The following is a 122,659-nucleotide window of genomic DNA, read 5'->3' as shown; positions in this document are numbered from 1 at the left end:
GTCATTTATAAGGCATTGTGAGGTGTGCAGGTATCTACAGTGCAGGATTAAAAAAATATAACTAGAGCTGTCCGAGAGCTCAACTTTTCTCAGTGCTTGAATCTGAATTAGAGCTTTGCCAGAAAAAGGGGACAAAAACTTCTGTCAAAATTGAAATCAGAGCTCGCGGAGTGGGGGGGGGGGGGGGTTTCCCCCGGGTGCAGATTTTGGTAGTTTATAATTTTTAAAGTTTCAAGTCAAAAACTTTGACAGTAACAGAGATATTTGACTTCATCTAAACCTTTAACCAAAATATTCTAAGTTAAAAAGGGGCATAACTCTGTATAATTCAAATCAAACTTATAGAGATAGTTTCTCCTTGTGTAGACTTTGATAGTTAATAAACTATTTTAAGTGAATAGTTTTAAATTCCTTTACATCTAGTTAGTCAATCAATTAAAGGTGACCGGTTAAACGTATTTTTGGGAAAAGAACTGACATTCGATGAACATAAGGATGTCACAAATATGATTGTAACAATCAAATGTAGTTTCAATCGTTTGTGTTGACTCTGATGTAAAGATATTTATTTTACAATTTATATTTTGTATTTTTCAGTATTCTTTTGGTTGTTCAGTTTAAAATTTTAAATGATAAGTTCAATATTTGTTGATTAAATGTTTATGTCTGATCGTTAATTCAATTTTTATGCATCTGGAACATTCATTAAATTTAACATTATAAGCATGAACGAAATTGGGATATATATTAAGATTTGGATGTAAGTTCATCCTGAGGCATTCTAGTGAGAACCCCGGGCATACTCGGAGATGAAAGAATAACTGAGACGATATTTTAAAATTTGACAATGGTGATATCTCAAGAAAAAAATTGGCCAGTAATAATCCGATAAACAGTTCTCATGACAAAAGAAAATTTTATTTGTTTTCTTTACTAGATCTAGATCTTTCTTAATTTAATTATATTTGATGAAAAATACTGTTTTTTTAACATTTCCCCCAATTTGGATGTTTATGACACATTTTTTTCCGCCCTCAGCCCCAGCCCTCTCAAATCAGTAGAAGAAAAGCAGCAAGTTTTGTTACTTTCAAATCATTTTAGAGAGAGCTCAGTGTTTATAAAATGTGTTATTATAAATATACAAAGAAGTATAAAATACACAGAATGGCAACTGGCTGTAATCTGGCGTGAGCTCGTGTCAGAGCGTGATTTGGCGTTATCTTACTAAAAAACAAACATCGGCGAGCATGAGTTCAATTTGTACCTTTAAAACTACATTTAAAATACATGTTAGCTTCTAAAACAAAATTGGTTTAATTTGAAATGGTCTTAAGACCGAAGTAAAACGGTTTTTTTGCCACGAAAGAAGCTTTGGGTCATACGGTGATAATTATTTTATCGATGAATAATTGCTTTCGCATACACAATGGCGCGTGGAGAAAGCGCCACTTCCCGGAAAAAACGAGATCTCGTTTTTTTGTCACGAGGGGTTTTGGCGAGATTTGCTTATATGCCTTTCAGTTGCCAATCTATTTATTTTTAAGCTCTTTGAATATACAAGAGAAACAGACTGACACATTTATAATATATGTTAAAAGGAATTTTATGTATTAACAGAAAATAGTTTGTTATTAAAAAATATTTTCCCATACCTGCCAAATTTCAACCTGTAATATACTGTATTATGGATCACAGGGGGGGGAACATAGATATTTTCAAGGTGACACTAGGTTATCACATCTGACTCTGTCTCTCCCACTTGTCTGCACCTCTGATTGCTGTTACTTAGTAAGGCTTAAGTACCACCAAGTCTTAAATGGTGCATATTGGTGATGTCTTGCTTGACCGTTATAAATGTGAGGGTACTGTTTAGTGTTTAGAATAAACTTGATAATAACCATTTTTCAAAAATAATTTTAGCCTACAATTTTGTCTGTTAGATTGAAATGAGTTACATTTTGGATTGTTTAAGATAATCTCTGAATGTGCCGGCCCGGGTCCCTTGCTATTCGTGTTTGTAACTTAAACTAATAGGTAGAACAGAATTCTATGGTTACGTTAAACACACGCTGCTTTGGTAGTATGTTTAGAATGAGTGGATACTGTGTTTACTATACAATCTTAAGAGTAAGATAAGATAGTGGAACTAACACCAACACGATTAAAATTTACAGATTTTTTGGGAAATGACCAACGTTTCGACTCTTCACGAATCTTCATCGGGGTGAACAAATAACAGAAAACAAATTACTAAGGTACAAAAATTCGGGAGAAAAAGTTACGTGACGTATGTCTAAAAATAGAATTGTAATATTGTCCTAGGGAGCATGTTGTTATTTAGTGTTAGTGAAAATTGTTATAGAAATCGTAGATGATAATTAAAGTTCTTTTCAAAATGCCATAGATTGATTAAATATTTTTTGAATGTCTAGTAATGTTTTTCTTTCATCTTGGCACACAGTGTCTATACTTGTATTGCTGGTGGATGGTGAGGGGTCTGTTGATCGGATGGGTGATTCTGGTACTGGAGACAGTAATAATTGGTCTTCTCATTTTGTGTAGGATTTTTTTAACTGATGTTTTTTTTGGGTGTAGATTCTTCCTTCAGCCAAGGTTTGCTTCCTGGAACTGTTCTAAATTTTGGTGTAAGCTTCAAATGGTGGTGTCCATGGTTTAACTTTTTTCAGTTACATCCAAGAAGTTGGCGGTCTTTTTCGCTGATGTCTGTGGTTGAATTTTTTCGAGTTATAAATGTCTATTTAAGGCTGTAATGAAGGAACTTAATTCCTCTCTGGAGTGTGGCCATATCATAGTACAATCTTATTAACATGCAAAACTGGCAACCTGTTTGTTTTTTTTTTTTAAATATATAAAATTATCCCCATTTGAAGGTGTGGGTCACAAATTTTTAGAACAGAATTCTAAGGTTAGTCTAACAATGGTAATGTACACTGTCTTGGTAGTACTGTTAGTTTGAGTGGATACTATATTTATTGTAATTAGTTTAAATCTTATTGACATGCAAAACTGGAGAAAGATCTCAACTTCAGCATCTTAAATAATCAACTTGACTGACCATTTTAAAACAGACAGTGGCTACTTTTTGTAAAGTGTAAACAGGTGTAATCAGTTTTTGGGGCTCTGGTTACATGCATAAAAATTTGGACTTTTTGGTCTCAGAAGGGGGTAGAGAAAAGCTTCTATGCAAGTGAGATTTGATTTAAAAGAAAAAAAATTTGTTTTTGTCTTAAATATGCTTTTATTAAACAAATTTGTATTTTAACCTACTTTAACTGCGTTTTTAGGTCTATATAGCAGATGAGTTCATACAGTGAGAAAATGGCAAGTTGTGAGTTTGACAAGAGGACTGATGCTGTGGAGGGAGAGGAGGAAGTGGAAAAAAACCAAGTGATTGAGTTCTGCAGGTTTCTGTATGAACATTTTGAGTTAGCTCGGAAATGGGAGGCAATTCAGCAGTTTGTAGAAGATCATCCAATAGCCAGTGTATTTCTGATTGTTACCGTTGGAATGTGCACAGTCCCCATTGTTGTGTTCATCCTGTTTGTCATGACCAGTGTGGCACTGTCAATTACGGCTGTGTTTTTCTTTAAAGGGTATTTTTAATTACCTTTTCTTTCTTACAAACCAGGCATGTAAAATATGCTAAGTCAAAAATATTCAACAAGGTTAGGTAAAATTACAGGTGTTAATAAAGTAAGAACTTTTTTAACACCATAATCTGCAAGTTAGTTGCAGAAAGAAAAAAGAACTGAGCCGTGCCATGGGGAAAACCACAATAGTGGGTGTGCGACCAGCATGGAACCAGACCAGCCTGCGCATAACCGCGCAGTCTGGTCAGGATCCATGCTGTTCGCTTTTAAAGCCTACTGCAATTAGAAAAAAAACCATTAGCGAACAGAAATGGATCCGACCAGATCTGCGCGGTTTGCGCAGGCTGGTCTGGATCCATGCTGGTCGCAAACCCATTTATTTTAAATTTTCTCATGGCACGGCTCAATTGCTGTTTTTGGTTAATATGGTATTTGCAATTTTCGTTCCTAGAGTTCTCTGAATTTAAAAAGAAATAGTGTTTTGTTTGTATTAAAGATATTAGAGTAGAAAATTTTTGAAATTTCTTCAGATGAATTTTACTAGTTTCTAATTCCTCTAAATTAAAAGGGAAATTTAAAGAAAATAAGAGTTTAATAAATGAAAGTTTCATTCTGTGATTGTATTTTCAACATCAAAATAATGCCCCGATACTTTAGAAAGCTTTGAGAACTCTACTTTAAATGTCGCATTGATGCATCTGAAAATATTCACTTGTCATTTGTGGTAGGTGTAACTGAAAACTTCTACCTGTATTTCAGAATACAGGTCTTTCTTCGCTACTACATTTTGAAAAATTTTAGCTCACCTGAGCACAAAGTGCTCAAGGTGAGGTATTGTGACCGGTCATTGTCCGGCGTCTGTCGGCTCCGTGTGCGTCATCCGCAACATTTGCCTTGTGAACACTAAGGCCACAATTGTGCCCAAATCTTATGAAACTTGGTCAGAATTTTGTCTTAATGATCTCTAAGTCAGTTTCGAAACTGGGTCATGTGGGGTAAAAAAAATAGGTCAGGAGGCCAGATCATAGGAAAAGCTTGTGAACACTCTAGAGGCCACAGTTGTGACTCAATCTTTATGAAACTTGATCAGAATGTTTGTCTTGATGATCTTTTGGGATAGGATTGAATCTGGGTCATGTGGGTTCTAAAACTGGATCACACGGTCAATTTCAAAGGAAAAGCTTGTTAGAGGCCACGATGTGACTCAATCTTTATGAACTTGGTCAGAATGTTTGTCTTGATGATCTCTAGGTCAAGTTCGAATCTGGGTCATGTGGGTTCAAAAAACTAGGCCCATCCAGTCAAATCAAAGGAAAAGCTTGATAACACTCCAGAGGCCACGTTTATGCCCCTATCTTCATGAAAATTTGGTCAAATTGATATCTTGGTGATCTTTAGCCCAAGTTCAAATTCTGGATCATCTGGGGTCAAAAACTAGGTCACCTTTTTAAAATCAAAGAAAAACCTTGTGCAGGCAATAGGGGCTGCATTTTTCATTTGATGTGCATGAAACTTTGCAGAATGTTTGTCTGCATGAACTCGGTTTGAATTTTTATCGGGTCATGTTGGTTTTGAAAAACTAGGTCACCAGGTCAAATCAAAGAATAAGCTTGTTTACACCCTAGGGGGCACATTTTTGATTATATCTTCATAAAACTTGGTCAGAATGTTTGTTCTCATGAACTTGGAGTTTTCAAATCTGGGCCCACAGGGGGTCAGATCAAAGGAAAAATTATATACACTAGAGGCCACCTTTAAATTGCCAATTATTTTCATAATGTGGCTGGAAAACACTACGTAGGCATTTCGTAAGATGAAAGTTTTATGTGTTATATGTGAAGTATATGATATAAGTAGTTCTTTGATGCCGGTGTCACAATTCTAAGGTCAAATTAAGGTCAAGAAATTAGGTCAAAGGTCATAAGTGCATTTTTTACTCATTTCACTTATATGGCATCATTTTCACCATTTTTGATGAAAAAAGTGAGCACAAATGGTATTTAAATTGAAGCCAGTGTATTTAACTATGAAAATAAATCACTATATGCAAATTAGCTCATTTGCTTATTAACTAATGTTAATGAAAATGACAAAATCGTACAAAATGACGATAAAAATTGGCATATATGTACAGCTATACCCAAAATTTATTATTTTATATATAATTTTTTATGATTTGAAAAACAGAAAGTAACAAATAATATGTGGGATACTCATTTTTTGATAAACGCCCAAATGTTTATATCGCCATCAAAAGTGTTTTATGTGTAGATGCTGCTAGAAAGTGGGTGGGCTGAGTTGACTTCTGACCAACGAATCTTTAGCAAAATTGTGTGTTGTTTTCACAAAAGCAAGGCAATTATTTTTATTAGGGACATATCTGCCGGTTATTTAAAATTGTGAAACCCATGTACACAGCCAAAATTTAAAATTTTAATGTAAATTTATTGCAATATAAGATGATAAATCCCAAATGATAATGTACGCCATTTAGGCAACCTCAGATGACCAAAATGCGCTCAATTTTCAAAATGGCTGCCAAATGTCAAATGTTAAGGTTTCTTTGCATACATTATAGAGATTCATAGTTGTTTTATGTAGTTTAGCCAGTATGTGATTGAAAAAAAATTTCTGTTTTAAATCAAGTTGACACCATCTCAGACAACCAATAAAACAGCCACTTTTCACAATGGCCGCCAAGAAGTCAGTAGGCTCAGTTTTTCTAATTTACTGGAGAATGTACAAAAGGTTTTATGTAAGGTTTTGAAGTATTTTGACGGATAATTAAACGATATTACTATCTAAAACATATATTGGGTTTACAGACAGGGTAGCCTAAATTGGTATCAGTAGTATGCTTGGTATAACGACTGGGCACTAAACGTATCTGGTGTATAGAGAAGGCAAATATGTATCTTTGGCATATCGGCAGGCAAACTTGGCTTTTCATGCATGCCACTATGGATATTCTTAGAACACAGACAGGCAAACTGTGTATTTTTGGTATGATTTGTTTACAGACACGCCATCCGAGGTAAATATTGATGCCACTATCGGTATCGAGGTATACAGACATGCCACTTTTGGTATCCTGTGTAATGCAGACCCGGCCCTACTTGCTAAACATACAGACATCTAGGGAAAACCCCCGGCAAACATATAACAACAATAGGTAGCCTTGATACAGAGACAGATAAAATGGGGATCCTAGATATACAGGAAATTATCCTGGGGATACTACATGTAAAATTCCACTATAGGTATCTTTGTTATACAATCGTTCACTCTGTGTGTTTTGTGCATACATGTATAGCCAACCCTGGCCATACATACAGTCCACTTGGGTACCTTGGCAGTGAATACAAGTCATGTGTATACAGAAAGGCCTATCTGGGTATCCTGTGCATACAGACAGGTCATATTGGCTACACATGTATACATACATACTGACAAATACTGGTATACTGAATACACAGACAGGAAATTCTGGGTGTTCTGGACATACAGAATGGCAAACCGAGTTTCCTTGCAACTCTGGATATTCTGGGAATACAGACATGTCATCCTGGCTTTACAGTTGTATATAAAGGCTACTAAGGGTATCTTCGATTTACATACGCACCATTCTGGGTATCTTGGGTATATAGACACGCCATCACAGCTATACATTCAGGTCACCTTGGATAGCATTGGTATACAGACAGGTTACCTATGTATCCGCGGTATAAAGCCATGCCACTCTATGTAGCCTGGATATACAAACATGTCATCGTGGCCATATATACTGGCCATTATGGATATCCCGGTTTTAATAATAAGGCTTTCTGGTAAAAAAAAACTGGGTAATACAGGCAGACCATCGTTGCTATACACTAGGCCAGTGTATGTGTTGAGTATGCCTGGTATATAGACAGGTCAACTGAGTGCTAAAAGTCCTGACCATTTACTTAATGTCACCACTATGAATATCCTGTGTATAAATACAGCCACCGGTGTACCCTAGTATAAAGGCAATCTATCTGGGTATCCTTGGTAATACTGTCAGGTCTTCTTGGCTAAAATACAGACACTATTGGATCCTGGGTACTGTATTTGTTTAAAATTGCTATAATAAAGACCACTCTGGGTTTACTGGGTATATAGGTCTTTCCCGGTGATATATACAGAAAACTATGGGTATCCTAGGTGTACAAACAGGCCTCTCGTGGTATCCATTGTATACATACAGGCTATCTGGGCTATATATGTATGCCAATACAGATATCCTTGATATACATAAAGACCGACAATGTATCCAAGGTAGACAGGTCACTCTTGGGAAGTAATATGGATAAACACACAGGTCAGGTTAGTGATACATACAGATATACTTTGAGTGGCCGTGGCATAAAAAGTGGCAACTGGGTTATACAGACTGACAACATGTGTATCCTGTTTATACAGACAGACCATCATAGCTATACATATATGCCAGTTATATACATATTAATTACGCTTCACAACTTTGCATTGATAGCGTAAAATAATGGATCTAAGTTTGCATGCATACAAAGGATACCACGGGTGACATGTATGATTGTACTCCTATAATACCCAACGTAACATATCATATACTAATGTGGATTGCAAGACGAAATGTGGCAGTTAAATGTGCAAATGCTACCAATCCAACCAGGTTTGCATGTTTGAATGTGCATGCGAGGCTATTTATATACCAACTTTAGAAATGAACATGGCAACAAGGACAATAAAGTTGTGACATTTTTAAGACAAAGTTCTATGGTATTGTGTATAGAGAAAAGACTATGATTGCACTCTGTAAACTATGTTGTGCAGTATTTGTATAAGTGTTAAATACTAATAATATATATTCTTAAAGGTCCATTACTAAGGGAAAGTGAGTTGGCAATTTTTTTCATAGCCAGTGCATAGACTTCTGCAAGACACTAAATAATGAAGATTGGCAGGTCAAAATTTACAGAAGGTCTTTGGAACTCAAAGAAATGTATTGTGTATTGTTGAAATTTCAAGAATCGACAGAATGACCCCCCGGTCTTTTTAACTTTCTTCATACTTCATAGAAAAATAATTGTACTATACTGCGATTATTTCGAATTTCTACATTCCAACTTTCATTTTCCAATAAAATCAAATATTCTGTGCTTTTTAAAAGAAATTAAAATGTTCACTTTCCTTATTATTGGACCTTTAATGCATGGAATATTTACAAGCTTTACTTGGACATTTATAAAACTGCTAAGATTCTTATAAATGGTTAAGAACAGATATATGTGTACTAAAAGAACGTTTTTAAATGCATATTTTTATACATTTCAAATAATATTCATGAGTATGCAGATGGCTGAAAAGCTGTTAAAATTTAATATTTATGAAGAACATTATTCCCAAAAACGAAATATCTTACTATCTCAAAATATGATTTATATTTGAGAAATGTAAATATTGTCAGTTTTTTTTAATATTTGTTTTTTTTCATGATTGATATACCCACCCACTTTGACAGTATTTTACTCTTGCAAACAATAAATAATGATACAAACAGATATATATTTATATAAAGTATTGTTTCAATGTAATATTGCTTATTTTTGTTCATTTATAAACACAAATAGTGAAGATTTTATCTTTGTATTATTTAATAATAACATTTTAACGAATTATCTGCCCATTTTTTTAAGTTTTCATGAATATTCATAAGTATGTAAATGAGAGATTTTTTGATTAAGTGTTTGTAAATAAATGTACATGCCCTGGCTTCATTTTGATACCATTGTTGTTATTCTACACCAATCAATGACCAAGATACTAGGTGTTTTATGTGACACACATGAAAATATGCACCGAATGCCTTTTACCCATTTATTTCACTATAAAAAGGGGATCTCAAGCGTGACTACCGGGCAGACTTTCTTGTGGCACCTAGTAGATAACGTTTAACATGATAGTGGTCCATCTTCACAGAGTGCCTACGCAAGTCACAATTTTGAAAATTCTGTGTATACTAGCTCTGCCTTTTTGCTCCAATCTTCCCGAAACTTTGTCAGAATGTTTGTTTCATGAAATTTTGGACAAGTTCAAATCTGGGCCATGTGGGTTAAAAAACTAGGTCACTAGGTCAAATCAAAGGAGATGCTTGTTTACACTCAAGAGGCCAGGTTTTTTGGTCCAGTCTAAATGAAAATTGGTCAGAATATTTGTCTCCATGAAATTACTAGGTAAAACATGTTTACACTATGGTGTGTTACTCAGGTGAGCGACCTAGAGTCATCTTGGCCCTCTTGTTTCATTTGTGTTTTGCTTCTTTTCAGGGACAATAATTGCTATAGGGACATTTGTTCTTGGGGGAGTTCTGTTCTTTGTCGCCTTGTTTGCCATTGGGTTTAGCATGTTCCTGATCTCAAGCTACTACGCAGTACAGATGTCGAGAAACATCTTCACAAGACTTCTAGATAAACTTCCATACATTCCATTTATAAGTGGTGACAGAACAGGAGAAAAAGAAGAGTGAACTTTGGGGATATAAATATTCGTTAACGAAATAAAAATTTCTTAAACAGTTTCAACATGTTAGAAGTTGCTTTTGAATACAACACACATACCCGGTACATGTATTTATTTGTTATATTATAATGATAAAATCAGAATGAAATTTGTGACAAAATCTATGTTAGAATGTGTGAATGATTTGTTATAATTTATGCATAGTGTTCTTGAAATGTGTACAATATAAATGTATAGAAATTCATACATGTACCTATTCATGTTATATTCTAGTTGTTAAAACAACCACTTGCTGTCTTTCTTTAACCCAACCATTTTTATTTTCAATAGAAAAATACATTTAAATCTACAAAAAAAATATCAGTTAGGTTTTATAAATAAAGTTTGGACCATCGTGCATCAAAGACATACATGTAGCCTGTTTGCACATATTAAAGCTGGAAAGTCGCCATATGACCTATCGGTGCAACGTTAAATCCAAGGAAAAAAAAAAGATTTTGGTGCAATGTCATAATACAGATTATTCTATTTGTTATAATTTCTTAAAGGTGCTCAGTCTAATTTTAGTCAATGACAGACATGTCATAGATTTCCTTGAAACTTTTGAGACCAATTGTTTATTTACATTTACAGTGTAAAAAATTTCATTGAACGCTTGATGCAAAAAAGATGTTCACTTATGAAGTTGTTTTTTTTTTCCCGGTTGCCTGACTATGACTTGAGTTCTTTTGAATTTGATAAAATTAATATACTTTGCATAAAAAATGAGATGAATTTAACAATGATTTTATCACATTTGCCCAAGATTTGAAAAGAGAATTGTATGTTTTTTACTGACATTTCATTAAAATGAAATTTTATGAAGTCATTATTGTTGTGAAAAAACGTAAATGAATTGATTATAGTAAATGTTTAGGCTTCAGCCATTTTTAGCACAACTATTCAAAGAATAGGGAGGGTGTTTGTACTTGTCCATGTATTGCTGCAGGCTTTACTTTCAGGTTAAAGTTTTATTGCAAGCTTTCTCAGTTTTACTGTATCTTCTTAACTACTTCCCCTATTATCATCAAATTTCAATTCAATTCTTTATTACTCTCATTTCATGATACACATGATAATTTGAGGCAAAATACAATATTGACATATAATATAATATCAGTGAGGCTAAATATTATACATTTAACATGATTATACAAAGGGAGATGTTCCTTTCAACAGAATATATATAATCAAAAACATTTCATTTGAATAATGCCTGACAAAAAAATATTCATATATCACCACTTTCATAAATCACTGTATTCAAAACATCACTCAAATATTTTAATAATTTCCTTAATAAACACATTGCTTTCTATATTCAACATGATTGTTAAAATTGGTTGTCATTAATTTTTCAAATGATATGGTATTAGGGTTCCTTATGTATTGTGGTTTAATAAATTTTTTTCTTGCAATATTTAATGCTGAACATTCTAAGAGATAATGAAACTCATCGCCAATATTTTGATTACATAATGTACATTTTCTTAAGTCCAGATATGGCTTTGTCTTGGTTAGGGGCAGACATTTGGTAGGTTAAGGTCAGATATACTAAAGGTCAAGGTCACTGGGGTTAAATATGAGCCATGCCATGGGAAAACCAACACAGTGGCTTTGTGACCAGCATGGATCCAGACCAGCCTGCGCATCTGTGCAGTCTGGTCAGGATCCATGCTGTTCGCTTTCAAAGCCTATTGCAATTAGAGAAACCATTAGCGAACTGCATGGATCCTGACCAGACTGCGCGGATGCGCAGGCTGGTCTGAATCCATGCTGGTCGCAAAGCCACTATGTTGGTTTTCCCATGGCACGGCTCAATTATTGTAAAAGTGCTGGTTAAAATTTTATGGCAAGCTTCTCAGTTCCACTGTATCTTCTTTACCATTTCCCCTGTAGTGTCAGAGCTCACGCAAGGATTGATCTTAGTAAGGGGCAGACATCTTTTGGTTATTGGTCAGGTACATTAAAGGTAAGATTTTGTTAGTGTTGATTAAGTTGATGGCACACCTCACAATTTCTTAAATTTGCATCTAATGATATTTCTTAATACCATTATTCCTCATACCTTCATTTCTTAACCATAACCCTACTTCTACTCCCATTCCTACCCATTACAACTTTAAGGTAAAAAAAATCTATATTTCTATTGCATTCATTGTTACCTGTCATTTTCACTTTGTTATTAATAACTATTTAAAAGAGTCAAGCATATGGTCCTTCCGACAGCTCTAGTTTAAACTTGCATTTTGGTTCATATTTGGGAAATGTCCCAATTTCTATCAAATGTAAATTCTGTTTTAATCAAAAGAAATGTAGTGTACAGCTTTTAATTATTTTCACCGGAAAGGGGTGTAATAAAAAAGTACAATAATACAGATATTTCTGATGGATCTAGCTGTATGTGATGAGTCTTTTTGTCTCTAACAGAAAATATGAAAAAAGGTTAAATATAATATTATGTGTTGCTAAAATGAGATTGACCACCTTTAAGTAATGACATGTTATGTTTTATAAGTTTGTTATTTTTTCATGGAAATTGATTGTGAATCAAAAATGAAAAATTGTTTTTGTTATTTATGCATAATATTTTGATACTAAATAAATTGTTTATATATTTTGGGTTGTGATGTAATTTCAGGTGATGTATTTAACAACTTTTCTTACTCCGCACTTACTGTGGGCTTTTAGGATCGTTGGATGTCTGTCGTCAGTCTGTCCCTCCTCCTTTCATCCATCCACAGTTTCTTGAAAGAACATCTCCTCCTAAAAACTATACTAATTTCAACCAACTTCACAGGAATGTGCCTTATAGAATTGTCTCCTTTTAGATTCCTTTAAATCTATGTCATCCATGCAGAATGCTGGTTGCCATGGCACCAAAAGGAATTAAAAAAAAAATCTTTGAAACCATGGGCCCAATTTTGTAATAATTTCATAGAAATGTTCCTTGGGTGACCCTCTACGAAATTTCTTTTAATCACTGTTTTGTTAAAAAATGGCTACCAGGGAGTGAGACTAGTTTTCTCTATAATTATGACTATATGGGAAACTTAAAATCTCCACTGAAACTGCTTTGAAAATTCAAAAATAATTTCACAGCAATATTCCTTAAGTGACCTACTAAATTTCTTCCAATCATTTGTTAGCAAATGGGGCCACCAGAGAGACAGGGCTGGTTTTTCCTTAATGTCATGGAAAACTTCAAAAGTCTTCTCTCAAACAGCTGTCCCGATTTCAGAAGAAATTAATAGCAGTTTTTCTTGGTTGACCCTTTACAAAAGTCCTTCAAGCTGTGTTGATTTGTTAAAAAACATGGCTGCCCGGGAGCAGAGCTAGATTTATCGATATGACTATATGGAAAACTTTGAAAATCTTGTCTGAAACTACTAGCTTGATTTGAAAATAATCACAGTGATGTTCCTTGACTGGTCTTCTACTGAAATCCTTCTTATAATTCCGTTTTGATAAACAAGAGGACCATGATGGTCCTGAATCGCTCACCTCTTCCCACATGACCCAGTTATGAGTATGACATCGTTTTTTCTATTATTTGACATAGTGACTTAGTTTTTGAGCTCATGTGACCCAGTTTGAACTTGACCTAGATATTATCAAGATAAAAATTCTGACCAATTTTCATGAAGATCCGTTGAAAAATATGGTCTCTAGAGAGGTCAAAAGATTTTAATAATTTTAGACCTACTGACCTAGTTTTTGACCGCAGTTGACCCAAATTCAAATTTGACCTAGATATCATCAAGATGAAGATTCAGACCAATTTTCATACAGATCCCATGAAAAGTATGGCCTCTAGAGAGGCCACAAGGTTTTTTTATTATTTGACCTACTGACCTAGTTTTTTATGGCACGTGACCCAGTTTCAAACTTGACCTAGATATCATCAAGGTGAACATTCTGACCAATTTTTATGGAGATCCATTCACAAGTATGGTCTCTAGAGAGGTCACAAGGTTTTTCTATTTTTAGACCTAATGACCTAGTTTTTGACCGCACATGACCCTGTTTCGAACTTGACCTAGATATCATCAAGATGAACATTCAGACCAATTTTCATACAGATCCCATGAAAAATATGGCCTTTAGAGAGGTCACAAGGTTTTTCTATTATTTGACCTACTGACCTAGTTTTTGACGGCACGTGACCCACTTTCAAACTTGACCTAGATATCATCAAGATGAACATTCAGACCAATTTTCATACAGATCCCATGAAAAATATGGCCTTTAGAGAGGTCACAAGGTTTTTCTATTTTTAGACCTAATGACCTAGTTTTTGACCGCACATGACCCACTTTCAAACTTGACCTAGATATCATCAAGGTGAACATTCTGACCAATTTTCATGAAGATCTCATGAAATATATGGCCTCTAGAGAGGTCACAAGGTTTTTAGCTCACCTGTCACAAAGTGACAAGGTGAGCTTTTGTGATCACGCAGCGTCCGTCGTCCGTCGTCCGTGCGTGCGTCCGTCCGTGCGTGCGTGCGTAAACTTTTGCTTGTGACCACTCTAGAGGTCACGTTTTTCATGGGATCTTTATGAACATTGGTCAGAATGTTCCCCTTGATGATATCTAGGTCAAGTTCGAAACTGGGTCACGTGCAGTCAAAAACTAGGTCATTAGGTCTAAAAATAGAAAAACCTTGTGACCTCTCTAGAGGCTATATATTTCACAAGATCTTCATGAAAATTGGTCAAAATGTTCACCTTGATGATATCTAGGTCAAGTTCGAAACTGGGTCACGTGGGGTCAAAAACTAGGTCATTAGGTTTAAAAATAGAAAAACCTTGTGACCTCTCTAGAGGCCATATTTCTCAATGGATCTTCATGAAAATTGGTCAGAATGTTCACCTTGATGATATCTAGGTCAAGTTCGAAACTGGGTCACGTGGGGTTAAAAACTAGGTCAGTAGATCTAAAAATAGAAAAACCTTGTGACCTCTCTAGAGGCCATATTTTTCATGAGATTTTCATGAATATTGGTCAGAATGTTCACCTTGATGATATCTAGGTCAAGTTTGAAACTGGGTCATGTGGGGTCAAAAACTAGGTCAGTAGGTCTGAAAATAGAAAAACCTTGTGACCTCTCTAGAGGCCATATTTCTCAATGGATCTTCATAAAAATTGGTCAGAATGTTCATCTTGATGATATCTAGGTCAGGTTCGAAACTGAGTCACATGCGGTCAAAAACTAGGTCAGTAGGTCTAAAAATAGAAAAACCTTGTGGACCTCTCTAGAGGCCATATTTTTCAATGGATCTTCATGAAAATTGGTCAGAATGTTAACCTTGATGATATCTAGGTCATGATCGAAACTGGGTCACGTGGGGTTAAAAAACTAGGTCAGTAGATCTAAAAAGGGAAAAAAAAACCTTTTGACCTCTCTAGAGGCCATATTTTACATGAGATTTTCATGAATATTGGTCAGAATGTTCACCTTGATGATATCTAGGTCAAGTTCGAAACTGGGTCACGTGGGGTCAAAAACTAGGTCAGTAGGTCTAAAAATAGAAAAACCTTGTGACCTCTCTAGAGGCCATATTTCTCAATGGATCTTCATGAAAATTGGTGAGAATGTTCAGTTTGATGATATCTAGATCAGGTTCGAAATTGGGTCATGTGCGGTCAAAAACTAGGTCAGTAGGTCAAAAAATAGAAAAACCTTGTGACCTCTCTAGAGGCCATATTTTTCAAGGGATCTTCATGAAAATTGGTGAGAATGTTCACCATGATGATATCTAGGTCAAGTTTATAAGTGGGTCACGTGCCTTCAAAAACTAGGTCATTAGGTCAAATAATAGAAAAACCTTGTGACCTCTCTAGAGGCCATATTTTTCAATGAATCTTCATGAAAATTGGTCAGAATTTTTTATCTTGATGATATCTAGGTCAGGTGCTCAAAAACTAGGTCACTTTGTCAAATAATAGAAATAACGACGTCATACTCAGTTCAACACTGGGTCATATGGGGATAGGTGAGCGATTCAGGACCATCATGGTCCTCTTGTTCTATTTTTAGACCTACTGACCTAGTTTTTGACCGCACATGACCCAGTTTCGAACTTGACCTAGATATCATCAAGATGAACATTCAGACCAACTTTCATACAGATCCCATGAAAAATATGGCCTCTAGAGAGGTCACAAGGTTTTTCTATTATTTGACCTACTGACCTAGTTTTTGATGGCACGTGACCCAGTTTTGAACTTGACCTAGATATTATCAAGGTGAACGTTCTGACCAATTTTCATGAAGATCTTGTGAAATATATGGCCTCTAGAGAGGTCACAAGGTTTTTCTATTTTTAGACCTACTGACATAGTTTTTGACGGCACGTGACCCAGTTTTGAACTTGACCTAGATATCATCAAGGTGAACGTTCTGACCAAGTTTCATGAAGATCTTGTGAAATATTTGGCCTCTAGAGAGGTCACAAGGTTTTTCTATTTTTAGACCTACTGACCTAGTTTTTGATGGCACATGACCCAGTTTCGAACTTGACCTAGATATCATCAAGATGAACATTCTGACCAACTTTCATAAAGATCCCATGAAAAATGTGACCTCTAGAGTGGTCACAAGCAAAAGTTTACGGACGGACGCACGCACGGACGGACGACGGACACTGCGCGATCACAAAAGCTCACCTTGTCACTTTGTGACAGGTGAGCTAAAAAGTATGGCTGCCAGGGGGTGGGGTTCATTTTCCCTGTTTGACTATTTGGAAAACTTTGAAAATCTTCTCTTCTGAAACCGCTGTCCTGATTAATCCACCACCATGAGTGGTGGGGGGTTATAGGAATGGTCTCCGTCCGTCCATCTGTCCGTAACATTTTGTGTCCACTCTGTATCTCCTAAATCCCAGATTTTCATCAAATTTGGGTCAAATGATCACCTCATCAAGATGATGTGCAATACCTATGAGTCAGCCATGTCGGTTCAAGTTCAAGGTCACAACTCGAGGTCAAAGGTTTGAGCCTCCATTTCGTGTCCGCTCTGTATCCTAAACCCCTTGAAGAATAATCGTGAAACTTTGGTCAAATGATCACCTCATCAAGACAATGTGCAGAACTCATGAGTCGGCCATGTCGGCTCAAGGTCAAGGTTACAACTCAGGGGTCCAATGTTTGAGCCTTCCATTTTATGTCTGCTCTGTATCTCCTAAACTCCTTGCAGGAATTTCAAGAAACTTTGGTCAAATGATCACCTCATCAGAACGATGTACAGAACTTACGAGTCAGCCATGTTGGCTAAGGGTCAAAGTCACAGCTTGGGTCAAATGTTTGAGTCTTAAATTTTGTGTCCGCATTGGATCTCCTAAACCTCTTGAACAATTTTCATGAAACCTGGGTCAAATGATCACCTTATCAAGACAATGTGCAGAACTTTTGAGTCAGCCATGTTGGTCCAAGGTCAAGGTCACAACTTAAGGTCAAAGGTTTGAGCCTTCCATTTTGTGTCTGGTCTGTATCTCCTAAACCCCTTAAAGGATTTTAATATGACTTGGCTGTAATATTCCCCTTTTCAAGACAATGTGCAGATTTCAAAATTCATCCCTGCCAATTAAAGGTCAAGGTCACAACTTGATTGTTTGATGGTTCCACCCAATACCATCAACCCCACACAATTGCTCTTCTGGGCAAAACAATGGAACTTCATACCTTATAAATTAATTGATTTCACAGTATACTGAAAAGTAAAGAAATATTAAGTAAAAAAAAAATCCAAATTGAAAAGAAGTCACTTGAGAGGTGATTCATCTCCACCTTGCATATAGAACCCTAATATAGTACTACCTTTAGTCTTTCACCTATAAAAATGACTTTTGCTTTGAAGCCAAGCCTCTTGGCTGACAGAGCGGACAGTGTTTACATCTGGCACGCTAAAGAAGCAGGGAAGCCTCTGGAATTGGAGCATCTTCTGTATCTTGCACTATTCACCCACTAACATTACTAACAGTCTTCTGAAGGAGTCGCCCATATCGGTTACCAGTTGCTACTATAAATACGCTAACATACACACAAACTTGGCTGTCAATAAACCTTGAACATTCATGCATAGACACATATAATATATATAACATATTATGTCTAATGTAGTTGAACATGTCTAGGCTCTAGATAAAAGAAACAACAAATATCAAATTCGATTGCTTATAGATATCTTTAATAAATTGTTTTCAGCATTAACAGTAATTATTTACATGTCATAGATACATATAATACACAATACTTTTCAAATATTGCACCTTTAAACAATGATGCAATTATGAAAAAATGCTTGATTCACATTAAACAGTAGAAAATATATTTGTAGCATGATGTATTTTACATAATGAACATCTAAAATAATGTTGTTCTAACTACAGTATGGTATCTTGTTTTTCAACTCCTATTGTCAACAAATGTTTATTGGCCATTTTCCTGCACAATTCGAGTCTACCTGATTGAAAGAAATGCCAATAATACTATCCAAGTACATAACAAATGCTATCAAATGTCTCAGCTCAGAATCATTGGTTCAAAGTGCATATGTACTGTGACTAAACATCCATATATATAGACACATATATGTCTAAGTGTAACACTTGTACAGGAAGAACTGGCTTTCTTTAGATAGTCCTTTGAGAATGTTAAAATAACCTTCAATTTATTGTAACAATCAAGTGTATGAAATAAATCTGCACTTCTATTGGAAAGAAAATTTCATTAGCACCGAAGAACCTAAGACCACCTCACAGACCTGGGGCCGTATTCATAAAGCATCTTAAGTATAAGTTTTGACTTAAGTTGAAGATTTTACTTAAGTTTGTGGTGATTTCAGCTGAAGTCTAAGTAAAAAACTTAAGTCCTATTCATAAAACAGCTTTAAGTTAAGATACGTGAGAAATGACTTGTCAGAAAACAAAATGGCGTCGTGAGTGCAATTAAAGTGTTGTTTTTTTTTTTTAGATAAAATCACTTTAAACATAATTGTGCATGTTGTATCTGTCTGAAATTAATGTTGTATTTTTTTAATGTTTTCGTCCGCAATAAAAGCCAAGAATTACTTATTAAGTTGTTTTATGAATAACAAATATACTTAAGTAAGATAAATTTCTTACCAAAGTAATACTTAAGTAAACTAGAAAATGCTTTTGTAAAAAAGCGCATGTCTCCCCCAATGCAAAGTCCTATAGGCAAGAAGTCAATAGGGGTCAGGAGCGAAAGTCAAAGAGACACTGATGGTTGGCTGCAATAGGGATCATCTGCTTGGCATGTCCAGTCATCCTGCTAAATTTCAACACTCTTAAGTCACTGTTCAGGTCCCTGTGACCTTGACCTTTGATCATTAAGTGACCTCAAAATAAATAGGGGTCATCTACTCTGCATGTCCAATCATCCTATTAAGTTTCAACATTGTAGGTCAAGTGGTTCTCAAGTTATTTCCAAAAAATGATTTTACATGAACAGGCCACTGTGACCTTGACCTTTAATAGACTGACCCCAAAATCAATAGGGACCATCTTCTCTGCATGTTCAATCATCCTATGAAGCTTCAGCATTCTGGGTCAAGTGGTTCTCAAGTTATTGATCGGAACTGGTTATCAATGTTCAGGCCCCTGTGACCTTGACCTTTAACAGAGTGACCCCAAAAACAATAGGGGTCATTTAGTCTGCATGAACAATCATCCTATGAAGTTTCAACATTCTGGGTCAAGAGGTTCTCAAGTTATTGATTGGAAATGGTTTTCCATGTTCAGGCCTCTGTGGCCTTGACCTTTAACAGAGTGACCCTAAAATCGTCAGGGGTCATCTACTCTGCATGACCAATCATCCTATTAAGTTTCATCATTCTGGGTCTAGTGGTTCTCAAGTTACTGACCGGAAATGGTTTTCAATGTTCAGGCCCCTGTGACCTTGACCTTTCAAGGAGTGACCCCAAAATCGTTAGGGGTCATCTACTCTGCATGACCAATCATCCTATTAAGTTTCAACATTCTGGGTCAAGTGGTTCTCAAGTTACTGACTGGAAATGGTTTTCAATGTTCAGGCCCCTGTGACCTTGACCTTTAATGGAGTGACCCCAAAATCAATAGGGGTCATCTACTCTTTATGACCAATCATCCTATGAAGTTTCAACATTCTGGGTCAAGTGGTTCTCTAGTTATTGATCGGAAATGGTTTTCCATGTTCAGGCCCCTGTGACCTTGACCTTTGACCCCAAAATCAATAGGGGTCACCTACTGTCCATGACCAATCATCCTATGAAGTTTCAACATTCTGGGTCAAGTGGTTCTCTAGTTATTGATTGGAAATTGTTTTCAATGTTCAGGCCCTTGTGACCTTGACCTTTGACGGAGTGACCCCAAAAACAATAGGGGTCGTCTACTCCAGCAGCCCTACAACCCTATGAAGTTTGAAGGTTCTAGGTCAAATGGTTCTCCAGTTATTGCTCGGAAATGAAATGTGACGTACGGACGGACGGACAGGGCAAAAACAATATGTCTCCTGGAGGAGACATAATAATCAATTTCTTATACTTATACTTAAGATGCTTTATGAATACGGCCCCAGGTGAGCATTAAATAATTAGCACTTAGTTTGGTATTTCATTTTTTTATCCCCCACCGATGAAATCCGGAGGTGGGTATTGAAATGGCGTTGTCCATCCGCAGCCATTTCTCAGTAACTAGCAGGTAGAATTTCATAAAACTTGGAAGTAAACATGAACCAACATACTGCCATGATGCCCGTCAAGTTTTTTTTTTTGATCGGTCAATTTTCCTTAGAGTTATTGCCCTTGATTTAATGAAAAATCCACGTCTGCAGCCATTTCTCAGTAACAAGCTGGTAGAATTTCATGAAACTTGAAATAAATATGAACCAACATACTTTGATGATGCCCGTCATTTTTTTAGCTCACCTGTCACGTAGTGACAGGGTGAGCTTTTGTGATTGCCCTTCGTCCGTCCACAATTTCTTGTCTGCATGGTAGTGGTTTCATTCATGATTTTATTTTAACCAAACTTGCACACAACTTGTATCACCATAAGATCTTGGTTCCTTTCTTGAACAGGCCAGATCCCATTATGGGTTCCAGTGTTATGGCACCTGAAAGGGCCAAAATTAGCTATTCTGACCTTGTCTGCATAATAGCAGCTTCATTTATGATTTGATTTTAACCAAACTTGCACACAACTTGTATCACCACAAGATCATGATTCCTTTTTTAAACTGGCCAGTTTCCATTATGGTTTCCAGAGTTATGGCCCCTGAATGGGCCAGAATTAGCTATTTTGACCTTGTCTGCACAATAACAGCTTCATTTATGATTTGAATTTAATCAAACTTGCACAAAAACTTGTGTCACCATAAGATCTTGGTTCCTTTCTTGAACTGACCAGATCTCTTAATGTGTTCCAGAGTTATGGCCCCTGAAAGGGCCAAAATTAGCTATTTTGACTTTGTCTGCACAATAGTAGCTTCATTTATGATTTGATTTTAACCAAACTTGCACACAGCTTGTATCACCATAAAATCTCGATTCCTTTTTATACAGCCTAAGAGACGTATTATGTTATCGCCTTGGTGTCCGTCTGTCTGTCTACTGGTTAGCAATTTCCCTACCGCACTGTAACTCTTGAACCCCTTGAAGGATTTCAAAGAAACCTGATACAAATGTTCACCTCATGGAAACGATGTGCAGAGCGCACGTTTCGGATGGCTCACTTCAAGGTCAAAGTCACACTTAGGGGTCTAAGGTCATATGACTTTGTTTTGTGTGTACATTGCTCTGCATTTGCGTTGCATTGCAGTGCTCTTGTTTTTATTTGGCAGATCATTCTTTTGTTCACTTACAATAATTTCTGTTTTAATTACTTCCCTTTTATGTTACTATAAATAGCTTATTTAGTAACTTTTTTATTATTGGCCGTAGGGAAAAACCGAAACCACTTTCCTGTTGTACAACATGGATGGTACTTCCAATTTATAGGTGTATTTTGACATTTCTTTATTTTCTCATGATTCTTTTGATTGATCTTACGATTTTTTGACCTTCTTGTCTTCAAGTGCAATGATGACAGGTGAGCGATATAGGGCCATTATGGCCCTCTTGTTTTTTAATTGGTCAATTTTCCGTAGAGTTATTTCCCTTGATTTCATGATACCAGTCTCTATTTATTTATTTGGGTTTTACGGCGCACCAACACAGTATAGGTTATATGGCACCAAACAGGACTACAAATTTTGGTTTCACATCTCATTTACATCGAAATAAAAACATGAGGTATGGAAACCAGTCTCTAATCTCCAGCATCTGACTGGATGATTCTGACCTCATTCTTGAGACTGACCAATGACAGACCTGTATTCTTAGACTTCTCACCTCACTCACTTACTTGGATACCTCATAGCCAGTGCTGTTGAAGAACATTCACTCCTAATTTTCTCAAGATAAATAACTGAAAACAAAGTGAATATAACAGACAGGAAATACAAAAAAATTACATGTTTGTTGTGAGAGTATATGGCTTACATATCTGAGTCAAAGAGAAAACAAATTTATAGCCATTGCCTCAATATATTCCTAAAATAAAACATGGAAAAGACTTTTATGGAACAATATGAACTTATTTTCAAACAAGACCACTTTAAGTAGCTTCCTATGCATTAGTACTGAGGCTGAGATTTCATACATGTATGGCTACCTACGGTATTTCATTGCTTACTTCAGTAAGCATCTACATGTATGTGCACTTTTCATACAATTTAAGAATCAACTGAACAAAGTCGTTCTATTTACCCCAATACACTATCTTGTACTATAGGAACATGAGGCGAGGGGGAGGTTTGGCACACAAAGTCCAGATGGTTTTACCTCTGACCAGTCCTAGGCAGTGCCCTGCCATATTCAATCTTCATATCTATTTATTTCTGTTTGTTACGTCTGTGTTCTTTTATTATTCCATTATCTTTTATTTGTGTACTCATGAATACAGTTTGTGTGCACCTGCCTATATTTCCATGCAGAGTGCTGTATGGATGGCCAGGATTCTTTTTCTTGTTGCACTTCTGTCCTTGTTTTTTAGTTGCACACTTTCATAATGCACTTATAAAACATAACTCTGAAGTTTTAAATAACTATGAAGAATTACATGTAAACTTGCAACATGATTGATTTTTTTCAGATGTAGCTTCTGTTGTTTTTTTACAAGTGGCTGCACACATACATTTCCTAAAATCTCAGCCTTATTGCCTTTATATCATACAATCATATTTATCAGTTACTATTGCAAATTATTTATACAGTTTTTCCCTTTAAATAAGGGTTATATGAAATAACTATATGATGCACAATTCTTAAAAATTCTACAAGTGTGATAATTCAATATAAAACAAGAAAAATTAAACAAATGCTGTAATGCCAATGGGTAAGCAAACATAAACAACCTTTCAAATCTATGGCAAAAACAAGAAGCATTTTTTAGTTTAAAATCTAATACAGTTTGTAAGTGTCATACAATGTTTTGTTCAAAACAAAATCTATAAAAGATAAACTTATACTGTAACATCGACAATTAAAAGTAATTTTATTACTGGGTTGATGCATACAAGTGCTTTGCACTAAAATTCAAGGGCATTTTAAGGAATTTACTTTCATTTCACGGTGTCTTTCCTTTACAAAAAAAAAATCTAAGTCACCTCGAGTTTCAAACATCAGCTGTTCTGCAGTTTTAAAGACATTTCCTAGAGCTTTTTTCATGGACAGAGTTTTCAAACATTACAAAAACCTACTTCAGTATTTACTCTATTAAATATAATGCAATGTTCTTGGAAAATCTGAATCAAACCATCAGCCTAAAATAGGAGTTATTTATAGCTATGTACATGTTAAGTTTTTAAAACAATTCAGTGTATGAGGTTGCAATGGTAGTCTGACAAAATCGAATAGCTTAATAAATAAAATATTATGTCAACTGTGAGTATTTTGGGACCCAATTAAATAATAAAATAAAAAAGTCTTCAATTTCATTGTCTCTTCTTGATTTGTTTGCATATGACCAACTTAAAGTGCAGGGTCTGAAGCAGCAAACAAAGATATTTTAATTGGTGGCCTAAGGAAGATAACTTTTAGAGGACTGAAACCCTTCTTCAAAACAGCATTTGTCTTTTTATCCTATAGACTAATAAATTAATAAGTTAATCCCTAAAACGTAAAAAAATGCCACATAAATGAGACCTATTTTTAGGGAATGACGGAATTCTTGAAAATACTGGTTCCCATGTTCTAACAATTGTTCTGCTTTAAAAATTGGCACAATAACTTCAACAACACTCAAAATTGGTGTTTATAAGCATACAGTTATTTTTTTTACATTTTCTGAAAGTGCTGTATACTTGTAGGTACTTGTTATTGTGTGTTGAAACATGGCGATGTGATGACGAGTGATGTAGCTGTAGGTAACTATGAGCGATCATCCGTCATCTCTAGGAACTGTGAGTATACGTCCCTGGAACACTCTCCCTTCTGGTTGAACACAAACTTGTAATAACTTCCATCAGCACAAACAACTGAAAAAGACACAGCATGAAATATGTTTCTGTAAATTATCTATTGAGACATTCCATTTTGTAGTTCTCTGTCATTGCGACCAGTATAGATCATGATCAGCCTGCACATCTGTGCAGTCTGATCATGATCTGCACTGTTTGCCATTCAGTCAGTATACACCCCTTTTAACAGTTAATGGTACTGTCCAAATTGAAATATGGGCAAGTTCATTATACAAATTTAGCAGGGTAAAGGTAAAAATATATGACAATTCAATATTTTCATGCAAACACAGTCACTTGTTACTTGTGACTTGTCACAGTCACTTAAGCTGAGTTTCTTCTATTCAGTAAGTATTTTGTTACATGTTAAATTATCTCCAAACTTATTATAAATGGTAAGTTACAAAGAATTTACTCGAGTAAAAAAAAATGCTTTGCTAATTACATGTAGGTATTTAAAACTAATTATACATAAACTGCACTGAAATCTGTTACTAATGATAACTGATGGTATCAGAAAGGAAGACAAGTATGGAATGAGTGTGACTGTACAAGATGAAATCTACTACTAGAAGATGGAAAATGGTGTAAAGAATTGCAGATAATCTTCGGCTAGCAACAACAGAAACTGTATTTCTTATCCCTTATCATGCTAGACATGATTGTTTCCATTTTGCGACCAGTGTAGATCATGATCAGCCTGCACATCCGTGCACTGTTTGCCATTCAGTCAGTATCTTTTTTGGTAAGCACCCCTTTAAACAGTTAATGGTACTGTCCAAATTGAAAGATTGACAAGTTCATTATAGAAATTCAGCAGGGTAAGGGTTATGTAACTTCTTAAACCTTGAGAAAATACCTAGTTCAATGTTCATCTGGTATGTCAAAAACCAGAGCTGTCAGTTGGTAGCAGTGACTGACTACTAAAGGAAGTTAATTAAATGGATAAAAAGAGTATGGGGTAAAATTTACAGAATTATGGAACCTGTGAAATGCATGTCAGCTCAACACTGTGGACAGGTGTGTGAAGTTTCACTCAATTCCCATTATTATGCAGCTTACATACAAAGAGTTAACCAAAAATTGCTGACTCAAAAAAGGGGCATAATTTTGTAAAAATGCAAAGTAGAAATATGGAAACTGTGCAGTGCATGTCACATCATCACAGTGGATAAATTTCTGAAGTTTCTATTCATTCCTACAAGTGGTTACTAGGATACCAGCTTACCGGTACATACAAAAACTTAACCAGATCGAGATGCTGGTGTGGACACTGACCAGCTTTATTCTTTGAACAGTCAAGCTGAAAACTAGATGTGTGTCCAAATCATTTATTTGAAACTTACAATCATGTTACATTTCTTTATTCTGATATCACAGAATTTTTTTCTGTAACCTTTCCTCAATGAACAAACTCATTATTAGATCTTATACTATGAAATCATTTAATTTCGTGGGCACGAAATTTCGTGGTTTTGGTCAAAACGGCAATTTCGTGGGGATATGAATTCGTGGATTTCAACTTTTGAACATGCAATGAATGGGAATTTTACTTGTTCGTTGGGATTAAATTTCGAGGATTTACTCAACCACGAAATCCACGAAAATTAGTCCCCCACGAATATTAATGATTTCACAGTATATATTTTTTTTGGTTGGGTTTTAACGTTGCACCGAAACAATTATATGTCATTTGGCGACTAATCAGCTTTGATGGTGGAGGAAGACCCCAGGTGCACCTCCATAAATTTTATCACGGGAGGGTACCTGGGTAGAACAACCGACTTCTGTAAGCCAGCTGGATGGCTTCCTCACATGAAGAATTCAATGCCATGAGCGAAGCTCGAACCAACATCAGTGAGGGGCAAGTGATTTGAAGACAGCAACCTTAACCACTCAGCCATGGAGGCCCCTATTAGCTCTTATTTAAGGGCAAGTAAATATTTTAGAGAACTGGAGGGAATATTGAGCAATTCCCACAGCATGTGAAAATTTTAGTAATACATTGCGAGGGCTGAGCGCGAAACTATTGTATCTTGTTCTTTATTTATATACAGTTACAATAGTTTCGCGCTCAGCCCACGAAATTTATTTGATCATTTGAGGTGACAACATTTTTCATACAGAAATTGATTTTGTCACCAATAACAAAGAATAAATAACTACACAGGGGACAGAGCCAGAGTAATAACACATACAAAATATAAAGAAAATAGCTGCAACCACAAGAAGTGCTTGTGCGAGCCTGAGTGCTTCAATCATCGCTCATTCTCTATCAGATAAAATATGGAAAATAGTGGAAAACAGGAAGGACTGACAAATGAAATAGAATTAGCATAATGTGGAAAATAGTTTTATGAAATATAGTCTCTTTGACCAGAAGAAAACAGATTTATCCAGATTTGTTAAATAATCACAAGAGGTATTAAGAGCATTTCAAGCTCCAAGGAGACCTAGCCAATATACTAGAGATTGTTTGAGAACATGACTTCATTTATAGAAACGTAGTGAGAAAACAAATTGTAATATACTAGCTTATAAATACAGCAACATTTCATTCTTACCAATAACTGATTTAGTATCTGAAATCAAAAGATATATCCTAATAACCTACGCAGTTTCAATTTTAAATATCAACCAGTTTCCAGATGTAAACGTTTCGATTATTCATAGGTTACATGAAAGGCCATTTCACGTTCAAACTGAAACAATCAAAAACCATTTTTGTTGTTTTGGAATCACCTAGTGCTTTTATAAGCTGAATTTTAGTCTGAATATTTAGATGGAAATGTGCAGCATCTGGAAGAGGAAATAAAATCTGTAAGAAGATACTTTGGAAGCATAGAATGCAACCAAGCAAAACTAGAGTTGTCACAGGAGTGCCGAATTATACCCCCACAATATGGCTTTGTCACAGAACTAAGCCAAAGTCAAAGCTGAACTTGCTTGACCTTTGACTTACTGAAATTTATGATCCTAGGCCCAAGCATTCTCAAGTTATCATCTGGAAACCGTTTAACTGTTCATGGTCACTGTGACCTTGCCCTTTGACCTACTGACCCCAAATTCGAACCTGACCTGTATTTTCTGATGTTACACCCGTGTACCAAAAATTATTTAAATCGGTCAAGCCTTTCATGAATTATCATCCGGATACCATGAAAACCGACGGACCGACTGACAGACCGCCAAGCTCACTCCTATATACCCCTTCCCCAAAAACTTTGTTTTATGGGGGTATAATAACAGGAGACTTGGTTTGATTCTGTTCATGAGAGGTAATGGAAAGTGCAACACCCATCATGCCCCCTAGTACCGGCTTAAGCTGAATACTATTACATACATATTGAATGGACACCATAATCCCAAAGGACCAGAAAATAAAACAAGAGCTGTCAGTGGACAGCATGTTCGACTATTCTCAGTGCTTGGTAGTATAATAAAAGCTAGGAGTAAAACTTTAACATTACAATAAGCATATTCTAAGTCGAAAAGGGGCCATAATTCAGTCAAAATGCTCGATAGAGTTGCCTCCTCCTTTTTACAGACTGGGGTCATGATGGTAAATAAGTATGCAAAATATGAAAGCAATATCTCAATGGACTTTCAAAATATTTGGGGTGGTACGCAAACTTTAACATTTATTCTAAGTCGAAAAGGGGCCATAATTCAGTCAAAATGCTTGATAGAGTTGCCTCCTCCTTTTTACAGACTGGGGTCATGATGGTAAACAAGTATGCAAAATATGAAAGCAATATCTCAATGGACTTTCAAAATATTTGGGGTGGTACGCAAACTTTATTATTTGTGTGACACTCACGCTAACTCTTATGCCTACGCGGGTAGGATAGCTCCCCTATTCTTCGAATAGTCGAGCTAACAATTTGATTCTACAGGAATACATGTAAAATGGGCTACAAACATAGAAAGGTGTGGATGTCCTCATCACAAAATTAAATGTGTACATGTAATCAATAAAAAGAAACACAAAATTAGAGAAAATCACAAAGGTGTTGTGGAGCTGCATGGGCATCCTGACTGATTTTAGAAATATTTCCTCATGAACAGACAGTAAAAATTTGACAAACTTGTGGAAAAAAGCAAACTTTTCAGACAAAATATGGTCCCAAAACTAGAAATCCAATTTGTGCATGTCTGTTTCAGGTGTATGTGAAAAGCCTAGTAGCTTATAATAAGTACATCTTCATACAGGCATTAATATCATTTCTGCATTTTTAATGAAATTGGTTATGAAGATTTAACTTACTATGGGACTTGAATAGTTGATGTAAAAGAAGTCAAGTAATAGGAATCTATACGCCACAGCTGATTACATTTGACTGAATCAACCTATAACTAATGCATACATTCAATGAAAATAAAATGTGATTTCCCAAACAGTGGTCATAACAAATAATACACATACCTATCACAGAACTACTATCGGAACCAAAGGCACACATACAGTGAGCACCGCCTGGCACCTGGAACTTGCAGAAACTCCATTTTGAACTGAAGTACTTTGGCAGGAAACCGGCACCGGCTAAACTGTAAAATACAAGAGCAAATCATGAACCCACGGAACAGATGGTCATCAACAGCTGAAGTTAACCTTTAGCCTGCTGGCGGCAAGTGATTTTGCCTTTACGACATCCGTGCAGGCTGATCATGGTTTGCACTGTTCGCTATTCAATCAGCAAATTTTCATTGAACACCCCTTTGAATAATAAATGATACTGTCCAAATTGAATGATGGACCATTCCATTTTAGAAACTTAGCACTGGGTAAGGGTTAAAATAGTCATTATCTGTTGGTGATATAACCATATCCATTTGTACCACAATTGTACTTTATGTTTCAGACCTTTTTCCACAGTAGTTTAGTCATTATTCAGTGTTGACATAACTGTTATATATCTTGCTTTTTCCGGACAAGAGCTATTAAAAGCATATTTACTGGCAATTTACAGCACATAGCACACCTAGAAGATATCTGTTTAAAGTTTTAACATCAAACCAACAAGAGTGCAAGAATGTCACAATATACGCCCGTCACAGTAAATTTCTTTACTCTAGCACCTGTATTTGCAAATGGAATTTTAATTATGTGGTTGTTTAGTAATCATTGTAAGTCATTTGTCCACAAAAAAACTCCTTACCAGGTAGAGATACATTAAAATACACCTAAAATTTGAAAGTAACATCTATGTTGTACCACAGAAAAGTGGTCTTGTTTTTTCCCTATGGTCAATTATAAAAAAGTTACAATATAAGTTATTTATAGTAACAACTAAGGGAAGATAATCTTAAAAAAAAAAAAAAAAAAAAAAAAAAAAAAAAAAAAAAAAAAACAAATCCAAAAAAAATTTGCAAGTCCACACAAAAATCTTTACCAGGTAGAGATTGGTCAAAATACACCTCATAATTGGATGTAGCAAGCATGTTGTACTACAGAAAAGTGGTCTCGATTTTTCCCTACGACTAGTAATGAAAAAGTTACAATATAAGCTATTTATAGTAACAACAAAGGGAAGTAATTCTAAAGAAGGGAACTGCGCATGACACTTCCTCTCCTGATGGTGTATAATTGTGCCAAGTTACATCAAAATCCCTCCATGCATGAAGAAGAAATGCTTCGGACAGTCATTCTTGTATCTGGCCTTTGGCCTCTAAGTGTGACCTTGACCTTTGACCTAGGGACCTGGTTCTTGCGCATGACACTCCGCCTTGTGGTGGTGAACATTTGTGCAAAGTTATATCAAAATCCCTCTAAGCATGAAGAAGAAATGCTCTGGACAAGGTTTTCATTCTTGTATCTGTTGACCTCTAAGTGTGACCTTGACCTTAGACCTAGGGACCTAGTTCTTGCGCATGACACTCCGCCTCGTGGTGGTGAACATTTATGCCAAGTTATATCAAAATCCCTCCATGCATGAAGAAGATATGCTCCGACAAAGTTTTCTTTCTTGTATCCTTTGACCTCTAAGTGTGACTTGACCTTAGACCTAGGGACCTGTGTTTTGCGCAAGACACTCCGTCTCATGATGATGAACAATTGTGCCAACTTTCATCAAAATCCCTCCATGCATGAAGAAGATATGCTCCGGACAAAGTCATTCTTGAATTTGACCTTTGACCTCTAAGTGTGACCTTGACCTCAGACCTAGGGACCTGGTTTTTGCGCATGACACTCCGTCTCATGATGGTGAACAACTGTGCCAAGTTTCATCAAAATCCCTTCATGCATGTAGAAGATATGCTCCGGACAAAGTCTGTGGACGCCGCCCGCCCGCCCGCCATCCCGCCCGCCCGCCCGTCAGGGGCGTTCCCATAATACGTCCCGTTTTTTCAAACGGGCGTATAAAAAGCAATATGGCATCTCTCCAGCTTTAGACAGAAGAGGAATACCCAAGATGCCCCTCCAAGCGTTATTTACGGCTTGAGCTGTCATTTTGGTAGAACCAACAATCTTCAATAAGCCATCTGGATAGCTTTCTAACATGAAAGAATGTGAAACCCATGTAAGGTTTCAAACCCAAAACGAAGAGGGGCAAGTAATTCAAAGTAAGTGACCTTGACCCTTATCATGTTGGACATGATTGATTCTGCCTTTGCGACCAGTGTAGAACATGATCAGCCTGCACATCCATGCAGTCTGATCAAGATCTGCACTGTTTGCCTAAATATTCAGTTAGTATCTTTTTGGTAAGCACCCCTTTTAACAGTGAATGGTATTGTCCAAATTGAAAGATGGACAACTTCATTACAGAAAATAAGCAGGATAAGGGTTAACAGCTCATCCATGAAAGCCCACCTCTAACTCATGCCAAAGCTTACAAAACTGTACAAAATGTTATTGTTTCATGTACCTTGACTGTTTGTTCTTTTTTGCATCTTCTGTTGAAAATATATGCACTGTACCATGGTCACTCGACACACATAGTAATGTAGAGTCTTGATTAAAATTTATGCTGAAAAAAAACAAAACAAAACACAACATCTTGCCATCAATGTCTGGACAACACAAACATCACCTAATTTCAAAATTCTCATTTAGGAGAACAAATGCATTAACCTTTAGCCTGCTGGCAACAAGTGATTCTGCCTTTGCATCCATTCAAATAATAAATGGTACTGCCCAAATTAAATGACAAACTAGTCAATTCTAATGACGTAATATGTGCATATCTGAATAAAACATATCCCATTACAAGCTTCGCAAGCTAAGTTCATCCTCCATGTAGCACAGAAAAATCACCCCATGATACTTTTTTTAAGGAATAGCACATTAGAAAAGTCCCAAAAACAAATCATTTAGAATCTATTAAGGCCGCACACAAGTATATTTCAGGTGTTTGTGACAAATATCTACAGAAAAAGCATCAACACAACCAGACAGTTGCTTGAAAAGTTGTGTCAGCCAAATGTCGCAGCCTGTATTTAGTCCAATCTCATTTAAAATCAGATCAACATTTTGGTTTGCATTTAGAGAACAATAGGAAAGTATATCATTTCTATCCTTTGTACAATGCCTGGACTTTATATAAAAGAAAGAACATTTTCTTTAAGTGACACGTATTACTTGTATTAAAAGAGTACTTAATTAAACTGGAGTTACTTTTCTTATAACCAATACATTGCTGACGTTCCTGTATTTTTGATATTTCTGTATTTGGTTGTGTCAATAATCCTTTGTGCTCATGTTCTGTCTCTCAATATTTTGCTGTGTTCCCTATTTCTGGGAATTATAATAAAGTTTCCAACTTACCAATAAATATTTGCATGGTTAGCTCCCCTTCTTAACTCATGGAGTTGCTGTCCATTGCTAGTGTCAAATACTCTTATTAATGTACCCTGAAAATAAACAATCTAATTGTGAAAACTGGGTTAATATAGACAAATGAGCCATGCCATGAGAAAACCAACATAGTGGGTTTGCGACCAGCATGGATCCAGACCAGCCTGCGCATCCGTGCAGTCTGGTCAGGCTCCATGCTGTTCGCTTTTAAAGCCTATTGGAATTGGAGAAACTGTTAGGACAGCATGGATCCTGACAATGCGCGGATGCCATAGTTTTCCATGCGTGTGCCCACTCCACTGGATGTTGTTCTTGCTATGCAATACTCTTATTAAATGTCTGAATTAAACAATCAATTGTGAAAATGGTTAATATTAGACAAATGAGCCATGCATGACAAACAAATGTGTTTGGACTAGCATGGATCCAACCAACCTGCGCAACGTTATCAGTCTGCAGCTCAAGGCCCTGCTTTGCTTGAAAGCTATTGTGAGTTTTTTTGTTCCGAACAACTGTTCAATATAGGAACACATGGATCTGACAAATAGACCGGAATTATGCTAGGCTGTCTGGATCCATTGCTGGTGTCACCCACTAGTTTTTCTCATTATTCGGCTCAAATATTATTCTCAATTAAGGATAAATTTTCACCATACATTGCTTACTAATCATTATTTTTTTTTGAATATTTCAAACTTTTAATTTGTTTTATCTCAAAGCTAAAGTGGCCTTTTGTAGAAATTTATTGTTTTTTTTTTCCAACAATGTTGCACATATATATGAAAAATGTTTAGACAAATAACCAATTATTTTATTCATTAATTTTTTGTTCATTTTTCTCTAATTATTCTGTAAATAATTATTCATCAATAAATAAAGTCTTTCATTCAATCATTTTTCTTCATTATAATTTATTTTTTTTAATAAATTATTTAATTGTTAAATAAACATGTATAATTATTTATTATGCATTTAATGTTATATATTTAATCTATTAATTTATTATTTAAATTCATTTGATTATCTATTTTCTATTCCTAGTGTAGATTTTTCATCAAACATAGGATTGTAATTACAAGTCACTATAAAACTACAAACATTCAATATCACTTGAAACATAGGTACATTGTCTATCATTGGATCAATACAAGGGTAAAATCTATTCACTCAATCTAAAAATCAACACAGTTATTCATCTGTCAAATCATATTATGGTTAGTGAACCATATGTTGAGTTTGGATGTCAGCTTGGAGCTGTTCACATGGTCAGTATCACTAAACTATGGCGATCCTGATATTGGTAAAAACTACTGTTGAAATTATTCAATTCATACAATAAATCAAAGAGTATATCTAATCATACTCTGTTAAACTTTGACGATTATTTGTACATGTTAGTGCTTGTTTAAATATCATTAGCACTGAATGAGCTTGGAACAGGGACAAGCAACAATGGATTAACACTGGAAAGTAACAAGTTCTAATTCTTACATCAAGCTGTTTAATATACCTAGCACTAGTCTGTGCTTGGGACCAGGAACAGACAGCAACTGGAATGATACATGAAAGCTGCGAACAAATATCACAAAACGTTTCCTAATTCTTGGTACATGCTAAGTGCTTGTTTTAATACTACTAGCACTAGTCTGTGCTTGGGACCAGGAACAGACAGCAACTGGAATGATACATTCGTAAGCAAGCGAACAAATATCACAAAACTGTTTCCTAATTCTTGGTACATTCTAAGTGCTTGTTTTAATACTACTAGCACTAGTCTGTGCTTGGGACCAGGAGCAGACAGCAACTGAAATGACACACTGGAAAGCTGGCAAACAAATATCACAAAACTGTTTCCTAATTCTTGGTACATTCTAAGTGCTTGTTTCAATACTACTAGCACTAGTCTGTGCTTGGGACCAGGAACAGACAGCAACTGGAATGATACACTGGTAAGCAAGCGAACAAATATCACAAAACAGTTTCCTAATTCTTGGTACATTCTAAGTGCTTGTTTTAATACTACTAGCACTAGTCTGTGCTTGGGACCAGGAACAGACAGCAACTGAAATGATACACTGGAAAGCAGGCGAACAAATACCACAAAACTGTTTCCTAATTCTTGGTACATGTTAAGTGCTTGTTTTAATACTACTAGCACTAGTCTGTGCTTGGGACCAGGAACAGACAGCAACTGGAATGATACACTGGTAAGCAAGCGAACAAATATCACAAAACAGTTTCCTAATTCTTGGTACATTCTAAGTGCTTGTTTTAATACTACTAGCACTAGTCTGTGCTTGGGACCAGGAACAGACAGCAACTGGAATGATACACTGGTAAGCAAGCGAACAAATATCACAAAACAGTTTCCTAATTCTTGGTACATTCTAAGTGCTTGTTTTAATACTACTAGCACTAGTCTGTGCTTGGGACCAGGAGCAGACAGCAACTGAAATGATACACTGGAAAGCAGGCGAACAAATACCACAAAACTGTTTCCTAATTCTTGGTACATGTTAAGTGCTTGTTTTAATACTACTAGCACTAGTCTGTGCTTAGGACCAGGAGCAGACAGCAACTGGAATGATACACTGGAAAGCTGGTGAACAAATATCACAACTGTTTCCTCATTCTTGGTACATGCTAAGTGCTTGTTTTGTTATTACTAGCACTAGTTTGTGCTTGGGACCAGGAGCAGACAGCAACTGGAAGAATACACTGGAAAGCTGGCGAACAAATATCACAACACTGTTTCCTCATTCTTGGTACATGCTAAGTGTTTGTTTTAATACTACTAGCACTAGTCTGTGCTTGGGATCAGGAGCAGACAGCAACTGGAATGACACACGGGAAAGCTGGCAAACAAATATCACAAAGCTGTTTCCTAATTCTTGGTACATGCTAAGTGCTTGTTTTAATACTACTAGCACTAGTCTGTGCTTGGAACCAGGAACAGAAAGCAACTGGAATGATACACTGGAAAGCTGGCAAACAAATATCACAACTGTTTCCTAATTCTTGGTACATGTTAAGTGCTTGTTTTAATACTACTAGCACTAGTCTGTGCTTAGGACCAGGAGCAGACAGCAACTGGAATGATACACTGGAAAGCTGGCAAACAAATATCACAACTGTTTCCTCATTCTTGGTACATGCTAAGTGCTTGTTTTGTTATTACTAGCACTAGTTTGTGCTTGGGACCAGGAGAAGACAGCAACTGGAAGAATACACTGGAAAGCTGGCGAACAAATATCACAACACTGTTTCCTCATTCTTGGTACATGCTTAGTGTTTGTTTTAATACTACTAGCACTAGTCTGTGCTTGGGACCAGGAGCAGACAGCAACTGGAATGACACACGGAAAACTGGCAAACAAATATCACAAAACTGTTTCCTAATTCTTGGTACATGCTAAGTGCTTGTTTTAATACTATTAGCACTAGTCTGTGCTTGGGACCAGGAACAGAAAGCAACTGGAATGATACACTGGAAAGCTGGCGAACAAATATCACAAAACAGTTTCCTAATTCTTGGTACATGCTAAGTGCTTGTTTTAATACTACTAGCACTAGTCTGTGCTTGGGACCAGGAACAGACAGCAACTGGAATGATACACTGGTAAGCAAGCGAACAAATAATACAAAACTGTTTCCTAATTCTTGGTACATGTTAAGTGCTTGTTTTAATACTACTAGCACTAGTCTGTGCTTGGGACCAGGAACAGACAGCAACTGGAATGATACGCTGGAAAGTTGGCAAACAAATATCACAAAACAGTTTCCTAATTCTTGGTACATTCTAAGTGCTTGTTTTAATACTACTAGCACTAGTCTGTGCTTGGGACCAGGAACAGACAGCAACTGAAATGATACACTGGAAAGCAGGCGAACAAATACCACAAAACTGTTTCCTAATTCTTGGTACATGTTAAGTGCTTGTTTTAATACTACTAGCACTAGTCTGTGCTTAGGACCAGGAGCAGACAGCAACTGGAATGATACACTGGAAAGCTGGTGAACAAATATCACAAACTGTTTCCTCATTCTTGGTACATGCTAATGTGTTGTTTGTAATTACTAGCACTAGTCTGTGCTTGGGATCCAGGAGCAGACAGCAACTGGAATGAATACACGGGGAAAGCTGGCGAACAAATATCACAACACTGTTTCCTCATTCTTGGTACATGCTAAGTGTTTGTTTTAATACTACTAGCACTAGTCTGTGCTTGGGATCAGGAGCAGACAGCAACTGGAATGACACACGGGAAAGCTGGCAAACAAATATCACAAAGCTGTTTCCTAATTCTTGGTACATGCTAAGTGCTTGTTTTAATACTACTAGCACTAGTCTGTGCTTGGAACCAGGAACAGAAAGCAACTGGAATGATACACTGGAAAAGCTGGCGAACAAATATCACAAAACTGTTTCCTAATTCTTGGTACATGTTAAGTGCTTGTTTTAATACTACTAGCACTAGTCTGTGCTTAGGACCAGGAGCAGACAGCAACTGGAATGATACACTGGAAAGCTGGCAAACAAATATCACAACTGTTTCCTCATTCTTGGTACATGCTAAGTGCTTGTTTTGTTATTACTAGCACTAGTTTGTGCTTGGGACCAGGAGAAGACAGCAACTGGAAGAATACACTGGAAAGCTGGCGAACAAATATCACAACACTGTTTCCTCATTCTTGGTACATGCTTAGTGTTTGTTTTAATACTACTAGCACTAGTCTGTGCTTGGGACCAGGAGCAGACAGCAACTGGAATGACACACGGAAAACTGGCAAACAAATATCACAAAACTGTTTCCTAATTCTTGGTACATGCTAAGTGCTTGTTTTAATACTATTAGCACTAGTCTGTGCTTGGGACCAGGAACAGAAAGCAACTGGAATGATACACTGGAAAGCTGGAGAACAAATATCACAAAATTGTTTCCTAATTCTTGGTACATGCTAAGTGCTTGTTTTAATACTATTAGCACTAGTCTGTGCTTGGGACCAGGAGCAGATAGCACTGAATGATACACTGGAAATGGTGCAAAGAAATGTCACAAACTGTTTCTTAATTCTTGGTACATGGACAAGTGCTTGTTTTAATACTATTAGCAACCAGTCTGTGCTTGGGACCAGGAGAAGACAGCAACTGGAATGATACACTGGAAGGATGGTGAAGAAATATCACAAATGTTTCTTCATTCTTGGTACATGCTAAGTGCTTGTTTTAATACTATTAGAACTAGTCTGTGCTTGGGACCAGGGAGACAGGAACTGGATGATAAACTGGAAAGCTGGCGAACAAATATCACAAAACTGTTTCCTAATTCTTGGTACATGCTAGTGCTTGTTTTAATACTACTAGCACTAGTCTGTGCTTGGGACAAGGAGCAGACAGGAACTGGACTGATACACTGGAAAGCTGGCGAACAAATATCACAAAACTGTTTCCTAATTCTTTGTACATGCTAAGTGCTGTTTAATACTACTACCTATCTGTGTGGACCAGGAGCAGACAGCAACTGGACTGATACATTGGAAAGGTGGCGAAAAACATCACAAAACTGTTTTCTCATTCTTGGTACATGCTAAGTGCTTGTTTCAATACTACTAGCACTAGTCTGTGCTTGGGACCAGGAGCAGACAGCAACTGGAATAATACACTGGAAAGCTGGCGAACAAATATCACAAAACTGTTTCCTAATTCTTGGAACATGCTAAGTGCTTTTTTTAATACTAGTAGCACAAGTCTGTGCTTGGGCCCAGGAGCAGACAGCAACTGGAATAATAAACTAGAAAGCTGGAGAACAAATATCACAAAACTGTTTCTTAATTCTTGGTACATGCTAAGTGCTTGTTTTAATACTACTAGCACTAGTCTGTGCTTGGGACCAGGAGCAGACAGCAACTGAAACAACAAACTGGAGAGCTGGCAAACAAATATCACAAAACTGTTTCCTAATTCTTGGTACATGCTAAGTGCTTGTTTTAATACTACTAGCACTAGTCTGTGCTTGGGACCAGGAGCAGACAGCAACTGGAACAACAAACTGGAATGTTGGCGAATAAATATCACAAAACTGTTTCCTAATTCTTGGTATAGGCTAAGTGCTTGTTTTAATACTACTAGCACTAGTCTGTGCTTGGGACCAGGAGCAGACAGCAACTGAAATGATAAACTGGAAAGCTGGCGAACAAATATCACAAAACTGTTTCCTCATTCTTGGTACATGCTAAGTGCTTGTTTCAATACTACTAGCACTAGTCTGTGCTTGGGACCAGGAGCAGACAGCAACTGGAATAATACACTGGAAAGCTGGCGAACAAATATCACAAAACTGTTTCCTAATTCTTGGAACATGCTAAGTGCTTTTTTTAATACTATTAGCACTAGTCTGTGCTTGGGACCAGGAGCAGACAGCAACTGGAACAACAAACTGGAGTGTTGGCGAACAAATATCACAAAACTGTTTCCTAATTCTTGGTATAGGCTAAGTGCTTGTTTTAATACTACTAGCACTAGTCTGTGCTTGGGACCAGGAGCAGACAGCAACTGAAATGATAAACTGGAAAGCTGGTGAACAAATATCACAAAACTGTTTGCTCATTCTTGGTACATGCTAAGTCCTTGTTCTAAAACTACTAGCAGTAGTCTGTACTTGGGACCAGGAGCAGACAGCAACTGGAATGATAAACTGGAAAGCTGGTGAACAAATATTACAGAACTGTTTTCTAATTCTTGGTACATGCTAAGTGCTTGTTTTAATACTACTAGCACTAGTCTGTGCTTGGGACCAGGAGCAGACAGCAACTGGAATAATAAACTAGAAAGCTGGAGAACAAATATCACAAAACTGTTTCCTAATTCTTGGTACATGCTAAGTGCTTGTTTTCATATTACTAGCACTAGTCTGTGCTTGGGACCAGGAGCAGACAGCAACTGAAACAACAAACTGGAGAGCTGGCAAACAAATATCACAAAACTGTTTCCTAATTCTTGGTACATGCTAAGTGCTTGTTTTAATACTACTAGCACTAGTCTGTGCTTGGGATCAGGAGCAGACAGCAACTGGAATGATAAACTGGAAATCTGGTGAACAAATATTACAGAACTGTTTCCTTATTCTTGGTACATGTTAAGTGCTTGTTTTAATACTACTAGCACTAGTCTGTGCTTGGGACCAGGAGCAGACAGCAAATGAAATGATACACTGGAAAGCTGGTAAACAAATATCACAAAACTGTTTCCTCATTCTTGGTACATGCTGAGTGCTTGTTTAAATACTACTAGCACTAGTCTGTGCTTGGGACCAGGAGCAGACAGCAACTGGAATGATAAACTGGAAAGCTGGCGAACAAATATCACAAAACTGTTTCCTAATTCTTGGTACATGCCAAGTGCTTGTTTTAATACTACTAGCACTAGTCTGTGATTGGGACCAGGAGCAGACAGCAACTGGAATAATACCCTGGAAAGCTGGCGAACAAAGGTCACAAAGCTGTTTCCTAGTTCTTGGTACATGCTAAGTGCTTGTTTAAATACTACTAGCACTAGTCTGTGCTTGGGACCAGGAGCAGACAGCAACTGGAATGATACACTGGAAAGCTGCGAACAAATATCACAAAACTGTTTCCTAATTCTTGGTTCATGCTAAGTGCTTGTTTTAATACTACTAGCACTAGTCTGTGCTTGGGACCAGGAGCAGATAGAAACTGGAATGATAAAGTGGAAAGCTGGCGAACAAATATCACAAAACTGTTTCCTAATTCTTGGTACATGCTAAGTGCTTGTTTTAATACTACTAGCACTAGTCTGTGCTTGGGACCAGGAGAAGACAGCAACTGGAATGACACACGAGAAAGCTGGCAAACAAATATTACAAAACTGTTTCCTAATTCTTGGTACATGCTAAGTGCTTGTTTTAATACTACTAGCACTAGTCTGTGCTTGGGACCAGGAGAAGACAGCAACTGGAATGACACACGAGAAAGCTGGCAAACAAATATTACAAAACTGTTTCCTAATTCTTGGTACATGCTAAGTGCTTGTTTTAATACTACTAGCACTAGTCTGTGCTTGGGACCAGGAGCAGACAGCAACTGGAATGATACACTGGAAAGCTGGTGAACAAATATCACAAAACTGTTTCCTCATTCTTGGTACATGCTAAGTGCTTGTTTTAATACTACTAGCACTAGTCTGTGCTTGGGACCAGGAGCAGACAGCAACTGGAACAACAAACTGGAGAGCTGGCGAACAAATATCACAAAACTGTTTGCTCATTCTTGGTACAATCTACGTGCTTGTTTTAATACTACTAGCACTAGTCTGTGCTTGGGACCAGGAGCAGACAGCAACTGGAATGATAAAATGGAAAGCTGGCAAACAAATATCACAAAACTGTTTCCTTATTTTTGGTACATGCTAAGTGCTTGTTTTAATACTACTACCACTAGTCTGTGCTTGGAACAAGGAGCAGACAGCAACTAGAACAACAAACTGGAGAGCTGACGAACAAATATCACAAAACTGTTTCCTAATTCTTGGTACATGCTAAGTGCTTATTTTAATACTACTAGCACTAGTCTGTGCTTGGGACCAAGAGCAGACAGCAACTGGAATGATACACTGGAAAACTGGCGAACAAATATCACAGAATTGTTTCCTCGTTCTTGGTACATGCTAAGTGCTTGTTTTAATACTACTAGCACTAGTCTGTGCTTGGGACCAAGAGCAGAAAGCAACTGGAATAATACCCTGGAAAGCTGGCGAACAAAGGTCACAAAGCTGTTTCCTAGTTCTTGGTACATGCTAAGTGCTTGTTTAAATACTACTAGCACTAGTCTGTGCTTGGGACCAGGAGCAGACAGCAACTGGAATGATACACTGGAAAGCTGGCGAACAAATATCACAAAACTGTTTCCTCATTCTTGGTACATGCTAAGTGCTTGTTTTAATACTACTAGCACTAGTCTGTGCTTGGGACCAGGAGCAGATAGAAACTGGAATGATAAAGTGGAAAGCTGGCGAACAAATATCACAAAACTGTTTCCTAATTCTTGGTACATGCTAAGTGCTTGTTTTAATACTACTAGCACTAGTCTGTGCTTGGGACCAGGAGCAGACAGCAACTGGAATGATACACTGGAAAGCTGGTGAACAAATATCATGAAACTGTTTCCTAATTCTTGGTACATGCTAAGTGCTTGTTTTAATACTACTAGCACTAGTCTGTGCTTGGGACCAGGAGCAGAAAGCAACTGGAATGATACACAGGAAAGCTGATGAACAAATATCACAAAACTGTTTCCTAATTCTTGGTACATGCTAAGTGCTTGTTTTAATACTACTAGCACTAGTCTGTGCTTGGGACCAGGAGCAGACAGCAAATGAAATGATACATTGGAAAGCTGGCAAACAAATATCACAAAACTGTTTCCTCATTCTTGGTACATGCTGAGTGCTTGTTTAAATACTACTAGCACTAGTCTGTGCTTTGGACCAGGAGCAGACAGCAACTGGAATGATAAACTGGAAAACTGGCGAACAAATATCACAAAACTGTTTCCTAATTCTTGGTACATGCTAATTAGTCGTGTTAATAATACTAGCACTAGTCTGTGCTTGGGACCAGGGACATACAGCAACTGGAAAAACAAACTGGAAAGGTGGCGAACAAATATCACAACTGTTTCCTATTGCTTGGTACATGCTAAGAACTTGTACTTAGTACTAAGTACTAGCACTAGTCTGTGCTTAGAACCAGGGACAAAAAATACCTGGAAATGCCTGGTTAACACCACTAGAAGTAAGCGAGGACATCAGCACACGCTAAAGAAAAATGGTTGCCTATTTCTTGGTACATTTGTAGTGCCTGTTTTAATATTACTAGCACTAGTCTGTGCTTAGGACCAGGGACAAACATCGAGTAGAATACACAACACTGGAAAACAAGTGATGATATATCCACATCACTCTTGAAGAAAAGCTGTTATCAAGTTAATGGTTCATGCTTAGTGCTTGGTTTAATACTACTTGCACTAGTCTGTGCTGGGGACCAGAGACAAAAACAAAAACTTAAAAGAGGACAATGTTGGCCCTATATCACCCACCTGAGCTTAGTTGCTTGCTTGAACAGTATCTAGTCAAAGCGACGTAAGCGTAAAACATTTCCGTAAGATCGTAAAGTTATAATCTCGTATACAGAATTAACTTTTAATAAACTTCTCTCAAATATTCATTCATATTTAATCTCATTGATCCTGGTTCTACAACTTACAAAAAATGATAAAAAGTAAGAATACTATTTATTTTTAAAAAAGGACGAGTGCATTTATGTTATGGAAACTTCCCGTGCGCTCGCCAAATTCAAAATCATTTGCGTTAAAGTATTTTATTTTCCTTTTGTAAACTTATCATTTATATTATACACGAATGATTTCTGCAATAAACCCTACAAAAATACCATTTATTAATAAAATACGGGTGTATTTCGGTTATGGTAATTTCCCGCGCGGTCGCCGAATTTCTATCTCTTATAAAATCGTTTTGCGTGAACGTATTATATTTTCCTTTGGTATGTTGATTATTTATGATATATATGATTGAATTATATCAAAAAAACCTTCAAAAATACCTTTAATTAAAAAAATACAGGTGTATTCCGGTTATAAAAAGTGTATTCTGGTGTATTCCGGTTTTTAGGTGGATTCCGGTTTAATGTGTGACCGGTTTTTGACCTCAGATGACCCATATTCAAATTCGACCTAGATTTCATTAAGGCAATCATCCTGACCAAATTTCATAAAAATCAATTGAAAAAAAAACAGTCTCTATCGCATACACAAGATTTTTCTTTAATTTGACCTAGTGACCTAGTTTTTGACCTCAGATAACCCATATTCAAACTCGACCTAGATTTCATCAAGGCAATCACTCTGACCAAATTTCATGAAGATCAATTGAAAAATACATCCTCTATTGCATACACAATGTTTTTCTTCGATTTGACCTAGTGACCTAGTTTTTGACCCCAGATGACCCATTTTGGCACTCAGCCTAGATTTTATCAAGGTAATCATTCTGGCTAAATTTCATGAAAATCAGTTGAAAAATACAGCCTCTATTGCATACACAAGGTTTTTCTTTGATTTGACCAAGTGACCTAGTTTTTGACCACAGATGACCCATATTCAAATTCGACCTAGATTTCATCAAGGTAATCATTCTGACCAATATTCATGAAGATCAATTGAAAAATACAGCCTCTATTGCATACACAAGGTTTTTCCTTGATTTGACCTAGTGACCTAGTTTTTGACCTCAGATAACCCATATTCAAACTCGACCTAGATTTCATCAAGGTTATCATTCTGACAAAAATTCATGAAGATTAATTGAAAAATACAGCCTCTATCGCATACACAAGGTTTTTCTTTGATTTGACCTAGTGACCTAGTTTTTGACCCGAGATGACCCATTTTCGAACTCGGCCTAGATTTCATCAAGGTAATCATTCTGACCAAACTTCATGAATATCAGTTGAAAAATACAGCCTCTATCGCATACACAAGCAAAATGTTGATGGACAGACAGACAGATGACAGACAGACGCCGGACATCGAGTGATCAGAAAAACTCACCTGAGCATTGCTCAGGTGAGCTAAAAATACGTGGCCCTTGTCATTTGATTGGGTGCTGGATAAAAAGAATATTAATTGTCTCTGAATAATTATCTGACTCAGCTATCCCTCGCCCAATAAATTTCTCCAACTTAACATATAAATTCAAATGCATAAAGAAACTAGCCTAATATTCTCTGTACATATTTCTTGTTACATGCCAAGTGCTTGTTCAAAACACTATTTTAGCAGAGGAAAATGGCCAACTGTTAGCTCTGATTTACAAGTCTATGCTTTGCGATTAAGTTTAGCTATTGCTAATCTTTGAGACAAGACAACTTTTTACAAAACACTTAACAATGCCACTCTTTCATAAAGCACTTATTTATCTGTCTGTTACAGACCGAACATTTTTGTGCAATAGGCGTGGAATAATATTTCATGTTTAAAATGGTACCTTTTCTGATGATGTGGCAAGTCTTGTTCCCTGAAGATTGAGCGCCATACAGCTTAGTGAGGCCTCATGTGCATCTATATCTAGAGGTGATTTCTCTGTGTTAGCTAAATCTACTACTTGTACATGGCCTGTTTTACGACCTGGGAATGTGAGCAGGGAGTTGTTGCTGTTTGGACACATCACACATAAACCTGAAAATCAGTTTAATTAGTACAGTTTAGGGACGGATTACACCAAACCGGAAGTGACTACTCAGTGTTACATGTGAAGTAGTCCAAAATGTAGTTCCATGCTATGGATGAAATCTGGTATAATGAGTGACATGAGGAGGTGACAGTTAAATTTTTGGCTTATGTTTATTGCTTATTGTACTGAGAAAAGATCTAGACCATTTTCATTGTAAATTTCCTGGAATAAATTTTATTCTTTGCGAAAAATGTCTACCTACGCATAATTGCTAAACGACTTTTCATGGAGGCATTTTTAGAGGGTGATGTTTCTCAGAACAGATTATTTTTCTTATATACAACATAACATGTCAATATTTTTCTATTTTTGATAAGAAGACATGTTATACTAAATGACCATATATGGTTTTCATATCATTGAAATGCTCTAAAGTGCTGAAAATGAGGTCTGAATGTTTTGTTGTTAATATGAAATAAATAAGGAATTGAATTGGTAGAATGTAATCTATAAATGTTTTATCTATATATTTCATGACACCATTTTTTTTCACACTACTTTTATTATACTGCGGAAGCATTTAATTTTATGGTTTTTGCCAAAACTGCTCTTTTGCTGGGGGATATCAACTTACTGATTTCCACTTTTGAAGATAAAACAAATGGATTTTTTTGGCAAAATTTAGTGAAATACTTTTGGTTCTGATCTCTTAGGAAACCAAATTCAATATTGTGCTATTTCTGTTCATGTAATAAAAATGAAATTAAACTGAACAAAAACTTAATTTAATCTTTTTTATATTTAAGGAACTAAACTTAAGTTAAATTTTGATGGGTATTTTGATGGGTATTCACAATATAATGTCACCTTATTACAATTTGATAAATCAGTGAATAAAAATGTCTGACAAGATTTACCTCTGTTATTCTGACAGGTCTCAAAAACATGCAACTGTTGTGGGTTCTGTGTGAATGTATAAACTTTGATCATTGTGTCTAGCACCACTACAATTCTGAAATCATAAAATACGTTTGTTACCAAGCAACATGATAACCTCTGAATATGCATTCAAGGATATAAAATTAAACAAAAGCCCTGAATGGGTTTTAGTCGCTCACCTGAGCGGGACCATGACTTTTTGACTTTACATCTGACCAAATTGGTGAACATCCATGAAGTAGTTCATTAAAAATTTTTGTCACCTTTTTTTCTATTCTGCTGCAACTGTCCAAAAATGTGTAACAAATTTACCAAACCTGACAGCAGTCCAACCAAGGGTGATATAGATCTACCGGTAATCTGGTTAAGACCCATCAAGCAGTTCATGAGAAAAAGTTGCTTATAGATTTTCTATTTTTTAGCTCTGGCTCAGTCAAACAGAAATATTTGAATAATATTGAGAATGCCCTTGAAATATAACATAATGATGTTACAGAACAAGCTCCATCTGGCAGTTCATGAATTTTTTTTTTTTTAAATTCTGGTGGTCCCTAGATGGAGCCAAACAGTACCATCTGAGCAGAACTGAGAAAGGACCAAACAAGGATGCTATAGACCAAGTTTGGTGAAGATCCATCAAACAGTTCATGAGAAGATGCTTTAGGTTTTTCTGTTTTTAGCCCTGGTGGTACCTATAAGGAGCCATGCCTGGTGGAACCTATAAGGAGCCATGGGTGGAACCTATAAGGAGCAATGCCTGGTGGTACCTATAAGGAGCCATGCCTGGTGGTCCCTAAAAGGAGACATGCCTGGTGGTCCCTATAAGGAGCCATGCCTGGTGGTCCCTATAAGGAACCATGCCTGGTGGTCCCTATAAGGAGCCATGCCTGGTGGTCCCTATAAGGAGCCATGCCTGGCGGTCCCTATAAGGAGCCATGCCTGGCAGTACCTATAAGGAGCCATGCCTGGTGGTCCCTATAAGGCGCCATGCCTGGCGGTACCTATGAGGAGCCATGCCTGGTGGTCCCTATAAGGAGTCATGCCTGAAGGTACCTATGAGGAGCCATGCCTGGTGGTACCTATATGGAACCATGCCTGAAGGTAACTATGAGGAGCCATGCCTGAAGGTACCTATACGGAACCATGCCTGAAGGTACCTATGAGGATCCATGCCTGAAGGTACCTATAAGGAGCCATTCCTGGTGGTCCCTATACGGAACCATGCCTGAAAGTACCTATGAGGAACCATGCCTGGCGGCCCCTATAAGGAGGCATGCCTGGTAGTCCCTATAAGGAGACATGCCTGGTGGCCCCTATAAGGAGCTATGCCTGGTGGTACCTATACGGAACCATGCCTGAAGGTACCTATGAGGAACCATGCCTGGTGGCCCCTATAATGAGGCATGCCTGGTAGTCCCTATAAGGAGACATGTTGGTGGCCCCTATAAGGAACCATGCCTGGTGGTACCTATAAGAAGCCATGCCTGGTGGTACCTATACAGAACCATGCCTGAAAGTACCTATGAGGAACCATGCCTGGTGGCCCCTATTAGGAGGCATGCCTGGCAGTACCTATATGGAACCATGCCTGAAGGTACCTATGAGGAACCATGCCTGGGGCCCCTATAATGAGGCATGCCTGGTAGTCCTTATAAGGAGACATGCCTGGTGGTCCCTAAAAGGAGCCATGCCTGATGGTACCTATATGGAGCCATGCCTGGTAGTACCTATAAGGAACCATGCCTGAAGGTACCTAGGAGCCATGCCTGGTGGTACCTATACGGAACCATGACTGAAGGTACCTATGAAGAGCCATGCCTTAAGGTACCTATAAGGAGCCATGCCTGGTGGTACCTATACGGAACCATGCCTGAAGGTACCTATAAGGAGCCATGCTTGGTAGTACCTATACGGAACCATGCCTGAAGGTACCTATGAGGAGCCATGCCTGGTGGTACCTATACGGAACCATGCCTGAAGGTAACTATGAGGAGCCATGCTTGAAGGTACCTATACGGAACCATGCCTGAAGGTACCTATGAGGATCCATGCCTGAAGGTTCCTATAAGGAGCCATTCCTGGTGGTCCCTATACGGAACCATGCCTGAAAGTACCTATGAGGAACCATGCCTAGCGGCCCCTATAAGGAGCCATGCCTGGCAGTACCTATGAGGAGCCATGCCTGGTGGTCCCTATAAGGCGCCATGCCTGGCGGTACCTATGAGGAGCCATGCCTGGTGGTCCCTATAAGGAGTCATGCCTGAAGGTACCTATGAGGAGCCATGCCTGGTGGTACCTATATGGAACCATGCCTGAAGGTACCTATGAGGAGCCATGCCTGAAGGTACCTATACGGAACCATGCCTGAAGGTACCTATGAGGATCCATGCCTGAAGGTACCTATAAGGAGCCATTCCTGGTGGTCCCTATACGGAACCATGCCTGAAAGTACCTATGAGGAACCATGCCTGGCGGCCCCTATAAGGAGGCATGCCTGGTAGTCCCTATAAGGAGACATGCCTGGTGGCCCCTATAAGGAGCTATGCCTGGTGGTACCTATACGGAACCATGCCTGAAGGTACCTATGAGGAACCATGCCTGGTGGCCCCTATAATGAGGCATGCCTGGTAGTCCCTATAAGGAGACATGTCTGGTGGCCCCTATAAGGAACCATGCCTGGTGGTACCTATAAGAAGCCATGCCTGGTGGTACCTATACAGAACCATGCCTGAAAGTACCTATGAGGAACCATGCCTGGTGGCCCCTATTAGGAGGCATGCCTGGCAGTACCTATATGGAACCATGCCTGAAGGTACCTATGAGGAACCATGCCTGGGGCCCCTATAATGAGGCATGCCTGGTAGTCCTTATAAGGAGACATGCCTGGTGGCCCCTAAAAGGAGTCATGCCTGATGGTACCTATATGGAGTCATGCCTGGTGGTACCTATAAGGAACCATGCCTGAAGGTACCTAGGAGCCATGCCTGGTGGTACCTATACGGAACCATGACTGAAGGTACCTATGAAGAGCCATGCCTTAAGGTACCTATAAGGAGCCATGCCTGGTGGTACCTATACGGAACCATGCCTGAAGGTACCTATAAGGAGCCATGCTTGGTAGTACCTATACGGAACCATGCCTGAAGGTACCTATGAGGAGCCATGCCTGGTGGTACCTATACGGAACCATGCCTGAAGGTAACTATGAGGAGCCATGCTTGAAGGTACCTATACGGAACCATGCCTGAAGGTACCTATGAGGATCCATGCCTGAAGGTTCCTATAAGGAGCCATTCCTGGTGGTCCCTATACGGAACCATGCCTGAAAGTACCTATGAGGAACCATGCCTAGCGGCCCCTATAAGGAGCCATGCCTGGCAGTACCTATGAGGAGCCATGCCTGGTGGTACCTATACGGAACCATGACTGAAGGTACCTATGAAGAGCCATGCCTTAAGGTACCTATAAGGAGCCATGCCTGGTGGTACCTATACGGAACCATGCCTGAAGGTACCTATAAGGAGCCATGCTTGGTAGTACCTATACGGAACCATGCCTGAAGGTACCTATGAGGAGCCATGCCTGGTGGTACCTATACGGAACCATGCCTGAAGGTAACTATGAAGAGCCATGCTTGAAGGTACCTATACGGAACCATGCCTGAAGGTACCTATGAGGATCCATGCCTGAAGGTTCCTATAAGGAGCCATTCCTGGTGGTCCCTATACGGAACCATGCCTGAAAGTACCTATGAGGAACCATGCCTGGCGGCCCCTATAAGGAGGCATGCCTGGCAGTCCCTATAAGGAGACATGCCTGGTGGCCCCTATAAGGAGCCATGCCTGGTGGTACCTATACGGAACCATGCCTGAAGGTACCTATGAGGAACCATGCCTGGTGGCCCCTATAATGAGGCATGCCTGGTAGTCCCTATAAGGAGACATGTCTGGTGGCCCCTATAAGGAACCATGCCTGGTGGTACCTATAAGAAGCCATGCCTGGTGATACCTATACAGAACCATGCCTGAAAGTACCTATGAGGAACCATGCCTGGTGGCCCCTATTAGGAAGCATGCCTGGCAGTACCTATATGGAACCATGCCTGAAGGTACCTATGAGGAACCATGCCTGGTGGCCCCTATAATGAGGCATGCCTGGTAGTCCTTATAAGGAGACATGCCTGGTGGCCCCTAAAAGGAGTCATGCCTGGTGGCCCCTATAAGGAGCCATGCGGAAACATTTGAATAACCTTGAGTGATACATACAAGGATGCTATTGAACAAAGTTCTGGTGAGCCTGAAATATTTTGACATGAATGTACACATACAAATCGATTGTAGCCCAGTATCATACAGAAACCTGTACCGGTATTCTTGTCTTGGGTTGTACAATGAAACCTGAAAATAATATCATAACATAAATCTGCTGTCCTAATCAAAAGGTGACAAAAAGTTCCATCTGTCTGTGAACATGTGGATGGCTTGAACACATACCTGTCTCTCCTTAATCTAACACTTCTGACTTCACTCGAGAACTCAAGCTCTATAACATGCTTCTTCTTTAAATCATCCCAAACCATCACTGCAATCAACAATAAAACAAATGCAGTCAAACCTTGTTTGCTCAAACGCATAGTGACAGGCAAAACTTGTTCATGTTATCGGTAGTTAAGCCGTCAAACAATATAAATTAGACAGAAACTTTACCTTGGTAAGACAAAGAGTAGGAGTAATGGGTGGTGTTCAAATTACCCGAATTCGAGCAAACGAAGTTCAAATGTATACTAAAATCATTTATTTCAATGGAAATGATTTTTTGTGGATTACATGGTTGAGCCAATCCACTAAATTTAATCCCAAAATTCCCATTCATGTATGTTTAAAGGTTTAAATTCTCAAATGAATTTTCTAATGAAATAGCTCTTTAAAGGTTTAAATCCTCAAATAAATTTTCCAATGAAACAGCCACTTAAATCACGAAATGTCATTACCATAAAATAAAAACATTTCGCAGAACCTGGAAGAAAACAACAATTTTTATTGATACAGACATTAAATCACCTAGACTTGTTTTAAAGAAAATCTGAATACATAATTCCATCAATCATCATATGGATAAACGACATTCTAAACAATTGTAAGAGATGGGAATGAATCAACTGTGGTAATCACTAGAAGTTAATCATGAAAACTTTTCAAGTTTGGTATTATTTGACTGTGGTTGGATTGCTGAATCGAAAGGGTATTCTCTACAAAAATCTACATTCACTATAAAAAGCTAGTAATACCTTTGTTTGGAGGATATCTTGGGTTCTTTCCGCCACCAACCAATGCAAGATAGTTACATCTGAACAACATTTCAATGTGACCAATACCGCCATCTGTAAAATCCTGTCGTTCTTTCTCTTTTAGTGGGTCTGAGTTATACACCCTAAATCCAGTCTCCATACCACAGGCAAAACACCCTAAAACAAATGACACATACATATTTATTATTTAATATTACAGACTGAACTAAATCAATTAATTACATCCAGAAAATTTCATTTCTTCAAGTTTCTGTATGAGATTATATAGTTAAAGTACTAATTTAACCTTGACATAGATAATAGTCAGTTAACCTTAATCTCTTTGTTATAATATGCTAAACACAATTTGTCTGAACCACAATGTCTTGCACATCAGTACAAATATGGGCAGTGTTGTTTTTATTCTGAAATCTACCTTTAAATCGATAGGGAATCCATCCTGTGCAAAGCGAAGAAAATCGGGATCAACCCCTCTACGGTAAGTTCTGATAACATGCAATATATTGAATGAGATATTTACTATCAATTTGAAAAATGCATATGAATGTCCTTCAGTCCGTGCCATTATTTAATTTATTAGACATTCTTTTCGAATGTTTAGTTTAATCAGTTTAATTATATGTTATTGTATATATATATACATATTCTATACACACACATACATCAAGCATACATAAATACATCAATGTAAATATACAAAAGGGTTGGGCAACATTATCTTGTTTTCAAATGTTATAAAATGAATTGAAGTCCGATCAACTGATTGAGGCAGTGCCTTATTTCATACCATTTCATACTTATTTCGTGTCTTTAAACTGTCTAAACATAGTCAGCACAGAATGGCTGAATCAAAAGAATAATGGATTAAAGATATATATCAAATTAAACAGCAAGTCCAGAAGTCTAGCTAGGTCCAATTTTTTGGGAGAAGTCACTTCTCCCTCAAGCTGATTTAGGGAGAAGTGGGGAGACTTTAGGGAGAAGTGGGAAGACTTTTCCTACCGCAAGGCTGTTAAGTGATTCTAAGCGGCTGTAATTTTCTTGTTTCTAGATAAAGAACATTGATGTGACCATTCATTTTCTTAGTTAGATCATTTCCCATACAATGGTTATTGTTTATTACAAAATTCTGAAAAAGTCTTTTTAAAAATTCAAGCCGATGCTGTAAATGTAACCTGCCGAATTTGGTTATTATTATAATCTTGTATGAAGTGTTTATTAACACCGAGTCACGACCTCGGTGTCAGTATCTCACTCGAATAAAACTGAAAGTAAACTGTGTTTAGAATTACATAATTCAAGTCAATTCATCGATGGAAGTCAATTTAACGTAGATAATACATTACATGTCATTTTTTATCATAGATAACAATTAATTGTGTACAATATTCCAATTAACTGCATGGTTAATCAACAGTTTCTTTAGAAAACATTGTTTTCTGCACTCGAACATGTTGACAATTAAATGTGAAGTGTCAAAGACGTAACCGCGGCGCTAATTGGCATAACACAATCGACTCTGGTGTATCAGATAATTTGATTCGCTTTCACACTTCTCGGGGAAAATCTCGCAAGTGCCTGAAGTAGGCGGAGCTTAAATCATGCTATCGGCGTGTGTTTGTGTATTTCAACACTTGTTATGCCACTGTGCAAATTGTCAACAGTCCGGGTAGCAGTAATTAGCGAGTGCGGAAGTCAAAGAAAATCGGGCGACTTGCATTTCGCTTTGAAGTTAGATTTGAGCAAAGTTTGAAGTTCCAAAGCGCCTATTTCGCTCAAGTCGCCCACTCGCGAGAGCCCTGGAGTCTGTGGCATTTGATTTGCTGAAATTATAGCATGACAGACTTCTGGTACGATTTCTGGTTAGGTTCCGACACGGGGTTCGTTTAAGCTCGGAGATACACGACAGCATATAACATTCCTGAAGCTGACTTATTTTAGCTATAATCATTCAATTTAATGTTATCAAATTTTTGAATGTGGGTGTAACTGTATTTTCTACCACTCTTCTTTAGACAAATGTTTAAGATTTATTTGCACCTTGATCCTGATTCCAGCCTGCATATAGGAGGCCATTTCCATAGGAATTGGAGACACTTAAATTCATTACGCATATGTAAAAAATTCACGCCTCCTTCTTGATAAACACTCAAAAGTTTACTTCGGAAGTCCAACAAGCACTTCCGGGTTACAATTTCGGATAGTCTCTAAATAGACATATATTAAATTTTGAAACAAATTGTTTTATTGAAATACAATATGTTTTCTTTTTAAGACAATATTCTTTAAATTCAAAGTATGAAAATATCTTTAAACAAATGATAATACACCGTTTTCTTTCGCTTTTAATTTTGGTTCTCGACTATAATCATGGCTTCCAGGAACTTAGGTCGGCATATTTTTGGTCAAATTTTGCTAAATAATGGCCGAAAGAACGTATTCAAGTTCTCAGGAGCTCATGCAAGATGTATGTCAACACGTAAGTCTTGCACATTATATGTTTTATAAGATGTCATTCAGTGGTGTTGATGCTGTCAGTAAATATCCGACAAGGTCGTTGAAATGTCACCAGTTTACACGACCAAGATTTGGAGGTTGTTGGTCAGACACTGCTATTACTTTTTCCATAGACTTCCATTATAAGAAATGACCCTGTCACATGCCCCAAAATTGAGAAATGGCGATTGAAATGTGATTCTTTTAGTAAGACAGCATTTCAGACACATAAAAATAGCAATTTTATATAGGCTTTTAACTGTAGAATACCGTCTTTTTTAGCTTTTATTATTTTAACATTATAACATATCATTTCTTTAACAACTGTTTCTCTGACAGCGCCGCCCAGTGATAGTTGGAAATCAACGGTTGGGTGAAAGATGTAGATGTAGATGTTATTCGATCAAATTTCTTACAATTTTTCTTCAGACAAACCTACCCTCTTTCTTGAATGGCATTTAGAGGCAAAATGCACACTGACACCTGAGGGTGACTATTGAGGCCAATTTTGACTATTGCAATACTAGGGCTGTTTTAAAAAAAATGGCAGGAAACATGTAAAAATGATCAAAAATTAAAACAGGTCTAAGTAGCATTCTTATTACCTCATTTTAATAAGCCGTCATTTCAGTCTATAAAAATGGTTGCGTGCAAACAATACAACACATATTAAGTTTTTTATTGATCTTTAATTCAACTGACCCAACAAAAAAAGAGAAAACAACATACCATCTTCAAAGTCACTGCAGAAACAAAAAGTATAATTCTTTGTGTCTTTTTATGCTAACTTTTCTTAGTTAAGGTGTTAAAGAAAATGAAAAAAAGTGTCCGAGCTAGCTATATGCCTCCAAAAAAATTAAATTAATTGATTTTTTCGTTATTTAGCCCAATTTTATGGCTATTATAATGAAGAAAGTTTGTTTTTTAAATAAACTGTGTACCCTTAATACAAAAAGGCAACTTTGCCATATATTTTAAAGAATATCAAATAAATACCACAAGGCATTACATAAACATGACTTAGTATTTCATATTACAGAACTGATTAACAGTTTGACCAATAAATGTTTCACTCCTGACATAATACACATTATTACCATAACTTAGATTTTAACTTAATCTTGTGATCTAAACAGAATGCAAGTATAATAACACCTTAATTTATTATTGCAATGCAGAAAAGAAGCGACTTTTTAACAGTTTTGATTCTGAAACTGATATTTTTACATTTTTAGAACAACGATGAATTTGATTCAAGAAACAACAACAGATTTTCAACTTTGAGTTAACTTACGAACAGTTTTATAAGAACAGCTCCTCACAGTGCTGATTTGTTACATATCAAAGTAACAATGTGCTATTAATAGAATATAAGCATGATAACTTCTGAAAACATAAAAATGTCAAAATGTTTCACTCCTGACACATTTGTCAACTTACACACTAAGAATGAATAGCTCATCCTGCACATTCAAGCTCTGGTATATTGAACTCCATTTTGATTCCACTGCAAGGCAACAGTTTAGGCTGAGTTAGAGTTTGTTAAGTATCATTTAGTGACTGCCAGGACACACCATTGTTTGACTATGTTTGAACTCCCGGAAAGCCTCTGTGTCTTTTGGAGGAACCTCAACTGTATTTCCGGTTCATCAACCTTTTCAACCTGCAAAATTATGTGAACTGCAAGGTTATATTTAGAAATTAGAGCTAAATATTACATAAGTCATATTTTATTACCTTAACATATAAACTTGATTATTTTATATTATTTGAAGTGTCAGTTTCTACTATCGTAATTAAACCCCCTGAACATCAAAGTTGTAAGGTGGGTTAACTGGTTTCAGTTTGTCTGACTATCAGTCTGTTCATCTGCCTGTCTGTCCATCTGTCTGTAGACACAACCTTGTGCTCACCAATTGTTACCCCCAAAAAACTCGAGTTGTAAGGGGGTATACTAGTTTCATTTTGTCTCTCTATAGACACAATCTTGTGCAAATCAACTCTCCTCATCCCCTTGACACAATTTGATGAAACAAACTTCACAAAAGTGAAATTTAACAACTGTAGTTGTACATGGTGCAGGTTATGTTCTCTTTCAGAAAAAAAAATATGCAGAGTTATGGGACTTTGTTTTTTTGTTACTATACTATATACATAGTCTGCATATGCATTCTTGTGTGTGCCTAATCTCCCATGCACACAATTTGATGAAACTTAAGACAAGTGATCAGTAGTAACCCTAGTTGTGCATGGTGCCTGTTAGGTTCTTTCAGAAAAAAATACTGCACAGTTATGGGGCTTTGTATTTTGTTAATAAACTATACATAAAATCTGCAGATGTCTTGTGCACTCCTAATATCCCGAACCCCTGCATACAAATTTAATGGAACTTCACTCAAGTGATCAGTAAAAACTCTAGTACAGTGAACGGTGCATGTTAGGTTCTGTTTGATAAATATTCTGCAGAGTTATGGCACTTTGTTTTTTGTTACTAAACATACACTCCACATAATTATGCAATCTTGTGTGCATCAAATTGCAATGTACTGTGTCATTGTGTGCAGGGGAGTAGGGTACATTCATCATGCTTCAGTGATAGTCCTCAGTGTTTTTAGTTTACTTCAACAATGTACGTTGTTTTCTACTTTTTTTTTACATTCTCTTGTTTAGATTATTCTTCATCACAACTTTGTTGATTTTCAATCCTTCTGACCAGCTCTTTGACTGTTTCTGTTTTTTTTTCAGTTTCGCCTTTTCAAGTAGTTTTGTGTGGACTTACAATTTTTTTTTTGATTTATTTATTTTTTTTTTAAAGATTAACTTCCCTTAGTGTTACTATAAATAACTTATATTGTAACTTTTTAAATTGACGTAGGAAAAACCAAGACCATTTTCTGTGGTACAACATAATGTTACTTTCAAATTTTAGGTGTATTTTAATGTCTCTCTACTGGTAATGGAGTTTATTGGGACTTAGGAACAAAAACTTATATGATAGCTAAACAACACAAAATTAAAATTCATTTGCAATACAGCAGCTACAGTAAAGAAATTTGCTGTGACGGGCGTATATTGTGACATTCTGGCACTCTTGTTCGGAGATGTAATCATAACAAATACATCGTACATTTACCAGAAACGTTCCAAACGGATTTCAATGGGGATTTCCAGAAATAATTATGCAGAATAAATTTGGACGTGACGGAACAATAGTGACAGTCAAAAGTTATCATGCTGTCCCAGGTTTTTTACCAAGAGGGGAAGGGGCTCAGGCCTGTATTTGGAGAAAAATAGATCGTATTGGCAAAGTGGTATAAAAAAACCTGATGTAAGTCAATTTTTGGGAAACTGTATGATTTAAAAGATTTTGTGGGAAAGGGGCTGTTAACGGCCCTATTATAGAAGGGAAAAAAAAACCTGTGTCCAGAAACATTCTATTATTTGGACTAGTATTGTTAAAGCTTGAATTTTAAAGAACATTTATTCATGGGTAGTGGATTTTGCAAAGTGTACTAAATTCTTTGTGCATTATTTAAAATTTCCAGTATAATACAGTAAAATACAGTACTGGGATTTGTCAGGCGAAAAATATATTATTTATCGTATAGCACAGACACTGGTCACTGTACAAGCTAATAAGCATACTTGAATGAAATGTTTAAGTAATATGAAATTAGGTGATACCTTAAAGGCAAGAGTTCCCTTGAAAAATCACCAGTGTGCCATAAGATTTAAAGACGTGATATTGCAATGCCAATATCTGGAATAACGGATCCATTTAGGAAGTTTAAGTTTATAGCATGACGAGAGTCATACCTCATTTAAATTCATGTAATTACAGTTTTTTCTAAACAACATATATATTGGCCGTGAGTTTTTTTACAAACACTGATTTAATATTGTTATTCAATATTCAAAAACATAAATGGACCACTTAAGTCATCATAAACTGCAATATTTATTGGACACTGTTAAGTACTATGTTTCTGGTTCTCTGTCATAATTTACAATTTTTAGGGGATTTTTTTACAATAATAGTTTAAGGAAATAATACTAAGTGCAACACGTAGTTGTGTCAATGGTAAAACTAGTGTCAGATTCAACCATAGAATGGTCATTGTTTTTGATCCAATGCTCTGTTTAGATTCATTCTTTCACACAAACTTGGTTTTGATTTATTCCTTTCTGAACCAGCTCTTTTGACTGTTTCTGTTTTTTTTTCAGTTTCGCTTTTTCAAGTAGTTTGTGTGACTTAATTTTTTTTTTGATTTATTTATTTTTTTTTTAAAGATTAATTCTTAGTTGTTACTTATAATAATATATTGTACTTTTTTATTGACCTAGGAAAACCAAAACCATTTTCTGGGACAACATAGGATGTTTACTTTAAATTTTAGTGTATTTTATTCTCTACTGGTAAGATTTTTTTGTGGACTTAGAATAAAAAAGACTTATAATGATTATAAACCACATCAAATTAATCATTTGCAATACAGCAGCTACAGAAGAAATTGTGTACGCGTATATTGTGACTCTGGCCTATGTTCGGGATGTAATTATAACAATACTCGTACATTACCAGAAACGTTCCCAAACGATTTCAATGGGGTTTCCAGAAATATTATGCAGATAATTTTGATCGTGACGGAACAATAGCGACAGTTTAAACGTATATGTGTCCAGGTTTTTTACCAAGAGGGGAAGGGTCAGGCTGTAATTTGGAGAAAAATATAGATCGTATTTGGTCAAAGGAATAATAAAACTTATGTAAAGTCATTTTGGAGAAAACTGTAAAGATTAAAGAATTTTTTTTTTGAGGTGTTTGGGCTGTTACGCCATTTTCAGAAGGGAAAAAAAACCTTGTCAAAAATTCTATTATTTGGATAGTATGTTAAAGCTTGAATTTTAAAAACATTTATTCATGGTAGTGGATTTTGCAAAGGTGTACTAATTCTTTGTGCAAATAAAATTCAGTAAATACAGTATAATACAGTTTCTGGGATTTGTCAGGCGAAGAATTATTATTATCGTATAGCACAGACAATGGCACTTGTTACAGCTAAAAGCAACTTGACATGAATGTTTAGTTTATATGAAATTAGGGATGATACTTAAAGGCAAGAGTTCGCTTGAAAAGTTCACCAGGTGCAAAAAGATTTAAGAGTGATTATTGCAATGCATATTCTGGACATATTTGGAGTTTAGTTTATCAACGGATACTCATTTAATTCAGTACAGTTTAACAAGTATTCCATAGCATTGTTTGCATGATCCAGCAGGAATGTCATATCCTACAGTTTACAAATTAGCCATGGTTGACAGATCATCCACTGTTATATTTCCCAACCACTATTTTACATGGATATATATATTTGGCCGTGATTTTTTTATCAAACACTGATTTAAATTGTTATTCAATATTCAAAACAATAAATGGACCACTTAAATCATCCATAAACTGCAATCATTTATTGACACTGTTAAGTACTATGTTTTCTGGTTCTCTGTCCCATAATTTACAATTTTTAGGGGATTTTTTTTTTACAATAAATAAGTTTAAGAAATTTACATTAAGGCACAGGTAGAAGTTTGTCCCCCAAAACCTTAAAACAGTCTCAGATATACCGATAGAAGGATTGTTTTTGACAAATGCCATATATACATTGGTTAAAAAAAATCTTAGGGGTCTGTTGGCATATATTCCCGTATAAACAGTCAGGGGTGTAACTGTTTCAAGTTATGTAACTTATTTCAGTTATTTTTTCAAGCATTCTATAACCTGTATTTGTTATAAAAATATAGTTAACTCAGGTAAGTTATTCAAAAAAAGTCTTTTTGCTGTTCTCACAAAGTGACCTTTAAAGTGTAGTTAGTAGCTGTGGTTAATCAAATTCTCTTTTAGTCTGATCATGACCTGATAAACATTATGGGATGTTAGGAGTTTTATAGCTTTAAAACTTTTGCATAAAACTTTATCATCCTTGCATAAAAATTTTTATTGCATAGCTGGCAATATAAAAGTTCAAGGATTCAGGAAATAATTGCATAATACCACAGTCACACATACGGCGTAAATAGCTACGTCGAGCTATGGATAGAAACGTAGTAACCCGTATCGATCCGTACCTGAGCCGTACGAATCGGTACGAATTGATACAGCTTACTACATTAAGGTACGTCTCAGGTACGTTTCAATACGGGTCGATACAGATTACTACGTTTTTATCTGTGGCTAGACGTAGCTTTCCGCGCCGTATGTGTGACTGGGGTATTAGTCTCATTCACAATGAGAAATTGGCACAGGAGGGCTTTGTAATATTTTATGATAACTGAAACAAGTTATGATAGTATAAGCAGTAACTCAAACTGGTTATAAACTGCGATAACTTGAAACAGTTACCGGTACACCCTTGACTGATAAAAGAATGAATAAGATTGCTTCTATACATTAATCTGACAGTTTTTTGGCATTTGTATGATTTTTGCAGAAGGATTTAATGAAATAAATTGAAGGCTTTAAAAATCAACACCTGTGTTAAGTGGTCACCTGTCTTAAGCAGCCATTTTCACTGTTTCCACTGACTGACTGCTTGATACAGGTTTGACTGTACTTAATGTCAAATAAATGCGAACAGGAAAATAATATTAATTACTGTTCTGTGTTTTAGAAGGAGAGTTCATCATCACTGAAAAGAAAGGTGAGAAGCAGAATGTTGGTTTTATCCAGCTGAACAGAAGGAAAGCCCTGAATGCACTATGTGATGGTTTAATGAAAGAAGTCGAGGCAGCCATTGATACATTTGAGGCAGATGATAGCATTGGCTGCATTGTTCTCACAGGAGGAGAAAAGGCATTTGCTGGTAGGATTTGAGTTACTGTGAAATCATTGATATTCGTGGGGGACTAATTTTTGTGGATTTCGTGGTTGAGTCAATTCACTATTTAATCCCAACGAACAAGTAAGATTCCCATTCATTTTATGTTCAAAAATTGAAATCCACAAATTCATATCCTGACGAAATTGCCATTTTGACCAGAACCACGAAATTTCATGCCCACGAAATTAAATGATTTTACAGTATAGCATATACATTGTAATACAAATAAGTATTGAAAGTAGTAGATCTTTACCAGAAATAGATGCAACACTTCGATCAAGATTCATGTTGAATTTACTTAAATACCATCTGACTTGTTATCTAGAGTGATATTGGCGCAGTAATATGCCAATAACTTACACCCACACTTCTGGTCCCTTAGGGAATGTCACTGTGTTCTGACTTTGACATCATTATAGCAATATACATAATATAAGAATGAGTTGTGCCTTATGGTCATAGTGATGGCTCCACTCTTCCTTCTATGATAAAAAGGCCATGTTAGAATCTGTCGTTATAGTACAGTGTATGATAATTCTTAAAAAAAGTAAATTAATAAATAATGATGATCTTCCTCCAGTGCCTGACATGTTGTTCCTCATACAGTGGCATACTTCTTCCCATGTTGTGTGTTGTAATGTTTATAAATTGTGACTGATTTAAATTGTATCACACAATTTGTGGAGTATATTATGTAATGTTTAATTGAAAGCTGGTGCAGATATCAAAGAGATGAAGGACAAAGAGTTTGCACAAGTGTTTAAGGGAAATTTTCTGACCTACTGGAACAGGCTGGCAGGCTGTAAGAAACCTGTCATTGCAGCTGTAAATGGTTTTGCTGTAAGTGTCTGGTTAAGTCATTGCTTTCTTCATCTTCATTTAACATACACAGTGCCCACCTTCCACTGAAATATTTTATCCTCAGATATTTACTTCAGATTTAGAAAATCCTCATCAAATGAGCCGTGCCATGAGAAAACCAACATAGTGGGTTTGCGACCAGCATGGATCCAGACCAGCCTGCGCATCCGCGCAGTCTGGTCAGGCTCCATGCTGTTCACTTTTAAAGCCTATTGGAATTGGAGAAACTAAGCGAACAGCATGGATCCTGACCAGACTGCGCGGATGCGCAGGCTGGTCTGGATCCATGCTGGTCGCAAAGCCACTATGTTGGTTTCCTCATGGCACGGCTCAAATATATTCAGTTTGAGTATGTTGTGTAAGTACATATGTATAGATATAAATTAATCATTTATACAGAGCTACTTTCATAATTAAATGACATGCAGCATCAGTTGATTATTTAAAACAAATATTTCAGTCACTGTGGTAGTATCAGTACACATTTATGTTGTGTTTAGCCCTACATGTATTATGTTTGTACTAATCTAAATCTAAAGCATACTACTGTTAAAATACATAAACATGTTACTTTTATGTGTGCATAAACTGTATGTAGTAGTATATTTTCAAAAATGAAACTTGAGTCTTCCTAAGCAATGTAATAAATAATGTAATTTTGCTAGACTGTTTAAAAATTGACTATTCACAAGAAGTCTTAACTTTGCTCATCAAAGAACATAATTTTACAACCTTTGTTTAATGCCAAAGGTTCCATCGTTTAAATATGTGTTTGGAAAGTAATTGGTTTGTTTGATTTTTACAGCTTGGAGGAGGCTGTGAAATAGCAATGATGTGTGATATAATATATGCTGGAGAGAACGCCCAGTTTGGACAGCCAGAAATAACAATAGGAACAATACCCGGTAGGACTCGTATAGAGGTTTAAGATTACTGTATACATTTAGTATTGATTTGACTGGGGTTGTCTTCACTACCTGCATTACAAGATAAATATATTATGCAGTTTTACTCATTTCTTGTATTCTTCAGGTTACAATTTACATGTATGTTTGGCCGGGAATTATGCCAGTTTTCAGACATGGCTGTGTAAGGTGCAATATCACACTGAAATAAAACAAAAGTGATAATTAGGTAAAGAGTTGAATTAGGTATAAACCAGATAATAAATCTGCAGTTTTGAATGTTTCTAGTGAGGTTATTTCCATAGGACTGTAAATATTAAGGAAAATTTCCAAATTGTATTTGAGCTGCGCCATGAGAAAACCAACATAGTGCGTTTGTGACCAGCATGGATCCAGACCAGCCTCCGCATCCATGCTGGTCGCAAGTGCACTATGTTGGTTTTCTCATGGTGCGGCACATATGTCGGAGGTGGTTTCTCATTTTCAATGGTTACCTCACAGTGTTGAAATTTGAGAATTATGTATATCAGGTGCTGGAGGTACCCAGAGACTGTGTAAAGCTATTGGGAAGTCAAAGGCAATGGAGATGGTGCTGACCGGTAACAGGATTAATGCACAGGAAGCTGAGAAGGCAGGTAGGGGAATGACCTTCACCTTACAGTGTCAACCTTCAAATTGCCATGTGTGTGTTTAAGTATTATTGCATTTAAAGGAGAGTGTTGTGTACTGCTTTGTGAACAAAAAGAGAAAAACAATATTATCTCATCTTAAGCAGCATTTAAAAACAGATCTTCATTAGCAAAAGTGTATACATAGCCTGGGAATTGTAGCGTCTTTCTAGGCCTGTAGACTCCTCTAAGACCATTGTCTCTGGTTTTATAGCTGATTATTATTCAGCAACATGTTGCATTTTATTTTGTTTTATCACTGGACTAGGTATACTTTAAAAAGACACCGAGGTGTAATGTAGCCACACAATCAAAGCAGGTTAAGTTTAACAATTTATTAATTAGACCAACGTTTCGGCTTTTACAGAGCCTTCATCATAGGTATACTTTAGCTAAAATCGTCTTGTACTTTACCTTTTATATTGGAATTGTCAGTTGTATTTGAAAGGATTCTACCTTTAATATGGTTATTGCCCAAAGGGGTATGTGTGCCTTTTGCCAAAAAGAAAAATGACAATCCAAGAAAACGCATAAACAATTTTATAGGATATTAAACTGAATAAACAGCTACTGATAAATGGAAAATTTAGCCATCCAGAGCTCTGGAACCTCCTCCTAATTGGCTATTTTAACCACATTTAGCAGAAAATCAAGTCAGATTAATGATGAAAACAAAGATTTTCCATTTAGCAGAAAATCAAGTGGGATTAATGATGAAAACAAAGGTTTTCAATTTAATTTTTCATTTTTTTTAAAGCACAAAAAATTGAAAGTATTATTATTGTGAAGTTTTAAACTCAGACAGAGAAGATCAAAAGTAAATTGCTTCTTTTTGACTATGTTCTGCAAATTTTGTCTGAAATAGTCGTATTTAGGTAATTTGGGGATAATTTTCTGTGCATAATATCCTTTTCAAGGCTAAATTTTGTCAATTACAGGGAGTTGTAGGAGCAGTTTAATATGATGTAAATTTTGTTTGCCGTTCTATATGGTTCTGGGATGAAAACTTGTGTATAAATGAATGAACCTCTGCCTTACCCATGCATGATCGTAAGGGGCAACTACAAGGGTCTGAAGAATTAAGAAATAATAAGTTCCCAAACGTGGTTTATCATAAAATAACCCGAGTTTTGAGTTCTAATGCATAAGAATATATCACAATGAAGGCCATAGGCCTGAGTGATATATTGTTTCGCATAAGAATGAAAAACTCGGGTTATTCTACGATAAATTCGATTCTAACACGACATACTAGTATCGCAAATGTTAGAAAAAAGTGGTAACTACTTTTTACGACCGTATTACGCACCTTGATCCGATGACGTCATTGCATTCGAGTAGTATATTGCAGAATAACCAGAGATAGATTTTGCTCTACATGTATATAGGTTATTTGCTGGTCGTGTTAGGATTTATTTTACTGTATCTCTATGATTCCTGAAGGCATAAAGGTTTTGATTGCATTCTTTGTATTTTTATGTAGATGTAAATGAGATGTCAAAACAAAACTTTTGTTCTGTTTGGTTCCATATAACATGTACTGTGTGAGTGCTCGGTAAACCCAGATCAAATCAGATGACCTTGTATTGATTTTCATTTTTTTATACGTTAGTGGGGACTGATCACACACCTTGTGTTAAATGGAATATAGCTGAAAAATAAAAATATTTTAAAATAGAAAAGAAAATACGTTAAACATACTATCTTAAGAATTCTTTTGTGAACTGTATGATTCATTATTTATTACAAAAAGGTAGAATGTTGAATTATCTGCTATGTTTCTATGGTACAGGACTAGTCAGTAAAATATTCCCTGTGGACCAGGTGGTTGACGAGGCAATTAAAACTGCAGAACAAATTGCTGGATTCTCAAATGTCACCACTGGTATGTGTAAAGAAGCTGTCAATGCAGGTAATATATGTTTATTGTTTTATTAGCTCACCTGAGCCAAAGGCTCATGGTGAGCTTTTGTGACAGCTCAATGTCCGTTGTGTGTCGTGCGTCATGTGTCCTCAACATTTTCTAAAAAAATCTTCTTGAAAACTGCTGGGCAGAATTACACCAAACTCACAGGAATGATCCTTGGATGGCCCCCTTCCAAAATTGTTCAAAGAATTGAATTCCATGCAGAAGGAAAAACTTTAAAAGTCTTCTTGTCCAAAACCACAGAGCCTTGGGCTTTGATATCTAGTGTTCCTCTACCAAGATTGTTCAAATTATCCCCCTGGGGTCAAATATGGCCCCGCCCCAGGGGTCACATGGTTTATATAGATTTATATATGGAAAACTTCGAAAATCTTCTTGTACAAAACCACATGGCCTAGGACTTTGATATTTGGTATGTAGCATCATCTAGTGGTCCTCTACCAAGATTGTTCAAATTATCCCCCTAGGGTCAAATATGGCCCCGCCCCAGGGGTCCCAAGTTTTACATAGACTTACAGTATATTGGAAGAAAATGTTAAAAATCTTCTTGTCTGAAACCATAAGACTTAAGCCTTTGATATTTGGTTTTTAGCATTGTCTTATGGTTCTCAACCAAAATTGTTCAAAATGACCCCTGGGATGAAAGGAGGCCATGCCCTGGGGGTCCCAAATTGCCAAGTATTATATAGACTTATATAGGAAAAAAATCTTTAAAAATCTTCTTGTCTAAAACCACATGACCTAGGCTTTTGATATTTGGTATGATGCATTGCCTAGTAGTCCTTTACCAAAATTATTCAAATTATGCCCCTGGGGTTAAAAGAGACCCCGCCCCGGGGTCATTTAGTTATTATATGAGTTATATAGGAAAAAATACTTAAATGATTATCTGATTCTATTTCGAAGACTGTTTAATTATAATTACCTGATGGTCCCAAGTAATATGATGTCACTTGACTGTGACCTTGACCTGCTGACCTACTTTCTTGTTTTTTAAGATACACCCTTTAATTTGGATGACATACACAGTTTTGCACACCAATCGTAAAACTGAATTTCATTGACCATGAATGTGACCTACTGACTTTTTTAATATTTTAGCATCAGTTTGACATTTGAAACATGTAGCTCATATTACTCAGGTGAGCGATACAGGGTCATCATGACCCTCTTCTATGAATGACTAAAGATGATGTGATGGTATGTGAATGTACACATTTATTCTGACTGTACAAAATCTAGTCATAAAATAAGAAACTAGAAGACGCTTTTATAGAAAAGTTCATGTCTCCACCAAAGTATAGTAGTAATAGACAAGAAATCAATAGGGGACAGGAGCCAAAGTCAAAGAGACGCTGATGGTTGTCTTAGTGACTGAAATGCAATAAGGATCATCTACTCTGCATGCCCAGTCATCCAATGAAGTTTCAACATTCTGGGTCAGGTGATTGTCATGTTATGGAATTGTAACAGTTTTCCATGTTCAGGCCTCTGTGACCTTGACCTCTGAAAGAATGACCCCAAGATCAATTGGGGTCATCTACTCTGCATGTGCAATCTTCCTATGAAGTTTCAACATTCTGGGTCAAGTGGTTATCAAGTTATTGATCAGAAACAATTTTCCATGTTCATGCCCCTGTGACCTTGACCTTTGATCAAGTAACAGCAAAAACAAAGAATTCATCTACTCTGCATTATCCTGTGAAGTTTCAACATTCTGGGTCAAGTGGTTCTCAAGTAATTGATCGGGAACAGTTTTCCATGTTCAGGTCCCTGTGACCTTGCCCTTTGATTGACCTCAAAAACAATAGGGGTCATGTGCTCTATAAACCCTATCACCCTGTGAAGTTTTAAAGTTCTAGGTCAAATGGTTCTCCAGTTATTGATTGGAAATGAAGTGTGACAGACAGACAGGGCAAAAAGGTTTCTGACATATCACTGGCCTCTCAGCTGCGGGTTCAAAATCTTGATTGGGGTGTGATGTAGATTTCTTTTGTATGAGGAAGTAATCAAGCTGGCTTACAAGAGGATAGTGGAGAATATTTTTTTCAACTTTTTAACAAAATGTTGCAAAACTGCACTGTTTATGCTTTAAACATGGTCAGTGATGTTAGAAATCAACTTTCTGATGCTCTAAAGGCATTACTCCCGTCTTTGTATTCATTTTTTGACACAAAAAAAATTTCCGAAAAGTCTAACTTAATAAAAAAAAAAAAAAAAAAAAGAAGTTTTTCTGACCTACCTTCCCTAATTTTTAGCTCACCTGAGCCAAAAGCTCAGAGTGAGCTATTGTGATCACTCACCGTCCGCCGTCCAGCCGGCGTCGGGCATCCATCTACACTTTTCTTTTAACAACATCTCCTCCTAAACCACCAAGCCAATTTTGATGAAACTTCACAGGGGTGATCCTTGGATGGTCTTCTTTAAAAATTATTCAAAGAATTGAATTCCATACAGAACTCTGGTTGCCATGGCAACCGAAAGGAAAAACTTAAAAAATCTTCTTGTCCAAAACCACAAGGCCTAGGGCTTTGATATTTGGTATGTAGCATCATCTAGTGGGCCTCTACCAAGATTGTTCAAATTATCTCCCTTGGGTCAAATATGGCCCCCGCCCTGGGGGTCACATGGTTTACATAGACTTATATAGGGAAAACTTTGCGATATAGCAGTCACTGCCATAGCAAATATCATGCTGTGCGAGATTTTATTACATTAATTTGACAGATTGAAATTGTGTTTGTTGACGTATTTCAAACCAACAAGATGTCTACAGTAAGGAAGGCCCTAACACTTGAAGAGAGCTGAAGCTATAAATTGTTTTATTTAAAAAATTGTTCATTTTAATATTTAAATATGTTTAAATATGCATATGAACATGTCTGAACTATTTAAAACTAACGTACCAGGTACAGTTAGAAATAATAAGTCAGTATAAATCTGATTTTCGTTACCCATCTGTCTGAAAATGAGAATCTGGATATAGTGGTCACTTTCAAGAATTCATTCTCTTAGCCAACTGCTATAGACAGGTTAGACTGTATAATGTTTTATGCCCCCGAAGGGAAGCATATTAGTTTTCAACTGTCCGTCCGTTCGTTCATTTGTTCGTTCTTTAGTTAGTTCGTTAGTCACAACGTTAACTTTTTGCATGAAGGCACTTTACTCGTGAACCACTGCACCCAGGACCTTCAAACTTCACATGCTGATAGTACTTACGGAGTATACCACCCCTACTGACTTTGGGGTCACCAGGTCAAAGGTCAAGGTCACAGGGGCCAATGTTAACTTTTTGCATGAAGGCCTTTTACTCGCGAACCACTGCACCCAGGACCTTCAAACTTCACATGCTGATAGTACTTATTGAGTACACCACCTGTACTGACTTTGGGGTCACCAGGTCAAAGGTCAAGGTCACAGGGGCCAACGTTTACTTTTTGCATGAAGGCAATTTACTCGCGAACCACTGCACCCAGGACCTTCAAACTTCACATGCTGATAGTACTTATTGAGTACACCACCCCTACTGACTTTGGGGTCACCAGGTCAAAGGTCAAGGTCAGAGGGGCCAATGTTAACTTTTTGCATGAAGGCTCTTTACTGGCAAACCACTGCACCCAGGACCTTCAGACTTCACATGCTGATAATACTTATTGAGTACACCACCCCAACTGACTTCGGGGTCACCAGGCCAAAGGTCAAGGTCACAGGGGCCAACGTTAACTTTTTGCATGAAGGCACTTTACTCGCAAACCACTTCACCCGGGACCTTCAAACTTTACATGCTGATAGTACCTTACGAGTACACCACCCCTACTGACTTTGGGGTCACCAGTTCAAAGGTCAAGGTCACAGGGGCCAACGTTAACTTTTTGCATGAAGGCACTTTACTCACGAACCACTGCACTCAGGACCTTCAAACTTCACATGCTGATACTTATTGAGTAAACCACCCCTACTGACTTTGGGGTCACCAGGTCAAAGGTCAAGGTCACCACGTCAAAGGTCAAGGTGCAGCTGGGGCATTTGTCACCATTAGTGACAGCTCTTGTTTGATTGTATCTTTTCAGCATATGAGATGTCATTGGCAGAAGGTTTGCATTTTGAGAAGAGACTTTTCCATGCTACGTTTGCAACAGTAAGTACTTACTTTGTTCCTTTACTAATTTAAAGCATTAATGTGTATTTTGAGTTTTTTAAAAAGCAATCAGGAGTACAGCATAACCTTGCTACAAAGGCATCTTTTACTTTCCCATAAGGTAATTGACCTGTCGTAGCGAAAATCTGTTAAACAAACTCATTATAAACTGTTGTTGACTTGACTGCTATTCAGTGTCATTGTTACCTGGAATGAGGTTGAGGTAGAACACTCGGAAGTTATCTCCCTTTATTTTTAGATTTAAAAGGCTCATTACAACTCATTTATTTTCTTGTGCACAAAATTTCATGGTTTGGGCAAAATGGATGTGTAATAGGGATATGAATTTATTGATTTTAAGTTTTGAATTAAGTTTTTTGTTGTTGTGTGTAAGTGTCCCATCATCTTTGTGAGAATGTCTTTTTGTTTTACTAACCAATACATGTAATAATATCCAAAGGTCTTGATGGGTCTTTCGCCACTATTTTTAAAGTAAAGGTCATATAAGGCATTATGAGAAGAGCCAATATACACCAATAGAATTTGCTCTGACACTACTTCACAAGTCGGTTTGAACAGTCTTTGTACTATAGATGGCAGTTTTGTAGAAATAGAAATGCAAGTGTTTCTTCAATTTCAGAATGACAGAAAAGAAGGGATGACAGCATTTTTGGAGAAGAGGAAACCAAATTTCACAGACAGCTAAAAGTGCCATAATGTGCCGTTTTATATAGGATCTTAATCAGATACAACTGTGTGATATGTTACAAACATACAAATGATGGCAGATATATAGTTTGGACCTTTACATGTCTCACATTTTTTAAGTATTTTGTATTGATAATTTAAAAAAAAAAGTTAAATGATGAACAATGTATTTAACCTTTAGCTTGCTGTCAGCAAGTGATTCAGCCTTTGTGACCAGTGAAGATCAAGATCAGCCTGCACATCGGTGCAGGCTGATCATCATTTGCACTGTTCACTATTCAGTCAGTAAATTTTTAGTGAACACCCACGCAAATAGTAAATGGTACTGCCCATTTTAGAAATTTAGCGTGGTAAATGTTAAGAAATCAGGGAGTTGGATCAAATCTTTGTTCACTGTTTAATCTGTATCCTATAAATTATATCATCATTGTGAAGCATAAAGCTTGAGAAAAAAGTCTCTGCAGGCGATTTCAGCTTATAGCTACATTGATTTGTCTATGATTGCTTGATTAGAAATATATTTGATTAATTCAATCTAAACAGGGTACTACTTTGAAGTTTTTTTTTGTAGACTAAGGGCAGATATTTTTTTTTTAAAGTAAAATTCAAAATCTTTGTTTGTTTTTTGTGAGCACAAGTTGTTCAAGTTTGAATTGACTAGTTCTATAAAAATTATGATACAATTTTGAAGTGTGATATACTTTTAAGGCAATAAAGCATAATATGAGTCACTACTTTTGTATAAAAATGATGTGTCCTTGTTCTGTGTGGCGAGTATTAAATGATTTTGTATTATATAATTATGCAGTATGATAAATTACTTTTGAATAAAATAGAATATGCAAAACTTGACTCTCTTTTTCTGGGTATTGACAGCAGTAGTTGAATCCTCCAATGTTAGAAGAATATTGAAGCTTACTATAACAATGCTGATCAGAAAATACAAGTCCATTCATTACAGACAAAAAAGTGCAGAAGTAAACCACTATTCCTTTTAGTTTTAGTGGTAAGCCTTCGCTACTCCAACATGTCCATCTCTTGTGTAATGTTTAATGTAGCTGAAAGCAGAAATTTTGTCCATGGAGGTTTTAACGATTATTCCCAGCTTTTGATAGTTTAGTAAGACCCCAATTTGCTACTCTAAGCCTTATTTCAGGCACCGTGGACCACAAATCTCCAAAATGTATTTGTGTGTCCCTTAGTTTAGTTTACTAAGTTATGTTACTAACATCAACAGTACAATATCTGAAGATCCTTTAAATGGGCAAAACCAGTTGAGTTATCTCATTTCATATGACAGAATTTGATAGAAATAAATGTGTAAAAATATTTGACAGTATTTTGATTCATCTTACTTTCCGCTAAAGATTCGAAAATGGCTTTTAAATAATTGAGGTAATGAGGGAACAAGAAAAATAGAAATTTTTTGCCAAGTCGATTTAATGTAAATGTCCAAAGGTGTTCTTGTTGGGTTTTAGTGTCACATGAACACAATTTGTTCCTTGTGGCATTTTTTTCAACATTTGATGGTGGACGAAGAGAACAGATGCCCCTCGGGGCATTATTCCATCATGAAGCCCAAACCTGGATAGAACCAACCACGTTAAGTAAGGCAGCTGGATGACTTCCACACATGAAGAATTATACAACCAAAGTGAGGATTTGAGGGGCAAACAATTCAAAATCATGGACCTTAACTATCTGACCACAGAGGCCCCTAAAGGTGTGATAAAAGAAGCATTAATTTAAGTCTCCATTATATAACTTCCTACGCTTGTTTCAAATTGTTTTTGGCCATTTTTCAACAGTATTTCAGTTACGTAACTGTGGGCAGTTAACCTAACGTGTTACTGGATTCTGTACCAGAACGAACCTGTTCTTCGCAAATAACTGCCAAAAAAATAATGTTCTCCAAAATGAAATGATGTGCAAAAATTTTCAGTTGTGTCCATTCAAAATGTGGCCAGATGTAATACAGGCAGACTTTCATGTCCACACTGCCGTTTTAAAGGAATCTTCATTACCAGCACAATGTTTGAGATGATATGCAAATACAACTTTCAGCAATTCTGCTTCAAGGTCATGTTATGGGAAGTGTTCAAACTCCTCATTTTACTCGGTCTTAAAGTTAATGGTCATTCATTGCAATCAAAAGTCAAATAACAGTTGACAGTAATTTATAGTTCAGCTCTATAATCCCTTGAATATTCTTTTTTCAATCATCGACACCAATGTTCCCAGCAATCCTGATGTACATTGCAAAACTTGCAGGATTTGAAGGTCAAGGTTGTCCAGTAAAAGAAGTAATTATTTAGGTAGGATATCCTGTCCCCTGCTTATACTGAAGGATTTTTTTTATAAAATATGCAACTACGAGATGATATGTCAAGTGCAACTTTCAGCCTAGCAGGTCCAATGTCCATGATACACAAGCAAGAGTTCGGAATTGGTAAAAAATTTCCATGTTGGCATATCAGTACAGGCTTTCTTGATTAAACAGAGTAAAATCAAATATAGTCAAACTGGTCAAAACATCTTTGTTTTTGAACAATGAAATGTCTGGTTATTTCACTGATGTAAACAAGATACATAGAAAGGTAACTATGTTCATGACTTTATCTGCTAGTTTTTACATGATAAACAATATTCTATTTTTTTTTTGTTAGCTAGAGCTTCTTTGTATGGGTTGTACTTTTGAGATAATTAATTGTTAGGAAGAACTTTATACTTTGTAAGACTGTATTCTGTTCTTTCAGGACATCGACTTTAAATGAAGAAGTGAGAAAATCACTCTTCAATAAAAAATCTTTAAAAATCTTAAAATTGTTGGTATATAAAAATGGAACTCAAAATATAGAAAAATATAAAGCTTTTTATTCCAGGTAAGTGCAACAAGCAACATTCAAAAATATTTCAGAAAAGAAAATCACTGACAAAAGTAAATGGAATGCAATGACTAATTAGTAGATATGTATCCACAGGACACTGGTGCCCTCACTTCCCGACACTGTAAGGTCATAATATTATGTTACTCTTTGACAATGCAAGACAAAGTAAACTTCCACATTACCTTTGGCTAGGGTGTTAGCCTTAGGAGACAGGGGGAAAAGGATACTACAAAACATCATCAAGAAACACTGCAATAAAGACGTATAAGCATGATTCAAATTCCTTTATATGTAGCTGGGCCTCAACTCTGGTTTGACAAAACAAAATTCCAGGAGCACAACTTCACATGCCCAACAACATTTCTTTAATGTTTCATGACCCTAGGTCAAACACAATTTGAAATACGTGCAACACAAACTTTCAAGTCCTTCAAGTCATAATTCTTGGTCTGGCTGAGCTGGCCCCGTGTTCACAAAACATTTTCAGTCTCGGCTGAGTTTGATAATGAAATTTTAAAGCTAAATTTAAAGTTAATAACTATTTTCAAATGACCTTTCAGTATTGATGGTCAGTCTAAATTGGAATTAAGTCTTGAAGCTTTAGTAAAATTGTTATTGAAATTTCAAACTCAAACTCAGCTGAGACCGAAAAATGTTTTGTGAACACGGGGCCTGGACAAGTTCACATGCTGAAAAACATTCCTATAATGTTTCATGACACTATGCCAAATACCGTTTGAAATACATGTCAAACAAACTTTATGTCCTATGCATATTTTTGCCTATGTCAAGGGCCACAACTCTGGTATGACTGAATGAAATCACAAACAAAACCCCAGTGGCACAGCTTGACATGCTGAATAACAATCCTATGACTCTTAAGACTTAAGTAAAATATTTTTTAGCTATACACAACACAAATCAGATATATGGACGGACGGACAGACAGAATAAAGAAGGCAAATAATCCAAGTGTCCCTGCTCCAAATAATTTGGATGGGTGGGGGCACAAAAAAAAACTAACACTTAATTGAAAAAAAATACATACAAAACATCAGCAATGGCACAATGAATTTAAGATATGTATATATACAAAAATTGTCAAAAATATAAAAAGAAAAGGAAAATGTAAAACAAAAGACCAATAATGGATTTGTAGGTTAGGCAACTCTGTCTCTGCCTTCTAAATCTTATAAAATCATAAGAAGTTTAGTGGTGCATGGCACTGCATGCTCCCAAGGAAAACCTTCATTATAAATACATTTATCACAAACTGAGAAGCATTTAGTAAAGTTTATACAATGTCATTTTAGCGCAATTGTTACAAAAGCTGGAAGCTTATTCAAATCACTTGGGTCACCTTCCTGGGAAAACCCAAAACTGGTGTCGTATGGAGGTTCATAGTCATAATACCAATTTGGGTTTAACCTATAATCTTCCAGTTGGGTGTCTGTCTCCACCGCTAGATCAATGATCACACAAATCAAACCTAAAGTTAAGAAAACTTAAGGATATGTAATATTGTCAACCCTGATTCAAATAAATTAATGAAAAGTAAAATATTCACATCCTAGGTATGTATTTTTATCAGAAATGGCAAATATGTCTTGCATATACCCTTAGTTTCTGATGCAATTTTCATACAGCATACTGGAACAAGGGCAAATCTGTTGTAACAAACTGAAACAGATGCATTTAATTCTGGAAAATCAGCTTTTCTTGTCAATTAAACAAAATACTATTATATATTACATTATAAAACAAAATATTATTTCACCCTAGAACTGTTGTTCATTCATACAATATACTGTGAAATCATTTAATCAGTTTCAGTTTATTGGCAAATCAGCATTTATACAATGCCTTTGGCCATTTTAACGGCATGAAATTTCGGTAAAGAAATTAATTTGAGTTGCCACTTTCAATACTGTATGTAGGACTGATCCAAAACTTTCTTTCACTTCTTATTTTAAAGGGTTAAATTTAAAAGTGTGTATCATCAGTCTGAACTGTTTGGTATATTGCCCTGTACATCTAGCATTAATAAGGTTAATAAATATTCAAAATATTTTATATTCAGACAGATCTAACAGAATTATACAATGAAAATATGGATTCTTTACTTTCATTAAAAAAAATAAAAAACAAGAGCTGTCTCCATAGGATGACACATGCCCCCGATGGCACTTTGAATGAATAGTTATGGCCGATGTTAGAGTTTAGGACCTTTGACCTACGGAGCTGGGTCTTGCGCGCGACACGTCGTCTTACTGTGTCACACATTCATGCGTAGTTATTTTAAAATCCAAGCATGAATGACAAAGATATGGACCGGACACGCCCATCAATGTACTATCATGAAAAATGACCTTTAACGTCTAAGTGTGACCTTGACCTTTGAGCTACAGACCTGGGTCTTGCGCGTGACACGTCGTCTTACTGTGGTACACATTCATGCCAAGTTATTTGAAAATCCATCCATCGATGACAAAGATATGGACCGGACACGCCCATCAATGCACTATCCTTTAATGTCTAAGTGTGACCTTGACCTTTGAGCTACGGACCTGGGTCTTGCGCGCGACACGTCGTCTTACTGTGGTACACATTCATGCCAAGTTATTTGAAAATCCATCCATCGATGACAAAGATATGGACCGGACACGAAAATTGCGGACAGACTGACAGACCGACAGACTGACAGACGGTTCAAAAACTATATGCCTCCCTTTGGGGGCATAAAAATACACAAACCGTAATACTTAAATGTAAAAACTAAAATATACACTAATTCACATTTTTGACAGACTAAAACCTTGACATGAAATTCACCCACTAAATAAAAGATACAAGTTACCATAACATATACAAAAACATTTATGATAAATGGAATGCTAGAATTTACACTTAAATAAACATCACATGCCTTTCAAGCAATGAAAACATACACATAAACAAGAACTGTCCGTAAGACAGCGCGCTCAACTTTTCTCAGTGCTTGACTCTGAATCAGAGCTTTGCCAGTAAAAAAATTCCAAGTTAAAAAGGGACATAACTCTATCAAAATTCAAATCAGAGTTATGGGAATTGTGTCTCCTGGTGTAGACTTTGATACTAAATAACTATGTTGAGTTTAAAGTCAAAAGCTTTAATAGTAACAGAGATATTTGACTTTATCAAAAATTTTAACAAAAAATTCTAAGTTAAAAAGGGGCATAATTCTGTCAAAATTTAAATCAGAGTTATGTGGATTGTTTCTCCTGGTGCAGACTTTGATGGTAAATAAGTATTTTAAGTTTCAAGTCAAAAGCTTTGATAGTAACAGAGATATTTGACTTTATCAAAAACTTGAACCAAAATTCCAAGTTAAAAAGAGGCATAATTCTATCAAAATTCAAATCAGAGTTATGGGAATTGTGTCTCCTGGTGTAGACTTTAACAGGAAATAACTATTTTAAGTTTCAAGTCAATAGCTTTGATAGCAACAGAGATATCTGACTTTATCAAAAATTTTAACAAAAAATTCTCAGGTAAAAAGGGGCATAATTCTATCAAAATTCAAATCAAGTGTTATGGGGATTGTTTCTCCTGGTGTAGACTTTGATAGTAAATAATATTTTAAGTTTAAAGTCAATAGCTTTGATAGTAACAAAGATATTTGAATTTATCAAAACTTTAACCAACGGCAAGCCGACGCCAACACTGACGTCGACGCCGGGGCGAGTGCAATAGCTCTACATTTTCTTCGAAAAGTCGGGCTAAAAAAGGGAACAAAGTAAAATCTCCTGATTACAAAACAGATCTTGCTTAACAGTGGAAGCTGCAATTGCAGTCATGTTTAAATATGTTTATGTAAAGAATCTGCTTATAAACTAAAATCATCTGTCACATCAGTGCCAGAACAGGTTAACTGCTTCCATATGTCAATGTAGTAAGTGACTTTTTGCACTAAGGTGAGGATATGTAATAAGTGAGTTTGAAAATTAGTATTTACATCAGCATTTAACTGTTTATATTTAACACTGTCAATGAATTGTTTGTTTGTTTGTTTGTTTTGGGTTTAACGCTGTTTTTCAACAGTATTTCAGTCATATAACGGCGGGCAGTTAACCTAACCAGTGTTCCTGGATTCTGTACCAGTACAAACCTGTTCTCCCCAAGTAACTGCCAACTTCCCCACATGAATTATCAGAGGTGGAGGACTAATGATTTCAGACACAATGTTGTTTATCAAATAGTCACGGAGAACATACGCCCCGCCCGAGGATCGAACTCGCGACCCCGCGATCCGTAGACCAACGCTCTTACCTACTGAGCTAAGTGGGCGGGCTACACTGTCAATGAGCATTTGATGATGTGCTACATGTAGTAATCATAAACATTTTATTGTGTATAACCGCTTTAACAAGATTATTACAGAGTTACACTGTCCATAAGTTTTGTCCCAGTACATAATATACATTCCATCACAAAACTTATACACACAATTAAAAAATATCACATATGCTTGAAAAGCAAGTATATAACATATATTTCACAACAAAACATACATGTTAACATGGTCAAAAAAAAATTCAATTTGATTTAACTTGGTTTAAGAAAGTAAAACACGTTGTTAAACAAGTGTAAATGAAAAGAAATGTAACAAAACACAATAAAGACTAACATTAACAATGCTATTTATAATGCTGATAAAGAGGAATAGTTTATCATTCCAATCCTTTAATTACTCTATTAGAAAACCTTTTGTGGTTTAGAAAAAAAAACTTGTGGAAAAAATCCACTGCTTTATGGAGCTGCTTACACAAGTTCCAAAAAATCTAATGCAAGTTCTGCCAAATCTGACTAAGGTATTGCCTTATCTGTGACACAAGTTCTGACAAATCAGGTAAGTTATGACAAATATGTGAGCACAAGTTCCACCAAATCTGACACAAGTTCTGCAAAGTCTGTCACAAGTTCTTCCAAATCTGTGACACAAATTCAGTCATATCTGTGACACATCTTCTGTCATAACCGAGACACAAGTTCTGCCAAATCTGTGACACAAGTTCTACCAAATATGTGACAAAGGGTCTGCCAAATCTGACACAAGTTGTATAACACAGTAATACAAACACATCTGCATGAGCTTTAACATTTACTTCTTAAATAATTGTATTTTCTTCATTTTATGAACTCGATACTAGTGAACAAAATGTGCTCAGAACTATATTCGTTAACAGCCTTAAAATGTTCCACATAAACGTAAGTGTCACAGCTTTTAAAGGTGAGTCTGGAAACGTGTCACAGTGCCAGCATCTGACTGGCTATTTCTGAGACTTTTTTCAACTGACCAATGGCAATTTTCCATTGTGAGGCTGATGTGCAAACTCACAAAAAATAATTTTTTTGAAATATGGGCAAGAAAACATTATGCTTCAATGGTACAAAAACATCAACAGAATATCTTTGTACAACAAATTACAATGTATTTTAAATGATTCACTAGGACAATAATATCACATCCCTACAAACTAACATGCATGACATATACCATCAAAGCTTAGCTTTCATACTATACAGCAAACCACTGACAACCTACTCACTTTATCACAAATCAAACCCGAGTTAACAAAACTTTTGATTTCGTAATAGTCTTTTCTTTTCATTTTTTTTTACATGAGGTATTTAGAACTCTGTCAATATTTCAATATATCTAGTAGCTACATTTATAAATTATATAAAAAATATGATCCCTCCAGTTTCAGTTTAAATTTTGGCCACCAGTTACTGTCAAATAGTGACATTCAGGTTTTACAGCAGGGAAAATCATTAACACCCAGATAACATTCAGAATGATTCTGAATTTGTATAAGCAGGCTAAAACTCCCAATATGCCGCAAGCAATAATTGTGCACACTTTGTTCTTTATTGAAAATAAATACATGTCAATTCTTGTAGTAATACTCAGTAAATACAAAACTGAGCCTGAAGCAAAACTAGCTAAAGACTTGAAAAATATAAAAACAAAAAAAGAGAAAATAACAAGAAACAAGAGCTGTCAGTGGACAGCGCACTCGACTATTCTCAGTGCTTGATAGTATAATATAAGCAATGAGTAAAATTCTAACATTACAATAAGCATATTCTAAGTTGAAAAGGGGCCATAATTCAGTCAAAATGCTTAATAGAGTTGCCTCCTCCTTTTTACAGACTGGGGTCATGATGGTTAGCAAGTAAGCAAAATATGAAAGCAATATCTCAATGGACTTTGAAAATATTTGGGGTGGTACGCAAACTTTAACATTTATTCGAAGTCGAAAAGGGGCCATAATTCAGTCAAAATGCTTAATAGAGTTACCTCCTCCTTTTTACAGACTGGAGTCATGATGGTAAACAAGTATGCAAAATATGAAAGCAATATCTCAATGGACTTTGAAAATATTTGGGGTGGTACGCAAACTTTAACATTTATTCTAAGTCGAAAAGGGGCCATAATCCAGTCAAAATGCTTGATAGAGTTACCTCCTCCTTTTTACAGACTGGGGTCATGATGGTAAACAAGTATGCAAAATATGAAAGCAATATCTCAACGGACTTTGAAAATATTTGGGGTGGTACGCAAACTTTAACAGTTATTCTAAGTCGAAAAGGGGCCATAATCCAGTCAAAATACTTGATAGAGTTACCTCCTCCTTTTTACAGACTGGGGTCATGATGGTAAACAAGTATGCAAAATATGAAAGCAATATCTCCATGGACTTTGAAAATATTTGGGGTGGTACGCAAACTTTAACATTTGTGTGACACTCAAGCTCACGCCGACGCCGGGGCGAGTAGGATAGCTCCCCTATTCTTTGAATAGTCGAGCTAAAAATGAAACAACAAGTCACAACATCAAATTTCTACAAAAAATCAAACAACCCAACAAGCTATTAAAGGTGGAAGAAACCAAAGGATTTCTGTATTTTGTATAATCACAAACGAAGCTGCTAAATACTGCTGACTGTCGTTAAAACACTGATCACTCAAAATCTCATTGGGACTAGCAATATGCTTGAATTATTCAAGCTACCAAACACAGAGATTGTAAGGTTACTCCTTATCATTATATGATGTCCAAATTAAACTGAAAGATGGGCAAGCTCATTATTATAATAGATCTATAGCAGGGTAAGGGTTAATGGCCTGGGTCCACAAAAATGGCTTAAGTCTGCCCTAGAGCTCTAGCCAGCCATGCTTGAGCAAGTGGTGCTTCTGTGCACAGGCATTCGGCACACTTGTACATATAATAAATGGGTGCTGGATTTATTTTTGGGTTGATGTTTTTTTTTCTATCATATATAGCATCATTACTGATTGAACAAATGTGCCGAAAGCCTTTCCTTATGTGCACAAAACAATTAACAAAAACAATGCTGAAATAAAGCATTCTCCTTTGGCAATTTGCAAGTAGAATTGGCACTTTATATATATATATATATTTACAGGTATCTTATAGAAAACAGTTTCATCATTATGACTATCCGTAGACATTTTTGTCTTTGGTTCCAAAATATTGACTCCATCTTTGCTGTGACATTGGCAAAAATGTTTTCTCTCTTAATGCTGGACTATTGATTCCAGACATCTTCATGGAAGTTTCTGCTTTCACAGGCACTTGCTGAAAGGTTCCATCTAACAGCCCCTTTTCTAGACTAACCTTTTGTACAACAAGTTCAGCTGTCATTCCCTGGTGACAATACTCCTGATCATACAACATGGTTACGGTAGATGTGACACTTATGTAATCAAGGTTACCATCACCATCCACATCACCTATTATACCTATAAGCAAATTTACATAATGGTAAGTAATTTATTTTAAATGTCATACTGTTCAATAAAGACCATTTTTGAATAAAGGAAAGACTACAGCTGTTAAACCTGCCTTGAGCTCACCATTTTCTCTCTTAAGAGCTGTTCATAACAGCTGTTTCTTGCATACCAGATGGGGATTTCCGGTATTTTTACCGGTGCTGGAAAAATCCATCTTACACCCCGGGGTGTAAGATGACTCTTGTGCTTTAAATGAGGTATTACGAACTACATATATGTAGAAGATTTATGTAGTCATTTATATTTTATTTCGAAAAACGGAATAAAAATCCAATACCTTGACAGTTCCTCTTTGTTCCTGATAGTATATTTCTCGATTCAAAACAGGTTATTTTATAAAATATTCATAACGTTACGCTGGAACTGATAAAACAAAACCGGAACTAAACATTGTTATTTGTCTTTTGAAACGTCATGACGTCTTTTCTGTTTACGGACGTTGATTTCCCGCGCTTTGTTTAAATACGCTTCTATAAGAAATAGTTCTAAAAAGAAAGCCGTTCGGCTGATTTTATTTTTATTATTATATCTTGATATCGGTATGCAAGAAAAAGATTCTGTCACTGGTTATAGGTGCAGATGGGAATATCCGGCTCTCAGGTAACTGTTTAGGGCGTAAACTCATTAGGAACCTCGTTACTGCCTAAACAGTTACCCTCGAGGCCGGAAATTCCCATCTGCACCTACAACCAGTGAAAGAATCTTATAATATTTTGGCTGTTTTGAGGGACTGGTTCATTTTTTTCTATTTTAAAAGGGCAGTCTATATAGAAAAGATTAACTGTATTATAAATGAAACCTTTATATGGTTGAAAGTGCCAAAATAGAAAATTTTGCCTCTTTTAAGGGCAGTAACTGTAAAACCCAAATGGAATCTAGATCGTTTTTTTTGAAAAGAATCAAGATCTTACTGTGACTTAAGTTGTGTTTAAGTGTGGTAAAAATTGAATGTAAAATGTCACTTCTGTCATGTTCACAAGGTAAAAATTAAATTTTTTTGACACTTTCTGGGGTTAATCAGGAACCGTAACTCCGGAACCTATGATTGGATCTGACAGATTCATCATAGAATCCAAGATCTATTGTTACAGACGGATGAGGGACAGACGAGGGACAACAGACGAAGGGTGATCATCAATCCATATGATAGTGTTGGAGTTATTGCCTGAACAAATGTGTTAGGAGTAAATTTAATAAAGGAAGATAATTAAAAATTTAAGTAAAAAGTGTAGTGGTTCTTGTACAGTCCATTTCCCTTATTGTTCTCTATCTTTGTTTGCAGTCTGAATAAATTCCTATCAAAAGTTCTTCTTGTTTAAGAGTTATGGCTTTGACAACTAAATTTATAGAGATAATTAAAAAAAGTAAGCAAGGCAGAGTTATGCTACTTATATAATGCACTTCCTGTCAATATCCTCTGTCACTGTGTGCAAATTTAGCAATTTGAAATTCCCTGTATAGTTTCAAAGTTATGGACCACACAAGGTGTCCACATATGCTCAGACATACAGAGTGATTACAAAAGGGCTTCTACCAAAAAGTGGGGCAGTAATAATAATTATACAGTAAACCTCACTTATAAGGAACTCGGATATAAAGAACATTCGGTTATAAGGAACAGTTTTCAATTCCCCTATCTAATTCATTCTTTATTTAATGTAAAAATCCTCAGTTATAGAGAACTCGGTTATAAGGAACACTCAGTTATAAGGAACACTTTTTCCAGTCCCAATGTAAGAAAATCAATGGATAATCCCTCGGTTATAGCGAACAGACATAAAGAATAAAAGTGTTAAAAACTGGAAATAAACAGGAAAATCGCCTGTGACTAAGATTAACGTCGGCACATTCACGCGCAAAAACACAAATTATTTCATTTCCATGATCTATAGTTGTTAATTAACTCCGTTAATTGACGGATACAATAAAAAGAAAATACATGAAATCATCATTAATATTTACCAATTACTACACGACTGAGTAGTATGCTTCAGTCACGTTTGATTAAGATAGTATTGTGTATTTACGTAATATAATCAACACTCGACAAACCAGGTTTGATTTATTGATCTTGTTCAAATAATTTGGTTTTAACACGCGGCGTCCTTACAAGTTTTGAATTTGCCGCTAGTCGCAATAATTGGATTAAATGGTAACTGAAATTAGAATGTTTGCAGGACAGTCACTGGACTTTATTGTGAGGTTTCCGAATTAATTAAACAATAATTTACTTACATTGTTTTCAAAATGGGTTCAATACGAAATGCATTTTTTTGTATATTCCCTTGGCTGATATCGTTTGGTCATTTTAAGTATACAATTGTCTTGTGCAAGGTAAAAATTAAAAACAAGAGGACCATGATGGTCCTGAATCGCTCACCTCTTCCCACATGACCCAGTTTTGAGTATGACGTCGTTTTTTCTATTATTTGATATAGTGACTCAGTTTTGAACTTGACCCAGATATTATCAAGATAAAAATTCTGACCAATTTTCATGAAGATCCATTGAAAAATATAGTCTCTAGAGAGGTCACAAGGTTTTTCTATTATTTGACCTATTGACCTAGTTTTCGAAGGTACGTGACCCTGTTTTAAACTTTACCTAGATATCATCAAGGTGAACATTCTCATTAATTTTCATGAAGATCTCATGAAAAATATGGCCTCTAGAGAGGTCACAAGGTTTTTCTATTTTTATACCTACTGGCCTAGTTTTTGACCGCACGTGACCCAGTTTCGAAACTGACCTAGATATCATCAAGGTGAACATTCAGAACAATTTTCATGAAGATCCATTGAAAAATATGGGCTCTAGAGAGGTCAAAAGATTTTAATAATTTTAGACCTACTGACCTAGTTTTTGACCGCAGTTGACCCAGTTTCAAACTTGACCTAGATATCATCAAGATGAACATTCATACCAACTTTCATACAAATCCCATGAAAAGTATGGCTTTAGAGAGGTCACAAGGCTTTTTTATTATTTGACCTACTGACCTAGTTTTTTAAGGCATGTGACCCAGTTTCAAACTTGACCTAGATATCATCAAGGTGAAAATTCTGACCAATTTTTATGGAGATCCATTCACAAGTATGGCCTCTAGAGAGGTCACAACGTTTTTCTATTTTTAGACCTACTGACCTAGTTTTTGATCGCACATGACCCTGTTTCGAACTTGACCTAGATATCATCAAGATGAACATTCAGAACAATTTTCATACAAATCCCATGAAAAATATGGCCTTTAGAGAGGTCACAAGGTTTTTCTATTATTTGACCTACTGACCTAGTTTTTGATGGCACGTGACCCAGTTTCGAACTTGACCTAGATATCATCAAGATGAACATTCAGACCAACTTTCATACAGATCCCATGAAAAATATGGCCTCTAGAGCGGTCACAAGGTTTTTCTATTATTTGACCTACTGACCTAGTTTTTGATGGCATGTGACCCACTTTCAAACTTGACCTAGATATTTTCAAGGTGAACATTCAGAACAATTTTCAGGAAGATCCATTGAAAAATATGGCCTCTAGAGAGGTCACGAGATTTTTCTATTTTTAGACCTACTGACCTAGTTTTTGACCGCATGTGACCCAGTTTCGAACTTGACCTAGATATCATCAAGATGAACATTCAGACCAACTTTCATACAGATCCAATGAAAAATATGGCCTTTAGAGAGGTCTCAAGGTTTTTCTATTATTTGACCTACTGACATAGTTTTTGACGGCACGTGACCCAGTTTCAAACTTGACCTAGATATCATCAAGGTGAACGTTCTGACCAATTTTCATGAAGATCTTGTGAAATATATGGCCTCTAGAGAGGTCACAAGGTTTTTCTATTTTTAGACCTACTGACCTAGTTTTTGATGGCACGTGATCTAGTTTCGAACTTGACCTAGATATCATCAAGATGAACATTCTGACCAACTTTCATAAAGATCCCATGAAAAATGTGACCTCTAGAGTGGTCACAAGCAAAAGTTTACGGACGCATGCACGGACGGACGACGGACACCGCGCGATCACAAAAGCTCACCTTGTCACTTTGTGACAGGTGAGCTATAAAGGAACAGACATACGCAACTTTCTCACATAAAGATTCATTTCGACGCTGAGTGTGAACACATAGCCCTTTTTAAATGTCAGACAAATAGTGTTCGCTATACAAACCTCGGTTACAAGGAACTAGTTTGCTATATGGATATAAGGAACCTCTGTTATAAAGAACAATTATTAGAGGTCCCAAGCTGTTCCTTATAAGCGAGGTTTACTGTAATGGGTTTATTTCATTTGACAGAGTATAAAACAGTACCTGAGCTCATATTATCTGGTTCTTCAACAGTACACATCTTCCTCTTCGTGTCTTCCCTCTTCATTCTGTCTTTATGATTGGGAGACCCTTCTCTGCCACTGTTCATGTCAGCACTGTCTGTATCTACTGGTCCATCACCATGATCTGTGTATTCATTATCACCATCATCTGAGTTGTTATCATCATCATTATGGTTATCACCAGTGAGGTCATTGTAATCATCATTCTCACTGACATTATCATGATTTGTGAGGTCATCATCATCACCATCATTATGGTCTTTACTATCATATTGGTCTTCATCATCATTATGGTTACCATCACTGTGGTCACCATCATCATTATTATCAGTGTGGACATCAGTATCATCATCATACTCACTGGACAAGCTGTTTAGCTCGTTCTCTTGGTTACCAGGATTCCCATCATGTATCAACGATGTCAAGTCACCACTTTCTGGTTTATCACTACATTTAGGATTGGCATCTACAAAAATATGACATATAAGTACTGTCGCACAGGAAACCTTAGAAATTGCAGTTATAAGACTTGAATCAAATTTTTAATATGCAATTAAAATGCTATCCTTTATTATTAAAGAAAGACTTTGATGAAAGACTTATAAAACTGTCTCCTCTCTATAGTAAATGGATCATTATTTTTCCATACAGTAATTTCACTTTTTTTCTAAGATCTCAAAAGACTGGATGGAGTGTTTATGCATACATTTTGTATAGTTGTGTTCTGTGATACCCACAACAAAACATTTTTCATTCTTCAATACTCACATTTCAAGAGTTTAAGAATAAAGTAATTCATTACAAATACAAAAGTAGAATTCTAATACCATATGTATGTTTCTTTGCTGGGATGTCTAGAATTTTCACAGGGTTCTTCACTGAGTTCCTGTCTATCACAAACACCTCCCCCTTGTACGACGACAAATCATCACCACAATTAAAGCCACTGTAAAACTTCTTCTTGCGCCACTCAACTGAAAACATTGAAACTCACTGCTTGAAATGGAGCATTCATTTCAAACAAGCTTTTTTTTAAACATTTCAGCCTGTAGGTCGTTATCAAAATAAGAGTATCTCCAATTGCTGGGTGGGGGGGGGGGGGGGGGGGGGGGGGGGGGGTGCAACGTAGATTGTTCCAGCCTGCACATGGTATCATCACCACTGCCTATACTCCAAGATGTAATATGCACATCTTCTCATTACCACCTACCTACATCCTAAATTTGAAGTAAATACCTTGAATGGTTAATGAGTTATGCTTCGGACACTAAATATGGACAGATTTGACCTTTGACATCAAATTGTGACCTTAACCTTAAACCTACAGACCAGTTTCATATTCTATGCATATTGTCTCATCAAAACCTACTTACAGGCCAAGTTTGAAGTCAATACATACCTTGAATGGTTAATAAGTTATGCTTTTGACATAAAATATGACGGACGAATGCACATGCCATCACATATACGTATAAAAATATTTTTAGTCAGTTTCTATCAATGATCCTAAGCTTATCTTATTTGTATTTTCTACTTTCTCTAAATCAAATTGAGAAGTTCAACACCTGACATGCTAAATTTAAAGATTCCATATCAATAATCTAAGTTACAAAATTAATCTAAGATACTAATATTAAATAAAATATCTATCAAAAATTCCTTCACGTGATGTTTGGACACAGAAGTGTGTGCCCTTCGAGTATTGGTACTTTAACATTTACAGTTGAACTTCAATGGCTCGAACTCGGATCTTTCGAACACCCGGGATCGCTCGAACTCGTCGCCCGGTCCCGAATTTATTCCTTCTTTATTCTATATAGTTCTACCTCGGATCGCTCGAACTTCGATAATTCGAACTCTCGAACTCATTTGGTGGTCCCCTCGGCTTAATTTCAGTGATAATTACACATATTCAGTCGAACAGACAATTTTTGCCGGGATGGCTTGTGTTTACAAAGTTTTTCACACTTCTGCCTGACATTCGCCAAGCTTCCCCTTTAACCGGCACGTGCGTAATTTTCACACGCTTTCGTAATTAGCGTCGGTATGCGACAACCAAATTAAACAAAGTGACTTTCGTTCACTGCAATGCTTTAAAGGGCTTCGATTTATTCGAATAAAATTATTTAAAATGATTGAGCAATGTATATACTACGTCTGCCTTTATTTTTTTTGCTTAAAAACGGGAGATCTGACGTTTACTTTCATACTGCTTTAGCATGGCTGAACAACTTAGTAAAGGATTCGGATACGGGGGGAGAGCTAAGTCGGCTACTGGAAAGCAATATATTTGATAATATTTGTACTGGGCTATGATTCAAAAAGGTTTGTTATTCATGTTATTCATGACTTTCTATTTGACGCTGTCTTCACCAAAATTCTTATAATTATATTAGTGTTTTATCTGTGTTTTATTTTCGTATCTATGTCATGTTTGAAAACAAATAATAAAGCATATTTCAGCGTTCTTTTTTTATTTATCATCATATCATACACACATTTAGTTACAATATGACAATATATTACGATGTAAGGTTTGTAACACATCATGCCCTCGAATTCCCAAATTCAAAACGGCCGCCTTTGGATGGCTCGCACAACGGAAAACTCGAACTAATTTCCACGGGACCCTCGAATTCGAGCCATCGAAGTTCGACTGTAGAACATTTAGACTGAACCATGAAAAAGACCTTGACCTTTGAGTCTGGGGTCTATATCTAGCAAGGGATATTTTGCTTTGTATAAAAGTGAATTAGGACCAGACAAGAAAAACTACAGTACCACAGATTTTTGACCTTTTCTTGTTACCTGGGACTTGTATCGGGTATGTGACATTGTCTTCTTATGCTGAATGTTTGTTATCTGAATGTATTTGATTTAAACAAAAGATACAGATTGGACAAGAAAAATGAGATAAAAAACTTTGGCCTTTTCCCCTTTCTCCTCATTGTTAAGTTAATAAATTTTGTTATGTACTACACAAATAAACATCGCGGGCATAAAATGAATTTCATAGATTGGCAGCCAGTCTTTTTGTTTGCACTCAGATAAAAAATAGATAAATACAAAAAATTCTCATAAATATTTTTCTTTTTCTTAAGTAAAATATGTAAAATAGCAAAGTCAAACCTGGTGGTAGCCGTGAGACAGGTGGTTCATCATTGTGGCGCTTCTGTCTCCCTCCCTGTAAAAAGTAACATATCAAATGTATCAGGCAACTTAGATTTCAAGGGAATTATTTGGTTTTAAACCGTACCCTGCTAAATCTCTATAATGAAGTTGTACATCTTTCAATTTGGACACTACCATAAACTGTTTAAAGGATGTGCAGGCTGATCAAGATCTACACAAAGGCAGAATTAATCGGATCCTGTTCAGCATGATTAGGGTTTAATAGAACAGATTACTTTTGCCTATATACCTGTCACATATCTAGGAATGAGTCAAGTTAGTTTTAGAACTTGATATTGGCAATGAATGTTATCTAACTTCAAACAATATCTTCCATTTGGGTTTTTAAAAAAATAACATTATTCTCTGAACTTACAGTATTGTTTAATCTGACAAGCCCCATCTTTGTCATTTTAAACTTTGAGTCACGCCCTTGAACTTTGAACAGGAATGCATCGTGATATGCCAGACTTGTAGCTATACTAAGACTTGAACTCATCTGCATGAATCCTGACTGCAGGGTCCACAGTATACTGCCATCAACACCACTGATCACATATACCTGGAAATGATACCTATCTATAGTTCAAAACAGTAGGATATAACATGTGTGATGTTTGTATTTTCTAAATTATTTGCTAATTTTTCTTGCATTTAAATGTTCACAATTACATTTTATTGAAAAATATACCAAAATACAAAGAAAAATATCTTTCATCAATCAAATAGATTACATTTTGAAAAATAAAACAAAGAAATATTAAACATTTAGAATATTAAAAACTTTAACCACAAGACTGTGTCCTTAAATTCACTGTGCAATAATTCAGGCAGACCATTACCTTTCAGTTCATTCACATCTTTCCATACATCCCAATCTGTTATTACAATCTTATTCACATTTTATTCTACAAGTTCATTCACAAGCAAACTTACATTCTGCAAGCTTATTCATGGTTCTTACAGAATGTCCAAGACAAAATTCGAAGACTTTGCAAGTACATTTTTGTCCTTTTGAAGTACTATGTTCTTGAAACCACATCCTGAAATCTTAGTCCAACTACTTTTATCAAACACTTCCAAAACAGTGTTATCATAGAAATTGTGCTCTTTGTAAAATATGATAAAATACTGTCTACTTATGTGCACTACTGATGAATACCGAATCAACAGGTGATTGGATATCATCATTTTCTTTCACATCATTTCATTTTTTCTAAGGTTTATAAATTCATTCTTTCAACAAAACAAGGTGATGACAGAGTCCAGGGAGTTTAAGGGGAAATTCAAGCCCTGTTTTTTTTGTTGTTTTTTTCCAAAATTCAAGCACTTGTTCAGTTTTTTCCACAGTTTTAATCATTTTCGAGGAGTTTTCAAGGACATGCATTGAATTAAAAAACAAAAAGTTTCAAGGTGCAAACCCTGTTTTTCGCATACAAGTTCATGCAAGCACACTCTCATCTTTTTCTGTAAGTTCATTCCCATACAAGTTTATTCGCATCTTTTTCTGTGACACCTTCTCTTCCCAATCTTTTTTTTTACAACTTTAAAACTTTTCAACTATGTGCACTAAAAACGAATGTTTTAGCATTTAGGTGATTTGAATTTAATACATAGCACAAATAACCATGGTAGTGTAACATGCTACAATGTCTTACATTCACGCTTTCATATGTCATCCACACACCCTGGTTCCATGTTACCATAAAGTCAACATAACTGTCATCATTGAAATAACCTGGTGCTGGTGTCCTGTAGAAAAAAAATGTCAAGAAGCACTATGTATATGGTAAAGAAAGTTTTTAAACTGCTATTCAAAATCGTTCATCATTTAATGCGTCAGCAAAAGTTCATATGGAGGCTTTTCTTACCATTAGCTAATCGCCTATTGAACTGAAAAAACAAGAGCTCCACCAAGTGGGCAATATACGCCTGAAGGGTTATATCAGAGGATGGGAGCAAAATTTAACAAGAGGGCCATGAAGGCCCTGTATCCCTCACCTGACCTACTGACCTAAAGATCATTAAGATATGGTCATAAATGTAGCCTCTAAAGTGTTAACTAGCTTTTCCTTTGGTTTGACCTGGTGATCTAGTTTTTGAACCCACATGACCCAGATTAAAACTTGACCTAAAGGTCATTAAGATTAAGATCCTGATTAAGTTTCATGAAGATACAGTCATAAATGTGGCCTCTAGAGTGTTAACAAGCTTTTCCTTTGATTTGACCTAGTGATCTAGTTTTTGACCCCACCTGACCCAGATTTGAACTTGACCTATAGATAGTCAAGATTAACATTCTGACCAAGTTTCATTAAGATATGGTCATAAATGTGGCCGCTACATTGTTAACAAGCTCTTCCTCTGATTTGACCTGGTGACCTAGTTTTTAACCCATGATGACCCAATATCGTATTCATCCAAGATTTTATTGAGGGTAACATTCTGACCAAGTTTCATTAAGATTGGGCCAAAATTGTGACCTCTACAGTGATAACAAGCTTTTCCTCTGATTTGACATGATGACCTAGCTTTTGACCACACCTAATCCAGATCTGAACTTGACCTACGGATCATCAAGATTAACATTCTGACCAAGTTGCATTAAGATATGGTCATAAATGTGACCTCTAGTGTTTACTAGCTTTTCCTTTGATTTGACCTGGTGACCTAGTTTTTGACCCTACATGACCCAGAATCAAACTGGACCTTGAGATCATCAAGATTAACATTCTGACCAAGTTTCATGAAGATACAGTCATAAATGTGACCTCTCCAGTGTTAACAAACTTTTCCTTTGATTTGACCTGGTGACCTAGTTTTTGACCCCAGATGACCCAATATTAAACTCAGCCAATATTTCATTGACGGTAACATTCTGACCAGGTTTCATTAAGATTGGGCCAAACTTGTGACCTCTAGAGTGTTAACAAGCTTTTCTTTTGATCTGACCTGGTGACCTAGTTTTTGATCCCAGATGACCCAATATTGAACTTGTCCAAGATTTTATTGAGAGTAACATTCTGACTAAATTTCATTAAGACTGGGCCAAAATTGTGACCTCTAGAGTGTAAACAAGCTTTTCCTTTGACTTGACCTGGTGACCTAGTTTTTGACCCATGATGACTTAATATCAAATTCATCCAAGATTTTATTGAGGGTAATATTCTGACCAAGTTTCATTAAGATTTGGCTAAAACTGTGACATCTAGAGTGTTAACAAGCTTTTCCTTTGATTGGACCTGGTGACCTAGTTTTTGACCCCAGATGACCCGATATCGAACTCGTCCAAGATTTTATTGAGGGTAACATTCTGACCAAGTTTCATTAAGATAAGGTCAAAATTGTGACCTCTAGAGTGTTAACAGTCAAATTGTTGACTACGGACAAACGGACGGACGGACGACGGACACAGGGCGATCACAAAAGCTCACCTTGAGCACTTTGTGCTCAGGTGAGCTAAAAACTTGACTGCTGAAGCCCAAAAGACAGGAACAACAAAGGGAAGAAATTCAAAAAAAAATCTTAAGACCACCAAAAAATCCTTACCAGGTATAGATATGTCAAAATACATCTAAAAATTTGAGGTACCATCCATGTTGTACCACAGAAAAGTGGTTTCAGTTTTTTCCCTACGACCAATAATAAACAAGAGGGTCATGATGACCCTGGATCGCTCACCTGAGTAATATGCGCTACATGTTTCAAATGTCAAACTGATGATTTTTAGAAAATTTTTGGAAGATTTTCCGATGTACAATCAAGTAACCCCTGGGGCGGGGCCAATTTTACCCCGGGGTCATGATTTGAACAAAGTTTGTAGAAGTCTACCAGGCAATGTTACATATCAAATATCTAAGATCTAGGCCTTCTGGTTTATTTTTAGCAAATTTAAGAAGATTTCCCTATGTACAATCAAGTAACCCCTGGGGCTGGGTCAATTTGACCCTGGGGGGGGGGGGGGGGGTGTCAAGATTTGAACAATTTTGTAGAGGTCCACTAGGCAATTCTCCATGTCAAATATCTAAGCTCTAGGCCTTCTGGTTTATTTTTAGAAAATTTTTGAAGATTTTCCTATATAAAATCAAGTGACCCCTTGGGTGGGGTCAATTTTGACCCCAGAGGTCATGATTTGAACAAATGTTGTAGAGGTCCAATAGGCAATGCTACATGTGAAATATCTAAGCTCTAGGTCTTCTGGTTTACTTTTAGAAATTTTTTGAAGATTTTCCATTGTAAAATCAAGTGACCCCTAGGGCGGGGTAAATTTTGACCCCGGGGTTACTATTTGAACAACTTTAGTAGAGGTCCACTAGGCAATGCTACATGTCAAATATCTAAGCTCTAGGGCTTCTGGTTTTTGAGAAGAAGATTTTTTAAGATTTTCCTATGTAAAATCAAGTGACCCCTGGGGCGGGGTCAATTTTGACCCCAGGGTCATGATTTGAATAGATTTGGTAGAAGTCCACTAGGCAATGCTTCACTATAAATATCTAAGCTCTAGGGCTTCTGGTTTTTGAGAAGAAGATTTAAAAAGTTTTTCCTTTTGGTTGCCATGGCAACCAGAGTTCTGCATGGAATTCAATTCTTTGAATAATTTTGAAAGGGAGCAACCCAAGGATCATTCCAGTGAAGTTTGGTGTAATTCTGCCCAGTGGTTTTCAAGAAGAAGATTTTTTTACAAATTGTTGATGCACGACACACATCAAGCGGTCACAATAGCTCACTCCTTGACAGGTGAGCTAAAAACCTTACAAAATAAGCTATTTATAGTAACATAAAAGGGAAGTAATAAAAAAATATATTGTAAGTGAACAAAAAAGGGATCTGCCAAATAAAAACAAGAACACCGCAATGCAGAGTAATATACATATGAAACTAAGTCATATGACCTTAGACCCCAAAGAGTGACCTTGACCGTGAAGCAAACCATCTGAAACATGCGCTCTGCACGCCGTCTCGATGTGGTATGCAGCTGTTCCAAGTTTCTTTGAAATCCTTCAAGCAGTTCAAGAGTTACAGAGCGGATACGAAATAAACTCATATGTCCTTTGACCCTCAAGTGTGACCTTGACCTTGAAGCAAGTCATCTGAAACATCGCAGCAGTCAGCACATCGTCTTGATGTGGTAAACATTAGTGTCAAGTTTCTTTGAAATCCTTCAAGGGGTTCAAGAGTTACAGAGCGGACAGGAAATTGCTAACAGACGGGCAGACAGACGGACACCGGGGCTATAACATAATATGTCCCTTCTGGCATATTAAAATGGTGAGTCGAATTTTTTAGAAAATCATTAAAATGTATAATTGCTATGAAATCATTCAATTTTTTGGAGTACAAAAAGTTTACTGTTTTGGCCAAAATGGCTTTCTGGGCAATATATATATATACAGTCGAAACTCGGTATCTCAAACTCGCTTACCTCAAAATTCCGCTTAAGTCGAAGAAATTTTCAATTCCCGTCAAATTTCCTTCTTTATATATGTAACTCAACTCCGGTTACGTCAAAATTTGACTTACCGAGACTCCGGATGTGTCGAAAGGGATTTTCAGTCCCGTCAGTAAAATTCAAGTGCATTGTAAACTCGGTAAGTCGAATTGAGGAAAAAAAGCGATAAAATTTCACACATCTTCTTGTGAATGTGGTTGGTTTTTAACACATGTCCATGTTATTGCCTAACCAGAGAGCCGCGATGCCGACATATCAAAGGTGCGGCGATAATCAAAGTGAAATGATGTCATACTTGTTTGCACGTGCCATTATTATAATTGTTAGATGTAAGCATTAGATTTCTTAATCAGCGGTCATTTGTTTTTGCGACGTTATGAAAATTGCTTTTCATTTAAACTAATGAATTAATTAGTTTGAACAGCTAGGATCTTTGATAAGGATTAATTAGAGGTAATCGCGATGTGAATGTATTAAAAATAACTTCTTGGGGGAATGTATCATTCATTCAAAATGTCAGATCGAAATGCTGCCAATCCTCCGGGAGAGAAACATGGTACAAAACGAAACTTGGTGTTTTTGCCACTGACCGTTCCAAGGCGGTGCCCCACTGTGTTCCTTTGTTTGTTCGTTTCGTCTTATGTGTTGGCTTTGTGTACGTGTGTGTTGTTCGTTTTGTCCTTATGTGTTGGCTTTGGGTGTGTGTGTGTGTGTATGCGTGTGTGGTGCACGCGTCTGCGTGCTGGGGGTTTCGTATTGAGGAGGCTACGTTTTTGGTGCGTGGCATTCCCTGTTTGATATTTTTCTTTGTTTTTTTGCTCAAAAACATTTGAGGTTAGTATCATTTTCATTTTTCAAAAAAGTGAAAACTTTAGTAAACACAAACTGTACAGAATCGTGTACGTGTATTGTGCCTAAAGAGTATACACAGCATCACGGAAACAGCGTTTATTTTTTATTAAAATTTCTCGTAACTAAACCAACTTTTTCCATAATTTCGTCCATACGTCCCTTCTCATAACTCGAATTTCGGTTATCTCGAAATAAAAGGCACGGTCCCTTGAAATTCGAGATATCGAGTTTTGACTGTATCTATAATAAGATTTTTACTGGTTTGTTGGGGTTAAATTTTGTGGAGCAACTCAACAAAAAAATGATACCCATAAGTCTCCATTCCAGAGAAATTTGCAGTCCAGATGAGGTGAAGATCGTCCCCACTGTACAGATTGTTAATCCCTTCAAATGAGGTCATCAGTATGTCCTTGACACCATTACTATCATAATCTACAACCACTGGGGGAACCATCACACCTTTCTCCTCACCTCTGCAATATTTAATATAAGTAAAAAGGAAATCTGCTGATGAAATTAGAACGTACATCTATTACAAGAGAAACATGATGGCTGTAAATCACTCAACTGGTTTTCAAATTAGTAACAACTGTGGCAGAGAGTGATCAAAAACATTTCTACCAATCACTTTTAACACTGGCCTGCAGATTCTGAGCTTTAAAAAGATAAAATAGCCCCCACGCCAAGCAGCCATTTTTGACAAATTAACCTCTAGGCTTTAACAATTTTAGTACCAGATCACCCAGGAATTATTTTGATATCAAAACAGACCGATTTCTTGTTATCAAAGAATGTCAAAAGTGCTTCAACAATTTTCAGAAACATTGTCTATGTGCATTACTTGTTTACAGCACTGACTCCGATAAAAGGGAAGAATTTTTTTTTTGTATAGTTGATATATAAAGATTGTTTTGTGTAACAACTATGCACTTTTCAAGCTAAGTCTTAGTAATTAAAGAGAAATGCATTTTTTGTTTATTAAATCATAAGATTTATTATATATCAACACAAAACACATTTTACTGGAAATGATTTTGATCAACTCCATGTGAATTTTACCTTCCAACAGGAAAGACTGGCGATTGTGAAATGTTTAAGAATACTATAATACTTAGCAAGAGATGTCCGTATGACAGTGCGCTCCACTTTTCGGCAATTTGACAGTAAAATGAATTTATGTCTCAATAAGAGACCTCTACTTTAAAAGGAAGATACACCAAGTCATTATCTTATATTGTACTAAAGTTATATCCAGGAAGCAAAGATTGCAAAAAAAACTTTAAGTATGAAAGAGGCATAATTCTGTCAAAAATACAATTAGAGTTATGGGCATTGTAACCACACATGCAGATGATGATTATATAGAAATATTTTTTATTTTTCAAGTCATTCTCTTTTAAAGTACCAAAGATATATCTATAAACAAAGCTTTTGAAAAAAATTAACATGAAAATAATTCCAAGTATATCAATTTGATGACCCTGACCTTAGGTATAATGGGCCCAGCCCCTGAAGTTACAGTAATATATAAGTAATAGTAACAACGACATGACAGAAAAACAAAGATTGTTGGAAAACTTTAACCTTAAAAATAACCTAAGTATAACACCTTGGTGACCTTAACCTTGGGTATAATGGGCCCAGCCCCTGCACATACTTTGTTTGTATGCTGGACAATGTTATGTGAACTTACAGTAAGATATAAGAAATAGTAACAATGATATGACAGAAAAACAAAGGTTGCCGAAAAACTTTAACCTTAAAAATAACCCAATTATAACACCTGGGTGACCTTGACCTTATGCATAATGAGCCCAGGCCCTGCACATATTTTGTTTGTATGCTGGACAATGTTTATGTGAAGTTACAGTAAGATATAAGCTATAGTAACAAAGATATGACAGAAAAACAAAGGTTGCCGAAAAACTTTAACCTTAAATATAACCCAAGTACATGTATAACACCTTGGTGACCTTGACCTTGGGCATAATGGGCCGAGGCCCTGCAAATACTTTGTTTGTATGCTGGACAATGTTTATGTGAAGTTACAGTAAGATATAAGAAATAGTAACAAAGATATGACAGAAAAACAAAGGTTGCCGAAAAACTTTAACCTTAAATATAACCGAAGTGTAACACCTTGGTGACCTTGACCTTGGGTATAATGGGCCCAGCCCCTGCACATACTTTGTTTGCATGCTGAACAATGTTAATGTGAAGTTACAAGGTTGCTGAAAAACTTTAACCAAGAAAGCTCATGCTGACGCCAATGCCGGGGCGAGTAGAATAGCACCCCTAATCTCTTAATAGTGAAGCTAAAAAAGTTACAGATATATGCATTTAATTCATAATCTTTTTCCACATCTGTAACCATATTTGTAGTTTCATAGGTCAAACTTTGAAAAATAAATCCTTTTTCATAACGTAAAATTTTACACAAAGATGGGGTATTGTATACTACAAGTGACAACAGAAATTAACAAGATGGTCATGATGACCCTGGATCACTCACCTGAGAAATATGATCTACATGTTTCAAATGTCGAACTGATGATTTTTAGAAATTTTTTTGGAAGATTTTCCGATGTACAATCAAGTAACCCCTGGGGCGGGGTCAATTTTACCCTGGAGGTCATGAGTTGAACAAAGTTTGTAGAAGTCTACTAGGCAATGTTACATATCAAATATCCAAGATCTAAGATCTAAGCCTTCTGGTTTATTTTTAGCAAATTTATGAAGATTTCCCTATGTACAATCAAGTAACCCCTGGGGCTGGGTCAATTTGACCCGGGGGTGGGGGGGGGGGGGGGGGGGGGGGTCAAGATTAGAACAAATTTTGTAGAGGTCCACTAGGCAATGCTACATGTCAAATATCTATGCTCTAGGCCTTCTGGTTTATTTTTAGAAATTTTGAAGATTTTTATATGTACAAACAAGTAACCCCATGGGGTGGGGCCAATTTGACCCTGGGGTCAAGATTTGAACAAACTATGTAGAAGTCTACTAGACAATGCTACGTGTCAAATATCTAAGATCTAGGCCTTCTGGTTTATTTTTAGAAAATTTTGAAGATTTTTCTATGTACAATCAAGTAACCCCATGGGGCGGGGTCAATTTGACCCTAAGGGTCATGGTTTGACTAAATTTTGTAGTGGTCCACTAGGCAATGCTACATGTGAAATATCTAAGCTCTAGAACTTCTGGTTTATTTTTAGAAAGTTTTTGAAGATTTTCCTATGTAAAATCAAGTGACCCCTGGGGCGGGGTCAATTTTGACCCCGGGGATCATGATTTGAATAAATTTTGTAGAGGTCTACTAGGCAATGCTGCATGTCAAATATCTTAGCTCTAGGCCTTCTGGTTTATTTTTAAAAAATTTTTTGAAGATTTTCCTATAGAAATCTATGTAAAATCAAGTGATCCCTGGAGTGGGGGTCAACTTTGATCCTGGGGTCATGATTTGAACAACTTTAGTAGAGGTCCACTAGGCAATGCTACATGTCAAATATCTAAGCTCTAGGGCTTCTGGTTTTTGAGAAGAAGATATTTTAAGATTTTCCTATGTAAAATCAAGTGACCCCTGGGGCAGGGTCAATTTTGACCCTGGCGTCATGATTTGAACAAACTTGGTAGAGGTCCACTAGGAAATGCTTTAAACCAAATATCTAAGCTCTAGGGCTTCTGGTTTTTGAGAAGAAGATTTTTAAAGTTTTTCCTTTCGGTTGCCATGGCAACCAGAGTTCTGCATGGAATTCAATTCTTTGAATAATTTTTGTAGAGCTTCACCCAAGGAACATTCATGTGAAGTTTGGATGAAATTGGCCTAGTGGTTTATGAGGAGATGTCGTTTAAAGTAAAGTTTATGGCCGGACGCCAGACGCTTGAGGCTGGATGCCAGAAGGTGAGTGATCCTAATAGCTCACCCTGAGCCTTTGGCTCTGGTGAGCTAAAAATATTAGTAGATTTGTTAAACATTTTGTATAAATATAGTATTAGATGAAACTGGTAATCATATTTTATTTAAGAATGGTTTTTACATACGTTCTTCTTCAATCTATGATATGCCAATCATAGGTACCCTTCAAAGCATGATGCACCAGTATTAGTCCATATATAACTAGAACTGTCACAGGAGTGAATTATACCCCCACAATACGGTCTTGTCACAGAAGAATGGCAACCAAAAGAAATTTTAAAAATACTTATAATCTAAAACGTAAAAAAAAATTTAATACTTACAAAATTTTTTTTTTACTCATCTTTGGAGTACTTCATCCTGGGCTTCCACGGCACATAACATGTATTATAAGTAATACTAGTATATGTGCCCAGGATGAGGGATGAGGTAAATATAAAAATCTCTATCAGAGATACAAAAAATGAATTTAAAAAGTGTCATACCGACACATGTTACCACAGAAAAATGTATTTACTTTTTACATAGGACTAATAATTAAAAAAGTTAGAAAAATCTAAAAATATAATTTCTAAAAATAGACTAATTCTTGGAATTATGGGGAAGTAACTCGGTACAAAAAGATAAAAAAAGGTTACTTCCCTTTGGCTCTAAGCCAATAAGAATGATATAGTGAAAATGCATCAAAATTAACCTTAAATTCTAAGTAAAAGGGGACATAATTCAGGAAAAATTGGTGTCAGAGTTATGCACCTTGTGTCACATGATGCGGGTGATAAGGTGGAACATGTATTTTAAGATTGAATCAAATCCATTTAGTAATAACTGAGATATAGTGAAAATGCATCAAAATTAACCCTAAATTATATGTAAAAGGGGGCATAACTCATGAAAAATTGGTGTCACAGTTATGCACCTCGTGTCACATGATGTGGGTGATAAGGTGGAACATCTATTTTAAGTTTGAATCAAATCCATTAAGTAATAACTGAGATATAGATTTCGGGATGCGACATGACGTGACAGTACGTAACACGACAAAACTGACTCCTATATAGCCCCCCCCAAAACATGTTTGGTGGGGGTATAAATAGCTTCTCCATTGAATCATGTTATCTAATCAGAATTTTTGTATGGCCTGTATTTGTATCAAATTTATGCCAAGCACTGGTTCCTCCACTCTATATGGTTGTGGAGGAGGGCATTTTGAAGAAAAATGGACATACAAAAATTATCAAAAACCAAGAGACTATTAAATAACAATAACACGATTCAATAAACAATGGTTTTAGCTATGGTGATATCTAAATATGTAATGGAGGAAGATAACGTTGCTGTTAAACAACTGCAATGTGGAACATAAAATAATTTTGATCAACACTGAGACACGGAAATAACAGGATTTTATTCAAACTAAATTGTAAAGAAACACTGAAGTCCACTTCCTGGCAGGAACATTATCAGTGTTTTCTTTGTGGATATATGTTTGGTCAGGCAACAAAAATGAAATTAATCACTTAACATTCTGGAGCGGTGGTCTAGTGGTTAAGGTGTCGGCCGCTCAACCCGGGGGGTCATGGGTTTGAGCCCAAACGGAGCCATGACAACGCCTTCTCATATGACACCAGTATTGGTTTTTTTCTCCAGGAAGTGGACTAGAGAGTGATTCAAATAAGCTTGAAGCTTTTATCACTAAAATAGATTAGTATAAACTAAGACAGTGGCAACCAGGACTTGTATTCAACAAAATTACCTCCTCTTTTAAAAACTTCCATGTAGTTTGTGTAGTTTTTGAGGACAACAGACAATACATATAAACAATTTTATTAATTTCATTTTATTTTTATATATGAAAAAAAAGTCCAGTGTGATTGTTTGTAATGTCTCACTTTGCAAGAATTTCACTAGTGGTCTTATAACACCAGAAGGGAAAGCTACATACCTGTATATAACAAAAATGCCATTTTCATCTTTGTCTACTTCTGTGTATTCACTAGCACTGTACTGAGTACATATTTCAGCGTCATCCCCAAGTATGTAGAGACAGAAATCCTTTAGTGATATACCCATCAAATCACCTATAGATACCGGTATCACATAAAGCAAAATATCACATATAATTATAACATCTAAATCCAAGAGACAAAACTATGTATCGGTATTCCATATTAACTCTGGCTTGACTTTAAGATAAATCCTTAACTTTGACTTAATAAGATAAACCATTAACTCTGACTTTAATATAAACCATTAATTTTGACTTTAACATAAATCCTTAATTTTGACTTTAAGATAAACCATTAATTTTGACTTTAACATAAATCCTTAATTTTGACCTTTAAGATAAACCATTAATTTTGACTTTAAGATAAACCATTAATTAAACCATTAATTTTGACTTTAAGATAAACCATTAATTTTGACTTTAAGATAAACCATTATTGATAATACAACCTTTATCGGTTTAACAGAAGTAGCCCAAAACAGCCAAGCAGAGATATTATTGGCTTGCAAAATGTTAAAGATTCTATCGATGCACCTGCCCTACCCTAAAATATGGCCTGGAGTGGCATCTTGGTCCATCAACATTTTTTGCTTTGAATATCTTCTGTAAGATTTATTTACACAATGAAAAGTTATGATATATTTTATCATCTTTCAAAAAGTTTTGTAACTACCTCCTTTTCAGGAGAAAAAATGAAAGAAAGTAAAAATACATAAAAATTCATTGTATGATACCTGCAACAGTCTCTCCACCACTTCCAAACAGAATATATGTGGCCCCGCCTTCCAAAGGTGTGAACATGACTGGACTCATGTAGGTTTCTTTACTGTTTGGCATTTCCAGGTAGCGTTTACTGACTGCTTTACCAGTGGCCCCGGACAGCACAACCAGTCTACCTGGAGCTCGATCATGTTCCTGTAAAACACGTGTAAAGATGCAAACTTTATCACAGGCTCAAGATATAAAACAGTTTAAATATGTTCATCATGTAAACCTTCTTAAAACTCCTGCAAATCTCGTATTTTTTTTTTCTAAGTCTGAAAAAGAGTAATATTCAAGTCCACATTTAAGTCTTTTTCTGTTTCAGTTATTCTAACACAACCTGATTTTTTTTTCCTATTAAACAAAGAAGGCTGAAAATTGTGTGTTATTATGGAACAATTTATTTTTCTGACATCACAATGTAATGTCATAGCATCTAATGGCAGAGTAGCATGCTGTAAAACAAACCAACAGACAACAGGGAAATATTTTGAAATTGATAGATGTCCAGGATGTATATACGTGTTAGAATCAAAATAATATATCTCAAACAATGATTTGCTCTTGAATAAAATAACTGTTTGTTGTCTAGATGCATATTTTTGTATCACTCAGGCTGCTACCTCATGGTAGGGCAACCCTTTCATATATCTATTTAACAATGAAATCAAATTAAACAAAATTATATAAAACTAAGCTAATGTCCTAAACTACAGTGTAAACAAGAAACGTGGAAATTCCACAAAAACCAGGTTTTCATTGCATTATGCTAACAGGTTCCTTAAAAAAACAAGAGCTGTCCGTAAGACAGCGCACTCGACTTTTCTCAGTGCTTGACTCTGAATTACAGCTTTGCCAGTAAAAAAAATTTCTCTAAGTTAAAAAGGGACATAACTCTATCAAAATTCAAATCAGAGTTATGGGAATTGTGTCTCCTGGTGTACACTTTGATAGTAAATAACTATTTTGAGCTTCAAGTCAAAAGCTTTAACAGTAACAGAGATATTTGACTTTTAACAAAAAATTCTAAGTTAAAAAGGGGCATAATTCTGTCAAAATTCAATCTGAGTTAGGGATATTGTTTCTCCTGGTGTAGACTTTGATGGTAAATAAGTATTTTAAGTTTCAAGTCAAAAGCTTTGATTATAACAGAGATATTTGACTTTATCAAAAACTTTAACCAAAAATTCTAAGTTAATAGTAACAGAGATATTTGACTTTATAAAAACAAGAGGACCATGATGGTCCTGAATCGCTCACCTCTTCCCACACAGTGTTTTCCCTTGGCTTTTTAAAATAAGGGTCATTGTGACCCCCAGTGTTTCAAATGTGGGGGTCATTTTCAAATTTTGGGGGTCATACAGAGATACTAAAATTAGTATTTTGAATAAAACTTTGTTTTTCTTAAAATCTTATACTAGTGATTATACAGATTAAAGTCTTTCCTCGTATTTGTCACTGAATAAAATGATAAAAACAGCTGATCAATGTTTGACTTTTATTTATATATGTGCTAAAATAGGTTTTAGTACTTTTTACCAGGCAGTATTATAGTAGAAACAGGCGATCTGAACCATTGGGTCCTACTGTACTTGCTGCCGACGATGTCATAAACATCGTCAGCTTGCTTTGATTGTGACCATCTTTTTTTAGTAAACAGCAGACTGGTACTACTGGTAGTAGTAGCGAGCAGTGATAACAACTGTTACAAAGTGTTAATCAGTCAAAGTATCAAAAGTATCAGACTGGGTATTAAATTTGTGAAATGTGAATCGACGCAAATATAGAAAATTGGTGACACAGTCTGCATATAATTACAAAACTGAAAGTACATTTTCAGAAAATCGCTCATTGTAAACAAACTTGGCCTGATTTTGATTTTCAAGAAATTGCGTCCACTGTGACGCACAGAATTTATTTTTACGGGTCATTTGTCAGAAAAATGCGACTATGACGCAGGATTTCTGCGTCAGGGAAAACCCTGCCACATGACCAAGTTTTGAGTATGATGTCGTTTTTTCTATTATTTGACATAGTGACCTAGTTTTTGAGCTCATGTGACCCAGTTTTGAACTTGACTTAGATATTATCAAGATAAAAATTCTAACCAATTTTCATGAAGATCCATTGAAAAATATGGTCTCTAGAGGTCACAAGGTTTTTCTATTATCTGACCTAGTTTTCGAAGGTACGTGTCTCTGTTTTGAACTTTACCTAGATATCATCAAGGTGAAAATTCAGACCAATTTTCATGAAGATCCATTGAAAAACATGGCCTCGAGAGGGGTCAAAAGATTTTAATAATTTTAGACCAACTGACCTAGTTTTTGACCGCAGTTGACCCAGTTTCAAACTTGACCTAGATATCATCAAGAAGAACATTCAGACCAACTTTCATACAGATCCCATGAAAGGTATGGCCTCTAGAGATGTCACAAGGTCTTTTATTATTTGACCTACTGACCTAGTTTTTTTAGGCACATGACCCAGTTTCAAACTTGACCTAGATATCATTAAGGTGAACATTCTGACCAATTTTTATGGAGATACATTCACAAGTATGGCCTCTAGAGGTCACAAGGTTTTTCTATTTTTAGACCCACTGACCTAGTTTTTGACCGCACGTGACCCTGTTTCGAACTTGACAGATATCATCAAGATGAACATTCAGACCAATTTTCATACAGATCCCTTGAAAAATATGGCCTTTAGAGAGGCCACAAGGTTTTTCTATTATCTGACCTACTGACCTAGTTTTTGATGGCACATGACCCACTTTCAAACTTGACCTAGATATCATCAAGATGAACATTCAGACCAACTTTCATACAGATCCCATGAAAATTATGGCCTCTGAAGCGGTCACAAGGTTTTTCTTTTATTTGACCTACTGACCCAGTTTTTGATGGCATGTGACCCACTTTCGAACTTGACCTAGATATCATCAAGATGAATATTCTGACCAATTTTCATGAAGATCTCATGAAGTATATGGCCTCTACAGAGGTCACAAGGTTTTTCTAGTTTTAGACCTACTGACCTCGTTTTTGACTGCACGTGACCCTGTTTCGAACTTGACCTAGATATCATCAAGATGAACATTCAGACCAACTTTCATACAGATCCCATAAAAAATATGGCCTTAAGAGAGGTCACAAGGTTTTTATATTATTTGATCTACTGACCTAGTTTTGAGGGCACAAGACCCAGTTTCGAACATGACCTAGATATCATCAAGGTGAACATTCTGACCAATTTTTATGGAGATCCATTCACAAGCATGGCCTCTAGAGAGGTCACAAGGTTTTTCTATTTTTAGACCTACTGACATAGTTTTTGACCGCACATGACCTTGTTTCGATCTTGACCTAGATATCATCAAGATGAACATTCAGACCTATTTTCATACAGATCCCATGAAAATTATCGCCTCTAGAGAGGTCACAAGGTTTTTCTATTATTTGACCTACTGACCTAGTTTTTGACTGCACGTCACCCACTTTCAAACTTGACCTAGATATCCTCAAGATGAACATTCTGACCACTTTTCATGAAGATCTCATCAAATATATGGCCTCTAGAGAGGTCACAAGGTTTTTCTATTTTTAGACCTACTGACCTAGTTTTTGACCACACATGACCCTGTTTCAAACTTAACCTAGATATCATCAAGATGGCCATTCAGACCAACTTTCATACAGATCCTATGAAAAATATGGCCTTGAGAGAGGTCACAACGTTTTTCATTTATTTGACCTACTGACCTAGTTTTTGATGGCACGTGAGCCAGTTTCGAACTTGACCTAGATATCATCAAGTTGAACGTTTTGACCAATTTTCATGAAGATCTTTTGAAATATATGGTCTCTAGAGAGGTCACAAAGTTTTTCTATTTCAAGACCTACTGACCTAGTTTTTGACGGCACGTGACCCAGTTTCGAACTTGACCTAGATATCATCAAGATGAACATTCTGACCAATTTTCATGAAGATCTTGTGAAATACATGGCCTCTAGAGAGGTCACAAGGTTTTTCTATTTTTAGACCTACTGACCTAGTTTTTGACGGCATGTGACCCAGTTTCAAACTTGACCTAGATATCATCAAGATGAACATTCTTACCAACTTTCATAAAGATCCAATGAAAAATGTGACCTCTAGAGTGGTCACAAGCAAAAGTTTACGGACGGACGGACAGACGCATGCACGGACTGACGACGGACACCGCGCGATCACAAAAGCTCACCTTGTCACTCTGTGACAGGTGAGCTAAAAATTAACAAAAATTCTAAGTTAAAAAGGGGCATAATTCTGTCAAAATTCAAATCAGTGTTATGGGGATTATTTCTCCTGGTGTAGACTTTGATGGTTAAAAAGTATTTTAAGTTTCAAGTCAAAAGCTTTGATTATAACAGAGATATTTGACTTTATCAAAAACTTTAACCAAAAATTCTAAGTTAAAAAGGGGCATAATTCTGTCAAAATTCAAATCAAGAGTTGAGGGAATTGTGTCTCCTGGTGTAGACTTTGATAGTAAATAACTAATTTGAGTTTCAAGTCAAAAGCTTTAATAGTAACAGGGATATTTGACTTTATAAAACAAGAGGACCATGATGGTCCTGAATCACTCACCTCTTCCCACATGACCCAGTTTTGAGTATGACGTTGTTTTTTCTATTATTTGACATAGTGACCTAGTTTTTGAGCTCATGTGACCCAGTTTTGAACTTGACTTAGATATTATCAAGATAAAAATTCTGACCAATTTTCATGAAGATCCATTGAAAAATATGGTCTCTAGAGAGGTTACAAGGTTTTTCTATTATTTGACCTACTGACCTAGTTTTCGAAGGAATGTGACCCTGTTTTGAACTTTTCCTAGATATCATCAAGGTGAACATTTTCACTAATTTTCATGAAGATCTCCTGAAAAATATGGCTTCTAGAGAGGTCACACGGTTTCTCTATTTTTATACCTACTGACCAAGTTTTGACCGCACGTGACCCAGTTTCGAAACTGAACTAGATATCATCAAGGTGAACATTCAGATCAATTTTCATGAAGATCCATTGAAAAATATGGTTTTTAGAGAGGTCAAAAGATTTTAATAATTTTAGACCTACTGACCTAGTTTTTGACCGCACATGACCCTGTTTCAAACTTGACCTAGATATCATCAAGATGAACATTCAGACCAATTTTCATACAGATCCCTTGAAAAATATGGCCTTAAGAGAGGTCACAAAGATTTTCTATTATTTGACCTACTGACCTAGTTTTTGACGGCATGTGACCCACTTTCGAACATGACCTAGATATCATCAAGATGAACATTCAGACCAACTTTCATACATATCCCATGAAAAATATGGCCTCTAGAGAGGTCACAACGTTTTTCTATTATTTGACCTACTGACCTAGTTTTTGATGGCACATGACCCAGTTTCGAACTTGACCTAGATATCATCAAGGTGAACATTCTGACCAATCTTCATGAAGATCTCATAAAATATATGGCCTCTAGAGAGGTCACAAGGTTTTTCTATTTTTAGACCTACTGACCTAGTTTTTGACAACACGTGACCCACTTTCGAACTTGACCTAGATATCATCAAGATGAACATTCAGACCAAGTTTCATACAGATCCCATGAAAAATATGGCCTTTAGAGAGGTCACAACGTTTTTCTATTATCTGACCTACTGACCTAGTTTTTGATGGCACGTGACCCAGTTTCGAACTTGACCTAGATACTATCAAGGTGAACGTTCTGACCAATTTTCATGAAGATCTTGTGAAATATATGGCCTCTAGAGAGGTCACAAGGTTTTTCTATTTTTAGATCTACTGACCTAGTTTTTGAAGGCACGTGACCCAGTTTCGAACTTGACCTAGAAATCATCAAGGTGAACATTCTGACCAATTTTCATGAAGATCTTGTGAAATGTATGGCCTCTAGAGAGGTCACAAGGTTTTTCTATTTTTAGACCTACTGACCTAGTTTTTGATGGCATGTAACCCAGTTTCGAACTTGACCTAGATATCATCAAGATGAACATTCTGACCAACTTTCATAAAGATCCAATGAAAAATGTGACCTCTAGAGTGGTCACAAGCAAAAGTTTTCGGATGGACGCACGGACGACGGACACCGCGTGATCACAAAATCTCACCTTGTCACTTTGTGACAGGTGAGCTAAAAAAATAACAAAAATTCTAAGTTAAAAAGGGGCATAATTCTGTCAAAATTCAAATCAGAGTTATGGGGATTGTTTCTCCTGGTGCAGACTTTGATGATAAATAAGTATTTGAAGTTTCAAGTCAAAGGCTTTGATAGTAACAGAGAAATTTGTCTTTATCAAAAACTTCAACCAAAAATTCAAAGCTAAAAAGGGGCATAATTCTGTCAAAATTCATCAGAGTTATGGGGATTGTTTCTCCTGGTGTAGACTTTGATAGTAAATAACTATTTTAAGTTTCAAGTCAATAGCTTTGATAGGAACAGAGATATTTGACTTTATCAAAAACTTTAACCAATGGCGACGCCGGGGCGAGTGCAATAGCTCTACTTTTTCTTTGAAAAGTCGAGCTAAAAATGGTCATATTCTATTATACATATCTGACTGCATCCAATCATGCCATTCAGCGGTACAGATGTAAAAAAAAAGTACATGTGTCATTTCCCTATGTAATTTAGAATTCTTCGATAAAAGCTACATAAACACAAAGTTTGCTGACAATAGGTGCACCCAAATTAAAGATAATTATTTAGCATAAACCATTTCTCTATTTTTAGTAACAGTGACCCAAAATACAATCCAAAGCCAATTCTTATATTTAAAGTTATAATCTCGAAACTGAGCTTTTTGATGAAACTGCAAACAAAAAATCTATGTTTTATTATAACTATGACCATATTTTTCTATTTTTAGTTACCCGTTGGCATTTAAATGACCTTTATGTCACCCTAAAAAAAAAAACGTAAAATGAAACAAGAGCTGTCTCCATAGGATGACACATGCCCCCGATGGCACTTTGAATGAACAGTTATGGCCGATGTTAGAGTTTAGGACCTTTGAGCTACGGACCTGGGTCTTGCGCGCGACACGTCGTCTTACTGTGGTACACATTCATGCCAAGTTATTTGAAAATCCATCCATGGATGACAAAGATATGGACCGGACACGCCCATCAATGCACTATCCTTTAACGTCTAAGTGTGACCTTGACCTTTGAGCTACGGACCTGGGTCTTGCACGCGACACGTCGTCTTACTGTGGTACACATTCATGCCAAGTTATTTGAAAATCCATCCATGGATGACAAAGATATGGACCGACATGCCCATCAATGCACTATCCTTTAACATTTAAGTGTGACCTTGACCTTTGAGCTACGGACCTGGGTCTTGCGCGTGACACGTCGTCTTACTGTGGTACACATTCATGCCAAGTTATTTGAAAATCCATCCATCGATGACAAAGATATGGACCGGACACGCCCATCAATGCACTATCCTTTAACGTCTAAGTGTGACCTTGACCTTTGAGCTACGGACCTGGGTCTTGCGCGCGACACGTCGTCTTACTGTGGTACACATTCATGCCAAGTTATTTGAAAATCCATCCATCGATGACAAAGATATGGACCGGACACGAAAATTGTGGACAGACTGCAGACGGTTCAAAAACTATATGCCTCCCTTCGGGGGCATAAAAACAAGAGCTGTCACTATTGGTGACAAATGCCCCCAAAGTAGGCCCAAGAATGCAACAGTTGTATGTGCAAAATAATCACATATTATTTTGTGACCTTGACCTAAGAGGCCTTGGTAATAAGTGTGACAGATCTTCTCAATATGGTTAACATTTGTGCCAAATTATTTTCAAATCCCTTGATAAATGGCAGAGTTATGGACCAGACAAGAAACACCTTTGACTTCTAAGTGTGACCTTGACCTTGGAGCTTGGGGTCTGGGTCTTGCACATCACACCTTATCTCATTATAGGGAACATTTATGCCAAGTTATTTCAAAATCCATTCATCAATGGCAGAGTTATGGACCGGACAAGAAACAGACCATGTTAAACTTTGACCTCTCAGTGTGACCTTGACCTTGGAGCTAGGGTCTGAGTCTTGCTCATGACATGTTGTCTCATTATGAGGAACATTTATGCCAAGTAATTTTAAAATCCCTTAATGAATGGCAGAGTTATGGACCGGACACGAAACATACCCTGTTAACCTTTGACTTGTAAGTGTGACCTTGACCTTGGAGCTAGGGGTCTGGGTCTTGTGCATGACATGTCATCTCATTATGGTAAACATTTATGCTAAGTTGTTTCAAAATCCCTTCATGGATGGCAGAGTTATGGACCGGACACGAAACAGACCATATTAACCTTTGACCTCTAAGTGTGACCTTGAGCTTGGAGCTAGGGGTCTGGGTCTTGCACATGACACGTCGTCTCATTATGGTGAACATTTTTGCCAAGTTATTTCAAAATCCCTTTATGGATTGAAGAGTTACAGCCCGGACAAGAATTTACCGGACGCATGGACACACGCACGGATGTACAAACGCACACCCATATGATTCGTGTATTAGGTGGTCATTCCATTGTTTGAAAACCATAGAATAACCACTTAAAGAGAATTCCTATAGTTTTTTTCCTTTCATAGAATTTTTTTAAATTCACATATATGATGGGAAAATTTGTGCCGAAAACAATGAACAAATAAAAACAATGGGTCACCCAGCTTGTTTTTGTGAAAAATTGTTTTGAACACACCCACTGTTGCTGAAACTGCCAGCGAGGTTTTAACATTTTAATAATTTTCTGCTTTTTTATAAGTGCCAACCAAAATATACATCAAGACAGCGCAATAACTTATTGCCAATAAGGTTTATTCTTTTTACAGATTTTATTATATACTTATTTGATATCATAGTCATATTTGTGATACTACATTCTTACAATAATGGGTACAAAGGATAAAAAAATATTGTTTCATATTCACTTTTGTTAACTTTTTTCAATGAAAAATACCCATAGTGAAGAATATTTTTTTTAATTTTGAAAAAACTGTTTCATAGAATATTTTTCTGTTTTTCTTGTGTATAGATAATTGTATAGTGAGCATAAAAATGGCTAAAAATGTATGGGTCACCTGGCTAAATTTTATGTTAAGACCGCTAGAATACAACACCTGTTCCGACGGGAAATGGTGTGAACTTGGCCGAATTGATTACATGTATGTCTGCTAGAAGTTAAAAAATGTTTTAAAAATGCTTAATTCTTTCTATTATTGAATACTAAATAATCTGAAAGGTAATATTGTCTTATCAATACTAAGTCAATTGTCTTACATTATATGAACAACACTGTCTTTGTACTAAAATGCGTTGTGAAAACACAACCACAAAAATGGCAAGATATGTCAGGCATGATACTTGTCAATACAACATAAACCAGTATCAACATCTGATTACTGATAAAACTTATCAAAAATGTTATTTCATTCAAGATTCTTCATATTTAAGATTGTCTGTCACATGTTTCAACAAATGTTGACTTCACTTCAGATTTCCATAGAAAGTGTCGGCTGCGCAGAAAGGCCGCACCTCCTACCACCTAAGGTACCAATCGTGTGCTTGGACGGACGAACGGACAGTGCGATTTTAATATGCCCACCTTTGGGGGCATAAAAATTTGGATCTCAGTGAGATTTGAACCGACACCCTTCCATTCCACAGCACAAAAATCTATTTTCTTTTTAAATATGACCCTTTCTTTCTAATTTTAGTTACACTGACCTTGATCCTGATCAAAGTGACCTCAAATACATTCCCAATCTTTTGTGTTTGATAAATGCTATCTACACACCAAGTATACTGACAATAAGTGAACCCATACTAAAGATATTGAGTGGAAGCCATTTTTCTATTTTTAGTAACAGTGACTCCAAATATCATTAAAAGCTAATTTTTCAGAGAAGCTTGCTGTACACAAAGTTTGGTTGCAGTAAGTAAGTCCAAACTAAAAGTATAAAGCGAAAACTGCCTTTTTGAGGATCAAATTGAGAAAAAATTCTATTTTTAGTAGCTGTGACCTTGACCCTGACCAAATGGCATTAAAATGACCTTTTTATCACAAAAAAAAAGAAAAAAGAAAAAAAAATTTTTGGATCTCAGTAGGATTTGAACCGACGCCCTTCCATCCCACTGACTAAAAGGTAGCTTTGGACCAACACTAGACCACTGCAACATAGTGGAATTTTTAAGTGTTCTTTTTTCTATTTTTAGCAACAGTGACCTTGACCTTGACCCAAATGCAATCCCAACCTTCGTCTCCTTACCATCTATCTACAGGCCAAGTTTGAAGTCTATAGCTTGTTCCAAACTAAAGTTATTGTACAGAACCAAGTTTGACATCGCCGCGCACTGGCACGCCCATCCGACATACCCCAATTTAATAACTGCTTTTCTATGAAAACCTGGTTAAAAATAAGGATGTTTTTTGGCTCTCTGCTCCAGCTTATATATGTTTGATTTCTTTTGTATTTTCTATGTTAACTGAATATTTATCTGTGTGCAAGTAAATTAGTAAGGCTGTTAATACATTAAGCCAATACTCATATATAAACAGATCTAACTGCTTCAAGTACATACATCAGGTTGTTTTGAAGTATCACCGCCATTTGCTATGAGGACTTCGGGAACACCGTCACCATCCCAGTCTGGTAGTGCAGCAGCATGGTAAGTGTTCCAATCAGCCTGGAAAACTTCATCATCTTCACACGTCCATATTGTCTCTCCTAATATATAAACAAAAACAAAATTCATAATATTACAAAACACAAATGCTACTCTCAATGTATGACATGGTATGTGAACTGGTCCATCAGAAAAATCTTATGGTATCATATACACATATTGTCTCTCCACTAACATAAGCATACTAAGAAAACTTATTTGTTTTTAAAAAAACAACATGCTGTTCTTAGCTTTGTCAGAAATCATTTGGTAAAATTAAGTTAAAAACTAGAGCTCGTAAAACACAAAATGCCCCCGTTGATGCATTCAGTAATTGCACAAGGAACAGAAATTATTTGATCACTGTGCACTGTATGTTTGACTTAGTGACCTCAAATCAATAATATGAGACATTTACCAGTCATAAGTGACCTCCGTATCAAATGTGATCTTAGACCAAAGTATTTTCTAGTTATTTGGCAAACAAACATTCTACTGTTCTGGGTCAATGTGACCTTGCCCCTTAAAATCAATAGGGGTCATCTGCTGGTCATGACCAACCTCCCTATCAACTTTCATGATCCTAGGCCTAAGCATACTTGATTTATCATCCAGATACTGTTGAAATATTCCAGATCACTATGACCTTGACCTCTGACCTACTGACCTCAAAATCAATAGGGATCATCTGCTGGTCATGATCAACATCCCTATTAAGTTTGATGATCCTTGGCACAAATGTTCTCAACTTATAGTCCGAAAACTGTTTAATTGTTCCGGGTCACTGTGACCTATGACCAACTGACCTCAAAATCATAGGGATCATCTGCTGGTCATGTCCAACATCCCTATCAACTTTCATGATTCTAGGCTCAGAAACTGCTTAACTGGTCAGGATCACTGTGACCTTGACCTTTGACCTACTGACCTCAAAATCAATAGGAGTCATCTGCTGGTCATGACCAACCTCCGTATCAACTTTCATTATCCTAGGCCCAAGCATTCTTGAGTTATCATCTGGAAACCATTTAACTGTTTCGAGTCATTGTGACCTTGACCTACTGACCTCAAAAACTAAAGGGGTCTCATACCAACATTCATGATCCTAGGCCCAAGTGTTCTCGAGTTATCATCCAGAAACTGTTTAACTGTTTCGGGTCAAAGTGACCTTGACCTCTGACCTACTGACCTCAAAATCAATAGGGATCATCTGCTGGTCATGATCAACATCCCTATTAAGTTTGATGATCCTTGGCGCAAATGTTCTCAACTTATAGTCCGAAAACTGTTTAATTGTTCCGGGTCACTGTGACCTATGACCAACTGACCTCAAAATCATAGGGGTCATCTGCTGGTCATGTCCAACATCCCTATCAACTTTCATGATTCTAGGCTCAGAAACTGCTTAGCTTGTTTCATCCATTAACTGTTTCGGGTCAAAGTGACCTTGACCTCTGACCTACTGACTTCAAAATCAACAGGGGTCATCTAATGGTCATGATCAACCTCATTATCAACTTTCATGACCCTAAGCCCAAACGTTCTGGAGTTATCATCTGGAAACCATTTTACTGTTCCGGGTCACTGTGACATTGATCTTTGACCAACTGACTTCAAAATCAATAGGGGTCATCTACTGGTCATGACTAACTTCCCTATTAACTTTCATGATCCTAAGCCAAAGCGTTCTTGAGTTATCATCTGGATCGCTCTACGGACCGACCTACATCTGCAAAACAGTATACCCCTCCTTCTTCGTAGGTGGGCATAATGAATTACTAGTACATCAAAAAACATTTTCTCTTTTAAAATTTACTGGCCATCATTGCAAGTTTTTCTCATACGCATCACCTTTTATCACTGGAAGGTAGCACTCAATGTCTTTTATCATCTTGTAAAATATCTTCAAGTAGACCAATTTCCTGACCATTCTAATAGTAGGAGCGATTTTCCTGCACTGAGGAATTTCTAATTTCACATACGCCACACTGAATCCTACCTTTGTAAGGGTTAAAAGCTGCTATCTGCCCAGATCTGCCTGTTCCTATACAGTCTTTCTTGCCATCTTTGTTGATATCAAAGTCTTCACAGTTCATCACAAATATCTCTGACCTCACTTTCATTGACCACAACTGTGACCCATCGTGACCATTCAGGGCTATCACATTGGCCATGCATGGATATGGTTCTCCTAAAATACAATACTTATAGGTAATTATATGAGAAATATGGTATTCATGTGTACAGATTTCACCATGTTTGCTGATTTCATTTCAGTGCCATAAGAAAATAATGTTTATCAGTATATTTTTGGATATTATTATATTTTAACTGACATTATGAAACTGTTTATCATCTGTTGTTAAAAAATAATTATTTGCTGCGTTTGTTTCATATATATCAAACATTGTCAAGATACCAGTAAATCAAGATCTGTGTTTTGGCTGCTAACATTAAGCTGGAAAAACTTAAGAATAATTAGACTTTATTCCTGCTATAGCAAAAGAAGAGCTGTTACTATTGGTGACAAATGCCCCTGAAGCATGCCCAAGAATGCTACAGCTGTATGCGCAAAAAAATCACACATCATTTTGTGACCTTGACCTTGACCTAAGAGGCCCAGGTCATAAGCATGTCACACCTCAATATGGTTAACATTTGTGCCAAATTATTTGCAAATCCCTTAATTGATAAATGGCAGAGTTATGGACCAGACAAGAAACACCTTTAACTTCTAAGTGTGACCTTGACCTTTGAGCTAGGGGTCTGGGGCTTGTGCATGACACCTCATCTCATTATAGGGAACATTCAGGCCAAGTAATTTCAAAATCCCTTCATCAATGACAGACTTATGGACCAGACAAGAAACAGACCATGTTAACCTTCAACCTCTCTAAGTATGACCTTAACCTTAGAGCTAGGGGTTTGAATCTTGCGCATAACATGTCGTCTCATTATGAGGAACATTTATGCCAAGTAATTCCAAAATTCCTTGGTGAATGGCAGAGTTATGGACCAGACACGACAGACCCTATTAACATTTGACCTCTAAGTGTTACCATGACCTTGGAGCTAGGGGTCTGGGTCTTATGCATGACATGTCGTCTCATTATGGTAAACATTTATGCCAAATTATTTCAAAATCCCTTCATGGATGAAAGAGTTACTGTCCAGACAAGAATTTAATGGATACATGCACGGACGCACAGATGGACAGTGCGATTTTAATATGCCCACCTTCAGGGGCATAGTTATGTTGTTCGACAGTCATAAAAAGATCAAAGTACAGGCTAATATATGATACACTGTAGAATAAATTTAAGCTGAGATAACCAACCATAATGCAAACATAATATTTCTCACATGAAATAAATCTTAACTGTAGATAAAAATTTAAAACAAGAGGGCCATAACAGCCCTAAATATGCTTATTTGTCCTTGACTTTTTGAGTTAACATATGACACACTGTGACATTCAACAGTTTTTTTAATTTTGTTTAATGAACATCAATCAAGTGCTTCATAAGAAGAAGACTTTAAGACTCTGTTCTTTTTTTATAGTATTTAATTTCAAGTCTCTATATAAACTGACAGTATATATAAATTACATCACATTTGCTAAATAAAGTTCCAGGCCTAAGGGTTGACAGTATCAATTAACTTTGCAACTTACCCTTAGATTTACAAAGTTGATGAAGTCCATCAAACTTTTTAGTGTCATCATCATGCACAAAGGGATGGCGGAGTGCACGTGCACTTGCAAAAATTATATCATCGAAACCATCTCCATCAACATCCAACAGCCGAACACTTCCCTCCCCAGCTAAAACATAATATTCTGTGGTTATTTTTAGATTCAAAACTACTGTTTCAAAGCATTTATCAATTATTAGCCTTTAGCTTGCTGGCGGTAAGTGGTTTTGCCTTTGCGACCAACACGGACCAAGATCAGCCTGCACTGATATTTCAGAAACAAGTGCACATAATATCAGAAGTTTTAACTGACCAATCAGGGAGCTGCATTTAAACCTTTAGCCTGCCTTTAAGACAGGTGAGTGCAGACCAAGATCAGCTTTCACTGAAGTGCCTGCAGGCTGATCATGGTCTGCACTGTTCACTATTTAGTATACCTCTTTGAGTAATAAGTGGTGCTGCCCAAAGTGAATGATGGATCAGTCCATTTTAGAAATTTAACACTATGCAGTATTATCTGTGGACTAGTAACACTACACACGAAATTGCTTTCAAAGAATTTTCTAGCAATTTAGTAAATTATCATTTAACAGGCAAAAAGATTTCCTGCGTCTGATTAACTCAAAACTGAAATATCAATAAAAAAAGTTAGCCGCATTTCTGCTGCAGGGTTAGAAAGATTTTGCTGTTAGGATTTTAAACTTTTTCAACTGTTCATCTTTTTTTACAAACTTTTACCAAAGTCATAAGATGGTTGGTTGCCTTGTGAAAATAAGAGCTCCAAAAGTCTTTCATGCAATAATTAAATAAATCTACCTACGTGAAATCACTTACCCATTTTGTCAAAAGTAACTTTCCACCCTCCACCTTCCTTGACAGTGACTTCTACAGCGGAAGGCTCCTGTTGTGAGGTTTGGGGTTTAGTAAATGGTTTTATTCCATGAGATCTGGCAGAGACAATGCCAACCACAACCAAAGAGATAAAAACAATAAATGCAGAACCACCTATCACTACATACTGACAACGTGAACGTCCATGTTTGACATGTTTTATGCGAGTTTCTGGGAAAAGATTCAGTTCCATTTCTCCAGATTTCTTAAATAAGACTTTTTCATCATCAGAGAGGGAAAATTCATCACTGTCACTTGCTCCTTGCCCTAATTCCTGATATTTTCCTTTGGGTTTTTTACCTTGAAAGCAAGAAATAATTCAAAGTTAGTGACTGAAATTTTCAAAAGCTGTTATTCTAGTTGAAGATTCAATTCTAAAACATCCTATTGTTTTTAAATCTTAAAACATTTTCAAAACCTAAAACACTCATAACTCAGCTAAGATCTTATAAACAAACACCTGTGCTTTATTACATGTTTTTCAGTGAATTATCCAGATATAAGAGTGAAATACTTCTGGTATTTTCACCATGAAAAATGTCAGATATATTTTTCATTGATAAGAAACTATACAAGAGCCGTCTGTTGACAGCTAGCTCGACTATTCAAAAAATTGATGTAAGTATGGGGTCAAACAAGAGCACCGCCTTGCGGGTGCAGATGCTCATCTGATTTTTTTGTCTCTGTATAATAAAAATATTGTCCTATTCGTGTGTTTTTATGATATTCTCTAAGTCCAAAAGGGGCCATAATTCTTGCAAAAAGCAGGATTGAGTAATGTTTCTTGCTGTACAGAATCAGCTTTTGATGGTGAACAAGTGTTGCAAGTTGAAAAACAATAGCTTTGATAGTTTAGGAGAAAAAATGACCTAAACAAAAAACTTAACCAAGAAATCTGATTTTCTAAGTCAAAAAGGGGCAATAATTCTTGCAAAAAGCAATGTAGAGTTACAGTACTTGCTTTGCAGAGTCAGCGTTTAATGGCAAATAACTGCTCTGAGTTTAAAGTAATAGCTTTGACTGTTAAGGAGAAAACTTGACCTAAATGTAAAACTTAACCAAGAAATCTGATATTTTCTAAGTCCAAAAGGGGCCATAATTATTGCAAAAAGCAGGATGGAGGTAATTGTTTCTTGCTGTACAGAATCAGCTTTTGATGGTGAAAAAGAGTTACAAGTTTTAAAGCAATAGCTTTGATAGTTTAGGAGAAAAGCTGATCAAAACATAAAACTTAAAAAGGCCACGCCACCGCTGACGCCGATCAAGTGATGACAATAACTCATCATTTTTAAAAAAAAAATCAGATGAGCTAAAAAGGGCCATAACTGAGCCCAAATCCTTGTCCTAGTTATTTAGTCTTGCCTACATATTGAAACTATGATGGTAAACCAGTGGTCAAAGCTTCAAAGCCATATCTCAAAAAGTTAAGACAAAATATATTGTATGGACTGGTAGGAAAATCTTAACTGATTTCCAAGTCCAACAAGAGATGTCTGTTGACAGCACGCTCAACTATTTGAAAAATTGGTGTAAGTATAGGTTCCAAGTTATTTTTTTGAATGGTTTAACTAAAAATATGTGAGAAGAATTTTTTAAGTTATGTACTCTTGCCTATAGGGTAGCTTAAGATCTTCAGCGCTCTTGGTTTATATACTGGATTTGGACAGGAGCGCTGAACAGGCTGGTAACATTGCCCAATCGGGCTTTCGACATAAAAACTAATATTTCTTAAAAAATAATGAAGATATTTCTTTCATACTTGGTCCATTTATAAAGCATAACATATGACACAAATTAAAATAAAAATAACTTGGTTGCCTTCAGATTTGGTTGAATTATTTCCCCTTTTCAGATTTTTGTGACGCATAATTTTTGAAGTCCAAAAAAGGTATGTTCTGATGCTAAGTTTAAAACAAAAAAGGGTTCAATGGCTTTCTAATGCTCTAAATCATTGCGCTAGTACATGAATGTATACGTTTTACTGTGCTTTCACTTACAACATTATAGAGAAATGTTAGTTCTAAAAAAAGTATTCATATATCTGCGCTAGAAACAAAGCATTCATCCTAAATATAAAGAATAAAGGCATTGGCGTACAAGTTTGGAGCAATAGACAGCCATTGAACCCTTTTCTGTTTTAAACATTGCATTAAAACATAATTTTCTTGGACTTCAAAAATTATGCATCATAAAAATCTTAAAAAGGGAAGTAATTCTAACAAACTGAAGGCAACAAAGTTATTTCTACCTTAATATGCCTCATGTATTATGCTTAATAAATGGACCAAGTTTGATAGAAATATCTTCATTATTTTTCAAGAAATATTAGTTTTTATGTGGAAAGCCCGATCGGGCAATGTTACTAGCCTGCTGAAGTGTACTCCGTAGGGAAATCGTGCCAGAAATCTGACACGCTCGCATTTGTACATTTTAAAAGAAATCGGCAGCAGCACTTTGTGATCAGTTAATATATAGTAAAATCTACCATTGTGCCAAATTTTACGCATTAAAACCCATAATTGATGGTAGAACTACCTGACAATTTCGAACTGGTCTGAAACCTTTAATCTACACCGCCATCTTGCTTCTTTGAAATACGAGACTGACCTTTCACCCGTGAGAACCACTAAGAGAGCGCTTACATGTGCCGCTTCGCATCAGCATCCCGGTGGCAAAGAAAACTTGGGAAAATGGTTATTTTTTTATTGAAATTGATTTGAATTATTACTTTCATAGATGAATCCTTAAGAAAACTTGTATGTATAAATCATTTCTTTTGTTTACAAGGTGCTCTACATGTATATTCAAATTGTATACCGAGCGTTATGAATACCGGAGACCATAATGACGATGACGTCGTTAAAATGACGTCATTTGTGTTATGCTGTCTGCTGACCTTTCCCGTGATTTTCGACATTTTATAAATTACGCAAGAAAAGTAGAGTTTTACACATGAAATAAAAAGAAAATGTGTTTGTGTCAGTGAAATATCAATTTTATTTCACTCGTGAGCACCAAAAAAAAGTCATTTTCATTTGTGGCTATGCCACTCGTGAAAATATCAGTTTTTGATGCTCACTTGTGAAATAAAATTGATATTTCACTGAAACAAACAAATATCCTCTATTTCTTGTTTTTCATTCACAGCGACTGTATGGTTACAATTGCCAATTCAGTTCCACTGTTAAGTTTGGAGGAAGACCCCAGGTGTCCCTCCCGAACTACTCCCGACCATCACAATTGGCTACTTTGGCAGAATCACCAGCCTCCCTTAGCCAGCTAGATGGCTTCCTCACATGAAGAGTCTCTACAATCCAAACATTGTTAGGTTTCAACCCTGCATCAGTGAGGGGTAAGTGATTCAAAGCTGAGCAAACCACTTGACTAAGGAGACCCCTCTTTGTTTCCAGTTGACAACATAGACTTTGTTTACTGCAGAGGACTAAATCTTTGTTTACTACTGACAACAAAATATTTATTTACTGTAGGCAACAGACTCTTTGTTTACTGTCGACAACATCTAATATTCTTACATACCATGTTTTTACCTTATTTTGCGCATGCACAACCAGAAGAAAAACATGTAAAAAATTAAACAGATTCCCACGAGCATGCCTTGTTAGTGAACGTTTCTAATCAAATATATTACAAAGTTTCTGAAAAAAAAAACAGTTCCAGGCTTGACCCTTAAAAATCCTAACAGCTGATAAAATTTCACAAAGTCATGTTGATTCAACTATTATTTTACCATTTTCTTGCATACCAGACAGGGATTTCCAGTGTTTACCAGTGCTGGAAAAATCCATCTTACACCCCGACTCTCATGCTGTAATTTACTAAATGATGTATTACAGATTTGATCACTGGTTGTAGGTGCAGTCAGGAATATCTTGCCCTTGGGAAACTGTTACCCACGAGCCAGATATACCCATCTGCACCTTAGTAACAACTAGTGAAAGAATCTTATAATCTTTACCATTAGTAAAAAAGAACATAACTGCCTGTTCTGTTTTTTTTTTATGTTTTGGTTGCTGATTTTGAAAGAAAAGTCCAAAAATTACCATTTTTCTGATTATCAATAAAATATAATGTTGTCACATAATTCTGTAGATCTATACATAGAGCTCTGAATTCGGCCTCGGTCAAACGGAAGCATGTCAGTACATGCGATCAGCTGTTTAGACAGAATAGAAGCTATGACTAATAATTCTGCAGATGGCATACATGTATCAACCTTACATATGTTTATAGATGTGTAATGGCCGACATTCCTACAAATAACTTTGACCCGCTCCATTACAGAAACCTAACAAGCAGCTTCGCAACCACATCTAAGTTTCCCTGGAGAGACCTTAAACATTTTCTGTATTTCAACAACTGTCAGGGGTTATACTTTGTCCAATTTTTTGCAAAGATACTGGTACCCTACAGTAATAATTTCATCATTTCAGTGACAGTCCATGTTTTTATCTTGGCTAAATTAAATATTTCACTGGAGATACCCTTTGTCACCAAATATTTCTACCTTCTGCTTAAATCCAGTTTGCATTCAAGTCTAATGAAAAATTGAGACGCATCTTTATACTTGGAAACTTAATAAACGCAATAATGATGATTCATAATTATTCATTTTCGATTTCATGTCGCGAAAATACATGTCAAAAACTTACCTGAGCCGAACAATGAAGCCATTATAACAATTTTCTTAATGTGACTGTAAGTAAACTTGAACGTATCTCAAAGTATCACGAATTAATTATTCCCACTCCATGTCATTTCGTTTAAAAATGATATGATGGTATTTTAGTCTCTCAGCAGCTCAAACTTCCTTGTTTACTTTTAAGGGCGACAACTCTTAATGACCATAATGGCAGTAAAGCAGCAACTTTTAAAAGGCAGTGGCTAGATAGCCGGTTCCGGCTACCTAGATCAAAGGTCTACGTAGCCGGTTCCGGCTACCTAGACTAAAGGTCTAGGTAGCCCGGTTCTATATATATGCATTATTATGTACACTGAAGTCAAGGTAGCTGGCATTAATAAACTTTGTTATAAAGGATCATTATATAAGTTAAATCGCCGCCCAGTGATAGTCGGAAATCGACGGTTGGGTGAAAGATGTAGATGTAGATGTAAATTTATCGCATAGTGCGGCAATTTTCCTTTGATCTTTGCAGCATGTTATACATAGTAACACACATTGTTACTACAAAACTGTGCTGATATCTTACAAAACTGTTGCGATATATATCAACACGGGAATCTCTATGGAGTTTCATAAGAAAAAAAAGTATTCCGACATATATCAGCACAGTAAAACTGTTCCGATATATATCGGAACACTTTTTCTCTATTGAGGTCCTATCAAGGGAGTATAATTTTTTCCTTTCAAAGAAAAGACGATTTTAGCTCCAATTTACAGTTCACAGAGAAAGAGTTGTCACAAACACCTACAATTATAAAGTAAAAGAATAAATAAACTAGAATATTTCAAAAACTTGATAGTTATTGCCAAATTCAGAAATACATGAAATATATGAAATTCTGAGATTTCTCAAATGTTTCTTTTTCTTTGATTTTTTTACAAACAAAACAACAAGTTTTACAATATGTCTGGCGGCCAATGAAATGCAAAGATTTAAAACCAATGCAGAAATTATTATGCTTGAACATGTACAGTTTTGTTTTTATGCATTCATCAGTAGACCATTAAATTGTCAGTGAAAAGACATTATCTATAAAATATGAAATGTGAATACCATCTGAAAGGAGTTGTTCTTGCTGAGGCTTGCTGCACAAGATACCTAGGTGTAGACATACAGTCAAGTCTAGCCTGGAAGCAACACATTGATAGGACATCAAAGAAAGCTAACAACATGCTCGGCTTCCTGAGACGGAATCTTCAAAAAGCTTCAGAAGACACCAAAACAAACGCATATATAAGACCCTTGTTCGACCAAATTTGGACTACAGCCGCTCAGTTTAGACCCTCATCAAAAGGACCAAATACATCAGATATAAATGGTACAGCGAAGGGCAGCACGTTTTGTCACAAACAGATACAGAAACACCAGCAGTGTGACAGACATGTAACAATATTTAGATGATGGGACTCTCTGGAAACTAGACGGCAAAAAGCCCAACTAACATTATTATATAACATTGTAAATGAACTAGTGGATATACCATCAGCCACACATCTTACACCAGTAACCTCTAGGACACGAGCAGCACATAAGCATAAGTTCCAACAGTACTCTCCATCTAGTGACTGCTTCAAGTACAGTTTCTTCCCAAGGACCATTCCCATTTGGAACAGACTCCCAGCCAGCGTCGCTGAGGCTCCCTCTCTGGTATCCTTCAAGAGGGAGCTGTCGTCCCAACCCTTCTAGGGGATCTGATGCCTTACTACTTCACTTCCAAATGACGAGTGAGCTGTGTCGGCGGG

At 36.4% G+C, this 122,659-nt stretch overlaps 3 protein-coding genes and 1 long non-coding RNA gene across 5 annotated transcripts; 2 read left to right on the top strand and 2 right to left on the bottom strand.

Annotated features, from left to right (window-relative positions):
• The first annotated feature begins 6,278 nt into the window (after positions 1–6,278).
• LOC123563248 (uncharacterized) lies at positions 6,279–12,792 on the top strand. Its single transcript, XR_008368422.1, has 2 exons — positions 6,279–6,645; positions 9,941–12,792. It is a non-coding gene; the product is annotated as an uncharacterized LOC123563248 (long non-coding RNA).
• Positions 12,793–18,341: 5,549 nt separating this feature from the next.
• Positions 18,342–53,242, bottom strand: LOC123563247 (WD repeat domain phosphoinositide-interacting protein 3-like). Of its 2 annotated transcripts, XM_053530424.1 has the most exons (10): positions 53,085–53,242; positions 51,024–51,200; positions 50,230–50,317; positions 45,715–45,809; positions 44,612–44,802; positions 32,503–32,588; positions 31,604–31,705; positions 29,161–29,282; positions 27,299–27,316; positions 18,342–24,752 (listed from the first exon to the last, which is right to left on the bottom strand). In XM_053530424.1, the coding sequence occupies exons 1-10, from the start codon at positions 53,149–53,151 to the stop codon at positions 24,646–24,648; spliced, it is 1,053 nt and encodes a 350-aa protein (XP_053386399.1). In that variant the 5' UTR covers positions 53,152–53,242; the 3' UTR covers positions 18,342–24,645. The 2 variants fall into 2 exon arrangements, with proteins under 2 accessions (XP_053386399.1, XP_053386404.1); XM_053530429.1 differs by lacking the exon at positions 27,299–27,316.
• Positions 53,243–53,378: 136 nt separating this feature from the next.
• LOC123563245 (enoyl-CoA hydratase, mitochondrial-like) lies at positions 53,379–70,477 on the top strand. Its single transcript, XM_045355933.2, has 8 exons — positions 53,379–53,523; positions 60,209–60,400; positions 61,131–61,258; positions 62,085–62,184; positions 62,715–62,819; positions 64,645–64,764; positions 68,850–68,917; positions 69,558–70,477. Exons 1-8 carry the CDS (start codon positions 53,415–53,417, stop codon positions 69,621–69,623), a joined length of 888 nt encoding a protein of 295 aa, XP_045211868.2. The 5' UTR covers positions 53,379–53,414; the 3' UTR covers positions 69,624–70,477.
• A 2,000-nt stretch (positions 70,478–72,477) lies between these two features.
• On the bottom strand, positions 72,478–121,068 carry LOC123563244 (uncharacterized). The gene is made up of 14 exons (XM_045355932.2): positions 120,885–121,068; positions 116,158–116,514; positions 115,304–115,453; positions 113,630–113,821; positions 111,547–111,692; positions 100,846–101,026; positions 100,049–100,184; positions 94,499–94,663; positions 89,548–89,641; positions 88,266–88,451; positions 87,848–87,902; positions 85,546–85,692; positions 84,699–85,184; positions 72,478–80,322 (listed from the first exon to the last, which is right to left on the bottom strand). The coding sequence occupies exons 1-14, from the start codon at positions 120,904–120,906 to the stop codon at positions 80,018–80,020; spliced, it is 2,622 nt and encodes an 873-aa protein (XP_045211867.2). The 5' UTR covers positions 120,907–121,068; the 3' UTR covers positions 72,478–80,017.
• Between the last annotated feature and the right edge of the window lie 1,591 nt (positions 121,069–122,659).

This window comes from Mercenaria mercenaria, chromosome 2 (assembly GCF_021730395.1).
Source record: "Mercenaria mercenaria strain notata chromosome 2, MADL_Memer_1, whole genome shotgun sequence".
In the NCBI taxonomy this organism is placed as follows: domain Eukaryota; kingdom Metazoa; phylum Mollusca; class Bivalvia; order Venerida; family Veneridae; genus Mercenaria; species Mercenaria mercenaria.
This window is presented reverse-complemented; position numbering and strand designations above follow the sequence as displayed.

What these genes read in the sequence shown, in the direction of transcription:
- LOC123563247 (XM_053530424.1), bottom strand. Translation starts at nt 53,151, where the DNA reads ATGAATTTAAGTGTCTCCAATTCCTATGGAAATGGCCTCCTATATGCA. An exon ending in TTGCCACATCATCAGAAAAG is followed by an intron (nt 32,589 to 44,611) that starts GTACCATTTTAA and finishes GTTTATTTTCAG; the next exon opens with GGTACATTAATAAGAGTATT. An exon ending in AACCATGCAAATATTTATTG is followed by an intron (nt 31,706 to 32,502) that starts GTAAGTTGGAAA and finishes GTTTTTTTTCAG; the next exon opens with CATAAATTTTAATCAAGACT.
- LOC123563245 (XM_045355933.2), top strand. Translation starts at nt 53,415, where the DNA reads ATGGCTTCCAGGAACTTAGGTCGGCATATTTTTGGTCAAATTTTGCTA. An exon ending in CAGCTGTAAATGGTTTTGCT is followed by an intron (nt 61,259 to 62,084) that starts GTAAGTGTCTGG and finishes TGATTTTTACAG; the next exon opens with CTTGGAGGAGGCTGTGAAAT. An exon ending in TCCATGCTACGTTTGCAACA is followed by an intron (nt 68,918 to 69,557) that starts GTAAGTACTTAC and finishes CTTCAATTTCAG; the next exon opens with AATGACAGAAAAGAAGGGAT.
- LOC123563244 (XM_045355932.2), bottom strand. Translation starts at nt 120,906, where the DNA reads ATGGCTTCATTGTTCGGCTCAG. An exon ending in GGCTTCATTGTTCGGCTCAG is followed by an intron (nt 116,515 to 120,884) that starts GTAAGTTTTTGA and finishes CTTGCTTTCAAG; the next exon opens with GTAAAAAACCCAAAGGAAAA. An exon ending in TGGTGGAGAGACTGTTGCAG is followed by an intron (nt 100,185 to 100,845) that starts GTATCATACAAT and finishes CGGTATCTATAG; the next exon opens with GTGATTTGATGGGTATATCA.